This window comes from Lathyrus oleraceus, chromosome 7 (assembly GCF_024323335.1).
Source record: "Lathyrus oleraceus cultivar Zhongwan6 chromosome 7, CAAS_Psat_ZW6_1.0, whole genome shotgun sequence".
NCBI classification, from domain to species: Eukaryota; Viridiplantae; Streptophyta; class Magnoliopsida; order Fabales; family Fabaceae; genus Lathyrus; species Lathyrus oleraceus.
In genome coordinates, this window is record NC_066585.1 from 398,466,716 (window position 1) to 398,610,894 (window position 144,179).

Sequence of the window (144,179 nt, forward strand, 5' to 3'; positions counted from 1 at the left end):
CCAAAAGTACAAAATACAAGAGAAAAGTAGACTAATCATCCTAAGGATCCCTAATAACAACATCCGAATATCTAACTGTATGCGCGTACTTTCTTCGAATGCATCGAATATCGGACTCAAAAGAAGTCTTCATTTGAGCCTTCTCAAGGACAAGCTGATCAACAATCTTCTTCCAAGCGATGGAAGGTTAAGGCATACAAGAGGAAGATGGACCCTATGATTCTCTCTGTCTCTTTGTTACTCGATCTTCAAGAAGCTTAATAAGTGCATCTTTGTCCTTAGACTCGAGCTGCAACTCCTCATGCTTTCGCCTCAAAGCATGGAAATGCTCTTCCCATATATCCTTCTCTTGCTTCATCTTGGTGAGCGCGTATTCCAACTCCTCTACATCTTAGTTAGGGAGAGTTAATGGCTCAAACACAACCATAGACATAGGTCTTTCACAAGCATAAGGCATCTTCAATTCCAAAGCTCTCTTCTTCACCCAAAGAGTGTAAGCTTCCAAAGCTACACAATTGCACGGACAAAGCTCGAATCTTCCTTTCCTATACACAATATGCCAAGCATGCACAATCTTCTGTTTCAAATGTTGGGGATATTTACCCTCTTAATAGAAAAGACCTTCTAACAAAGTGTTATTAGGTTTGTCTCTCAAGGGGAACCCAAGTTGATGACGAGCCAGAGCAAGGTTGTAGTTGATTCCTCTTTGTGTACCAATGAGAGGCACATTAGAGAATTCACCAAAATAATCAATAATCTCCAAACTTCTTAATGAAGGATCATACCAAACTATATCATCATTAGTGAGAGACATAAGTCTCTGAGACCACCGTAGACATTGTTTGTTCTCCACAAAAGCAGGTGTCTGAGGCAAGTGCGAAATAAACCACTTATACAGAAGAGGAACACAACAAATGATAGTTCCACCACCCTTAGAATTACTTATATGCAAAGAGAAGTACATATCACCCAACAGAGTAGGCACAGGATTCCCAATCAAGAAGATTCTAATGGCGTTAACATCAACAAAATCGTCAATGTTAGGGAACAAATCCAAACCATAGATGAGCAACACAAAGATAGCTTCAAAAGCATCCACACTACCAGCTTGAGAAAAGGCATTAGCTTCCTTGATGAGAAAATCAAAAGTCAACCCAAATAATCCTCCTTTCTTCATCCAATGAGCCTCTATCTCAGACTTCTTCAAGTGAAGAGCTTCAACTATAATATGAGATCTGGGAATCTCCTCCAATCCACTAAATGGCTCTTGGTTAGAAACAGGTATACCTAAGAGATATGCATACTCCTTTAACGTAGGCACAAGCTGATAATCAGGAAAAGTGAAGCAATGGTAGAGAGGATCATAAAACTGAACCAACACGCTCAAGATTCCTTCAACCACATCAGCAAATAAGATAGACAGAAGTTTCCCATGACGTTGCTTGAAGTCCAAGGGATCTAATACAAAGGATGCTAGCTTCCATAACTCTTTCAAGTCGGGACGTCTGAAACTGTACTTCTTAGTGTACCTTCATCCATAATGCATGGTCTGAAAATATTTGCAAATAAGACCTTAGTTCCTTGAATTTTTTGGCGTGATGAATTTTATGATGCGCATGAATGCATGAATGCAAAAATCACAAATAAGGGATCACAACAAGGCAAACAAACAAAGGTCAAGGGATGTATCAAGTCATTGTCAAGCTCAATCATCCATTTTGGTGGATTGTGGTTTACACCTTATCAACATGCAAGTTCCATTGATATTGATAAGACTTGATTGGATCAATCAAGAATCAAGGGTTTGTTGTGAGTCACGAGCATGGAGTCTGGGTAAGAACCATCCCAAAGGAGTGAACTAAGGAATAAAAGCTATAGATCATGTTCTAAAAAGTTCCCAGAGTCTTAATTTCATCTATCAGATATTACAGGTTAGGATGCCTGACTTATCAACCCATAATATTCTCAAGAGAAACTCGTCTGAGTGTAGTATCGTGTGACAACTGTTATCAAGTCTACTCTTGAACAGCCTCCGCACTACATCCTAAATATTCCAAAAGGTGTTAAATGTTCTACGGTCCTCAGCTTCTCAGACCCCAAATCAGAGGAAGTAATGCCTAACTACAAATAACTTGTGTGACATTCATAACACCAAAAGGGTCTCCACTGAGTAGACGGGTCTCAAGACAACTTGTTAAGGACTACTCCTCACAAGTCGAACATGATTATACCATCCTCCTATCTTAATTGCACTCACGTTAGGGTTAGAACTTATCTCACCACTCAGAGATCACCAAGCATAACAAGCAGATTATATCATATAAACAAATATACATACATCAAAATATACAATTATATACACACAAAAAAGTAGGCTAAACCCACTGGAGACTACTCCCCAGCAGAGACGCCGCTTAATTTCTATAGCGGTAAATTCATGACCATTAAGCTATGGATAAACTTAACGTCAACAAAACTAGAGTCGCCACCGCGCTTTTATTGTTTCCAAGGGAAAATGGAAAAGTACGAACAAAACCCAAAAATAAGAAGTTTTCAAATCAAAACATATAAAATTCTAGAGATTACAGGTAAGGGGGTTGGTTACACAGAGGGAAGGTGTTAGCACCCAAAGTGTCCTAGGTACTCCTAGGGAGCCCTTTTTTATGTGCATATGTATTTTTGTACAAAATGATGTTTGCAATAAATAGAGTGTGGGGATAGGAAAATAATTCATTAATTATATTTTTGTCTTTGACAAGCCCTTCGGACTTGTGTCTACGTACCAACATAAAATGAGGGATCAAAACCTCGTATTTCGTGGTATCAATTTCAAAGTGAATGAGTTGCTTTTAACAAAAATTTAAGTTTAACAAAGGCACAAAGGGCGTAAAAATGGTTTAGATGGGTGTTAGTTCTTTTTGGCTTTTGAAATTTTATTTCAAGTATAGTTAAGTTCATTTACAAATTTGATTATGAAAAGAGTTTAAAAATGCGATGGCATAAGGACAAAGTTTCTAATTTGCAATAAAGTCTAAGTTTAGAAAATACAAGCAAAGAGGTTTTTAAAAGGAGGGAGAGATTTGAAATTTAAAGAAATGGGAGAGAGATGAAGAGACTAATCCTAAGCACAAATTTAAAAGTTAAGAGTTGAAAAGATCTGAACAACGGGATGCAATCCAATAGACAAGAATGTCATATAGAAATCCAAATTTCCATTGGACTTTAGAATCAAGAAATATCAATACACGAATAGCAAGATGAAGAGTAAGGAATCAAATAAAGATAGCCACATCCAAGCTTAGAAACTCCACGATCTTCTTCAAAATTTTCCATGCATCAGATGACTTCAAAAGTAGGCATTAGACACAGGTTCAAAATAACAACTTCTATATGATCATGTTGCAGGTGAACTCAAATGGATTTTCAATATTCTATCAGATGAATGTTTTTCACAAGCACTTGGTTTCATGAAAGTTGGCATTGGCCAAGTCCTTTTGCATAGGGAGTGTTGCCTAATTCTAAGTCCATTGTCTCAAATTAAATCCAACTGTCCACACAAATGTCTTTTGGGGTTTTTGTTTTTATTATGTATATTAAGGTCAAAAGACCACACAAACAAACAAGTATATACAAACAAAATATATCACAAATTATGGCCGAAGTGGGCAAAGTCAAAATGGAATTAAAGTAAACAAATTGAATGGTATGAATAATGGCAAATGAATAAAGCTTGAAATTAAAGTACATAAAAGTAAATGGCTTAAAATTAAATGTTAGTTGTTAGTTGATTAGAAGTTAGTATTGCTTTTGCTTTGTATTATTTAAGTCATTCTTTGGAGAACACTCAACCCACTATTCACAAGCATGGATCCTTGAACCAAGACATCTTCCAAAGGAAGGAAAAAATGCCATGTTTCCACACAATACCATGAAAGAGGGGAGACTTACAATCTCACTTACTAGAATGCTATGTCTTTTGTGTCACAATTTCAGTGCAATGTTAAACAATCATAATTGGACTTATGTAGAAGTCATAACTATTTGAGGCCGGACAATAGAATTTTAATGTTAACGGATGTTAGAGAGATAGTATAATGGACTATGCTCATGAAACATACCACACACAAAAAGAATATGCAAAAGTGTGGTGGACCTAATCTCATCCATACTCAGGTTGATTTTGCAATCAACTAGCCTTGGGATATAGAGATATCATAGGTCCATCACATGAATGAATAAAGAAGGGGAATGAGATGAAGAGGGAGGGGGAATGGAATCAACACAAATTGGTCAAAGAAGGACTTTTACCAAATTAGGATCATTCGTTCATTTTGGGAGATGAAATGTACATTTCATCAATCCCCTAAATCCAATGATCTTAACTTAACAAAGTCAAATCAACCTTGACCAAGGCCTAACAACACAAGTCAACTCAACAAGTCAATAGTAGAAGCTCAACACAATTTATTTGGCATTTAATCAATTTAAATCAACTAAAATATGCATTAAATTAAATTATGGTTGGTCAATTTCCTAAAATCTCATCAAAACACCGAAGAAATAGCCATGGGATTTATCATAGGTCAAAGGACCTTGGAGAAATTTTTTCATAATTTTTAGAAACTTGAAACTATTTTTAAACAATTAAAAATATTCACAAAATCAATTAAATCATGAAAAATATTAATAATGATCCAAAAAATAATTTTAATTCAGAAAATGAAAGAGGAATTTATTTAAATTTTTTTGGTGAAACTCTCATATTTTTTGGATCAATATTAACATTAATATGAGTTAATGAAAATCACACAAATAAAATGAAAATCAAATAATCAAAAAAAACGTGGACCACTTGATCTCCCTCATTAATTGAGGTGACAAATCAAGTGTCCACAAGCGCGCAATTTATTGTGGACTCTAGTTAGCGCGCCAAAAACTTTGTAATGCAAACCAACACTCGTGATTAAAACAAATCAAACAGATCATGTGGCTCTGGACCTTGCCAACTCACCATCGGAGCAAATCTCCGGTCTCCTTCTTAGGCGAGCCTCGCCGGACTAGCCCAATCATAATCATCACTAAAATAAAATAAAAAGGATATGATTTTAAAGTAAAAATGGCACTGAGCACGAATATGGCCTCAAATTTATCCTAACTCCAAGTATATTGAGAGATACAAGGAGTTGAAATTTGAGGTGCATGAACTGAGTTGCTTTGATTTGACCTCAAAGAAACTCAATCTTGTTGCCTACATTGGTAGGACTTCAGACAACCAAGGATCCAAGACAATTATGGAGAATTGATTGAGAATCGAAGAGATGAAATTTTCTGAAAAATACCTTCAATGCAGGTCTGGATACACTTGTTCTTGCTTTGGCTCGTGCTTGATCTTGCTCAGGATGCTTGCAGAAGTAGATTAGAATGCACAAAAGGTCTTGGATCCCTAGAGTTTTAAATCTCAAAATAGTGAGATTCAAACTCAATTTTCAAAGGAAATTCTCAAGATTATCCTCTCAAATGGAAGGGTTTGGTGTTTGGGATCAAAGTTAGCGCGAAGGAGTCCTTAATTCTGAGCATATGGGCCTCTAGTTACATCATATATGAATAAGATGATGAAATTTTAAGTATCCCTTTAAACATTTGATCAAATGTTGAAAAATCTTGGTGAAGAAGTTACACAAGATACCTAGATGAACTAGGGTTTCCACTGCAAACCAATTTCAAACTCTTGATGAATTATTGATCAAAATAACATGTGAAGCTCATGGGGATCCATATATGATGACTAGAGACATAGTAAACCAATTATTGATTGAACTCCTTGCACTGAGGGTCTTAAACCCTAGGTGTGAGCTTGATAGATCAAAGGTGAGCACGTACCCTACCTACAAAAGAGTTATATTATGCAAAGACATATTTTTGGTATTTTGGTTAGTAAAAATGATAAAATACAAAGTATGATACAATCAAATAGTGCTTTGTGATCTCTCCCAGTACAAACCCAATGAATGAGGGGTAAGGAGGATGCCAAGATGTGATCCTAATGCCAATACATATGATGGTATAGAATAAGGGGTAAGAAAGAAGAAGTTCCTACAGTTGATCTGATTAATGCTATAATTTGTCAGTCTAGCGAGTCTAGCAGGTTAAAGATTAATGATGATGATGAGGTTCTGCGTTTAATAAAGAAGAGTGAGTTCAATGTTGTGGAGCAGCTGCTCCATATGCCATCAAAGATTTCCGTTATATCAGTACTAATGAATTCTGAGGCACATAGAGAGGCTTTACAGAAAGTATTGGAGCAAGCCTATGTGGAACACGATGTTACTGTGGATCAGTTTGACCATATTGTTAACCAGAGGAGGTTAGGAATCATAACTTGGCTCTCCATATTTCAATGAATTGTAAAGATAACAATATGTCCAATGTATTGGTTGATACTGGTTCATCATTTAATGTGTTGCCCAATGAGGTACATTGGTGTTGTGGTCAAAGCATTTGACGGTTCCCGAAAAAACTGTCATTAGAGAGTTGGACCTTCCAGTTAAGATAGGTCCGAGTGACTTTCAAATTACTATGCACCAGAATCTGAAATTTGTCAAGAACGATAAGCTTGTCGTTGTTGGTGTGGAGAAAGAGCTTCTAGTGATCCATTTGTCATCCTTCACCTATGTGGAAGCTGAGGAAAAGGTTGGAACATCGTTACAAGATTTCTCTATTGCTGATGAGTTGAAGAAGACTGAGGAATCCATGTCTTCTTTTAAGGATGCACAAGAGTTTATTCAGGCTGGCAGAACCGACAAGTGGGGTCGTGTTGCAGAAATTGTGGAAAACAAGAATAAAGCTAGGATGGGATTTCAGCAAGGGCCATTAAATGCTAACGTCAAGGCTATGCAACCGGTTTTTCATAGTGGATGGTCATAAGGATGATCAACACTCAGATGTCGTCATTGAAGACAGTGATGAAGACGAAGCTTGTGCCAATTTTGTGACACATGGACACACTTGCAAAAATTGGATTATTGTTGATGTACCTGTTGTTATGCATCGTTCAAAGTAATTTGATTTTATTATTTAAAGAAAACTACTTCTCTTATTTCTAAGGGAGAAGTGAAACATTGTTGGGGATTTTCATTATTATCATCAATGAATATACAATTTTATTCATCCACGTCTTTGATGTTTGTTTTTACCTTTTGCTTCTTTTTTTTCTTCTGAAAATGGTAATAAAAAAAACATAAATAAATAATAATCTTTCCATCTGCATAATATTTGTTTGCACTCCACTTCTCTAAAATCGAAATATCAAATCATCATGTCGGTTGGTTATCAAACCCATTGAACATAATGATCCTACCCCTTCTCCAAACTTTGATTTCCCTGTGTTTGAAGTCGAGGAAGAGAATGATGATGAAAAAGTGTCTGATGAGTTACCGCATTTGCTTGAGCACAAGGGAAATCCATTCAGTCATTTGAAGAGCAAATTAGTCAGCTTGGGTTTCGAGGATGATATGAAGGAAGTCAAGATTGGGTCTCAACTGTGTCCAGAGGTTAAGAAGGGGTTGGTTGATCTTCTACTTGAATATTCTGATGTGTTTGCTTTGTCCTATCAAGATATGCCTGGTTTGGATTCTGAGATTGTGGAGCATAGATTGCCTTTGAATCCAGAATGGCCGCCGGTCAAAAAGAAGTTGAGAAGAACTCATCCTAATATGGAAGTGAATATCAAGGAAGAAGTGCAGAAGCAGATTGATGTTGGTTTCCTTGTCACCTCCGAATATCCGCAATGGGTGGCCGACCAATATTGTGCCTGTTGCTAGGAAAGATGGAAAAGTCTATATGTGTGTTAATTATAGAGATTTGAATAAAGCTAGTCTGAAAGATGATTTTCCTCTGCCACACATTGATATGTTGGTAGACAATACACCTAAGTTCAAAGTATTCTTATTTATGGATGAATTATCCGATTATAATTAAATCAAGATGGCACCCGAAGATATAGAGAAGACCACATTCATTACACCTTAGGGAACATTCTGTTATCGAGTGATGCCTTTTGGTTTAAATAATGTTGGTGCAACGTACTAGAGAGCTATGAATACTCTTTTCCATGATATGATGCATAAAGAGATTACAGTCTATGTTGATGATATGATTGCTAAATTAAAGACTGGTGAAAAGCATGTTGAGCATTTGTTGAAGTTATTCCAGCGAATGAGGAAGTATAAACTCCGCTTGAATCCCAATAAGTGTACTTTTGGTGTTTGTTATGGTAAGTTGTTAGGCTTTATTGCCAGCGAGAAGGGTATTGAGGTTGATCATGCCAAGGTCAAAGCAATACAGGAGATTTCGGTGTGCAAAAGTGAGAAGCAAGTCATAGGTTTTCTCTGCTGCTTGAACTATATCTCATGAGTTATATCGCATTAGATTGCCACATGTGCGCCTATATTCAGGCTTCTTCATAAAGACCAGTCTTATGATTGGACCGAGGATTTCTAGAAAGCTTTTGACAGTATTAAAGAGTATCTGCTTGAGCCTCCGATTCTGTCTCTGCATGTTGAAGGTAGACCGTTGATCATGTATTTGACTGTGCTTGATGAGAGTATGGGTTGTGTTCTTGGTTAGTAAGATGAATCTGTGAAGAAAGAATATGCAATTTACTACCTCAGTAATAAGTTCACCAACTGTGAGACTCAGTATTCTACGCTTGAGAAGACATATTGCACATTGGCTTGGGATTCTCAGCGTCTGCGCCAATATATGTTGAATCATACTACTTTGTTGATATCCAAAATGGATCCAATCAAGTACATTTTTGAAAATCCTGCTTTAACTGGGAGTTTCACCCATTGGTAGATGTTGTTATTTGAATATGATATTGAATACCGATCTCAAAAAGCTATAAAGGTAGTGTCTTAGCTGACCATTTGGCTCACCAACCTATTGAAAATTATCAGTCAGTGCAATATGATTTTCCTAATGAAGAGATTTTGTACTTGAATATGAAAGATTATGATGAACCATTGCTTGAATAAGGGCCAAAACCTTGTTCCCGTATGGGTATGGTATTTGATGGAGCTGTTAATTCGTATGGTAATGGAATTGGGGCAGTGATTACTACTCCTCAAGGCACTCATTTTCCGTTTGCAGCTAGATTGAACTTCAAATGTACAAACAATATGGTTGAGTATGAAACTTGCATTATGGGGCTCGAAGAAGTCGTTGATCTCAGAATTAAACATCTTGATGTCTATGGAGATTCAGCTTTAGTTGTTAATCAGATCAAAGGTGAATGGGAGACGAATCAACCGGGTTTGATACCATATAGAGATTATGCAAGGAGGATATCAACTTTCTTTACAAAGGTTGAGTTTTATCATATTCCTCGGATGAAAACTGGATGACAGATGCTCTTGCAACGCTGGTTTCCATAATTGTTGTGAAATTTTGGAATGAAGTTCCCAATTTGACTGTGATGAGTTTTGATAGGCCAACTCATGTGTTTATTGTTGAAGAAGTCAAAGATGAAAAGCCATGTAATTATGATATTAAGTGTTTCCTCCAAAGTCATATTTACCAATCTGGGGCATCTTTGAAAGATAAGAAAACCTTGAGAATATTAGCTGGAAATTTTTTACGTGAATGGTGATGTGCTTTATAATAGAAATTTCGATATGGTTCTACTGAAATGTTTGGATATACACGAAGTAGACTTATTGATGACTGAAGTCCGTGAAGGTTCCTTTGGTACTCATTCCAATGGACATGCTATGGCGAAGAAAATGTTGAGATCAGGTTACTATTGGCTGACAATGGAATCAAACTGTTGCAAGTTTGTGAAGCAATGCCACAAGTGTCAAATTTATGCAGATAAGATTCATGTTCCTCCGAAATTGTTGACTGTCGTTTCCTCTACATGACCCTTCTCCATGTGTGGAATTGGTATGATTGGTATGATTGAGCCCAAAGCTTCGAATGAACATTGTTTCATTTTGGTAGCTATTGATTACTTGATAAAATGGAGTTAAGAGGCATCATATGCAAATGTGACCAAGCAAGTCATTCTAAGGTTTATCAAGAATCGTATTATATCCCGATATGGTGTGCCAAGTAAGATAATTATTGATAATGGATTAAACTTGAATAATAATATGGTGGAAGCTCTTTGCAAAGACTTCAAGATTGCGCATCATAATTCTTCTCCCTGTAGACCCAAGATGAATTGGGTTGTTGAGGTTGCGAACAACTTTCCAAACAAAAGAAAAATTCATATAAAATGATTACAAGAGAAAAGTTACTCTTTATGACATTCCAAAAAATTTTCATGTTATCAAGAGCTAAATTTGCTTGGAAAGTCATTTTTTTATGGTGAAATATTACAGGTCATTTTGTTTGTGCTCTAGTTAGGAGGTCAACTTCCAAGAACCATGACTTTCTCATTTTTTATGATATGAAGTCCATCCATGTTTCTTGATCAAATTCCAGATGTCTTCTCCAGCTTTTCTTTTTTGATAAAGGTTAAATTCAACTTTCAAGGGCATGTACTAAGAGAAAACATTATAGGTCACTTTGGGCCATCATCATTGAACAAACAATTTTCCTTAACTTCTAAAATCCATAAATCTCTCATTCAAGATTCAAATGGTGTCAAATATGTAACAAATTTCATAGGATTAAAAGAGCTACAACTTTGATTAAGGAACCATTTTCATTTGAAGCTTATAGCAAATGTTATTCAAGGTGAAAAAAGTGGTCATTTGACTTTTAACTTAGAAAAGTTTCAACTATGTTTGATTTCTCCAACTTCAACCTTAAAATTCATCATGATCCAAGCTCTAAATGGAAAAGGTTTCAACAACAAAGTTGTTCCCCTTTAAGTTACCTTTCCAAGCATTTTTTTAAGGACATGCACATGGGTGTAATGCATGGCTCCATTTGGTAAGTTCCGTGATCAATTTCCATTTCATTAACACATGACCTCATGCTATTGTTTTAGGTTGGTTTGCACATAAGTTTGGATATTTTAGCATCATTTGATGGGCCTATCACACGCCCATGCAAGCATGCACACCAAGTTTATATTTTTGACATTTTATGGAAAGGTGTGGAAAGCAACTTGGAATGTTATAAATACATGTCCCTTATGCTCATAAATGGGTCCTTCTTGCCCAAGCTTCGACCTACTTCTTCCCTAAACCCCATTGAAAGGATAATATTGAAGATTTATTTAGAAATCGAGTTTTAATTCCAGATTTCAATTCTCATTCTGTTTTGGAATTGAAACTCCAAGAATCCAAGCTTCTTAATCACTCATTTCACTTCCTGCAAGCTGGTAGAAGAAAGCCCAAGCAAATTAATATCAAGATCAAGCTCCCTCACTACAAATAGAAGGTGAATTTTGTGAAACTTTTCTTCTTTGATTCTCCCTTAGTTCTTCATCATTTCATTTGATTTTTGGTTGGATGAAGTCCTACCAATGTAGGCAACAAGATTGAGTTGCTTTGAGGTCAAATCGAAGCAACTCAGTTCATACTCCTCAATTTTCAATTCCATGTATCTTTCAATGTACTTGGAATTGGAGAATTTTGAGATCAGATTCAGATTCCTGGAAATTTTTCCTTCAAAATAGTATACTCATTTTTCATTTTGGCGCAAGTTGGTGGTGGACGAGTCCGGTGAGGTACACCAAAGAAGACGACCGGAGTCCTAGCTCTGGTGGTTTGGTGGCAAGGTCCTATCCATGAGATCATCTTCCCATGTTCTAATCTCATCCATTGGTTGTGATGACCATGTTTGCCACGCAGTTGACTTCAGCACATCGTGCACCTTCGCGCGTGGCCATCAGATCTGCCACCTCAATTAATGAGGGAGATCTGATGGCCCATGTTATATCCCATTTTATTTTTATTTTTGATTTTCTATGTAATCCATTTATTTTATTTTATTCATAGAAATTTCATTTTTAATCCAAAAAATATGGAACTATGACCAAAAATATTTTAATATTTTCCTCTTCCACATTTTGAATTAAAATCATTTTTTGGATTAATTTTGATATTTTTTGTGAATTAAATGATTTTTGACTTGTTTTTAAATATTTTAAAATACTTCTGACTTTCCAAAAATTCTAATTGTTTTTGTCTAAAGTCCTTTGACCTTGTTTGACCTAGGATAAATCCCTGTGCCATTTATTTGGTGATTTGAGGGGATTTGGGGTTTGTCCATTTAAAAATACATTTTAGTTCATTTTAAAATTGATTTTTATTTGTTTAATTGATTAAAAATATTGTTGACCAATTTTATTGACTTTGTGATATTTGACTTTCTGGTTGGCCTTGGTCATGGGTTGATTTGAACTTTTATTTTATCAATACTATAGGATTTAGGGGGTTGGTGAAATTTCCTCCCGTGATCAATTTGGGTTTCTATTTCCCCTTCCCTCTTTATCTCCATCCCTATTCTTCCCCAATCCATCATTGACCAATGAATTCTCTTCATGTCTAGTGCTAGTTAATTCATCAATGACCTTGTGTCAAATGAATCAACCTGACCCTGATTGAGATAGGTCATTCCCACTTTATTTTTGTGTGTGGAATGTTTTAGGAGATTGGTTCTTTTGTACCAAGTCTCTATCTTGCATTAACACGAATATCTTTATTCCCCAACCTCAGATAGTTCTGACTTCTACATTAGTCCAATTATGATTGCTTAAGATAAAGCTAAATTTATCTCGTAAGGAATAACATTCTAGTAAGTGAGATTGTGAGTCTCCCATTCTTCATGGTATTGTGTGAAGACTTGACCTTTTTTCCATTCATGAGAGCTAGTGGCATACTTGTTGATTTATCAAAGTTGGAACCCTTCTCATGGATGATCTCTTGGTTCATGTCTCCATACTTGTCAATGGATGGTTGAGTATTCTCCAAAGAATGACTTAAACAAATGCAACTCTTCACTAACATTTAACTTACCTTTTATTAACATTGCTTTACTTTCAAGTTATTTACCTAATGCAATTTAAATGTCAGTACCTTTATCATTCATTGCCCTTTACATTTTCACTTTGCTCACTTGAACCATATTTTGTGATTATACATATTATTTGCTTGTGATTTTTGTTCTGTTTATGGTCTTAGGACCTTAAAATACTTAATAACAACAAAAACTCTAAAAAATATGTTAGGGGACTGTTCGACTTGATCTGAACTCTTGGACTTAGAATTAGGCAACATTCCCTATGCTTTAAAGGATTTATCCAATGCCACTATTTGAGACTGAGTTATCCTTGACTATGCCTTTCATCTGATGCAAACCTTGAGTGTTCTTGGTTAATCTGTTACTTTGTCTCTGTGCTTAATTATTATGCTATTATTCTAATTGATGTCTGATGATTGTTTTTGTGAGTTTGCCAAGGAAATATTTCATCTGATACATTTGAAGACACTCAAGAATGCTTGCTATTGGAATGCTTGCTTGGATATTTTGGCCATCTTTATTTGATTCCGCTGATCTTCATATTGATTGCTTGGATATTGCTTATGCTTATTCTCTGCTCAAAAGTTCAAAGGAAATAGGTTTATATATGACATTCTTGTCTTATGGATTGCTTCCCATTTGTCAGATCTTTTCAACTCTTAACTTTTAATTTTTTGTCTAGGATAGTCTCTTCATCTCCTCCCACTTCTTTAATTTCAAATCTCTCCCTCTTTTCAAAACCTTCTTTGCTTGTGTTTTCAACTTAGACATGTTTTAATGATTAGAAACTTTGGCCTTATCCAATGAATTTTCAAACTCTTTCTTAATCAAATCTGTGAATGAACTTAACCATATTGACTTAAATTTCAAAAAGACAAAAATAAATAACCACCTCATTCAAGTCTTTGGCCTTTTTGTGCATTTTTATGTTAAAACTAATTCACCAACTTCTTTGAAATTTTTACCATGGACTACGGGGTATTGATCCCTCATTATTATGTTGTTACGTCGACATAAGACCGAAGGTCTTGTTAAACACAAAAATATAATTAATTAATTCTTTTCTCATCCCCTCACTCTATATTTTTTATCCAACATCATTTTGACCAAAACACTTGCACACAAAAAAATGGCTCTTTAGGAGTACCTAGGACACTTTGGGTGCTAATACCTTCCCTCTGTGTAACCAACCCCCTACTTGTAATCTATGTCCTTTTATTCGTTTTGATTTACAAAATTCTTATCTTCGGGTTTTGTTCATACTTTTTCTCTTTTCCTTTGGAAACAATAAAAGTGCGGTGGCGACTCTGGTTTTATTGACGTCGAGTTTATCCATAGCTCGATGTTCATGAACTTACCGCTACACTTGGTAGCCATAAACTATTTCACTAAATGGGTGGAAGCAATCTCATACGGAAATGTCACAAGAGAAGTGGTAGCTCGTTTCTTGAGGAAAGAAATCATTTGTCGTTATGGGGTCCCAAATAAGATCATTACTAATAATGGATCTAACCTGAATAAAAAGGTGATGAAAAAGCTATGTCAGAGCTTCAATATCGAACGTCATAACTCATCGCCATATCGACCAAAGATAAATGATGTTGTTGGGGAAGCCAACAAAAACATAAAGAAAATTGTGCAAAAGATGGTGGAAACCTAAAAGGATTGGCATGACATGCTCCCGTTTGCGTTGCATGGCTACCATACTTTCGTACATACCTCCACTAGGACAACCCCCTTCTCTCTCGTTTATGGCATGGATGAAGTTCTACCAGTTGAAGTAGAGATTCCCTCCTTGAGGATTTTGACTAACATCAAGCTCGACGAGCCGAGTGGGTATAAACCAGATTTGACCAACTGAACCTCATTGGTGAAAAGCACTTGTCAGCCATCTGTCATGGCGAGCTTTACCAAAAGCGTATCAAGAGGGCACATGGCAAGAAGGTCTTTCCTCGCAACCTCAAGGTTGAAGACCTCATGTTGAAGAAGATTCTACCGATTCACACTGACCCTAGGGGAAAATGAATGCCAAACTATGAAGGTCCATTCGTTGTAAGAAAGGTCTCCTCTAGAGAAGCCTTAATACTCACAACTATGGATGGTGAAGATCTTCCATCCCTTGTGAATGCGGATGCAGTCAAAAATACTACGCTTGAAAAAAAAGAACCCGATAAGTTGAAAACCTGAAAGGGTGGCTTATGCTAAAATTGGTATCCCGGTAGACTAAAAAACCCGAATGAGCGTTCTAGGCAAAAATTAGAGATTCATAAAAGCGAGAGGCTGCATTCGGCAAAGAATCCTTCAAACTCCCTAGTGAGTCAATCCAATAACTTCCTTCTAAAGCAAGATTTGAGGACCTTCGAGGACATAAGGATTATAGCAGAATCGAAACTTGGTAGAAATCCGAGTTATTTCCATTCCCATTATAGTTTTTCAATTTCTTTTTGCAATCACCCCTTTTAGGAATTGCTTCCTTGTACAAATTACCCATTTTTGGGGGTCATTTTTATCAATAAAATCAATTACATCATATGTGCTCAATACTTTTACTTTTCCTGCTTTGTTTGAGAAGTGTTTACTTTCCTTGATTAACATTGCATTTGAAATTTTTGGGTAAACAATTTTTACTAAAAAATAAACTTTCAAAAGGGAAACGCCGAAGCTACTTTTCTCTCAAAGTATCTAAGGGTAACCGTAGTACAATATGCTTGATATACCTAAACACCACAAAGCTACAAAGTCCCTTGGACTTGGCCCAATTAAGAAATCCCCTAACAGGATAATCACCAGCTAGCAGCCAATGCACCAAACGCAGCTTGGACACTAGAAGATCCATGTTCCGATGTCAAGAATTAAAAATAAAAGAAGTCAATTTTTCCAGAAAAAAGACAACTTTTTTCGAAAATAGAAAAAAAAAAGTCAATTTTTTCCTAAAATAAAAAAAGTCAATTTTTTTCGAAAAATTAAATCGATTTTTTTAAAATAAAAACCGTCATTTTATTTGAAACAAAATCATTTTTTTCCGAAAATAAAAAAGTCGAGTTTTTCGAAGAAAAAAAAATGAGTTTTTTGAAAATAAAAAAAAGTTAATTTTTTCTAAAACAAAAAAAAAATCAATTTTTAAATAAAAAATAGATTATTTTCTTTAAAAACTCAACTTTAACAAGTAATGGGGCCTTAACATCTTACCTGAATTTTTTGGCCTTTTAGTTTATGGGGCTCATTTATTTTTAAAATTCCGGGCCTCCTATATTTTTGAGGCCTTAAAAGGTAGGCCCCGACCTCCTAATCTGACAGCTCTACCTATTAGTCATAATATAAGGAACTTATATATTTAGGATTGTAAAAGGTCTTTTGTCGTAGTAAAAGTAAAGAGAATGGTCTCTGTAGAAAAGAAGAGTGTTTGTATTTCGTAAATGACAAAAAAGAGAAAAACAATACTCCGAGAAGCCATGGCCATGATGGACTATTTGATCCACTACATTGGGAAGTGTGAAACGCACCACCAACGATCAATATTTCATCGAAGATTGTCCAAAGTACTTGAGTACACTAGGATAGAGGAAGCATCATTACCGACTAACATAGGGGCACGCGTCAGAGACTCCTAACAAAATGTTACCTACTACAAGAAAGACATTTAATAAGTCTATTCCTAATGACTATGACATCCCATCAAGGTTGTTCCCCTACTTTTGCAAAGAAACCAAGCTAGGGGTGTACACGGCAAACCCTCGTTCTACAAAGTAGTGATAAAGGCTTTAGGAGAAACTATTTTGAGTCGCTCGCAAGGCATACAATGAAAGGCCAAAGAGCGTCATCAAGTTGTAAAGCGCGTGGAACAGGTGATCAGTTATTCGTCAAAGAGACACACAATTCGTCCCTCCAAACATGTCAATTATTATCTGATTATATGCAATGGCTACCCGCATAATACGTCTCACCTCATGCGGATGGTTTTAATCACTCACTATATAAAGAGGAAAATGCATCATTTCAAATATTCAAATTCATTCTCACTCTCTCACATTACTTCTCACTCTCTCAATTACTTAGGCATTGAAGTGTTAACTTTGCAGATTAATCTCCATCTTTGTCGTGATGGAAACTTGCTTCGTCGTACCAAGATCTTATTTCACTATTCATTAAACACTATGATTCCATGACGGAACACAACAAAAAATGGAAGCAACAAGTCGTTGCTAGGAATCTTCTCTGAAATATTTTTATTACCCACAAGTCAGATATTCCAACTGTTTCTAGGAATCGTCACCTTCAAGTATTCCCTTACTAGAGTCAAGTATTCCAGCCGTTGCTAGGAATCATTACTTAACTTTCAATCGTCCCTAACCAGAGTCAGGTATTCCAACCATTGTTAGGAATTGTCATTGAAATGTTTGCTTTCCCCCAACACGAGTCAGGTATTCCAGCCATTGCTAGGAATCGTAATTGAACTTCTTTTTTCTCTAGCCAACTCAGGTATTCCAGATGTTTCTAGGTATCTTCGTTGAACTTTTTTCCCCTCATAATCAGGTATTCCAGTCATTGCTAGGAATTTCTATCGAACCTCTTTTCTCTCCGGAAGAGTCAAATATTCCAACCATGACTAGGAATCATCACTGAATCTAGAGATTATCCCCACCGAGTCAGGTATTCTGGCCGTTGCTAGGAATCATCGTTGAACTTGAAGAAATCCCCAGTAGATGTTAGGTATTCCAGTCATTTCTAGGAATCGTCATTGAATTAAAATCTCTCCATCAGAGTCACGTATTCCATCCGTTGCTAGGAATCGTCATTGGATTTTTTCCTCCCTAGCCATTTCTAGGGGAAGTCACCACTTTCTACACAATTCTTATCTCCAACGGAGTTTATTACCTACCTTTCTTCTTGAAGTATTGTCATCAAACTTTCCTCTTTGAAGAGATACTTATGTTGCATAACATGCATCATATTGCATATCATACATAATTATCATAACCATATTCTCCCTAGTGAAGTCCCCAAATACCACATTCATTTTCCCAAGCATATGAACTCATAATAAGATCATTTGAAAACCCTTTAAACACTTTCCCGTATATAATCCCTGGTAAACCAACTCATATAACTTTCATCCCATGTAGGGAAAAATTATGATTACTCTATTTTTGTATTTAATCTTCTCCTACCATGAACACATTGGAAGTCGTTTCTATCCATACATTCATGTCGGAGAAGATCAAATAGAGGCAATTGTCATACCCTCAAATTTAACCTACCTCTGTATCACCCTCCATAACCCTAATTCATAAGCATACATCATTCATATGTCATCTCATATGCATCTACACCCACAATGATCCACAAACTCAAGGCATGGGGTTCATCTAAGGAGCATCAAGATCCTCTGATCATGTTGAGGTGTGTCTAGTCCACCTTAACCTTAAAATTCATCTTCAAGCATCCTTGAGCCTTGTAAGATCACTCAAGACATATCACTCACCTCTAAAAACCCTAATTGGATGGTGAGCCCTCATTTGAGACATGTGAAGATTCATCTGGTCACCCGAGGACCTATACCCTAGTTCTTGACCCTCAGTGGCTTGTACAAGTTCCCATTAACTTTTTGCCTTGTACATATGATTGAGGACCCCTAAATATCCAAAACAATTTCATGCCTAACCTCTTGAATCACCTCAACACACCTCTTGCACCCCAAAACCCTAATTTTTCTGGCTATGGCTCTTTATGAAACTTGTGGTTCATGAAACTTGTGATTCTACGCCTTTCTTCATTTGATTATCCTATCATTAAACACTTAATTCACCTTTAATTTAATCCATTTTAACCATAAATCATCAAGCAAACACCCATTTCATCCATGGTACAAGTCTTTGGTTTCACCTTGAACTTTAAACTTTCAATGCCTTGATTTCACCCAGAATCATCCCCCAAAGAACCAAGCCTCATTTTCCATCAAGATATGATCAATGAGCTTCAAACATCCATCATTGTTCCTTAAAAATCAAGAAATCTCAAAATGGCATTTCTAGGTCATGTTGGTTGGTCACATTTTGACATGTTTGGCCTACCATTTTCTCCAAACCCCATAGATTTTTCAAAATTTCAAGATTTTCAAGATCATCTTTGATCCATATTTCCTAATTTAATTCTTCTTTAACTTTATTTCAAGGTCCAAAAACTAATTCATTGAGCAAGGACCTCAACTTTTGGATTAGCCAAGCTGGTCAAGATGCCTAGCTAGACCTAAAATCATGCCCGTGACATCCTCTTTACCTCATTGCCATTTCCAAACCATAACTCCTTTTAACCTGGTTCTTTTCACAAATGATCAAGGACATGGCAAAGATAAATTGGCATAAGTTTCATGCAAAATGCACGAGCCAATTTCATTTGGCCCAAGTTCAAAGTTGGAGATTTGTCATGAAAAACACACCAGACCACATTTAGGCAATTTTTGCATTTTGATGCACCAAGTCACCAAGCTCATGAATTCTGGTCTCACTTGACCCCAAATACATTACATAACATTGTGTGACATGTTTGCAAGTAAAATTGGTTGGAAATGAATCACATGGAGGCAAACCCGAGCCAATGTGCAAAAGTCTGATTTTTCCCAAATGGAAAAAGCAAGAACCACAAACAACTCTGATCAAAGCATCCTTGTCCCTCCTTTTTGATACTAGAGTGTAAACAATCTAAGTGGAGGGAGGAACCAAGTCAGAAGCACAACAAGACTTCCTACACAAATCTCACTTTGTCATGTTTCGAGCCTCACCTCATTTCTAAGCAAACCTCCCTCTTTCTCTCACTAAACCTTTCCCTTACCTTCCGTATAAATAGGGTAAGTTATTCCATCAAAATACCAATCTTTTCAAGCCAAGAACACTCTGACTTGAAACAAAGTTTTCGCCCTTAAAACAGAGATTTAGTTTTAAAGTTCCAAGTCCATTTAACCTAAAATAACCACCCATAAAACCTTCCCTCAACATCACTTAAGCTTTCTGAAACACCAAAACACCTTACAACCACCTTCCTTGAGATATCCATAGTCATCAGAGTCACCATATGAGATTTATTCTGACCAGGTTGTTCCACTCATCTTTTTCACTCAAACAAGTTACCCTCTTGCTCGAAATTCCTCACTGATGCTTAACCCCATGGTCTAAACCTTGATTACTTCGTATCCACCATTTAGTTTTATTTTTAGGTCAAGTTTTTTTTTGTTCTTGAGAAATTATCCACACTCATAGCCAATCAATAGCTCATGGGTGTGGAGATGACGACGATGAAGTGTGGGAAGGTTGACTCCATGTTTGATTCCCTCCAAAAACACGAGTTTCAAAAATTGATTTTTAATGTTCTGAGGTTGAAGATGACCTCACATGTTCGTTACCTCACGCGCATTTCAATTTGAAAAAATACAGTGTCTGCTTCTGATTGGCTGTTTCGCGCGCGTGTTTCATTTAATGTTATGTTATGGGTGCGCTTGGGATCATGGGTTCAACCCCTAGCGCCCTCACTTTCTTTTTATTTATTTCTTTTATTTTTCCTTTTTCTCATTTTTAAACCATTTTCTTTCATTTTGATTTTATTTTTTTCATCATTTACTTTTATTCTGATCTAAAATATTTTATTTCATCTTTAGTTTATTTTATTTTGACTTATTTTGTTGACTTTTCATGTCTTGATTTATGATGGTTAATGAAATCTATTAGGTCATGACCTTGGATAATTAGGGTTGACAAAACCTTCAATGCTTCAAATCTATCAATGAATGATCAATGGATCATTCATGATACTTTGAGGCATTGATAAGCTGCCTCAATTTACCCATAATTGAGTCATTTGATGCATAGATGAAGCAATTTTTGTGTTCTAACTTGTGGATCCATTTGACTTGTTTTGCTTCTATTGATTACTAACTCTCTAACACCTACGTTTAACTTATACATAACTTAGTCATTAATCAACTACTAACTTGTAATCATTGAGTGATACAATCTTCCAATTGTAAAATCATTGATAGATGGACTTGGGGTTGTATAACTTTCATTGTTTTAAATCTATTGTAAGATGATCATGGATCATCTTCAATACTTTGCATCAATGATGAGTTATCCCTTGATGCGCCATATTTTGAGTCCTTTGACCTATGGATGGATAATCCTCAAATGTTTTTCTTGTACATTTAACTAACCATTAACTTTGATACTGCTAACCATTGTTATTGTCATCTTGTTATTATCTTGTGATTTACTTTATGTCAACTTTATTACCTTGTAATTTACATTCAAGTACTCATTGGCATCACCATTGTATATACTCCTCATGCATATTTACCATTGCCATTTCATTTATTGTCATCATACAATCAAAAACAACAAAAACATGATAAAATTATAAGACCAAAAAGATGCATTTCACTTGTAATCAACAATTATACTTAAAGAATTTCACTTAGGACCCTTTCTTGGAGAACTTGCCCTAATCTTTTGACACTTTATCTCAACTTTGCATTTCATCTCTAACTTACATTCCTGTTGTAAGAATGGCATCATGGCACTACCCTAGAAGACCATTATCCACTTGTTAGCTTAGGTCATTTTTTCACACACAAGGATTTCCCTTGGGCTACCTTACAATGAGACCCTTTACTTTCTTGCTTGGTTACTTTGTATATCCTTTGTATGTCACCAATTTCAAAATCAAAGCAATAAACTCTTGATCCAACATCATGTGGCATTTTTCATAATTAAATTCAAAATAAAATAAAAATATGATTAGTATTGTGCGCTACGAGACTTAAGTGGTGGGGAATGAGTATGGATGGAGCTCTCCTACCCTTACTCTGATTATTTTGGACACAAGACACTTGGCTTTTTTGTCTATAATATTCACCTCCGCCCATAGACTTTAGTGCAATCTAATCACAAACACTCTTTTCATAAACCCTTCTTAAAGGTAAAATCAACACAACCCATCAAACTTATTTTTGTGCCTTAGGGCATCACTCCGAAAACCCTTTTTTCAAAGGTAAAATCAACCACCCCAAAACATTTTCTACTCCGAACTACAGAGCTCTGATTCTTTATCACCCGATGAATGATAAATAAGCACAATGGCCCCAATCATTGGCGAGTACAATAATAAAAAAACCAAAAATATCATTCTTTCACACTTTTGTAAATAAATAATAAATACAAAAATATTCATAGATAAATACCCATGCACGCAGACAATCTAAATGTTTCCCATGGAGTGCCATGGATGTGAGGGGTGCTAATACCTTCCCCTCGTGTAACCGACTACCGATCCCAATCTTGGTTGCGAGACCAATCTGTATCCATATATATTGCACTTCCTGTGTGCACTTCTTTTTCTCAAGGGTTTTATCGACTATTTCCCCTTTCCTCTCCTTCTTTAAGAATAAACATAATTCGGTGGTGACTCTTCTGTTTCATTTTTTAAAATGGTCAGTCTCGGTTTCATTTCCAATTGTTATCAAAACCTCGAGCGCGATAATAGTCACCCTTCTGTAACATCGTTTTGATGCACGCCTACATCCTGACTTAAACACCACACTCAACACAATTCAAAACATTAATCGAGAGACCACCTATTACAATGAAAGATTAGTCAAGAGTAAATTACAAACAAATATAATAAAATATGATCTATTATCGCCACCTACAAAACACTTCTAAATTTGAGCTTTGACAACAACCTTAAGCTCCATAGACATAAACACCCATAACACACTGATGAAAACTCACAAAACTCGACAACACCGTAACTGAACACCTGCAATCAGAACTATACACACTGTTAGGAAGGGCCTAGGAGCTTAAACCATAGAATTCAATATGATCAATGATAATAGAGAGAAGAAAGGTTTGGAAATGTTGTTAGAAAACACCTTTATCACTAAAAGGAAAATTAATAAGGCATAGAAAATTTCCCAAGATCACTACACCACAACATATTAATGTATCCAATTAACCCAATGAATGGCAATAGTTGGTGAACAAAATACGTCCCCAAGCCAATCCGCAACATACCTGATATTAACTACATAAATTTGAAATAACTATAAGGATCTTTAGGAATAAAATATGACCATCTTCTTTGGGCCATTTGTCGATCCATAATAACTTCCCTTAAGGATTGTGGTGAAGTGTTAAGTGGGAAGCCTTTTAGAGTCTTTGATGGCATTACACTGATGGGTTTATTGTGGACGAGGATTGATGTGTCCAACCAATATGGAGTGAAAAAAAATCACATTAAATGTCTCTGTCATCATTGGAACGCTCTGCGTGAATTTTTAACATGTGTCATAGGCTAACGAGTTAGGGTGTGGCATCTCCCTTTAGGGTGCTCGAGTGTATTTAAGTGTTATGATATTTCTGAGACGTGATATGACTTTTGTCTTGCGTCTTCCTATTTCTTTTTCATCTGGGAAGTGGCATACCTGTATATTTTTATCCAAGTTGGAGCCCTTTTCATGATGATGCAAAGTTCTCATACTTGTAGGTGACTAGTTGAGTATTCTCCTTAAAATGAAAAAATGTATTTGTAGTGGTAAATTCATAACCATCAAGCTATGAATAAGCTTAACGTCAATAAAATCAGTGTCGCCACCGCGCTTTTATTGTTTCCAAAGGAAAAAGGAAAAGTAAGAACAAAACCCAAAGATAAGAAGTTTTCAAATCAAAACTAATAAAATGCCATAGATTATAGGTAAGGGGATTGGTTACACAGAGGGAAGGTGGTAGCACCCAAAGTGTCCTAGGTACTCCTAGGGAGCCCTCTTTTATGTGTGCATGTGTTTTTGGTATAAAAGAGGTTTGAGAAAAAATAGAGTGTGGGGAGTGAGAAAAGAATTCATTGATTATATTTTTGTGTTTGACAAGACCTTCGAACTTGTGCCTTTGTACCAAAATAAACATGAGGGATCAAAACCTCATAGTTCGTGGTAATGATTTCGAAGTTGGTGAATTGCTTTTATAAAAAATTTAGTTGAAAAGGCACGACGGGCCAAAAATTTGAATGAAGCTGTTAGTTCTTTTTGTTTTTTGAAATTTTAAGTCAATATGATTAAGTTTATTTACAAATTTGATTAAGAAAAGATTTCAAAATTCATTAGCATAAGGCCAAAGTTTCTAATCATTAAAATAAAGTCTAAGTTTAAAATCACAAGCAAAGAAAGTTTTTGAAAAGGGGGAGAGGCTTTGAAATTTAAGAAGTGGGAGGAGATGAAGAGGCTATCCTAAGCACAAATTAAAAGTTAAGAGTTGAAAATATCTGACTAATGGGATGCAATCCAACAAACACAAATTTCATATAGAAAACCCCACTTTCCTTTTGGACTTTGAATAAAAAAGAAATCAAGGAGCAATTAGCAATATCCATAAATTATAAAGATCAAAGCATCAAATAAAGATAGCCACACCCAAGCAAGCAATTCCCAAAGCTATCAGTCTTTTTGGTCTTCTTATGTATCAGATGAAACATTCCTTGATCCACTCAGAATAAAGCATCAGACACAAGATCAAAATAATAATTAGCACCAAAACAAAATAGCATATGAATTTAAACAAAGTCCAAGGCTTGCATCAGATGAAGGCTTAGTTCATAATAGCTTGGTCTCAAAATGTTGGCATTGGCCAAGTCCTTTTTTGCATAGGGAATGTTGCCTAATCCTAAGTCTAATAGTTCAACTCAAGATCAACAGTCCACCAAACATTTTGTAGGGTTTTTGTTGTTATTAAGTATTCTAAGGTACTAAGACCACAAGCAAAACCAAAATGCACAAACAAATATATACAATCACAAGATATGGCTCAAGTGAGCAAAGTCAAAATGACATAAACATAAACAAGCAAAATGGAATTTAAATGACAATGAATGATAAATAACTGAAATTTAAATTGCATAAAGTAAATGACTTGAAAGTGAAGCAATATTAACAAGAGAATTAGTCAAATGTTATTCAAAGGTTAGTAAAGGTTAGTGGTGTTTTTTAATTGATTAAGTCATTCTTTGGAAAATACTCAACCATTCTTTCGTAAGTATGAATTCTTAAACCAAGACATCTTCCATGAGAAGGACTCCAACTTGGATAATTCAACAAGTATGCCACTAGCTCTCATGAAAGGAAAAAAGGTCAAGTTTCCACACAATACCATGAATAATGGGAGACTTGCAATCTCATTTACTAGAATGTTATGCCATTAGGGTCAAATTTAGCTCTATCTTAAGCAATCATAATTAGACTTATGTAGAAGTCACAACTATCTGAGGCCAGGCAATACAAATTTAGGTGTTAATTCATGTTAGAGATTTGGTATGAAGAACCAAAATCCTAAATCATACCACACACTAAAAGAAAAGATCAAGAGGGATGGACCTATCTCAGTATACTTGTATTGGTTCATCTGACACAAGGTCATTGATGAACCGATTAGCCTTAAGACATTAGAGATTTCATTGGTTAAATGAAAGAATGGGAAGAATGGGAATAAATATGAAGAGGGAGGGGAAGATAGAAACACAAATTGACCAAGGGAGGCTTCATTTTGGGGGATGAAATGTACATTTCATCAATCCCCTAAATCCAATGTTTTTGATCCAACAAAAGTCAAATCAACCTTGACCAAGGCCCAACCAGAAATTCAAACATCACAAAACCATAAAAATGGCTCAACATAATTTTTACACATTTAATCAATTCAAAATCAAATTAAAAATGAATTAAAATTCAATTTTATTTGTCAAAACCTAAAATCTCTTTAAAACACCAAGTAAATGGCCAAGAGATTTATCCTAGGCCAAACAAAGTCAAAGGACCTTAGACAAAAAATTTCATGATTTTTAAAAAGTCAAAAGTATTTTTAAACAATTAAAAATATGCACAACAACATTTAATTCATGAAAAATATCAAAATTAATCTAAAAAAGTAATTCTTATTTAGAATATGAAAGAGAAAAAAAATTCAAGATTTTTGGTGAAAGTCCCATATTTTTTGGATTAAAAATGAAATTAATAATTAAACAAAATAAAAGGATTAAACATAAAATCAGAAATTAAAATTAAAATAGAAAAAACGAGGGCCATCAGATCTCTCTCATTAATTGGGGTGGCGGATCTAAGGGCCACACGCGCGTGTTCAATGGTGGACTCTAGTCAACTTGATGTACGCGTCGTAATCAAATGCAACGGTCCAAATTATAACATCCAATCATGATCAGATGGACAGGAGGTGTGCCAACACACCACCGAAGCTAGGGTTCCGGTCATCTTCTCCGGTGACCTCCACCGGACTGGTCCAACTTCATCTCAATGAAAAATGAAAAACAAGGACACTATTTCAAAGAGAAAATGCTCAGGATCACGAATTTGGCCTCAATTTTTTGAAATTCCAAGTATTTAAAAAGATACAGGGATTTGAATTTTGAGGATCATGAACTGAGTTGCTTCGATTTCACCTTAAAGCAACTCAATCTATTTGCCTACATTGGTAGGACTTTAGCTAACAAAAAATCACAAAGAATGGTGAAGAATTGAGAGAGAATCGAAGAGATGAAAATTCTGGAAAATCACCTTCGAGTGAGCTTCAAACTTGCTTGATCATGCTTCTAATTGGCCTTGGCTTGACTTCAGAAGCTTGTAGGAGTTGAATTGGATGAAGGAAAAGATTGTACTCTTAGAGTTTCAATCTCAAAACAGAAGGAGATTTGAAACTCGATTTTCAAATGAAAACCTTCAAGATTATCCTCTAATGATAAGGGTTTGGATTGTAGGTTCAAAGCAATGAGGGTTTTATTTATAGACAAGGCAATTGCTTTCTACACATTTCCAAAATTGACCAAAAATAGCAATTCACTTGCATGCTTGCATGGGCGTGTGATAGGCCCATCAAATGATGTTATTGGGTCCAAAATCCTTCATGTGCAATGCTGAAATCATGTCATGTGATCATGCAAATGAAATTGAAATGTGAATGTGAATTTCATCCAAATGAACCCTTGAAGATAAACCATGTGCAAGTCCTCCAATTCTTAGACAAATGAGATGATATTAGACTTTTTGAAAAGGTGAGATCAAGTGGAACAACGTTCATGTTGGACACTTTTCCATTTGAAGCTTGGATAATGATGAATTTTAAGGTGTAAGTTTGGAAAATCAAACATATTTGAAAATTATCTGAGTACCAAGTCAAATGTCCACTTCTTCCCCCTTGAATAAATTTTTCTATGGGCTTCAAATGGAAAAAGTTCTTTCATAAAAGTCGTAGATCTTTCAAACCTCTTAAATTGGATCACAATGTTGACCTCATTTGGGTTTGGCATAAAGGAGTTATGCATTTTTGAAGTTAAGGAAAATCACTTGTTAAATGGTAGTGGCCCAAAATGACCTATAATGTTTCCTCTTGGCACATGCATTTGCAAGTTGAATTTTAATTTCTCCCAAGAAAAAAGGTTGAATAGGACATAGTGAATTTGATGATGAAACTTGAATAGATTTCATCTCATAAAAATTGAGCAAGTTATGGTCCTTAGAAGTTGACCTCCTAACTAGGATTCAGACAAAATGACCTATAATCTTTAACCATAAAAATTGACTTTCCAAGCAAAACTAGATCTTGACTTAAACATGAAAGTTGTTTGTATATCATAAGGAGTAAAGTTTCTCTTGGAATCATTTTCATATGAAAAGAATTTTAGTAGATAGGGTCCAGGGAACCCCAATTTTGACTAGTTGACTTTCTCTAGTCAACCACCATGAACCAACTTGCAAACTTGAAGTTATCTTGATCTCTTGGACTCATGGAGGATCATATATGCATAAGATTATGTATAAATAAGTATCCCTTGAAATATTTAATCAAATGATGAAGAAACTTGTTGAGGAAGTCACATAAGATACCCAGATAAATTAGGGTTTTCAAGGAAAACAAGCTTCAAACTCTTGATGAATTCTTGATCAAAATGACATGTGAAGATCATGGGGATCCATATAAGATGTATAGAGTCAATGTGAACCATATCTTTATTAGTTTCCTTGCATTGAGGGTCTCAAACCCTATATATGAGCTTGATGGAGCATGGATGGACACACACACTACCTACAAAAGACATAAACTATACATAAACATATTTTTGGTATTTTTGCTTAGTAAATAATGAAAAACAATGTAGAATACAGTAAAATGTGCTTGGTGACCACTCCCGCTACAAAACCAATGAATGAGGAGTAAGGAGGATGCCAAGGTGTGATCCTAAAGCTAATGCATGTCATGAGATAGCATGAGGGATCTTGGGGTCAAAATTGGGGTCTTACAGTATTTTAATGAAAATAAATCAAAACAAGCATCTTTGATATTTTTACCATGAGCTACGAGATTTTGATCCTCCATTGCACTTTGTTGGTATGTAGGCATTGGACTTCAAAAGTCTTGGCAAACACAAATTAGGAAAAAAAATACTTCTTTTCCCATCAATCAAATATTTAGAAAACAACACCTTTTTCAAACTAAAATATACATATTTTTAAAGATGTTCCCATGGAGTACCATGGATGTTTAGGGTGCTAATACCTTCCCTTTGAATAATTAATCCCTGGGCTCACATCTCTTCTTATTAGTTTTGTTTTAAAACTTCTTTGGGTTTTGTTTGTACTTTTTCCCTTTTCCTTTGGAAATGATAAAAGTGCGGTGGCGACTCTTGCTTTATGAGTTAAGTTAATCAATAGCCTAATCTCAATTTTTTTACCGCTACATGACCTTAGAACCCTAACACATCTTGGCCTTTTAGGATGTAGTTTGGTGGCTATTAAGGTGTAGACTTAAATTAGTTGTTACGCGATACTACACTCGGACGAGTTCCTCTTGAGAATATTATTGGTTGGCGGGTAGTCGTTTAAGCCGGTAATATCCAAAAGATGGAATTATGACTCTGGGAACTCTTTAGAACCTTGTTCTATAGGTGATTATACCCTTAGTATATACATTGTGGGTTGGATATAACCCTTGGCTCCATGCTCGTGACTCCGTACCTTTGGAGCTTGTTTGTGTGCCTTGTGTGATCTTGTTTGTGGTTGTTGTATCATGCAGTCATTGCATTCATGAGCATTTTTTCGATTTTCAAGGAAATTAGAGACTCTCTTTGCAAACATCGCAAATATTGTTTCGTTTTTCTAGTCTTTGAGTCTTATTGTTAAGCTATCTTCGGATATGAACACTATTAAGAAAGTCAACTACCGATACAATATCATTTACAAGTTCCCAAGCCCAGTTCAGGATGATCTTCTCAAGCTATCTAAGAGGTCTCCCCCCGACAATCTTGATGTCTTCAGAAAGGATTATGGAAAGACTTTGGCTTACTTGGAAGCTTCTCTAAATAAATACTAGAGGGACGTCATTCATAGTTTGCTACTGTTTTATGATCGCACTTTGAGATGTTTCATGTTCCCGAGTTATCTGTTAGCGCCTACTTTGGAAGAGTACTCCAGTATCTTGGACATCCCTATCATGCACCAAGTTCCTTTTCATGCTTCCGTGGAGAAACCTTATGCTACTCAAGTTGCTTCTGCTCTTTATTTGAGCGAATCTGTTGTGAAGGCTAACTTTAAGAAGAATGGGAGTGTTTATGGTTATCATTTGAGTTTTCTATTGAAAGAAGCTGGTGGTATGGGTGACAGAAAAGATTGGAAGGCTTTCAATGCTTTTCTAGCTTGTTGTGTCTATGGGATTGTGTTATTTCCTAATGAAGTGAAGTTCGTTGATGAGAATGCTATTGTTATCTTCATTCAAAGGAATCTAGTGCCAACTCTCTAAGGAGATGTTTATCATTCCATACACTGTAGGAGTTTTAAATGGAAAGGTGTTGTCGTTCATTGTTGTGCGACACTTTTGTACCATTGGTTTAGAAGTCATCTCCCTTGCCAAGGTGGTTTTGTTGACACCCAAGACACCTTTAAGTGGTCCCAAAGGCTAATGGGACTCACCTCAAAGGAAATTGACTGGTACAAGCATAGTTTGAGAAGGCCGTAAAATAAAGAAGTGATCTTTTGGGGAGTTCCCCAATGTGCCTCTCATGGGGATGAGGGGTAGAATTAATTGCAACCTAACTCTTTCTCAAAGACAATTAGGGTTTTCTTTGAAAGATCCACCTGAGGACAGAGATATGCAAGAATCCTTGTTTTATGATGTGCCTGATAATACTGGATGGATGGAAAGAGCTGCCAAAGCATGGGGAAGTATTCATCTGAAAGGAGGGACATATTTTGGGAGGAGATATTCTGCAGTCTATTCACCTTATGTTAGGTGGATTGAGGATAGGAACAAAGATCATCACTGGCATTTCTCTCTGGAGGCTCCTTTGTATCCAAAAGAGCCTGATTAGTCAGATGTTGTGCCTAAGGGACTCTATAACCATATTCAAACTCAAAAACTCTGATTACTTGCAAAGAATGAAGAGTTAGCAGCTTCTTGTGGCCAGTCAAGGGAAACCTCAATTGTCTCACAAGCTTAAGAAAATTCAAAGAGAAATTAATGGGGTTGTTAAAGTTAAGAAGAGATCAATGTTTGAAGATGGTAGAGGTAGCAAATTTGTTTTTGTTGAAGTTCATAAGAAGTTGAAGAGAAGATCCAGTAAAAGTGTCGAGCTTATGAAGTTCTTAAAGCATCCAAAGCCAAGATGGAGAAAATATACAGAGCCAGGATTGAAGAGTTAGAGAAGTAACTCCGAGCTAAAGATGTCCAGTTTAATGAGGAAAACACTGAAAGGCTAGGGATGGAGACTCAACTCAAAGGAATCAAAATTTAGTTGGGAAAAGTTATAGAGGAGGTTGCAAGTCTCGAGGTTCAGTTGGAGGGAAAATATGATGATCATATTCCACTTCCAGAATGCAATGAGTGCAAGAAGTTGATTGAGCAGTGCCAGTACCTGGATTGTATGATTTTCTGAAAGGATCTGGTTATTCAAAGTCTTGTTCTAAGGTATGATCAAGAGGGAACAAGGAAGCTATTCAAGGGGTCCAAAAAGTGGAGTTTTAAGTATTTCAAGAATGGAGGGCCTCTGACCTATGTAGAGTGCGAATATTACATTTTTATCTTATATTTTTCATGTAGTGACCACCATCAGGGTTGTTGATGGGGTCTCTTTGATTTGTACTATTGCCTTTGTCTAGTTGTTTCTTTTGTGTGAACTGCTTGTATTACACTTCGTTTCGATTTAATGAGTATGGTGGTTAGTTTATCAGAGTTCATTGTTTATCTTTTTTTCTCTTACTTAAATAACTCGACTCAAAGTTCTAGATCCGTGGAAATATTTGAACATGTCATTGCATACATTGCATGCATTCACGCATTCATATACACCATGCATAAAAGATTTTCTGGCCGATCTTCTTATCTTGATTATGCTTTTCTTAGAAGAGATTGCAAATCCAACTTTCCACTAGTATCCCTCTCCCAATGCCGATGTGAACTTCCCTGATTTAAACATCAATGATCAACATGGTAATGGTTATCAGAATGTCATTCATAATCAAGGTATGCACGACAACCAAGGCCATTTTCCACCACCACCACCATATAATCATGGTCCACATCTCATTGCTGGAGAGATGATGGGGAGTCCAAATATGAGTGGGAATCCTCAGGTGCAAGAGTTGGAGATGGATCGTAATGAAGAGATGTACTCTATGCACAATAATGATTTGGGTTTTCCTGCTGAAGATAGAAAGTACCACATGCTGGAAGAGAGATTGAAAGCAGTAGAAGGCCTGTGAGTTTTGGGGATGGATGTTAATGACCTGGGGCTGGTACCAGGAGTAAGAGTTCCGCCAAAATTCAAAGTTCATGTTCTTGACATGTACACTGGAACAACTTGTCCTAAAACTCATGTGAAAGCTTACTACCACAAAATGTTTGTGTATTCGGAGGATGAAAGGTTGTTGATGCATTTCTTCCAGGACAACCTATATGGGGCATCACTGGAATGGTATATGCATTTGGAGAGAACCTATCTGGGTTTTTTGAGTTAGTAATGGCGGGGGGAAGAATTGAAGTTGGTCTTAAGATGGGCAAAATCCAGTCTTATAATGCTGGTAGTTCTATAGAAGGAAGTGGTAAGAAATTGTTCAGTGGATATCCCAAGAAGAAAGATGGTGAGTCTAATGTTGTGTACTCCCAGAGGGGTCGATGAAGAACTCAAAAGCAACAACAACAAGTGAATGCTATGACTATACCAGCCCCTACAGCTCCGCAACCACCACAACCCTAGTATTAACAGCAACAAAATGCTCCTCGCCGTAACTACAATCAGCGGAGACAACCCAGACCTGAGAAGGTGATTGATCTGATTCCTATGTATTAATCTCAAGTACTCCAACATCTACTTCAACTCAAGTATTCATATGTATTACAATCCTAACGCTCGAGGTGAATTCCATTCTGGTGGTATAGGTCATGATATGGAAAATTGTTTGGAGCTTAAATATGCAGTACATGATTTGTTGGATTCAAAGGCCATCCAGTTCACCCCTGATAATGGACCCAATGTTATCCAGAATCTGATGCCTGATCATACTGGGCTAGCTATCAATGCCATTGAAGATGATGAATGTTTGAATTTGATCATGGATGTGAATTTGGTGACTTTCTGTTTCCGTTTGTTAAAGAATATTTGATTAAGAATGATGTTTATCCTGGTTGTTTACCAGAGTGTTGTAAATGCAAGAATCAGCCGGAAGGTTGCGATGATTTAAAAACAGGAATTTAGGGTTTAATTACTGAAGGGTTTTTATAGTTTGACAGAATTGTGAAAGATAAGAAGATTGAGGAGACAATTGTTGTTGTGATCTCTATCATGTATACTCCGGTTAATATTCCAGCTCCGGCTAGACCAACTCCCTGGACTATTACTTTGCCTGGTCATATTCCATTACTCCAATGAAAAGGTTGTGCCATGGAATTATGGTTCAAATGTTTATTATCATGGGGTAAAGCAAGAGGATAAACCTTCTGAAGAGAATCCATGAGTGGATGACAGTTTGAATGTTGATAATCTTGCTGGTACAAGTAGAATTACAAGAAGCGGTAGGGTCTTACCTTCAAAGAATTCTCAAGATAGTGTCGATGCCTTGGAAAAAGCTAAAGTTAAGCAAGTGATGGCGGATAACTAAGAACCTATGCAGATTAATGTTCCTAAATAGAGGGCAGTTCCCGGTGCTTCTTACTCCAAGGGAAGTTGAAGATCTATTTAGGATAATCAGAAAGAGTGATCATAAAATGGTGGATCAGTTAAGTCATACACCGTCCAAGATTTCAATTTTGTATTTGTTGTTATGTTCCAAGACCCATAGAAATGATCTCGTGAAGTTGTTGAGTTCTTATTTTGTCCCTCAAGACATTATTGTTAATCAGTTAGAAGGAGTTATGGCTAGTATTTCAGCAGACAATGGTATGGGTTTCACAGATTCGATCTCCCGCCTGAAGGAAGAAACCATAATAAAGCTCTACACATTTCCATGGAATGTAAAGTTACTACTTTATCCCGTATGCTGGTGGACACGGGGTCATCTCTTAATGTGCTACCCAAGTCAGTTTTGATGAAGATAGATTATGCGGGTGTTGAATTACGCTCGAGTGACTATATAGTCAGGGCTTTTGGTGGATCCCGAAGAGCATTGTTTGGTGAGGTGGATTTACCTGTCAAGATTGGACCTCAGGTTTTCGGTACAATGTTCTTTGTCATGGATATACATCCGACTTATTGATGTTTTCTAGGACGACCCTAAATTCATGGGGCAGGGGCTGTAACGTCTTCTCTACATCAGAAGATGAAGTTCTCAGTAGGTGGTAAGGTGATTACTGTTGGCGGTGAAGAAGAGTACATGGTTAGTCATTTGGCCTATTTTCGTTATGTGGAGGTTTTGGGAGAGTTCCATGAAACTCCTTTCCATGCTTTCGAAGTTGTTCAAGTGATCAAGACTCCTCGTCTTGAGGAGAAGAAGCATGCAGTTCCCATGTTGTCTTTGAAGGATGCTAAAGCAGTTGTTGAAGCTGGTCATTCTGAAGGTTGGGGTCGTGTGTTGGATCTCCCTCCCAAGTTTGACAAATTTGGTCTTGGTTTCAGTCCCTCCAGACAAGGTTTAGCTCCCAGAGCTCCAAATGCTTCCACTCAAGTGTAGTTTTCAAGTGTTGGTTTTATCAAGGATGGTCAAGCCAATGTTGTCGATGATGATGTCAACAATGATTATGATATTGACAAATGGATTCGCTCAAGTGTTCCAGGGGAAGAGCTCAGCAATTGGACTTCTTAGGATATCATCCAAGTCATACTCAATTAGGAGTAAATTTTTGTTTTATTTTCTTTATCATGCAATAATTCCTACACTCTGCCCAAGGTGTAGTGAATCATGTAGGGCCACCATGTTTTTATTTGCAATCTTTATCATTAAAAAAAAATTGCATTCAAATATTTTTTTCTCTTTGTCTTTCTTTTTGTTTTGTTTTTCTTTTAAAATGGCAATGTTTTCTTCTCATCACCCACTTCCTAAAAAACATAAAAACATCATTAATGAAGATCCACATCCACCCTGGATTCTATTAATAACGATGCTTCTATCAATCATTATGACTTTGATAATCCGATCTACCAAGCCAAGAAGAATGTGAGGAAGATTGTGAACTCCATGAAAAGTTATCAAGGTTATTAAGGAAAGAAGAAAAGGTCATATGTCTGCATCAAGAGTCGATCGAGGTTGTGAATCTCAGAACTAAGAACGAAGTGAAAGAGCTCAGGATAAGGGCTGCTTTAGAGGAAAGTGTGAAGACAAGGTTGATAGAAATATTGTGAGAGTTTGTTGATATCTTTGCTTGGTCTTACCAAGACATGCCTGGGCTCGATACATATATTTTGGTGCATAGGCTACCTTTGAAAGAATAGTGTCCCCCTGTCAAGCAGAAACTTCGAAAGAAGCGCCCAGACATGTCCCAGAAGATCAAGTATGAGGTTCAAAAGCAGTTTGACGCATGTTTTCTGGTTGTTACTTCTTATCCTATATGGGTAGCTAATATCGTTCATGTGCCTAAGAAGGATGCCAAGGTAAGTATGTGTGTTGACTATCGGGATTTGAACAGAGCAAGCCCAAGGACGATTTCCGGCTTCCTCATATTAATGTACTGGTAGATGACACTGCTAATTTCTTGGTGTTTTCTTTCATGGATGGATTCTTCGGTTACAATCAAATCAAAATGGAACTAGAATATATGGAGAAGACAACATTTATCACGCCATAAGGGACCTTTTGTTACAAGGTAATGCATTTTGGTTTGAAGAATACAGGGGCAACCTACCAGCGCACTATGGTGACCCTCTTCCATGACATGATCCACAAAAAGATTGAGTGCTATGTGGATGATATGATTGCAAAGTCCCATACAGAGGAAAAACATCTAGTCAATTTTCATAAATTGTTTGAGAGATTGAGGAAATTCAGACTGAGGTTGAATCCCAACAAATGTACCTTCGGGGAAAGATCCGGTAAATTACTTGGCTTTCTGATAAGAGAAAGTGGAATTGAGGTTGATTATGCGAAAATAAAATCAATTCAAAAGATGCCTGAGCCAAAGACAGAAAAAGAAGTGTGTGGTTTCTTAGGAGGGTTGAACTACATTGCTAGATTCATCTCTAATCTAACAACGACTAGTGAACCAATGTTCAAGTTATTGAGAAAAGGCCAGGTCATCCGTTGGAACGAAAATTGTCAAGAAGCGTTTGAAAGAATAAAGGAATACTTGCATAAACCTCTAATTAATTTGCCTTAAGTAGAAGGAAGACCGTTGATCATGTACCTCACTGTCCTCGATGAGTCAATGGTGTGTGTATTAGGCCAACATGATGATTCTGGCTGAAAAAAGCATGAAATATACTACCTAAGCAAAAGGTTTACCAGCTGTGAAATTAAATATTCACTGCTCGAGAAAACTTGTTGCGCTCTGGCATGGGCTGCTCACCGGATGAGACAGTATATGTTGACTCACACTACCTTGCTGATATCAAAGATGGATCTGATTAAGTATATTTATGAAAATCCTGCTTTCACGGGAAAGGTTTCCCGTTGGCAAATGTTTTTAACAGAGTATGGTATTCATTATACGACTCAAAAAGCCAACAAAAGTAGTATAGTTGTTGATTACTTGGCTCATCAACCTATAGAGGATTATCAGTCAATGAAGTTTGAATTTCCTGACGAAGATGTGTTGTTTGCCAAAGATTATTACAATATACCAAACTCAGATAAATGCCAAGAACCAGGATCACGATGGACGCTCATGTTCGACGGTGCTTCGAATTCTTTGGGGAATGGTGTTGGAGTTGTCATTACTTCTGCAACAAGTTTTCATATTCCTATCACCACCATAATCTATTTTGATTGCACCAACAACATATCTTAATATGAAGCCTGCATCTACGGGATTGAAGCATCTATTGACTTAAGAATCAAATTTTATAAGGTATACGGGGACTCAACTCTGGTCATCATCCAAATTAAAGGAGAGTGGGAGAGAAGGCACCCAAATCTAATTATGTATTGGGAGCATTTATTGAAGTTGATTTCATATTTTGAGGAGATCATGTTTGAACATATCCCTAGGGAAGAGAACCACTTATTAGATGCACTGGTTACTCTAGCATCCATGTTTAAAGTTAAATGGGGGAATGAGGCCCCCTCCATCAGAATCATGAGGTTAGATGAGCCATCATTTTTATATGCTAATGATAAAGTGAAAGATGATAAACCTTGGTTTTATGATATCAAAAGAAACCTTGAGAAAGAAGAGTACCCGGAGGATGCATCTATAACAAATAAGAAAACAATGAGGAAGTTATCTGCTAGGTTTTTCTTGAATGGGGATGTGCTGTATAAGAGGAGTCATGATTCTGTTCTGCTCAAATGCGTGGATAGACACGGAGCGGAAAGAATTATCAAAGAGATTCATGAAGGTTCATTTGGAACCCATTCTAGTGGTCATACCATGGCTAAAAATATTCTAAGAGCAGACTATTATTGGATGACCATGGAAACTGTTTTCCATATTCATGCTATATCGTGTCACAAGTTCCAAATTTATGTTGATAAAGTGCATGTTACTCTCGTGCCTTTGAATTTTTTGACTTCTCCAGGGGCCTTTGCAATGTGGGGCATTGACATGATCGGACGCGTTGAGCCCAACACTTCGAATGGACATTGTTTCATCTTTTTGGCTATTGATTATTTCACCAAGTGTGTGGAAGTTGCTTCTTATACCAACGTAACTAAGCAGGTGGTTGCCTGCTTCATCGAGTAGAATATCATTTTTCGTTATGGGATCCCTGAGAAGATTATTACAGACAATGGGTCCAATCTCAATAACAAAATGATGATAGAGGTTTTCCAGAACTTCAAAATTCAGCATCATAATTCCTCCATGTATCGCCTGAAGATGAATGAAGCTATTGAGGCAGCCAATAAGAAGATCAAGAAGATTGTACAGAAGATGGTTGTAACCTACAAGGACTGTCACGAAATGTTACCCTTTACTTTGCATGGTTACCGTACTTTGGTGCGCACCTCGACCGGGGCAACCCCATTCTCATTAGTGAACGACATGAAAGTGATCTTTCCTGTTGAAGTTGAACTCCCTTCTTTAAGGTTGATGACAAATGTGAAACTCGACGAGGTTGAGTGGGTTCAGAACAAATTCGATCAGTTAAACCTCATCTAATAGAAGAGAATGATTACTATCTGTCACGGGCAGTTATATCAAAAGTGGATGAAGAAGACATTTGATCAGAAAGTCCGTCCTCAGAGTTATTAGCCTGGTGACCTTGTTTTGAAAAGGATTATTCTTCCTCAATATGCTCCCAGGGGCAAGTGGACCCTAAATTATGAAGGGTCATATGTTGTGAATAAAGTTTTCTCTGGCGAAGCCATGATGCTTGCAACTATGGATGTTAAAGAGTTTCCACTCCCTGTGAATATAGAAGTAGTCAAAAAATAATTTGCATAAAAAGACCCGCTAAGTCGACGACTTAGGCAAAAATGGGAATCCCGGCGAACCACACAAAAAAATGAATAAAAGGTTTGGGAAAAAATTAGGGGTAAAAAAATAAATAAGTACACCCGCTAAGTTGAAAACCCAAAAGGGCAGCAAATGCAAAAAAGGGTATCCCGGTGGATTGAAAATCCGAAAGGGAGATCCAGGAAAAAGTTAGGGATTGAAAGCAAAAGGCTACGTCGGGTGGAGGATCTTTGATCTCGTTATTACAGTTGGAAACCATGAAAGGTAGGAATCAGTCCAATTATCTTCTTTAGAAAGAAAATTGATAAATACGTTGAAGCCGTAAGAGTTAGAGTGGAATCGTAACCTTTTGGAAATCCGTGGTCACATTGCCATTCTTGTAATACTCTTTTGTTTTGTTTTTGCAATGACCTCTTTCTAAAAATTGATTCCCGATGTAAATGCCTATTTACAGGCCAACTTTCAATCAATAAAAAGTTATTTTTACTCGAAAGCTTGCTCTTTGTTTTTACTTTATTGTTTTGTTTGCAAATAACATAATTTTTTATAATTATTGCATCTGAAAATTTAAAGGCTTTACATAACATGATTAGAAACATTTGAATTTGCTTACGATTTTTGTGTGGTCTGGTTGGTAGACAAAGATCCATGCTATACCTGGGGAATTTTGGTGTGATTTGTTTTGCAGGAGCCATTATTGACTCGCAGATGTACGACATACCAGCATGAAAGTGAGTTTTTTATTCGGTAGGTGTAAGACCCAAATTTTGATCCTAAGATCCCTCATGCTATCTCATCATATGCATGGGCTTTGGGATCACACATTGACATCCTCCTTACCCCTTATTCATTGGGTTTACATTGGGAGAGATCACCAAACACATTTGATTATATCATACTTTTGTTTTTAGTCTACTAACCAAAATACCAAAAATATGTCTATGTATAGCTTTGTTTCTTTTGTAGGTAATGTGTGCATCCACCAATGCCTCATCAAGCTCACAACCAGGGTTTGATACCCTCAGTGCAAGGAGATCAATCAAGAGATGGTTCACAATGGTTCAAGACATCAAATATGGATCCCAATGTTCTTTATTTATCATTTGGATCGAGAAATCATCAAGGGTTTGGAGCTAGTTTGCCTTGGAAACCCTAATTCATCTGGGTATCTTGTGTGACTTCCTCAACATGTTTCTTCTACATTTGGTCCAATACATCAAGGGATCCTCCATGAGTCTCAAAGATCAAGATAACTTAAAGTTTGCAAGTTGGTTCAAAGAGGTTGACCAAAGAAACTCAACTCGTCAAAACTGGGTTTCCCTAGGCCCTATCTGCTACAAATTTTGTCATATGAAAATTCTTCCAAGATCAAAGTTACTCTTTATGACATTCCAAACAACTTTCATGTTGACATCAAGAGCTATGTTTGCTTGGAAAGTCATTTTATACGATGAAACATTATAGGTCATTTTGTTTGTGCCCTAGTTAGGAGGTCAACTTCCAAGGAACATAACTTGGTAAATTTTTATCACATAAAGGCCATCTAGTTTCCATTATCAATTTCAATATGTCCTCTCTAACTTTTATTCTTTGAGAAATTTCAAATTCAACTTGCAAGGACATGTGCCAGGAGGAAACATTATAGGTCATTTTGGGCTATTACCATGGAACTAGCAATTTTCCTCAACTTCTAAAATGCATAAATCCCTCATGACAAATCCAAATGAGGTCAAATTTGTGACAAAATTGAATTAGGATGAAATATCTACAACTTTTATGAAGGAACCATTTCCATTTGAAGCTCATAGCAAAGGTTATTCAAGGTGGAAGAAGTGGTGATTTGACTTGGTACTTAGATAATTTTCAATTATGTTTGATTTCTCAAACTTCCACCTCAAAATTCATCATGATCTAAGCTTCAATGGAAAAGTGTTCAACATCAAAGTTGTTCCCCTTGATGTCTCATTTCCAAGATGTCCAAGATCACTTCATTTGGACAAGATTTTAAGGACTTGTGCATGAGTTCTTTACAAGTGTTCATTTAGTAAGATCTATGTTCAAAATTCAGTTCCAGAATGCATGACATTGTGATATCATTTCAGGTTGATTAGCACGAAATGTTGGATCATTTGGCATCATGATTTTGGCCTTGTACACACCCATGCATCCATGCAAGCAAACTCGCTAATTTTAGCAAAAAAATTAAATGGTGTAGAAAGCATTTCCCTTGCCTATTTAAACAATTTTATTGCATCAAAACTTCACTCACACCTTGCCCAAGCTTTTCCATGTGATCCCAGAACCTCACACCATAGATTTCCTTGAAGGTTTCTTTGAAATCGAGTTTGAATTTTTCCATCTGTTTTGAGATTTAAAGTTTTTCATCTCAATTGGTCACTGAAAGCAAGAGGAGGAAGAACCAAGCAAATTCAGATCAAGATCAAGCCAGATTCAAGCTACCCAAAGGTGATTTTTCAGGAACTTCGAGCATTCGATTCTCTCTCATTTCTTCACCATTCTCTCTGATTTTTGTTTGGCTGAAGTCCTACCAATGTAGGCAATAAGATTGAGTTGCTTTGAGGTCAAAATAAAAGCAACTCAGATCATGAACCTTAATTATTAAATCCATGTATCTTTCAATATACTTGGAATTGGATAAAATGGAGTTCAGATTCGAGCTCCTGAGTATTTTTTATTTAAAACCATGTCCTTACTTTTCATTTTTGTGGTGGTTTGTGGTGGACCAGTCCGGTGAGGTCCACCGGAGAAGATGGTTGGAGTTAGGGCTCCAGTGGTGTCCTGGCATTACCCAGACCATCTGATCATGTATCCATGTTCTAATCCTGGCCCTTGCTTTTGAATACCACGTGTGTGAGCAGTTGGCTGAGGTGTTGGATGGAAGCGCATGCTTGGCCATCAGATCTTCCACCTCAATTAATGAGGGAGATCTGATGGCCCTTGACTTTTCATATTTTCATATTTTTCATTTAATTACATTATTTTGTTTAATTCATAATAAATCCATTTTTAATCCAAAAAATATGGGACTTTCACCAAAAATCTTTAAATATTTTACTCTTCCATATTCTGAATCGAAATTATTTTTTGGATTGATTTTTCTGTTTTTCATGAATTAAATGTTTTTATGAATATTTTTAATTATTTAAACATACTTCTGACTTTTTTAAAATCATGAATTTTTTTGTCTAAGGTCCTTTGACCTTGTTTGACCTAGGATAAATCCCTTGGCCATTTATTTGGTGTTTTGAAGGGATTTAAGGTTTTGTCCAAATTAAAATGCATTTAAATTCATTTTTAAATTGATTTTTAATTAATTAAATGTTTAAAAATTATGTTGAGCCATTTTTATGGTCTTGTGATGTTTGACTTTCTGTTTAGGCCTTGGTCATGGTTGATTTGACTTTGGTTGGATCAAAACCATTGGATTTAAGGGATTGATGAAATGTACATTTCATCTCCCAAAATGAATGGATGGTTTTGATCAGATGAAATTCATCTTATGATCAATTTGTGTTTCTATTTCCCCTACCTCTTCATCTTCATCCCTATTCTTCCCCATTTCCCTCATTTGACCAATGAAATCTCTAATGTCAAAATGCCAATTGATTCATCAATGACCTTGTGTCAGATGAATCAATACAAGTATGACTGAGATAGGTCCCTCCCATTTTCTTATAGTGTGTGGTATGTTTTAGGAGTTTGATTCTTTGTACCAAATCTCTAACATGCATTAACACCTATATTTTGTTGCCCAACCTCATATAGTTGTGACTTCTACGTAAGTCCAATTACGATTGTTTAACATAGAGCTAAATTTGATCCTCAAGGCATAACATTCTAGTAAGTGAGATTTTAAGTCTCCCATTCTTCATGGAATTATATGGAGACTTGACCTTTTTTCCTTTCATGGGGGCTAGTGGCATACTTGTTGAACTATCCAAGTTAGAGCCCTTCTTATGGAAGATGTCTTGGTTTAAGGATTCATACTTGTGAATGAATGGTTGAGTGTTCTCCAAAGTATTACTTAATCAATTCAAACTCAACACTAGCCTTTGACTAACCATTGACTAAATCTTATTCATTAAATTTTTACTTTCAAGTTATTTACTTTATGCAATTTAAATTTCAGTCATTTATCATCCATTTCCATTTATATTTCATATAACTTGTTTATGTTTAAGTCCTTTTTCACTTTGCTCATTTGAGCCATATCTTGTAATTGTATATATTGTTTGTGTATTTTGATTTTGTTTGTGGTCTTAGGACCATAAAACACCTAATAACAACAAAAACCCTAAAAAAACATCTGGTGGACTATTGAAATTTGATCTGAGCTTTGGACTTAGAATTAGGCAACATTCCAGGTGCTAAAGGACTTGGCCAATGCAAGATTTTGAGACTGGGTTATCTTTGATAGTGACTTTCATCTAATACAAGACTTGAGTATTTCTTTGATTCATCTGCTACTTTGTCTATGTGCTTAATTTTTATTTTGTTTTGGTCTACGTCTGATGCTTTGTTTTGAGTTGATCAAGGAATATTTCATCTGATACGTTGGAAGATAATGAAAATTGTTAGATAATGGAATGCTTGCTTGGATGTGGCTATCTTTATTTGATGCCTTGATCTTTATGATGTCTGGATATTGCTTATTTTCTGTTGCTTATTGCTTTGTCAAAGTCCAAAGGAAAATGGGTTTCTATATGACATTCTTGTCAGTTGGATTGCATCCCATTGGTCAGATCTTTTCAACTCTTAAACTTTTAATTTTTGCTTAGGATATCCACTTCATCTCCTCCCACTTCTTAAATTTCAAAAATTCTCCCTCTTTTCAAAAATCTTCTTTGCTTGTTTTCTAACTTAGATATGTTTTAATGATTAGAAACTTTAGCCCTATGTCAATGAATTTTAAAACCTTTTCTTAATCAAACTTGTAAATAAACTTAACAATATTGACTTCGAATTTCAAAAAGATAAAAAAAAGAACTAACAACCCCATTCAAAAATTTGGCCTTTTGTGCCCTTTTACCTAAACATTTTGTTAAATTCAATTCATCAACTAATTTTAAATTTTTACCACAAACTACGAGGTTTTGATCCCTCATTTTATGTTGGTACGTAGGCACAAGACTGGAGGTCTTGTCAAACACAAAAATATAGTCAATGAATTATTTTCTCATCCCCACACTCTTTATTTTATCAAACATCATTTATACCTAAAAACATATGCACACAAAAAATGGCTCCCTAGGAGTACTTAGGATACTTTGGGTACTAACACCTTCCCTCTATGTAACCAACCCCCTTACCTATAATCTCTGGCATTTTATTAGTTTTGATTTGAAAACTTTTTATCTTTGGGTTTCGTTCGTACTTTTCCCTTTTCCTTTGGAATCAATAAAAGCGCGGTGGCGACTCTGGTTTTATTGACGTCAAGTTTATCCATAGCTTGATGGTCGTGAATTTACCGCTACAGAAATTAAGTCACGAATCTGCTGGGGAGTAGTCCTCAGTGGGTTTAGCCTACTTTTTTATGTGTATATATTTGTATATTCGATGTTTGTATATGTTCTTCGTGTCATATAATTTGTTTGTTGTGCTTGGTGATCTCTGAGTGGTGAGATAAGTTCTAACCCGAACTTGAGTGCAATTAAGATAGGAGGATGGTATAGTCATGTTCGACTTGTGTTGAGTAGTCCTTAACAAGTTGGCTTGTCACCCATCTACTCAGTGGAGACCCTTTTAGAGCTATTGATGTCACACAAGTTATTTGTGGTTAGGTATTACTTTCTCTGATTTGGGGTCCGAGAAGCTGAGGATCATAGAACATTTAACCCAACTTGGCCTATTTAGGACATAGTGCGGAGACTGTTCAGGTGTAGACTTGATAACAGTTGTTACACGATACTACACTCAAACGAGTTTCTCTTGAGAATATTATGGGTTGATGAGTCAGTCATCCTAACCTATAAAATATGATAGATGGGATTAAGACTCTGGGCACTTTTAGAACATGATCTGATGGTTTTTATCCTTAATACACTCCTTTGGGATGGTTATTAACCTGACTCCATGCTCGTGTTTCATAACAAACCCTTTGATTCTTGGTTGATTCGATCAAGTCTTGTCAATATCAATGGAACTTAGGTGTTGATAAGGTGAAAACCATAACCCACCAAAATGGATGATTGATCTTGATGATGACTTGATCCATCCCTTGACCTTTGTTTGTGTTTTCCTTATGTGTGATCCCTTGTGTGATGCGCATCATGACATTCATCACAGTGAATAAAATTTCAAGGAAACTATCTTATTTGCAAATATTTTCAGACCATGGATTATGGACGAAGGAACACTAATAAGTATAATTTCAGATGTCCTGATTTGAAAGAGCTAAAGAAGTTATCATTATTTGTATTAGATCCCTTGAACTTCAAGTAAAGTAATGGGAAGCTCTTATCTGTGTTATCTGCTGATGTGGTTGAAGGACTTCTTATCGGTGCTTCACTTTTTCCATATTATCAGCGTGTGCCCGCATTGGGAGAGTATGCCCATCTTCTGGGTATACCCGTATCTGACAAGGTACCTTTTAGTGGATTATAGGAGATCCCAAGATCTCATGTTATAGTTGAAGCTCTTCATTTGAAGAAATATGAGATTGATGCTCCTTTGGTGAAGAAATGAGGAATTCTTGGGTTGACTTCTGAGTTTCTCATTCGTAGAGCTATTGGTTTTGCTCAAGTTGGTAACATGGATTCTTTAAGGCTATCTTTGTTTTGTTCATCTATGGTCTGGCTTTGTTCCCTAACATTTACGGTTTTGTTGATGTTAACGCCATTAGAATTTTCTTGATTGGGAATCTTGTTCCGACTCTGTTGGGTGACATGTATTTCTCTTTGCATTTGAGGAATTCTAAAGGCGGTGGAACAATTTTATGTTGTGTTCCTCCTCTGTACAAGTGGTTTATTTCGCACTTGCCGCAGACGCCTACTTTCATGGAGAACCGACAATGTCTATGGTGGTCCCAGAGACTTATGTCTCTCACTAATGATGATATTATTTGGTATGATTATGCATTAGGTAGCTTGAATATTATTTATAGTTGTGGTGAGTTCTCTAACGTGCCTCTCATTGGTACACGAGTAGGAATCAACTACAACCCATCATTGACCCGTCGTCAACTTGGGTTCCCCTTAAGAGATAAGCCTAGTAATGTTCAATTAGAAGGTCTATTTTATCAAGAGGGTAAAGATCCCAAAATTTTGAATAGAAGGATGATACATGCTTGGCATAATGTGCATAGGAAAGGAAGATCTGAGCTTGGTCCATGCAACTGTGTAGCTTTGGAAGCTTACACTATTTGGGTGAAGAAGAGAGCTTTTGAGCTCAAGATGTCGTACGCTTGTGAAAGACCTAAGTTTATGGTTATGGCTGAGCCACCAACTCTCCCTAACCAAGATGTAGAGGAGTTGGAAGACGCACTTGCCAAGATGAAGCAAGAGAGAGAGATGTGGGAAGAGCGGTTCCATGCTTTGAGTTAAAAGCATGAAGAGTTGCAGCTTGAGCCTAAGGACAAGGATTCACTTATTTAGATTCTTGAAGACCGTGTAGTGAAGAGACAGAGAGAGCCAGAGGGTTTATTTTCCTCTAGCATGCCTCAACCTTCCGGTGCTTGGAAGAAGATTTTTGTTCAGCTAGTTCTTGAGAAAGATCAGATGAAGACATCCTTTGAGTCCGAGATTCGACGCATCCGAAGCAAGTATGCACCCATAGCCAGATCATCTGATGTAGTTTCTAGGGATCCTTAGGATGATAGTTTCCTTTTCTCTTGTATTTGTATTTTGGTTTCTGAAATTTTAGTTTCCTTAGGAGATTCTATGGTCAATCGAATTGTTATTATTAATTATTATTATTTGAAATATATATATATATATAGATATATATATATATATATATGCAAATGAGACTTCATATATTCCTTGAAATTAAAAACAATCAAAAAACTGCATTACATGCATCATTTGCATGACAGGTTTCTTCCGCCAGATGTCTTATTAGTTCTTCTTCTATGCATCAGCCAAGCTGACTCACTGCCATAACACTCGTGCTAATCAGCTGAAGAGAATGGAGAATCTAGAGCGAGAAAACGGAGAGCTGGAGGATGAGATCGCCAGATATATGGCGCTAATGGAATCCGTGATTGCTGCTCCGAATCAGCTGTCACCGTCTCTTACAATTCCTCCTCCTCAAAGGACCGTTGTTTATGACATTGTTTCATCAATTGTTCCTATTGCTGCTGCTAGCCAACCCATTCCTACTATGCCAGCTGGATTCCCTTGGGGAATGCCATAAAACTTTGTGCCAGAGGGGTATGCGCCCATATTTGTTTCTATGTCAGGATCTATCTCGGCCATGTCAGTGCCTCCTCCCATCATTCATACTCTGCCTCGTGTTGAGGAAACTATTTACCATTCTGAGCCTTCTGAAGGTCCAGATGTCTATGAGAATATGGATGAGATGAAGATCAATTCCTCGAGCTACGCAAAGAGTTGAAAACTCTGAGAGGTAAATATTTGTTTGGACAGAGTGTTGGTGAACTCTGTTTGGTTCCCAACGTTAAGATTCTGGTGAAATTCAAGGTCCCAGACTTTGAAAAGTACAAAGGGAATACTTGCCCGCTTAGCCATCTTGTTATGTATGTCAGGAAAATGCCTACTCACACTAATAATGATCAACTATTGATTCACTATTTCTAAGACAGTTTAACTGAAGTCGCCCTGAGATTGTATATGGGCCTGGACAGTGCAAGCGTTCGTACTTTCAATGACTTAGGAGAGGCCTTTGTGAAGCAGTTTAAGTACAACATTGATATGACGCCTGATAGAGACAAGTTGAGGTCTATGTAACAGAAGGATAAATATGCCCAGAGATGGAGAGAATTAGATGCTTAGATTAGTCCGCCTCTTGAAGAGAAGGAGATGACTAAGATTTTCCTGAAAACGCTAAGTTCGTTTTACTACGAACGTATGATTGCAAGTTCCCCCAATGATTTTACCAAAACGGTAAACATGAGGATGAGGATAGAAGAAGGAGTTCGTGAAGGACGCCTGTCTAAAGAAGAGACGTCAGCTAGCAAGAAGTATGGTGGAAGTTTCTCTAAGAGGAAGGAGGGAGAAACTAATTCAGTATCAGTGGCGAGGCAGAGGAGGCCTCATGTCAGGAAAGTTTCTCAACCCCGTCAACATCAACACCAAGTCTCTTCAGTAATTCCAATTTTTTCCAACAATCCCAACAATCAATCAGTTCCAGTTCAGCGACAACAACATCAACAACAACCGCAACAAAGAACCAACTACAACAACAACAATCATAACCAATAAAATTTTGAGAGGAAGAATGTCTCATTTAACCCAATTCCTATGACGTTTGCAGAGTTGTACCTGTCATTAGTACCCCGAAAATTCCTAAGCCACACCCATGGTGGTTCAAGCCTGATACTCGTTGTGATTTTCACCAGGGATCCCCTGGTCATGATATAGAGAACCGCTATCCATTGAAATAAGAAGTTCAAAATCTTATGAAAAGTGGTATGGTGTCCTTTGAAATATGAAGTTCAAAAGCTTGTGAAAGCCAATTTGTTGCCTGCTCATGGTAACACTTCTGTCAACATGGTGGGCGGATGTCTAGGGAATTTTAGAGTTTTTGATGTGAGGCGTATTCAGAGGTCTCTGGTGGAAATACATAGAACTCTGTGCTTAATCAGTGACTGTGAACATGGCCATGATGGTTGTGTCATTCGCAGTGTGAACCCTTATCGGTGTATGGTTGTCAAGAGGGATATCTAGAAGTTGATGGATGAGAATGTAATCCAGATCCAACAGTTGAGGGATATGGGAGATGATGTGAATGTCATTCTACCAGTGTTTAAAACCCCAGAGCGGGTAGTCATTCAGTTTGATAGCAGCAACAACAATAATGTCAGTAGATCACTATCGTCGTTGCTTATACGGCTAGCGGGCCCTATCCCTTATGCATCCGATAAAGCTGTATCATACCAGTACAATACCACTATGACAAAGAACGATCAAGAGTTTCCTCTACCAGTTGCATACTCAGTGGTAAATAATGCAGATATAGCAAAGGTGACCCACAATGGTCGTGTGTTTAGTCCAGTGTTTCCAAAAGTTATGGAAGATATGTCAGTAAGTAAGAAGGTAGAGATTCCTATAGTGAATCCAGTTAGTGCTCTAGTGTGTCAGTCTGGTGAGTCCAGTAAATTGAAGGCTAATGATGATGATGAGGTTTTAAGATTAATCAAAGGAAGTGAATTCAATATTATGGAGAAGCTGCTCCAAACACCGTCAAAAATCTATGTGCTATCATTGCTAAGGAATACTGAAGCACACAGAGAAGCATTGTAGAAAGTGTTGGAACAAGCGTATGTTGAACACGATGTTACTGTGGATCAGTTTGACCATATTTTTTCCAACATCACTTCTTGTAACTGTAGCAGTGTATTCGTCACCATCGGAAATATTAATTAGATCCGAGGTAAATCACACAAAGTCGAGTCGCCACCGCACTTCTATTTATCCAAAGAAATGGCTAGAAAGCGAACAAAAGCCTATAAAGTTTTACAAACAAATCTAGTAAAAGGGGGTCAGAGATCTGGGTAAGGGGGTTGGTTATGTCATGGGAAGGTGTTAGGCACCCACAACATCCTAGGTACTCCTAGGGAGCCCTTTTCACAACTTGTTGTAAAATATTATTTGTTTATGAAATTTTTATTGTGCAAACATGATTGAAGAGATGAAAAAAGAATGTACAAGTTATTTACATTTTGTGTTTGGATGGATGAAACCCATTGCCTACGTACCTTTCATGAAAGATAAGGATCAAAACGCCGTAGTTCGGCTAAAAGATTTCAAAAAGATGAGTGGATTGATTTTAAACAAAAGCCTTAAGGTCTTTCGTTATCAAAGGGAGAAAACTCAACCTAAACAACCACAAGGCCACCACGTGAGAACAGCTTCAACGTGCTAGTGAGGGGTTAACCCTATAATAAGCAGGGAAGTCTTACAATTCATTCACTAAGGACAAAGGTGAGTATTATATCTACCACAAAGCTAACTCAAACCTAATAGCAAATGCATATGAAAAAATTGATTAAGAAGTGATCATTGAAATCACAAAAGAAGCACATTTGAATGGGTTGAATTAACCAATTAGAAGTATTCACAAACATGTCAAAGTTAACTTAAAGTTCAATTCAAAATAAGTATTATGAAAAGAAAGTTTGAAAATCAAAGGCATAAGGCCTAGGTTTCTAGTTTTGAAAACAAGGCAAAATGTTTGCACAATAGTTTTCTGGTTTGGGTTAAGGATGAAAATATGGATCAAGGTTAAGCATGCAAAAGGTGAGGGTTAAGGGACAAAGCCACAAATAGGGATGCTTTCTCAAGATCATAGAAATGATCCAAGTAAGTTCCTTTTGAATAGTCAAGCTCAGGGCAAAAGCAAGATAAAGCATGTATCAGAGAAAACAAACAAGAGGAAGCAAGATGCCAATAGCTGGTCTTACACTCGACTCCAAGGAAATGGAATGCCAATCAATGGTCTTACATCCAACTCCTAACAACACAAAGGAAACAAATGCCAATAGTTGGACTTACAATTGACTCCTCAAAAGACAAGATAAATGTCACAAAGTATGAGCAATGATCATGGTAAATGATATACAAGTAATGCTCAAAAAGGAAAACAAATGCACAAAGGCACACATAAACATCAATGCACAGATGAACAAACAATCACAGACATTGCCTCTTAAGGAGGACTTCAGCCAAATGCCTGCCAAACATAGCAGGTCTTCCAGACTACATGGAGAAAAGAAATTACCTATGTGGTATGCCAATCACAAGCAAAGCAAAGCTCAAATAATGAGCTAAAACGGCTAAAGTACCTGTACAAAAGGCTAGTCAATTAGTAACCCAGACAGATAAACAGAAAACAGACAAAACCAATCAACAGTGTTACACCAAGCAAAGTACAAAGTGCAAGCAACTCAAATTGTTTCATCATTCAAATGACCTACAAAACAGCAAGGTTAGTTAATCAAGGTAACTTGCATCTCAAGTAATGAGATCACATCAATCATTAGAGCTAATTGCTTGAACCTGAAATGCATAGCTCAAAAAGTGAGTATAAACCACTACTCCAAAGACTAGGGTCAAAGGCAAAGCAAAAAGTCAAAACAGCAACCAATATTCAACATGAAGCTCATTTAATCAAGTAATAACATGTCCTAAAAAGGACCAAATCCAAAGCATCAAGCAAAGTTATCACATGAGCAAGATATGGCAAAGGCAATTTCAAAGCACACAACTGGTCATCAAGAATGAAAATTCTATATTAAAACAGAAATGACTCAAACAATCATGAAATTCTTTATGTGCATACAACATATCAAACACAATCATCAGGCCAAAAATTAGAATCAACAGAGCTCAATAGGCCTAGAAATGAAAATGCACAAGTATGACATCAAATTGTGTGACACATATTGTCACACCATACAATCATGTGTCTAAAATAGAGATGAAAAATGAGAAAAATACCAAACCAAGCCTCAAAAATCATGCAACATGTTGGGAATCATCACACCAAATTTCAAATCAATTGGCCAATGTATGAGCATTTCACAATATAATGAATGAAGCATGTCACATTTTGCATACATGTCCAAAGAATCAATCACATTTAAAATTTCAGAAGTGATAAAATCATGAAACCACAACCACAAAATAATAGACATCCATATGAACATGTAGCAAAAAAATTGGAAGTGATTTGGAATCATTTTCAATTTGATATGATTTTTGCAAGTTAAAGAAAATATTGAAATAAAATGAAGAACAAAATATGATAAATGGAGGGAAATGGAAAAATATGAATTAATTTGAAAAAAAGTGCATGCTGCAGGGATCGAACCATGTGTGAGTGAAAACGCGCTGGAAAAGAAATAAAAGTACAAAATGCTGGAGCGGATGATCGAAGGAGGTATGCGTCCAAAACGCCTCACTTCAATTAATGAGTTGGCGTGCCAACTCAGAGTCAAACGCCATGCGTGGAAAGTCAAACAAGCCGTATCCAATTATTTGCCCAACAGGCGCGTGCGTGGCAGCATGCGTGGACAAAAACCCTAGCCAACTCAGCAAATTGCAGACGGCGGCAGTGGTGGTTTCCACCGTCTTCCTCATGAAGACGGTGGCGCTACAGTACACGTGCATGAAATTGTTTCCAGAATCATGTAAAATTTATACCAAACGAAAGCTCATGATATGTACAACACGAATCCAGCATCAATTCATATTAATTCTTCATGATCAAAGCAAATCGAAGAGAAAACATTCATGTATTCAAAACTTCAATTCAAGATAACTCACTCAATAATCATCCATTTCAAAATCTAAAAGCATCAGCATAATCAGCATGAAAGGATCTACACTAACATGTGCATAAAATCAAGAATTAAGAGACTCGAATTTCACACCTCTTGAAGAGCAGAACGGTGAAAACGATGGATCCAAGGCCTAGCAATGTCCAGATCCAATCCTGAGATGATGACTTGAAGTTTGATGTATGAATTGAAGCTTGGAGATGCTTGGATCTAGCTCAAATCACATCTTCCATCTTCATGTTCTTGAGCTTGATGTGCTTGATTCTGGCTCTAATTCTTCAATCAAGAGCTTGATCTGCACTCAATGATGATCAGAGAACACGAATATCCAATAAAATCAAGGTGCTATGTGGAAGAAATTGAAGTTTCAATTGAGAGCAAAAATGGTGGGAAAGAAAAATTTGAGATCTAGAATGTTCAAAACTGTGAAATTCTGTTATGATTTGATTTATATATGGTCTCTTAATCACATCCAAATAAAAATTAGGCATGAATTAATTATGATTAGTGAAAATAAGGTGCATGACAAAAATTGGAAAATGTGAGGTGCATGGAGAATTTGAACGTGAACAGTACCATATGCATGTGGAATTTCACTTAAAATCATCTCATAAGCATAATGGCAATGGTATTTTGTTCATATGATGCACCAATTTTGAATTTCCAAATTTCCCTCCAAAATGTTCATGGATGAGAAAATGGTCATGTGATGAAATTTCATGCAATGCAATGATAGATTTGGAAATTATAGGTCATGAGAAGAAATGTGCAAAAAGAGGGACTCATTTTGGAGCTTTGGATCAAAAGTTATGGCTTGTTGAAGTTCCATGCACACTTGGCAATCATTTGATCATAACTCTTCAACCATTCATTAGATGCTCATGATCTTGGACTTTTTGGAAATGGGAGAGAAAGATTTTCAACCTTCATGTTGACCAAAAATTCATTTGAAGCTTCTTTGATGTTGGAAAGTTCAGTTGAAAGTGATCCAAAAACTTGCTATTTTTGGAAACTTGAAATTATAGGTCACTTTCAATTTTGGGAAACTTTTGACTTGACCTCGAAATCTTCAATATGAATGTTTGACATGATGAATAGGCCTTGTTTGAACATGAATGAGGATGTTAAGATCAATCCCCCAACCTCAAAGCCTTCAATTCATTGTATAGTTGATTGTATTGGGCCTCAGATGACCTGAGAATGTCTGATGAATTTGGGCCTTTGCCACTTGATGAATTTGCTCCAAAATGGAACCATAGCTCATATAAGCTCAATATAATGATCACATGACCTTCATCTCAAGAAAATACTATCAGCTCTTGTACAAGGGATGCTCATGAATGGCTTGACCTGTGCTTGCTTGATGCTACAAAACAAAATGTTAGATGACATATTTTTGGTGCTTTTGGTTAATGATTAAACAAGAAAAGAAAATGATATACAATGCAAGCAATGCCTGGTGATCAAAGAAACACTCACAAAATAGCCCACCCACAGGTAAAGGAGTACAAGATGCTTAAAGATCCTTGAGGCCATGCAATGCTATGATATGATGCCATGAGGGATCTTAGGGACAAAATTGGGGTCTTACAGATGCCCCTATTTAAGGGTATTCTAGTCGGAGAAGTGAAGGTTAAAATCTTCATCTCAACGCGGTAGAATGGGCTTAAATAATAACAAAGAAACAAATTTTGGTCCCTAAGAGACCTCATGATGCAAATGTATGAATGCAAAACAAACTATCTCTGTGGGGATATGGGTCCACAAAGAAGAAAAGAAAATCAGGAGAAATACAATCCATCGGAGTAATACACTCACTAGGAATACAGAGACTCAAACAGGGACTGAAATGGGGATGAGAAAGGAAAGGAATGGGTGAGCAGGACACGACTTGAAACTGGAGATTATACTGAGGAATAAAAGACTGACACTGGGGAAAGAGAGTTTCCAAAGTGAAAAAATTCATTGGAAAGACTCAAGCTGACTCAAAAATGCATGTATTGGGGAAAACGCCAATACAGCAAAACTATCCACAAAGGATACTTCGGATCAAAATCCGGACTCGGGCTGGGGAAAGATTCACACAGAACCTCCCTGCTGGGGAAAATTGCATATATTGGGGAAAACGCCAGTACAGCAAAAGGGTGAATCACAACAGAAACACTCCGATGGGGAAATCTAATAAAGACTCTCCAGGGGAAGCAAAAGGGGTGAGGTGTTACCGGTTACTGGGTAACAAGCTCAGGAAGAATGAATATCTAAGACCGGTATAAGGGTGAGACATATCAATCAACCAAAAACATTTGTGGAAGACCTGAAAAAGGTATATTTCAACTCAGGGAAATCTGACTCCACAAGGGACCAAGGTCATAATAGGGAGCAGAAAGGAAGGAACACTAGGGATACCGGTTACTGGGTATATAATAGGTGACCAAACAAAGGGTGAATTGGGGTTTACTTCCAAAACACTCATCATCCGAAAGGAGGGCTTGAAAAAGAAAATCGGATGGACATTCGACTCCGCAAGGGGAAAACGAATCTTACTCAAATGGGGAAGGACAGAAGGCTTCAACCAAAGAGTGCATGAGATATATTATCCATTATCGTCAGAACGTGGATAGTATACTCGCATGGAAGGAACACCAGGGATACCGGTTACTGGGTATATAATAGGTGACCGACCGAAAACGTGAATTGGTTTTTACTGCCAAAACACTCATCATCCTGGAAGAGAGCAAAACGCAAACTTGTTAAAGGATGGATATTCGATTCCACAAGGAACACGAATCTTACTCCGCTGGAGAAAAAAACAAAAGATTTTGACCAAGGAGTGCATGAGATATATTATCTATTACCGTCAGAACGTAGATAATATACTCGCATGGAAGGAACACCAGGGATACCGGTTACTGGGTATATAATAGGTGACCGCCCGAAAAGAGAAATAATCGTTACCAACAACAACAAGGCATACGAAAGATGTCTCGCTGGGGATAAATTGCAAGCATACGGCAATTATCCAGGAGACATATCACCGGTTACTGGGAGATACGCTCAAAAAGGGGTGGAAATGAATATTCGATTCCGCAAAGGGAACACGAATCTTACGCAACTGAGGAAACACAACAGGCTTCGACTGAAGAGTGCATGATATATATTATCTATTACCGTCAGAACGTAGATAATATACTCGCATGGAAGATTATCCACAACCGGTTACTGGGTTAAGAAAGGATAAATCATCCGAAAAGAAAGGCATCGAGATACCAAAACTAGGTATATAATGATGACCGATCAAAGGGAGCAACAATCATTACCCACAAACGGTAAATGAAAGATGACTCACTAGGGATGCATTGATAAAAAATCAATGATCCAGGGAACAAATCACTGGCAAACGGTGAAAGGACCCGCTGAGGATAAAATTGCTAGCATACGGCAATTATCCACAAGAAGGAGGGAATATCAACATCGAATATTGGATGAAGATAACCACAAAGAGGGGATTACATCTACCGAATACTGGGTAGAAAACCACGGGAGAATAACCGTCATCAGTTAGGATGAACAACAAGGTTAACTCTGCACAGGGGAGAAAAATAGGATTTACAACTACCGAATACTGGGTAGAAGACCAAAGACTTAGCTGAGGATAAGGCGAATGATTGCCGATTACTGAGCAATTATCCATCTATTCCACAGGGAAGCATAGACTCCGATTGGGAGACAAAAACAACAACATAGGATTTACAACTACCGAATACTGGGTAGAAAACCACAAAATCCGCCATCAACCAGGATGAACCACAAAGGTTACCTCTGTTAGGGGATGAAAGTAGGATTTATAACTACCGAATACTGGGTAGAAAACCACAAAGATAGGACTTACAACTACCGGTTACTAGGTAGAAGCCACAAAAATCTGTGTGGGGAGCGAAAGGATCACTACTCCGCACGGGGAAAAACAAATAGGATTTGTAACTACCGGTTACTGGGTAGAAAACCACCAACTCTGCTGGAGAGCAAGAAAAAAAATAGGATTTACAACTACCGAATACGGGGTAGAAAACCACAAAGATAGGACTTACAACTACCGGTTACTGGGTAGAAGCCCACAAATTCCGCTGAGGATAAAGTGAGTGATTGCCGGTTACTGAGCAAACATTCATTTATTCCACAGGGAAGCACAAGAGACAGTTGCAAAAAGGCCAATTCAGGATCAAACCAAAAAGGAAAACTGAATCAAGACTCGTCCTAATGAGGATATAAATTAATAGGGAAAATCCATCCCAATATATGTGTTGGGAGAAAACGGAAACAACCGTCGTCCACGAGGATGTATCTCAGTGGGGAAATGGCAGGAAAGGAATGACAAACACTTTCTGCTTAAGGGGCTGACTCTATATTGAGAGATTAGACACCCAACGTCTGCTTAGGGAGATCTACTGGGGAGATCTATATCACCACTTAGCAGGAGACAACAAACAAAAGATATATGGCAAAGAATGCAACATGAATATCTGAATGTTATGAGTATGCATGAATATGCGTGACTTATGTTTGATGAATGCTGATAAAACAGACATTACTAACACCAACAAGTCCAGGGATCAAACGCCTGGTACTACACCACAGGAGAGAAAGCCAGGATCACCGGAAAATAACCAATTCTGACGGGATCAAGAAACAGCAAGATCTCTGCAAGGGATGAATCATCAGTCTCAGCTGGGAAAGAGGAGTTCACTGCACAGGTGAAAACTGCCACGAAAGCAACTCCAAACAACTCTACTGGGGGAAACCCACCGCGGGAGAAAAGATCACACAAATAGATCCTGCCACACAAGCAACTCTACCGGGATCGGAGATATCAGGAAATCACCAAATCTCTGCAGGGGAGGAATCATCTCAGATACAATCCCACCATGCCACCAATCTACTGGGGATTTATCTGGGGATCAACCACCAAATACTGAACCTTCCACAGGGAACTACAACTGCTGAGGAGGAAAGAATCACTGCTCTGCTGAAGGGAGGGGAGGTGAAAACCTCAACAAACACTCTGATGGGGAGAGTCATAACAAAGGCTCTGCTCAACAAAATTTGTTCGGGAACAATCCCAACAAATACCCTGCTCGGGGGGAAAATCTCAACAGAAGCTCTGCTTGGGGAGCAACCCCAACAACAATCTGGAGAAAGAGGATACAGCCAAAGCCAGGAATATGAACAAATGTCTTACCCTGTGGAAATCATGCCACCCTTGGGAGAGCACTGAGAGTTTCTTAAGTATCCTTTCATCATTGTGAATGTTCACTTTGTTTAAAAACAATTTTTTTTGACAAATTTGTTTGTTTAAAACAATGACATTTTATCAATTAAAACATGCAAACCATTTGTTGAATTGGAACAAATAAGAGTGCAAATAATTGGATAAAAGCTCAAATTGATTTGATGGAACGGTAGTCTGCAAATGGCAAGACTCCATAGATCTGTACAAATTTGAAATCGGTGATATATATTAGAAGAGGGCTACATTGAACATAATGACCATTTCTCTACCAATTTGAATCCGATGTATTTGGAGCTTCAGTTGACGATGATTGAGCGAGAATCTCTGACGAAAAGACAGTTGTGAAACAGAAAGTCTTGTCAGGATGCAGTTACGTGCCAAATCCCTAATTTTTGCCTAGATTGCCCCAGGGTGAGGTACTCAATCTAGCGGGATGCAAATATTCATTTTTTTTTATGTCTCTAATTTTTGCCTAGATTTCCCCAGGGTGAGGTACTCAATCTAGCGAGACGCTCATTTTTGCCTAAGCCGCCCTTTCGGGTTTCGACTTAGCGAGCTATTCTTTTTTTTTATTCTAGGCGAAGTATTTCTTGACTGCATCTGAATTCACAGGACGAGTGAAACCCTCCCCATCCATAGTTGTAAGCATCAAAGCTCCGCCTGAAAAGGCTCTCTTGACAATATATGGACCTATATAGTTTGGAGTCCACTTGCCCCTGGAATCGGGCGCGAAAGACAAAACTTTCTTGAGCACGAGGTCACCTTCTCGGAACACGCGAGGCTTGACCTTCTTATCGAATGCTTTCTTCATACTCTGTTGATATAATTGACCATGACACATGGCAGTCAATCGCTTCTCTTCGATTAAATTCAGTTGGTCGTAACGACTCTAGATCCATTCAGCATCAGTCAACTTGGGGTTTGAGGGTATACTTTCCTTTTATTTTTTCTTTCTTTTTTATTTTGATTTTTTTATTTTTCACCCCCTCTTTTTTTTATTACATTTGTAATGCCCTAGCTTGACTGTTTTGCTGATTCTCAAGATGCAACTGAATGATCTTCTCTTCCTGCTCAAGGAGACGAGTGATCTCGTCAGGAATCCCCTTCAACATCATCTTCCTCTTCTTCGAATACAGGGAATTCACAATTGGGAGATGGCGTTGGATCATTATGTTCAATGGGTTTAGAAATCAACCTACATAATGATTTTGGATAATGAAAAGCTTTAGAATTTAAACAAGCAATCATTATGCAGATGAAAAGATTGCTTTTATTCCTTTTTTAGGGTCTTTTGTGATCACCAATTTCATGCAAAAAGCAAAAAGTGAAAACAATTGGAAAAACAAATGTTTAACATGCATTTATTGAATGAAAATATCATTGTATTAATGATGCCAACAATGTCATCACTCCTCCTTTTGGCATGGGAGAAGGGTTTTTAAACAAAGCAAACATATTACGCTGACTTATGAATGACCGTAGGAACATCCACAGCGACCCAATTTTGGCAGATCCCACCAGGGATGACAAAGTTGTCAGAGTCCTCTGCATCCTCTTCCAAGATAGCAGCAACTTCTTCGTTCTGACCGGCGTGGATGAAACCTTCACTCTTGAACAGCCCTTTGTAGTTGAAGACCCCAGAGGAATAGCCAATGCCAGCCCAGGACTTGTTGTCTTCAAGCTCGATCATTTTTCCTAAACCAGCAACCGCACCATATTCAATGGCCAGTTTCACATCTTTATAGGAAGCAAATGAAGGATTTCCCTTCTCAACAGGCTCAGCTATAGATAAAGCTTGGAAAGGCGTTCCAACTTTATCCTCAGCAGCTATGTATGAGAGGGAAGATAAGTGGCTAACCAGGAGTAATTCCATCAAAAGCACTTAGTCTGGCAATTTCCATCCTTGAGCTCACAGTTCTCTTGCTCAAGATGATCCAACAATCTGGGAGAGTTGGCTCTGGTGTAGTACCGATGAGTCAGCTTGTCTTCAAAATAAATGAAGAGCAACTGAGTCAGGTCACAGGACCAGAGGCTGAGAACAACACCTGCTTATGCAAATGATGCATGCAATGTTTGTGCATATGATTTGTTTTTATTTCAAAGGAACTCGAGGGTATTATTTGCAAATTTTGAAATATTAATCATTTTATCGCATATGGAAAATATCTCATCAAAAAATTCTTTGTCTTTCCATGTCTGAAAATTTTTGCAAAGAAACCCCTTAAGTTCCTTGAAAAAAAAATTCTCATTTTTTTGATGATATGGATGCAGATGAATGCATGAATGCAACAATCACACTCAAGGATCAAGCAAAGCACACCAGACAAAGGTCATGGGATAGTTCATATTATCCCTAATATCAATCATCCATTTTGGTGGATTATGGTTTACACCTTATCGACACCCAAGTTCCATTGATATTAACGATATACGAACGGTTCAACCATCCTTAATATCAATCATCCATTTTGGTGGATTATGGTTTTCACCTTATCGACACCCAATTTCCGTTGATATTAAGGATGTGTGAACGGATCAACCATGAATCACGGGTTTGTTGTGAGTCACGAGCATGGAGTCTCGGTTAAGAACCACCCAAAGGGAGTGTACTATGGTTTAAACCTGCCGAACATGTTCTACAAGAGGTTCCCATAGTCATCATCCCATCTTTCGAATATTATCGGAGGAACGAATACTCGTATTCCAAAAATATTCTCAAGAGAGACTCTTATGAGTGTAGTATCGCGTAACAACCGCATCAGATATAACATCTGAACGACATCCCCACTACGTCCTAAAATAGGCCAAGATGGGCTTGGTAAACTAAGGTCCATGGCTTCTACAACACACGTTGGAAGAATAATGCCTAACCACAAATGACTTGTGTGACATCATTAATCCAACATGACCTCCACCAAGTGATCGGACTCGCAAGTCAACTTGCTATAGAATAACTCCACACAAGTCGACGAGACTATGCCATTCTCCTATCATAAGGTGCACTCGAATTCGGGTATAGAACTCATCTCACAGAGATCACCAAGCAAGCAAGCAATTGATATATCAAGCAATTCAAGCATTACAATCAATACAGTAATCCCAAATTGCACCAAAAATATGTCATAAACAAGTATAACACAACAATTGTGAAAAGTAGGCAAACCCACCAAGGAAAAGATTTTTTCCCCAGCAGAGTCGCCACTTTTCTGTAGCGGTGTATTCGTCACCATCGGAAATATTAATTAGATCCGAGGTAAATCATACAAAGTCGAGTCGCCACCGCACTTCTATTTATCCAAAGGAATGGCTAGAAAGCGAACAAAAGCCTATAAAGTTTTACAAACAAAACTAGTAAAAGGGGGTCAGAGATCTGGGTAAGGGGGTTGGTTATGTCATGGGAAGGTGTTAGGCACCCACAACATCCTAGGTACTCCTAGGGAGCCCTTTTTACAACTTGTTGTAAAATATTATTTGTTTATGAAATTTTTATTGTGCAAACATGATTGAAGAGATGAGAAAAGAATGTACAAGTTATTTACATTTTGTGTTTGGATGGATGAAACCCATTGCCTACGTACCTTTCATGAAAGATAAGGATCATAACGCCGTAGTTCGGCTAAAAGATTTCAAAAAGATGAGTGGGTTGATTTTAAACAAAAGCCTTAAGGTCTTTCATTATCAAAAGGAGAAAACTCAACCTAAACAACCACAAGTCCACCATGTGAGAACAGCTTCAACGTGCTAGTGAGGGGTTAACCCTATAATAAGCAGCGAAGTCTTACAATTCAATCACTAAGGACAAAGGTGAGTATTATATCTACCACAAAGATAACTCAAACCTAATAGCAAATGCATATGAAAAAATTGATTAAGAAGTGATCATTAAAATCACAAAAGAAGCACATTTGAATGGGTTGAATTAACCAATTAGAAGTATTCACAAACATGTCAAAGTTAACTTAAAGTTCAATTCAAAATAAGTATTATGAAAAGAAAGTTTGAAAATCAAAGGCATAAGGCCTAGGTTTCTAGTTTTGAAAACAAGGCAAAATGTTTGCACAATAGTTTTCTGGTTTGGGTTAAGGATGAAAATATAGATCAAGGTTAAGCATGCAAAAGGTGAAGGTTAAGGGACAAAGCCACAAACAGAGATGCTTTCTCAAGATCATAGAAATGATCCAAGTAAGTTCCTTTGGAATAGTCAAGCTCAGGGCAAAAGCAAGATAAAGCATGTATCAGAGAAAACAAACAAGACGAAACAAGATGCCAATAGCTGGTCTTACACTCGACTCCAAGGAAATGGAATGCCAATCAATGGTCTTACATCCAACTCCTAACAACACAAAGGAAACAAATGCCAATAGCTGGACTTACAATTGACTCCTCAAAAGACAAGATAAATGTCACAAAGTATGAGCAATGATCATGGTAAATGATATACAAGTAATGCTTAAAAAGGAAAACAAATGCACAAAGGCACACACAAACATCAATGCATAGATGAACAAACAATCACAGACATTGCCTCTTAAGGAGGACTTCAGCCAAATGCCTGCCAAACATAGCAGGTCTTCCAGACTACATGGAGAAAAGAAATTACCTAAGTGGTATGCCAACCACAAGCAAAGCAAAGCTCAAATAATGAGCTAAAGCGGCTAAAGTACCTGTACAAAAGGCTAGTCAATTAGTAACCCAGACAGATAAACAGAAAACAGACAAAACCAATCAACAGTGTTACACCAAGCAAAGTACAAAGTGCAAGCAACTCAAATTGTTTCATCATTCAAATGACCTACAAAACAGCAAGGTTAGTTAATCAAGGTAACTTGCATCTCAAGTAATGAGATCACATCAATCATTAGAGCTAATTGCTTGAACCTGAAATGCAAAGCTCAAAAAGTGAGTATAAACCACTAGTCCAAAGACTAGGGTCAAAGGCAAAGCAAAAAGTCAAAACAGCAACAAATATTCAACATGAAGCTCATTTAATCAAGTAAGAACGTGTCCTAAAAAGGACCGAATCCAAAGCATCAAGCAAAGTCATCACATAAGCAAGATATGGCAAAGGCAATTTCAAAGCACACAATTGGTCATCAAGAATGAAAATTCTATCTTAAAATAGAAATGACTCAAACAATCATGAAAATGTATATGTGCATACAACATATCAAACACAATCATCATGCCAAAAATTAGAATCAACAGAGCTCAATTGGCCTAGAAATTAAAATGCACAAGTATGACATCAAATTGTGTGACACACATTGTCACACCATACATTCATGTGTCTAAAACAGATATGAAAAATGAGAAAAATACCAAACCAAGCCTCAAAAATCATGCAACATGTTGGGAATCATCACACCAAATTTCAAATCAATTTGCCAATGTATGAGCATTTCACAATAGAATGAATGAAGCATGTCACATTTTGCATACATGTCCAAAGAATCAATCACATTTAAAATTTCAGAAGCGATAAAATCATGAAACCACAACCACAAAATAATAGACATCCATATGAACATGTAGCAAAAAATTGGAAGTTATTTGGAATCATTTTCAATTTGATATGATTTTTGCAAGTTAAAGAAAATATTGAAATAAAATGAAGAACAAAATATGATAAATGGAGGGAAATGGAAAAATATGAATTAATTTGAAAAAAAGTGCATGCTGTAGGGATCGAACCATGTGTGAGTGAAAATGCGCTGGAAAAGAAATAAAAGTACAAAACGCTGGAGCGGAGGATCGAAGGAGGTATGCGTCCAAAACGCATCACTTCAATTAATGAGTTGGCGTGTCAACTTAGAGTCAAACGCCACGCATGGAAAGTCAAGCAAGCCGTATCCAATTATTTGACAAACAGGCGCGTGCGTGGCAGCATGTGTGGACAAAAACCCTAGCTAACTCAACAAATTGCAGACGGCGGCGGCAGTAGTGGTTTCCACCGTCTTCCTCATGAAGACGGTGGCGCTACAATACACGTGCATGAAATTGTTTCCAGAATCATGTAAAATTTATACCAAACGAAAGCTCATGATATGTACAACACGAATCCAACATCAATTCATATTAATTCTTCATGATCAAAGCAAATCGAAGAGAAAACATTCATGTAATCAAAACTTCAATTCCAGATAACTCACTCAATAATCATCCATTTCAAAATCTAAAAGCATCAGCATAATCAGCATGAAAGGATCTACACTAACATGTGCATAAAATCAAGAATTAAGAGACTCGAATTTCACACCTCTTGAAGAGCAGAACAGTGAAAACGATGGATCCAAGGCCTAGCAATGTCCAGATCCAATCCTGAGATGATGACTTGAAGTTTGATGTATGAATTGAAGCTTGGAGATGCTTGGATCTAGCTCAAATCACAACTTCCATCTTTATGTTCTTGAGCTTGATGTGCTTGATTCTGGATCGAATTCTTCAATCAAGAGCTTGATTTGCACTTAATGATGATCAGAGAACACGAATATCCAATAAAATCAAGGTGCTATGTGGAAGAAATTGAAGTTTCAATTGAGAGCAAAAATGGGGGGAAAGAAAAATTTGAGATCTAGAATGTTCAAAATTGTGAAATTCTGTTATGATTTGATTTATATATGGTCTCTTAATCACATCCAAATCAAAATTAGGCATGAGTTAATTATGATTAGTGAAAATAAGGTGCATGACAAAAATTGGAAAATGTGAGGTGCATGGAGAATTTGAACGTGAACAGTACCATATGCATGTGGAATTTCACTTAAAATCATCTCATAAGCATAACGGCAATGGTATTTTGTTCATATGATGCACCAATTTTGAATTTCCAAATTTCCCTCCAAAATGTTCATGGATGAGCAAATGGTCATGTGATGAAATTTCATGTAATGCAATGATAGATTTGGAAATTATAGGTCATGAGAAGAAATGTGCAAAAAGAGGGACTCATTTTGGAGCTTTGGATCAAAAGTTATGGCTTGTGGAAGTTCCATGCACACTTGGCAATCATTTGATCATAACTCTTCAACCATTCATCAAATGCTCATGATCTTGGACGTTTTGGAAATGGGAGAGAAAGATTTTCAACTTTCATGTTGACCAAAAATTCATTTGAAGCTTCTTTGATGTTGGAAAGTTCAGTTGAAAGTGATCCAAAAACTTGCTATTTTTGGAAACTTGAAATTATAGGTCACTTTCCATTTTGGGAAACTTTTGACTTGACCTCAAAATCTTCAATATGAATGTTTGACATGATGAATAGGCCTTGTTTGAACATGAATGAGGATGTTAAGATCAATCCCCCAACCTCAAAGCCTTCAATTGATTGTACAGTTGATTGTATTGGGCCTCAGATGACCTGAGAATGTCTGATGAATTTGGGCCTTTGCCACTTGATGAATTTGCTCCAAAATAGAACCATAGCTCATATAAGCTAAATATAATGATCACATGACCTTCATCTGAAGAAAATACTATCAGCTCTTGTACAAGGGATGCTCATGAATGGCTTGACCTGTGCTTGCTTGATGCTACAAAACAAAATGTTAGATGACATATTTTTGGTGCTTTTGGTTAATGATTAAACAAGAAAAGCAAATGATATACAATGCAAGCAATGCCTGGTGATCAAAGAAACACTCACAAAATATCCCACCCACAGGTAAAGGAGCACAAGATGCTTAAAGATCCTTGAGGCCATGCAATGCTATGATATGATGCCATGAGGGATCTTAGGGACAAAATTGCGGTCTTACAGATGCCCATATTTAAGGTCATTCTAGCCGAAGAAGTGAAGGTTAAAATCTTCATCTCGACGCGGTAGAATGGGCGTAAATAATAACAAAGAAACAAATTTTGGTCCCTAAGAGACCTCGTGATGCAAATGTATGAATGCAAAACAAACTATCTCTGTGGGGATATGGGTCCACAAAGAAGAATAGAAAATCAGAAGAAATACAATCCATCGGAGTAATACACTCACTAGGAATCAGAGACTCAAACAGGGACTCTCATGGGGATGAGAAAGGAAAGGAATGCGTGAGCAAGACACCACTTGAAACTGGAGATTATACTGGGGAATAAAAGACTGACATTGGGGAAGAGAGTTTCCAAAGGGAACAAATCCATTGGAAAGACTCAAGCTGACTCAAAAATGCATGTATTGGGGAAAACGCCAATACAGCAAAACTATCCACAAAGGATACTTCGGATCAAAATCCGGACTCGGGCTGGGAAAAGATTCACACAGAACCTATTTGCTGGGGAAAATTGCATATATTGGGGAAAACGCCAATACAGTAAAAGGGTGAATCACAACAGAAACACTCTGATGGGGAAATCTAACAAAGACTCTCCAGGGGAAGCAAAAGGGGTGAGGTGTTACCGGTTACTGGGTAACAAGCTCAGGAAGAATGAATATCTAAGACCGGTATAAGGGTGAGACATATCAATCAACCAAAAACATCTGAGGAAGACCTGAAAAAGGTATATTTCAACTCAGGGAAATCTGACTCCACAGGGGACCAAGGTCATAATAGGGAGCAGAAAGGAAGGAACACCAGGGATACCGGTTACTGGGTATATAATAGGTGACCAAACAAAGCGTGAATTGGGGTTTACTTCCAAAACACTCATCATCCGAAAGGAGGGCTTGAAAAAGCAAATCGACTTACAGGATGGACATTCGACTCCACAAAGGGAAAACGAATCTTACTCAAATGGGGAAGGACAGAAGGCTTCAACCAAAGAGTGCATGAGATATATTATCCATTACCGTCAGAACATGGATAGTATACTCGCATGGAAGGAACACCAGGGATGCCGGTTACTGGGTATATAATAGGTGACCGACCGAAAACGTGAATTGGTTTTTACTTCCAAAACACTCATCATCCTGGAAGAGAGCAAAACACAAACTTGTTAAAGGATGGATATTCGATTCCACAAGGAACACGAATCTTACTCCGCTGGAGAAAAAAACAAAAGATTTTGACCAAGGAGTGCATGAGATATATTATCTATTACCGTCAGAACGTAGATAATATACTCGCATGGAAGGAACACCAGGGATACCGGTTACTGGGTATATAATAGGTGACCGCCCGAAAAGAGAAATAATCGTTACCAACAACAACAGGGCATACGAAAGATGTCTCGCTGGGGATAAATTGCAAGCATACGACAATTATCTAGGAGACATATCACCGGTTACTGGGAGATACGCTCAAAAAGGGGTGGAAATGAATATTCGATTCCGCAAAGGGAACACGAATCTTACTCAACTGGGGAAACACAATAGGCTTCGACTGAAGAGTGCATGAGATATATTATCTATTACCGTAAGAACGTAGATAATATACTCGCATGGAAGATTATCCACAACCGGTTACTGGGTTAATAAAGGATAAATCATCCGAAAAGAAAGGCATCGGGATACCAAAACTAGGTATACAATGATGATCGATCAAAGGGAGCAACAATCATTACCCACAAACGGTAAATGAAAGATGACTCACTGGGGATGCATTGATAAAAAATCAATGATCCAGGGAACAAATCACTGGCAAACGGTGAAAGGACCCGCTGAGGATAAAATTGCTAGCATACGACAATTATCCACAAGAAGGAGGGAATATCAACATCGAATACTGGATGAAGATAACCATAGAGAGGGGATTACATCTACCGAATACTGGGTAGAAAACCACAGGAGAATAACCGTCATCGGTTAGGATGAAGAGCAAGGTTAACTCTGCACAGGGGGGAAAAATAGGATTTACAACTACCGAATACTGGGTAGAAGACGAAAGACTTAGCTGAGGATAAGGCGAATGATTGCCGGTTACTGAGCAATTATCCATCTATTCCACAGGGAAGCACAGACTCCGATTGGGAGAAAAAACAACAACATAGGATTTACAACTACCGAATACTGGGTAGAAAACCACAAAATCCTCCTTCAACCAGGATGAACCACAAAGGTTACCTCTGCTAGGGGATGAAAGTAGGATTTATAACTACCGAATACTGGGTAGAAAACCACAAAGATAGGACTTACAACTACCGGTTACTGGGTAGAAGCCACAAAAATCTGTGTGGGGAGCGAAAGGATCACTACTCCGCACGGGGAAAAACAAATAGGATTTATAACTACCGGTTACTGGGTAGAAAACCACAAACTCTGCTGGAGAGCAAGAAAAAAAATAGGATTTACAACTACCGAATACGGGGTAGAAAACCACAAAGATAGGACTTACAACTACCGGTTACTGGGTAGAAGCCCACAAATTCCGCTGAGGATAAAGTGAGTGATTGCCGGTTACTGAGCAAACATTCATTTATTCCACAGGGAAGCACAAGAGACAGTTGCAAAAAGGCCAATTCAGGATCAAACCAAAAAGGCAAATTGAACCAAGACTCGTCCTAATGAGGATATAACTCAATAGGGAAAATCCATCCCAATATATGTGTTGGGAGAAAACGGAAACAACCGTCGTCCACGAGGATGTATCTCAGTGGGGAAATGGCAGGAAATGAATGACAGACACTTTCTGCTTAAGGGGCTGACTCTATATTGAGAGATTAGACACCCAACGTCTTCTTAGGGAGATCTACTGGGGAGATCTATATCACCACTTAGCAGGAGACAAAAAACAAAAGATATATGGCAAAGAATGCAACATGAATATCTGGATGTTATGAGTATGCATGAATATGCGTGACTTATGTTTGATGAATGCTGATAAAACAGACATTACTAACACCAACAAGTCCATGGATCAAACGCCTGGTACTACACCACAGGAGAGAAAGCCAGGATCACCGGAGAATAACCAATTCTGACGGGATCAAGAAACAGCAATATCTCTACAAGGGATGAATCATCAGTCTCAGCTGGGAAAGAGGAGTTCACTGCACAGGTGAAAACTGCCACGAAAGCAACTCCAAACAACTCTATTGGGGGAAACCCACCACGGGAGAAAAGATCACACAAATAGATCCTGCCACACAAGCAACTCTACCGGGATCGGAGATATCGGAAAATCACCAAATCTCTGCAGGGGAGGAATCATCTCAGATACAATCCCACCATGCCACCAATCTACTGGGGATTTATCTGGGGATCAACCACCAAATACTGAACCTTCCACAGGGAACCACAACTGCTGAGGAGGAAAGAATCACTGCTCTGCTGAAGGGAGGGGAGGTGAAAACCTCAACAAACACTCTGATGGGGAGGGTCATAACAAAGGCTCTGCTCAACAAAATCTGTTCGGGAACAATCCCAACAAATACCCTGCTCGGGGGAAAAATCTTAACAGAAGCTCTGCTTGGGGAGCAACCCCAACAACAATCTGGAGAAAGAGGATACAGCCAAAGCCAGGAATATGAACAAATGTCTTACCCTGTTGGAAATCATGCCACCCTTGGGAGAGCACTAAGAGTTTCTTAAGTATCCTTTCATCATTGTGAATGTTCACTTTGTTTAAAAACAATTTGTTTTGAAAAATTTGTTTGTTTAAAACAATGACATTTTATCAATTAAAACATGCAAACCATTTGTTGAATTGGAATAAATAAGAGTGCAAATAATTGGATAAAAGCTCAAATTGATTTGATGGAATGGTAGTCTGCAAATGGCAAGACTCCATAGATCTATACAAATTTGAAATCGGTGATATATATTGGAAGAGGGCTACATTGAACATAATGACCATTTCTCTACCAATTTGAATCCGATGTATTTGGAGCTTCAGTTGACGCTGACTGAGCGAGAATCTCTGACGAAAAGACAGTTGTGAAATAGAAAGTCTTGTCAGGATGCAGTTACTTGCCAAATCCCTAATTTTTGCCTAGATTGCCCCAGGGTGAGGTACTCAATCTAGCGGGATGCAAATATTCATTTTTGTTTATGTCTCTAATTTTTTCCTAGATTGACCCAGGGTGAGGTACTCAATCTAGCGAGACGCTCATTTTTGCCTAAGCCGCCCTTTCGGGTTTCGACTTAGTGAGCTATTCTTTTTTTTATTCTAGGCGAAGTATTTCTTGACTGCATCTGAATTCACAGGACGAGTGAAACCCTCCCCATCCATATTTGTAAGCATCAAAGCTCCGCCTGAAAAGGCTCTCTTGATAACATATGGACCTTCATAGTTTGGAGTCCACTTGCACCTGGAATCGGGCGCGAAAGACAAAACTTTCTTGAGCACGAGGTCACCTTCTCGGAACACACGAGGCTTGACCTTCTTATCGAATGATATCTTCATTCTCTGCTGATATAACTGACCATGACACATGGCAGTCAATCGCTTCTCTTCGATTAAATTCAGTTGGTCGTAACGACTCTAGATCCATTCAGCATCAGTCAACTTGGGGTTTGAGGGTATACTTTTCTTTTATTTTTTCTTTCTTTTTGATTTTGATTTTGATTTTGATTCTTTTATTTTTCACCCCCTCTTTTTTTTTTATTACATTTGTAATGCCCCAGCTTGACTGTTTTGCTGATTCTCTAGATGCAGCTGAATGATCTTCTCTTCATGCTCAAGGAGACGAGTGATCTCGTCAGGAATCCCCTTCAACATCATCTTCCTCTGCTTCGAATACAGGGAATCCACAATTGGGAGATGGCGTTGGATCATTATGTTCAATGGGTTTAGAAATCAACCTACATAATGATTTTGGATAATGAAAAGCTTTAGAATTTAAACAAGCAATCATTATGCAGATGAAAAGATTGCTTTTATTCCTTTTTTAGGGTTTTTTGTGATCACCAATTTCATGCAAAAAGCAAAAAGTGAAAACAATTGGAAAAACAAATGTTTAACATGCATTTATTGAATGAAAATATCATTGTATTAATGATGCCAACAATGTCATCACTCCTCCTTTTGGCATGGGAGAAGGGTTTTTAAACAAAGCAAACATATTATGCTGACTTATGAATGACCGTAGGAACATCCACAGCGACCCAATTGTGGCAGATCCCACCAGGGATGACAAAGTTGTCAGAGTCCTCTGCATCCTCTTCCAAGATAGAAGCAACTTCTTCGTTCTGACCGGCGTGGATGAAACCTCAACTTTTGAACAGCCCTTTTTCGTTGAAGACCCCAGAGGAATAGCCAATGCCAGCCCGGGACTTGTTGTCTTCAAGCTCGATCATTTTTCCTAAACCAGCAACCGCACCACATTCAATGGCCAGTTTCGCATCTTTATAGGAAGCAAATGAAGGAGTTCCCTTCTCAACAGGCTCAGCTATAGATAAAGCTTGGAAAGGCGTTCCAACTTCATCCTCAGCAGCTATGTATGAGAGGGAAGATAAGTGGCTAACCAGGAGTAATTACATCAAAAGCACTTAGTCTGGCAATTTCCATCCTTGAGCTCACAGTTCTCTTGCTCAAGATGATCCAACAATTTGGGAGAGTTGGCTCTGGTGTAGTACCGATGAGTCAGCTTGTCTTCAAAATAAATGAAGAGCAACTGAGTCAGGTCACAGGACCAGAGGCTAAGAACAACACTTGCTTATGCAAATGATGCATGCAATATTTGTGCATATGATTTGTTTTTATTTCAAAGGAACTCGAGGGTTTTATTTGCAAAATTTGAAATATTAATCATTTTATCGCATATGGAAAATATCTCATCAAATAATTCTTTGTCTTTCCATGTCTGAAAATTTTTGCAAAGAAACCCCTTAAGTTCCTTGAAAAAAAATTCTCATTTTTTTGATGATATGGATGCAGATGAATGCATGAATGCAACAATCACACTCAAGGATCAAGCAAAGCACACCAGACAAAGGTCATGGGATAATTCATATTATCCCTAATATCAATCATCCATTTTGGTGGATTATGGTTTACACCTTATCGACACCCAAGTTCCATTGATATTAACGATATACGAACGGTTCAACCATCCTTAATATCAATCATCCATTTTGGTGGATTATGGTTTTCACCTTATCGACACCCAAGTTCCATTGATATTAAGGATGTGTGAACGGATCAACCATGAATCACGGGTTTGTTGTGAGTCACGAGCATGGAGTCTCGGTTAAGAACCATCCAAAAGGAGTGTACTATGGTTTAAACCTGCCGAACATGTTTTACAAGAGGTTCCCATAGTCATCATCCCATCTTTCGAATATTATCGGAGGAACGAATACTCGTTTTCCAAAAATATTCTCAAGAGAGACTCTTATGAGTGTAGTATCGCGTAACAATCGCATCAGATATAACATCTGAACGACCTCCGCACTACGTCCTAAAATAGGCCAAGATGGGCTTGGTAAACTAAGGTCCTTGGCTTCTACATCACACATTGGAAGAATAATGCCTAACCACAAATGACTTGTGTGACATCATTAATCCAACATGACCTCCACCAAGTGAATGGACTCGCAAGTCAACTTGCTAAGGAATAACTCCACACAAGTCGACGAGACTATGCCATTCTCCTATCATAAGGTGCACTCGAGTTCGGGTATAGAACTCATCTCACAGAGATCACCAAGCAAGCAAGCAATTGATATATCAAGCAATTCAAGCATTACAATCAATACAGTAATCCCAAATTGCACCAAAAATATGTCATAAACAAGTATAACACAACAATTGTGAAAAGTAGGCAAACCCACCAAGGAAAAGACTTTTTCCCCAACAGAGCCGCCACTTTTCTGTAGCGGTGTATTCGTCACCATAGGAAATATTAATTAGATCCGAGGTAAATCATACAAAGTCGAGTCGCCACCGCACTTCTATTTATCCAAAGGAATGGCTAGAAAGCGAACAAAAGCCTATAAAGTTTTACAAACAAAACTAGTAAAAGGGGGTCAGAGATTTGGGTAAGGGGGTTGGTTATGTCATGGGAAGGTGTTAGGCACCCACAACATCCTAGGTACTCCTAGGGAGCCCTTTTCACAACTTGTTGTAAAATATTATTTGTTTATGAAATTTTTATTGTGCAAACATGATTGAAGAGATGAGAAAAGAATGTACAAGTTATTTACATTTTTTGTTTGGATGGATGAAACCCATTGCCTACGTACCTTTCATGAAAGATAAGGATCAAAACGCCGTAGTTCGGCTAAAAGATTTCAAAAAGATGAGTGGATTGATTTTAAACAAAAGCCTTAATGTCTTTCGTTATCAAAGGGAGAAAACTCAACCTAAACAACCACAAGTCCACCACGTGAGAACAGCTTCAACGTGCTAGTGAGGGGTTAACCCTATAATAAGCAGGGAAGTCTTACAATTCAATCACTAAGAACAAAGGTGAGTATTATATCTACCACAAAGATAACTCAAACCTAATAGCAAATGCATATGAAAAAATTGATTAAGAAGTGATCATTGAAATCACAAAAGAAGCACATTTGAATGGGTTGAATTAACCAATTATAAGTATTCACAAACATGTCAAAGTTAACTTAAAGTTCAATTCAAAATAAGTATTATGAAAAGAAAGTTTGAAAATCAAAGGCATAAGGCCTAGGTTTCTAGTTTTGAAAACAAGGCAAAATGCTTGCACAATAGTTTTCTGGTTTGGGTTAAGGATGAAAATATGGATCAAGGTTAAGCATGCAAAAGGTGAGGGTTAAGGGACAAAGCCACAAACAGAGATGCTTTCTCAAGATCATAGAAATGATCCAAGTAAGTTCCTTTGGAATAGTCAAGCTCAGGGAAAAAGCAAGATAAAGCATGTATCAGAGAAAACAAACAAGAGGAAACAAGATGCCAATAGCTGGTCTTACACTCGACTCCAAGGAAATGGAATGCCAATCAATGGTCTTACATCCAACTCCTAACAACACAAAGGAAACAAATGCCAATAGCTGGACTTACAATTGACTCCTCAAAAGACAAGATAAATGTCACAAAGTATGAGCAATGATCATGGTAAATGATATACAAGTAATGCTCAAAAAGGAAAATAAATGCACAAACGCACACACAAACATCAATGCACATATGAACAAACAATCACAGACATTTCCTCTTAAGGAGGACTTCAGCCAAATGCCTGCCAAACATAGCAGGTCTTCCAGACTACATGGAGAAAAGAAATTACCTAAGTGGTATGCCAACCACAAGCAAAGCAAAGCTCAAATAATGAGCTAAAGCGGCTAAAGTACTTGTATAAAAGGCTAGTCAATTAGTAACCCAAACAGATAAACAGAAAACAGACAAAACCAATCAACAGTGTTACACCAAGTGAAGTACAAAGTGCAAGCAACTCAAATTGTTTCATCATTCAAATGACCTACAAAACAGCAAGGTTAGTTAATCAAGGTAACTTGCATCTCAAGTAATGAGATCACATCAATCATTAGAGCTAATTGCTTGAACCTGAAATGCAAAGCTCAAAAAGTGAGTATAAACCACTAGTCCAAAGACTAGGGTCAAAGGCAAAGCAAAAAGTCAAAACAGCGACCAATATTCAACATGAAGCTCATTTAATCAAGTAAGAACATGTCCTAAAAAGGACCAAATCCAAAGCATCAAGCAAAGTCATCACATGAGCAAGATATGGCAAAGGCAATTTCAAAGCACACAATTGGTCATCAAGAATGAAAATTCTATATTAAAACAGAAATGACTCAAACAATCATGAAATTCTTTATGTGCATACAACATATCAAACACAATCCTCATGCCAAAAATTAGAATCAACAGAGCTCAATTGGCCTAGAAATGAAAATGCACAAGTATGACATCAAATTGTGTGACACACATTGTCACACCATACATTCATGTGTCTAAAACAGAGATGAAAAATGAGAAAAATACCAAACCAAGCCTCAAAAATCATGCAACATGTTGGGAATCATCACACCAAATTTCAAATCAATTGGCCAATGTATGAGCATTTCACAATAGAATGAATGAAGCATGTCACATTTTGCATACATGTCCAAAGAATCAATCACATTTAAAATTTTAGAAGTGATAAAATCATGAAACCAAAACCACAAAATAATAGACATCCATATGAACATGTAGCAAAAAATCGGAAGTGATTTGGAATCATTTTCAATTTGATATGATTTTTGCAAGTTAAAGAAAATATTGAAATAAAATGAAGAACAAGATATGATAAATGGAGGGAAATGGAAAAATATGAATTAATTTGAAAAAAAGTGCATGCTGCAGGGATCGAACCATGTGTGAGTGAAAACGCGCTGGAAAAGAAATAAAAGTACAAAACGCTGGAGCGGAGGATCGAAGGAGGTATGCGTCCAAAACGCATCACTTCAATTAATGAGTTGGCGTGCCAACTCAGAGTCAAACGCCACGCGTGGAAAGTCAAGCAAGCCGTATCCAATTATTTGGCCAACAGGCGCGTGCGTGGCAGCATGTGTGGACAAAAACCCTAGCCAACTCAACAAATTGCAGACGGCGGCGACAGTGGTGGTTTCCACCGTCTTCCTCATGAAGATGGTGGCGCTACAGTACACGTGCATGAAATTGTTTCCAGAATCATGTAAAATTTATACCAAACGAAAGCTCATGATATGTACAATACGAATCCAGCATCAATTCATATTAATTCTTCATGATCAAAGCAAATCGAAGAGAAAACATTCATGTAATCAAAACTTCAATTCCAGATAACTCACTCAATAATCATCCATTTCAAAATCTAAAAGCATCAGCATAATCAGCATGAAAGGATCTACACTAACATGTGCATAAAATCAAGAATTAAGAGACTCGAATTTCACACCTCTTTAAGAGAAGAACAGTGAAAACGATGGATCCAAGGCCTAGCAATGTCCAGATCCAATCCTGAGATGATGACTTGAAGTTTGATGTATGAATTGAAGCTTGGAGATGCTTGGATCTAGCTCAAATCACAACTTCCATCTTTATGTTCTTGAGCTTGATGTGCTTGATTCTGGCTCGAATTCTTTAATCAAGAGCTTGATCTGCACTCAATGATGATCAGAGAACACGAATATCCAATAAAATCAAGGTGCTATGTGGAAGAAATTGAAGTTTCAATTGAGAGCAAAAATGGTGGGAAAGAAAAATTTGAGATCTAGAATGTTCAAAACTGTGAAATTCTGTTATGATTTGATTTATATATGGTCTCTTAATCACATCCAAATCAAAATTAGGCATGAGTTAATTATGATTAGTGAAAATAAGGTGCATGATAAAAATTGGAAAATGTGAGGTGCATGGAGAATTTGAACGTGAACAGTACCATATGCATGTGGAATTTCACTTAAAATCATCTCATAAGCATAAAGGGAATGGTATTTTGTTCATATGATGCACCAATTTTGAATTTCCAAATTTCTCTCCAAAATGTTCATGGATGAGAAAATGGTCATGTGATGAAATTTCATGTAATGCAATGATAGATTTGGAAATTATAGGTCATGAGAAGAAATGTGCAAAAAGAGGGACTCATTTTGGAGCTTTGGATCAAAAGTTATGGCTTGTTGAAGTTCCATGCACACTTGGCAATCATTTGATCATAACTCTTCAACCATTCATCAGATGCTCATGATCTTGGACTTTTTGGAAATGGGAGAGAAAGATTTTCAACTTTCATGTTGACCAAAAATTCATTTGAATCTTCTTTGATGTTGGAAAGTTCAGTTGAAAGTGATCCAAAAACTTGCTATTTTTGGAAACTTGAAATTATTGGTCACTTTCCATTTTGGGAAACTTTTGACTTGACCTCAAAATCTTCAATATGAATGTTTGACATGATGAATAGGCCTTGTTTGAACATGAATGAGGATGTTAAGATCAATCCCCCAACCTCAAAGCCTTCAATTGACTGTACAGTTGATTGTATTGGGCCTCAGATGACCTGAGAATGTCTGATGAATTTGGGCCTTTGGCACTTGATGAATTTAATCCAAAATGGAACCATAGCTCATATAAGCTCAATATAATGATCACATGACCTTCATCTCAAGAAAATACTATCAGCTCTTGTACAAGGGATGCTCATGAATGGCTTGACCTGTGCTTGCTTGATGCTACAAAACAAAATGTTAGATGACATATTTTTGGTGCTTTTGGGTAATGATTAAACAAGAAAAGAAAATGATATACAATGCAAGCAATGCCTGGTGATCAAAGAAACACTCACAAAATATCCCACCTACAGGTAAAGGAGCACAAGATGCTTAAAGATCCTTGAGGCTATGCAATGCTATGATATGATCCATGAGGGATCTTAGGGACAAAATTGGGGTCTTACAGTAACAATCTGAGTTTTTGTGATGAAAAGCTTCCTGAGGAAGGCAGGAATCATAATTTGGCATTACATATTTCAATGAATTACAAGGAGGACGCTTTGTCTAATGTGTTGGTTGACACAAGGTCATCATTGAACGTGTTGCCGAAGTCAACTTTGTCAAGACTCTCCTATCAAGGCGCCTCGATGAGGTACAACGACGTGGTTGTTAAAGCGTTTGATGGTTCTCATAAAACTGTCATTGGAGAAGTGAACCTTCTAGTAAAGATAGGTCTGAGTGATTTCCAAATTACTTTCCAAGTGATGGATATCCACTCGGCCTCTAGCTGCTTGTTAGGAAGGCCATGGATTCATGAAGCTGGAGCTGTGACGTCTACTTTACACCAAAAGTTGAAATTCGTGAAGAACGACAAGCTTGTCGTTGTTGGTGGAGAGAAGGCATTATTGGTGAGCCATTTGTCAGCTTTTACATATGTTGATGCTGAGGAGGAAGTTGGAACGCCGTTTCGAGCTTTGTCTGTTGCTGATGATTTGAAAAGGGTTGGGGCACCCATGTCTTCTTTAAAAGATGCAAAAAAGGCTATTTAGGCTGGCAATATTGATAAGTGGGGCCATGTTGTGGAGATCGCCGAGAACAAGAACAGGGAAGGGCTAGGATTTCAACCAAGGCCATTCAACACCAATGTCAAGGTTATGCAACCAGTATTCTGCAGTGGAGGGTTCATTCATGAGAATGATCAACACTCAACTGCCATTATTGAGGACAGTGGTGACAAAGACGGAGCTTGCGCCAACTTTGTGACGCATGGCCAGGGTTGTAACAATTGGGTTGTTGTTGATGTTCCTACTGTTATTCACCATTCTAAGTAATTTGTTTCCATATATTTTAAGAAAACCCTTCTCCTATGCCTAAGGGAGAAGTGAACATTGTCGGGCATTTTCTTATTATCATCAATAAAGTACAATTTTATTCATCCACATCTATGATGTTTTTATTTTTACTTTTGGTATTTCCGAAAATGGTAATCACAAAAAACATAAATAAATAATGAACTTTCCATTTGCATAATATTTGTTTAGACTCCACTCCTCTAAAATCAAAATATCAAATCATTATGCAGGTTGGTTCTCAAACCCATTGAATACAATGATCCTACTCCCTCTACAAACTTTGATTTCCGTGTGTTTGAAGCTGAGGATGAGATTGATGATGAAGAAGTATCTGATGAGTTATCCCGTTTACTTGAGTATGAGGAAAAAGCCATTTGGCAGTTTGAAGAGCAGATTGAATTAGTCAACTTGGGTTCCGAGGATGATGTGAAGGAAGTCAAGATTGGGTCTCAATTGTGTCCAAAAGCAAAGAAGGGGTTAATTGATCTTCTTCATGAATATTCAGATGTGTTTGCTTGGTCCTATCAAGACATGCCTGGGTTGGATTCTGAGATTGTGGAGCATAGATTATCGTTGAAGCCAGAATTCCCGTCAGTCAAGAAGAAGTTGAGAAGAACTCATCCTGATATGGCATTGAAAATCAAGGAGGAAGTGCAGAAGCAGATTGATGTTGGTTTTCTTGTTACCTCTGAGTATCCGCATTGGGTGGCAAATATTGTGCCTATTCCAGAGAAGATGGAAAAGTCCGCATGTGTGTTGATTACAGAGAATTGAATAAATCCAGTCTGAAAGATGACTTTCCTTTGCCACACATTGATATATCGGTAGACAATACAGCTAAATTCAAAGTCTTCTCGTTTATGGACGGATTTTCCGGTTACAATCAAATCAAGATGGAACCTGAAGATATGGAGAAGACCACATTCATTACACCCTGGGGAACATTCTGTTATAGAGTGATGCCTTTCGGTTTAAAGAATGCTGGTGCAACGTACTAGAGAGCTATGACCACTCTTTTTCATGATATGATGCATAAAGATATTGAAGTTTATGTTGATGATATGATTGCTAAGTCAAGTGATGAAGAAGAGCATGTTGAGAATTTGTTAAAGTTATTCCAGCGTTTGAGGAAATATAAACTCCACTTGAATCCCAAAAAGTGCACTTTTGGTGTTCCTTCTGGTAAGTTGTTGGGCTTTATTGTTAGAGAGAAAGGTATTAAAGTTGATCCTACCAAGGTCAAAGTAATACAAGAGATGCCTGCGCCTAAAACTGAGAAGCAAGTCAGAGGTTTTCTCGGCTGCTTGAACTATATATCAAGATTTTTATCGCATATGACTTCCACATGTACGCCTATTGTCGCATTACGCGAAAAACCGGCGGGGAAACAAGAACAACAGAGCCGCCACCGTGCGTTATTTATCCCAAAAGAGGGAAAGGAAACGCTCGAAGTAAACCTGGAAAAGACATGGTCTCGCGACCAAAGAGAATGGGATCGGGAGTCGGTTATGCGAAGGGAAGGTATTAGCACCCCTACGCATCCGTCGTACTCGACGGGATCCACGCACAATAGGAAGGAAAATGGTTGCTAAAACACTGCTCACACACACACACACACACTGGCTGAAAGAGACACAAGAAAACAGACTGGAACTGAAACTGACTCGGCAGGACATCGTATCCTGGGCCTACTTAGTCTATCAGGCATAGACATCAGAGTCGAAGTAGTTCGGACTGGGGAAACGACACATGCTCGCTAGGATATCGCATCCTATGCATACGTATCTCCTTTGGACGAAGGAGAATCAGAGCATTCGTAGCTCGGCTGACACGCACACAAACAAACACAGGCAAAGGCAAACGTGGAGCCTGAATGCCAATCACTGGACTTACATCAGCATCCGAACCAAAACGCACACAAGAAGGCAAACGTGGAGCCTGAATGCCAATCACTGGGCTTACATCAGCATCCGAACCAAAACGCACGCAAGGGTGGTTAAGGCACAAAGGGGTTAAAAAGAAAAAGGGCGAACAAACAAACTAAAAGGGAGACTAGAGCTCGAGCCTAATAGTTGCCAAACACACACAAAAAAAAGAAAAAAAAGGCGCCCGGAGAGATCAGCTCATCTCCTGCCTACGTACCTCATCTGGTATGAGGATCAGGGCGACGTAGTTCCCCTACGGAGGGAAAAAGGACTAGCCTAACCAGATAATAGAGGGAGACACAACACTAGGGAGACTACGACTCGAGCCTAGATGTTGTCATGCAAAGTCGTCCCTAAGTTAAGGTTTCTAGCTAACTTGCACAGGAAGCAAGCCTATCCTAAACATGACTTGCACAGGAAGCAAGCCACACCTAACCTAACTCGCACAGGAAGAAAAAGGGTCTCGATTGCAACTAGGGCAAGAGAAAGGGGAGGTTTCAATCGCAACGAGGGCGAGAGAAAAGAATTAGTGTTAGTTGTTAGTCAAACTCGACGAGACATCGCGTCTCGTGCCTACGTATCTCATCTGGACATGAGAATCAGAGTTGCCGTAGTTCGGCTAAACTATTCGAACAAAGGTCTCGATTGCAACTAGGGCAAGAGAAAGGGAAAGTCTCGATCGCAACGAGGGCGAGAGAAAGGATCGCAACGAGGGCGAAAACAAGCAAGGATTAGTTGTTAGTCAAACTCGACAAGACATCGCATCTCGTGCCTACGTATCTCATCTGGACATGAGAATCAGAGTTGCCGAGAGTTCGGCTACAAAGGGAAAAAGGACTAGCCTAACCAGATAACAGAGGGAGACACAACACTAGGGAGACTACGACTCGAGCCTAGATGTTGTCATGCAAAGTCGTCCCTAAGTTAAGGTTTCTAACTAACTTGCACAGGAAGAAGAAGGGTCTCGATTGCAACTAGGGCAAGAGAAGGGGGAGGTCTCAATCGCAACGAGGGCGAGAGAAAAGAATTAGTGTTAGTTGTTAGTCAAACTCGACAAGACATCGCATCTCGTGCCTACGTATCTCATCTGGACATGAGAATCAGAGTTGCCGTAGTTCGGCTAAACTATTCCCGTTGGTTTGTGTTTTTTAAGTGGACAACGTCACTGCGCAATCTACCTGATGCTCGACCTTTGGAGACTTACTCACCTGTAGTAGAAGGAGTGGACGTATCCTTTAGAGGGGATAATGTTTGTTTGTGTTTTAGGAAAGCTCAAGCAAGAAAGGAAGTCCTATACGAAGGAACCGTGCTACCTTAATTGACATGCAAACGAGACTACGCGGAGTCTAACAAACCTAGGGGATACAATCACACCACAAGCACATACAGCATGAAATAAACACACCAACAAGGGGCTCAAACATCAAGGCTAGGTTTTAGTCGAGGGGTCATATCAACCTCAACAAACAAACCACTGGAACTGGGTAGTGTTAGCTCTTAACCTTGCCATTGAGGGGCTAAGATGAAGCAGATGAAAGGTGAGTGAAGATAAGACTTCACAACTCTTATCCCTGGCCTGGGAGAGCTTAAGACAAGATAGTGTGGGTTCAGAAAGTGGGAACCCTTCTACACATTTGAACCTGACTCAACTGTACAGTTGTACAAGATCTTGGGTTTGTATCTGCAATGCATCAACACAGTGGTGTGAGCAAAGCAGATGACACACAGAATAGCAGGGGATAGATTGCATATCCCTTGGGTTCTGCCAATTGCCTCTTCACTTAGGAGGTCTTTGAATATGTACAGGGACAAATTGTAAACATACACAAACATTGCCTCTTAAGGAGGACTTCAGACAGTTGCCTGGCCAAGTAACAGGCCAGGTCTTCCAGACTACATGAAGATGAGAAATATACCTCAATGCAAATTGCTTATATAAGCAAAGCAAAGCAAAAGTTCACAAGGAACTGAGCAACTAAAAGCACCTGAAATAGTCAAGCAGATGTTAGTATGCAACTTCAAAACAAAGCAAAAGGAAACAGACATTAACAGTTAATCATAGGCAAATGGATGTGCAAGGCACAAGGCTCAAGGCATGTGAGCCAAGCAACCTACAAAACAAAACATGTTAGTCATGGTATTCAAGCAAGTTCAATCAAAAGGAATTGGTCTCATTGGTCATTTGTTGATCAACCTGAAAAAAATGAACTCAACTGTGAGTAATAGGACCACTAGGGCAAGCCTAGGGTCAAAAGGGAATGAAAAAGTTCAAACAGCAAGTGGCAAGTATCCAAAATCATGTTCAAACAATCAAGAAACAATACCAATTGGTTTCACATTCATATCAATCATCATCATCATTTCATGAACAAGTTAGGTCAAAGCATGGCATTTAGAAGCTCATAGAAGTCAACAGTAAGACTTGAATCAAAATCAATCTCAAACATTTCCAAAAATCACCAAATAAATCATGATCAATCACAACCCACAGCATGGCAAGCATGTCAAATTTCATCTCATTTGGACAAGAGGAAGGCAGTCAATGAAAATCAGAAAGTCAAAGAAAGTTTAAGCATGCTCAAAAAAGTCAGCCAAACATGTATCAACTTCAAAAAATCATAAGTCAGTGATAACATATAAGAAATGAACGGGATCAACACCATGACACAGCTTAGGATGTCTACTAATCACATGTAAAATTTCAAGTTCATCTAATAAAGTATGAGAATTTCACAAATGAAATGGCAACATGTATCACACAAGTCAACATTTTAGTCAAACAGGGGAGAAAATCTCAAACAATTAGGAAATGCCACAAATAATTCCAAGAAAATTCACATGTAGACTAGACATACAAGAGTAGGTTCATGCAAAAATTCACATTAATTGGAGGTCAAGAAGCATGGTATCAAAAATCATGAAGTTGCACATCATTGGTGTGACACAAATTGTCACACCCTAATTCAAAAATTCATAACTCAATGACCAGATAAGAAAATTTAACAAACTCTACACCAAAATCACCATGAATGTGTCTAGTTTGTGTACAAAAAAAATTCAGGTCCATTGGATAATGCATCATCATTTCACAAATGTTTTGGTAAAAGGTACAAAATATTGACACATGAACAAAACCCTAATACCATTTAAAATTAGACCATCCAAAAAATCAGGAAAAATCATGATAAAATACTAGAGATCAAGCAGGGCATAATGCAAAAATTTTCATGAAATTTGGAATTAAAATGGATGAGTTATGAATTTTACAAAATGATGTATCAAATGAAATAATAAAAAAAATAAAACAAACATGGATTAATGAGACTAAGGGCACGGCGGTGGCAGTTTAGTAATTATGTTGGGATTTAAGTGAAACGCTGCGTAGCAGCTGGGTGAGGTGGCAACTGGCGACAGGTCATGGTAATAAAACAGTAGCATGCAACAACAGCCAAAACACGATGCAGAAATAGAAAATCTGGGAACGGCTTAGGGTTTATGAAAGCTACAGTATTCATCATCTTGTTCATCATCATCGTGCAAGATTATTTTCCAGAAATGGCAAAACAACATATCAATGGATTCAGCAAGCATCATGCATCACAAATCCAACAATTATCAACATCAATTTGAACCAACAAAGAAGCATCAAACAAAAACATATTCACATGCCAGATTTCAATTCAACATAACTTTCAGCATACTTAACCATTTTTATGGATTCAAAGTTTAAAATGCTCATGGCAAGGAGACCTATCATAAGCATATCATGGTTTTGGAAAAGGTTGAAATCGAAAACTCACCTAATTTGCAGAACAGTTGTGATGTAATTGTTGTTTGGTTCCAAATGGCAAAAACAGTTGTTGCTTCAAGCTTCAAATGATAAATGGTGGAAGGATTTTGGCTCAAGCTTGCTCGATTCAGCTCCAACTCCAAACTGCCATGGAAGGAGGTTTAGTGAAACAGAGTTGTAATGGCTTTTCAGTTGGGTGTTGTTGCTTGCAAAGGCCTAGCAGAGGTTGGTGGATGATGGTAAAACCAACCACACTCGAATTCTTGGAGATTTCTTAGCAGAAAGTTCAAAGGAAGAAAAATGAGAATTTTTGAGAGAGTGAGAACTTTTCCCGTTTTCTGTGTGGCTGCTAGCTCTAGGGTTTCCAAATGGCAGAAAAAATGATATATATTGTCTGTTTAAGGTTGCTTTAGTGTATGCTAATCATAATTAGTTCAAATGAATCCAATTGCTAAATGACCAATTTTGTCCATATGGTGAGGTGTGATGGTAGGAGCACGAAAATGGGCCTTCCACAAGTCACAAATATCATTTCAAGTCATTCCCAATTGGCCATTCTGATTAAAAATGCCTAATTCACAATTCCACTTTTGCACCACACTTTGAAATTAAAACATGATAGTGAAAAAATGCCATTTTGATCCATAGGGTTTTGGTACATGAAAGTTACATTTTGGAAAGAGGGGGTTAAATATGGCTTGTTGGAAAAAACCTCACCAAATTTGGCCAAATGGTTTGAGAGATATGGCCTTTTGAAGTTCAAGAAATTTTGAAAATGAATTGATCATATCTTGCCAACCATACATGGGAATTGAGAGTTATTGGACTTTTTGGAAATGGGAGAACAAGATCTTCAACTTTCATGTTGGGAAAAAATTCATTTGAAGCTTGTATCATGATGTAAGTTTAGGCTCAAGAAGTTTCCATTTTTGGCAGTTAAAATTACAGGTCCAGTTTCTATTTTTGGAAATTTCTGATTTGGCTTCAAATTCTTCAATGATGATGTTTGCCATGATATATGAGGCCTATTTGGACATGAATGAGCTCTCTCAAACCAAATCCATCCATCAAAACCATAAAATCAACCACAGTTGACCAAGTTTGACTTTTTAGGGTTTCTGACTGATTGTGCATGGACTGATGACCTCTGAGCATCCAATTCTTGACTTAAACACTTCAAATGGGTCCCCAAGTCATGTGAACATGTTGGACCAACCCTAGGGCCTTGGCTCCTTGGAAATTGTGCTTGCTTGCTTGATTGACTGATCTCCTGATCAGTTTGACCTAAATCTCTTAATTGGCTTGCACTTGAGGCAAATGGGACAATGCAATGCTATGCAGTGGACCATGTTATGCTATAACCTAATATGAGAATGTATGTACAATGATAGGTGCAAATTTGAGGTGCTACAGCTGCCCCTATTCAATCAGCTGGGAACCCGAACGGATGATAGCAATGGCTGTCAGACTTTCAGGGTAAACAGGGATTGAATACCAAAGAACCGTAGAATTTGCACAATACAGGGATCCAATAATGGAAACGTCCACTGGGATTTGATTTTTATTACTGGGTATATTTTTTGGTTTTTTGTTTTCAAAGGGTACGGCCACATCCCGACATCACAACGATGATGAATGGGAAAAGAAATCACAACTAGATGCCAACGGACAACTAGGAAAAACTCAATGTTTACCAAGACCAACGGAGAGGTAACCAGACATTAATGAATGACTGGAAGAGATACAACCATACGTCAACGGACGAAATGGGAAAAACTCAACGTTTTCCAAGACCAACGGAGAGGTAAATCCACGTGGGGGACAGGTACAACTAGACGTCATAGGACGAATAGGAAAAACTCGACGTTTATCGACACCAACGGAGAGGAGGACTACTGCTGGGGAGACAGAACACAACCAAATCATCAACGGATGATTGGGAAAAACTCGACGTTTATCGACACCAACGGAGAGGAGGATTAACTGGGGACGACCCTGCGGGGAAAGATATCAACTATACGCCAACGGACGCATAGGAAAAACTCGACGTTTATCGACACCAACGGAGAGGAGGATTAACTGGGGACGACCCTGCGGGGAAAGATATCAACTATACGCCAACGGACGCATAGGAAAAACTCGACGTTTATCGACACCAACGGAGAGGAGGAATACTTCACTAGGGAAGAAGGACACAACCAAATCATCAACGGATGACCGGGAAAAACTCGACGTTTATCGAAACCAACGGAGAGGAGGAATACTTCATTGATCTGAAAATCGGAAATTGGCCTGAACGCCACTTCGGTCTGAATACCGGAAAATTGGCCTGAATGCCATAAGTACATCGACCTGATCGTCGGAAACTTCTTCGGTCTGAATACCGGAAAAACATAAGTACATCGACCTGATCGTCGGAAACTTCTTCGGTCTGAATACCGGAAAAAACATAAGTACATCGACCTGATCGTCGGAAACTTCTTCGGTCTGAATACCGGAAAAAACATAAGTACATCGACCTGATCGTCGGAAACTTCTTTGGTCTGAATACCGGAAAAAACATAAGTACATCGACCTGATCGTCGGAAACTTCTTCGGTCTGAATACCGGAAAAAACATAAGTACATCGACCTGATCGTCGGAAACTTCTTCGGTCTGAATACCGGAAAAAACATGAGACATATTATCTATAGCCGTGAAAACGTAGATAATACACTCGCATGGAAGATTATCCATAACCGGGTTGTAGGTTGTTAGATGGATAAACGACCGAAAAGAAAGGCATCGAGGTACCAGGCTAGGTAGGCAAAAGATGACCAATCAAAAGAGGATAAAGTTGCTTACTGGGAGCAAGTATCCAAAAAGAAGGGGAAGACCCAATGGGGACAATACTACTTGATCAAGGCAAGTATCCAGAGGGGCAAAGAATATCAATACCGTCAACTGGGTACTGATAACCGCAAAGAGGGGATTACATCTACCGGTTAGTAGGTAGAAAACCACGGAAAAGTAACCAGTCATCGATAGGATGAGCACAAAGGGTTAACTCCAACAAGGGGATGAAAGTGGGATTTTACATCTACCAACTTGTAAGTAGAAAACCACAAAGATAGGACTTACAACTACCGGTTTGTAGGTAGAAGCCAACAAACAGAATGAACCACAAAGGTTACCTCTGCTAGGGGGTGAAAGTGGGATTTTACAACTACCATCTAGTAGGTAGAAAACCACGAAGATAGGACTTACAACTACCGGTTTGTAGGTAGAAGCCAACAAATTCCGCTGAGGATAAGATGAATGAGCGCCGATTAGTGAGCGACTATTCATTTATGCCCCAGGGAAGCACGGGAGACAGCCAACAGGAAGCCAATTTAGGATCGATCCAAAAAGGCAGACTGAAACAAGACTCATCCTAGTGAGGAAAGAACTCAATAGGGAAAACCCATCCCAATGTATGTTGGGAGGGAACGGAAACAACCGTCATCCACGAGGATGTATCTCAGTGGGGAAATGGCAGGAAAGGATAGACACATTCTGCTTAAGGGGTTGGCTCTACATGGAGAGATCAGACACACCCATATCTGCTAGGGGAAAATCTACTGGGGAGATTCTTATCACCAAACAGCAAGAGACAACAATCAACAGATACACGGCAACAGCTGCAACATGAGTATCCAAATGCTATGATTATGCATGTATGCATTCTACCTAAAATGTATGATGAATGCTGACAAACAGACATGCTCAATACACAGATCCGGGAATCAACCATCCGGCACCACTCTTCAGAGGGAAACCAAAGTCATCATCCTGCAGGGGAGGAAGAGCCACAAGAGGCTTCCGGAGGGATCGTCGATCACAACCGGAGAGTAGCGTTTAATACACAGGCGGACGTGCCAGAACAACTCGTGCTGAAAATCAGATATACCAGGAAGCAACTCGATCTCTGATGAGGATAGATAGGCATAGAGAAAGCTCATCATGCCAACAACTCCGCTCGGGGATCTACCTGAGGACATGATGGAGTGCTGGGTGTCAATCCACGAAATACCGAATCTTTGCAGAAAAGCACCCACGCCGGGGGGAAAGGAAGATTGCTCTGCTGGAGAGGCGAAAGTTGAAGTCTTCAGTAAACACTCTGCTAGGGGAACTGCTCCACAAAAGTATTTCAAAAGCAACCTTGCTGGGAATGCCCCACGGTAGGGCTCAAACAAACCTCTACTGGAGATGCCCCACAATAGGGCTAAGAGGGACTTGGAGGAAGAATGTTGTACTGCCGAGAACATGAAGATAAACAACTTCAACCAACACTGCACTGAGCAACCTTGCTGAGGAGAAACCAAAAGAGGTTTGACAGAAAAAAGATACAGTTATGCTCGAGATACGAACAAATGTCTTACCTGTTGGTAATCATACCACCCTCGGGAGAGCACTGCGGATCTCCTAAGTATCCTTCCATCATTGTGAACGTTCACTTTGCTTAAGAACAATTTTTTTTTGAAAATTTTTGTTTATTTTGAAAACAATGATACTTTATCAATTAAAAACATGCAAAACATTCGTTGAGTTGAAACAAATAAGAGTGCAAACAATTGGATAAAAGCTCAAATTGATGTAATGGAATGGTAGTCTGCAAAGGGCGAGACTCCATAGATCTGTACAAGTTTGAAATCGGTGATATATATTGGAGAGGGCTACATTGAACATAATGACCTTTCCTCTACCGTTCTGAATTTTCGATGTATTCGGAGCTTCAGTCGACGACGAATCGAGAATTCCTGACGGATGACAGATGTACAGCACAGTCTTGTCAAGATGCAGTTACTTGCCAAATCCCTAATTTTTGCCTAGATTGCCCCAGTGTGAGGTGCTCAATCTAGCGGGATGCGAATTCTCTTTTTTTTTTCAATGTCTCTAACTTTTGCCTGGATCGCCCTTTCGGGTTTTCAATCCACCGAGACGCTCCTTTTTGCCTAAGTCGCCCTTTGGGGTGTTCGACTTAGCGAGCTTTTACCTTTTTTTATTTATTTGTAGGCGAAGTATTTCTTGACTGCATCGGGATTCACAGGACGAGTGAACTTCTTCATCCATTATTGTAAGTGTCAGAACACTGCCTGAAAAGGCTCTCTTGAAAACATATGGACGTTCCTAGCTTGGAGTCCACTTGCCCCTGGAATCGGGCACGAAAGACAAGACTTTCTTGAGCACAGGGTCATTTTCTCGGAACACACGAGATTTGACCTTTTTGTCGAATGCTTTTTTCACTCTCTGCTGATGTAACTGACCATGACACATGGCAGTTGATCTCTTTCTTTCGATCGGATTCACTTGGTCGTAGTGACTCTGAATCCTTTCAGCATCAGTCAACTTGGGACTTTGAGGGTGCTATTTTTCTTTTGTTTCTTTCTTTCTTTTTCTTTCTTTTGATTTTGATTTTGATTTTTTTCTTATTTTGCACCCTCCTCTTTTTTGTTTGTTTTTTGATTGATTTTTTTTCTTTTTTTTTTCTTCTTTTTTTTATTAATGCCCCAGTTGGCTGTTCTGCTGATTCTCGAGATGCAGCTGAGTATGATCTTCTTTTCTTGCTCAAGAAGTCGGGAAATACCGTCAGGAATCCCCTCAAGCATCATCTTCTTCCGCTTCGAATACAGGGAATTCAAAATTGGGAGATGACGTCCGATCATTATGTTCAATGGGTTTAAGAAACAACCTGCATAAAGATTTTGATATGAAAAGCTCTTTGAAAATCAAACAAGACAATCGTTATGCAGATGAAAAGATTGCTTTTATTCTTGTTTTTTAGGGTTTTTTGTGATCACCAATTTCATGCAAAAAGCGAAAAGGGAAAACAAATGAAAAACAAATGTTTAACATGAATTTATTTGAATGAAAATATCATTGCACAAAATGTTGCCAACAATGTCATCACTTCTCCTTTTGGCATGGGAGAAGGGTTTTTAAACAAAGTGATTATTACTCTGACTTATGAACAACTATAGGAAAGCCCACAGTGACCCAATTGTGATAGATCCCACCGGGGATGACAACTGTCAGAATCTCTTGCATCAGTGTCATGAACCGGGCCATGTTCGCCCTCATCTCTGCGAGCTCTGCTTGTAGATTCTCCATTGCTCTTTACTGATTTTTGCGGGTACCGTACCGGTGAATTCCTGAATCGGCTATCCTGCCCCTTGATTCCAGTCTCACGAGAAAATCGAGCCATAGATAAACTTCGGAGATCAAGATGCAATAGAGAGAAGGTCTTCATACAGATAAATTCAAAGAGAATGGTCTTAGCCAATAGTACATCAAAAGAGGACCTCCATAACAAGCCTGTGGATCATCACTACACCACAGCAAAGCAATAAGTAAAAAAAGAGGAGCAATAATCAGGACTCAGCCTCCCGTGTACAAACCATGAGGACTGCTCCTCACTTCAGCCAACAATGCTATCGTGTCAGGATGATCTGGGAATTCTATCAAACGCCGGATAAGCAGATTCCTTTGGTGAATAACTCCATCCAACTTGTTGATGTGCTCTCTGTAGTAATTCCCATCATCCTCTCTGAATACCTCTACAAGTCTGGATTTCTTCAAACCTGCCAACACCTTAAGTTCTTCAATCTGTCCTCGAGCCTCATTGAGTTGATCGGTGATGTAACCATTGGTAGAACGGGCACACAGAAGCTCATGGTTCTTCTCTTTCAACAAAGTCTTCAATTTCTCCATCTGACCAGTCAGTTCGGTCACCATCTCCTCCTCCTTTGCCTTCCGAGAAGTTGAAAATGCATCCCATCGCTCTTGCCACCCAGCTAATTTACCATGAGCATCCATTAATTGTTGCTTGACTCGCCTCAACTCAGAACTGGATGATCCCAAGGCCTTGTCTGTCTTCCTAGAGAAGTCCACCTCCACAGCTAATTTTCCTTCTGCTTCCTCTTGCAATCTGACGGCTTCCCCCTTCTGATATTCTGCCTCATGGAATTGATGCATATAGTCTTGCAATTTCACACTTAACTCCGAGTTTTCAATTTGAAGCTCCTCCATGGCTTTCTTCAATTTGTCATACTCCTCTCGGCTCACTACTGTTGACTGCGCAGGAGTCGGTAGATACAAAGGTTCTTCTATAGGAAACGGCAGACCAAACTCTTCAACTCTTCCTTGAAGCCACTCTTCATACAGAGGATAAGTCCTACAATCTCCTTTTCCAAGCACAACTCCTCCTCTCTTGATCACCTTGAGCCAGGCCTCAGCTGCCTTACGGGATACAGTCAAATCAGGCGAAGAATGGAAAAACAGTGATTCTTCCACGTCCTTTTCCAAAGGCGGAGTTCTTAAAGCATATCCAAACTGTCTAACTGCTAGAGAAGGATTATAGTTGATTCCTCCTCTTCTTCCTACCAACGGTACATTTGGGAAATTCCCACAACTGTGAATAATGTCTGCCCGAAGCAAGCTCCGATCAGACCACCAAGAAATATCTTCAGCTCTCAACCCCATCAATCTCTTCGACCAACTCAACGAGTCCTCGACATCAACGAACGCTCCTGATTTGGGTAGGTGAGAACTGAACCACTTATAAAACAAAGGCGCACAACAATTCAACAATCCTCCTTTTCTATTCTCATTCCTGTGATGCACCGAATGAAAGAAATCTCCTAGCAAGGTCGGCACTGGATTTCCCAACACAAAAAGGCGTATTGCGTCCATGTCCACAAATTTGGCAACATTAGGGAATAGGACAATCCCATACACACAAAGAGCCAACACAGCATTGAAACCCCTCTGGTCACCATCTTCAAGTTTCTTCTTTGCCTCTCCCAGCAAGAAACTCAAATGAAAACCACTGACTCCTCCCTTCTGACATATATTAGCCTTCAAGACTGATTTCCCCAAATATGTGGCCGAAGCAACCATGCTGAGATCGGGTAGAAGCTCAGATCTGTAGAATAACAACTGTGACTTAATAGGAACTCTGAGAAAACTGGAAATCTCCTCCAAAGTAGGGACCAAAATATAATCCGGGAATGTGAAACACCTCAATGGAGGGTCATAGAACTGCAGCAGTGTAAAGAGAGCATCGTGTTGATCTTTGGAGAGAACTGTGACGAAGCTTAGAATCAAACCGTAATCCTTCCGGAATCCTTCTAGAGAATCGTGATCCATTGACTTCATCAGTTGTTGAATAGGCTCCAAACAGACCACTGGAAACTTGTAAGCGACGTGTCTCTTTCTGCCAATATCCATCTCAGGAGAACCAGAAAACCCCGACCGGAATCAAGAAGAAGATGTAAACCCCCTAGAAATGGATAAACATGTGTTAAATGATATAAATGCAAAATGATGTGATGCAAATGCATGAATGTAGGTTACTGTGCCACCAAGTCATCTGTAGACCCATTAAGTCTCTGAACCAGTCACAGTTATCTGAAGGACTAGGTCACCATAAATCCAACTTGGGGAAGTTCCGAAATAAACGGAACTGGAGATTACATCACTATCATCACATAAATATCCACTGAACGGATGACAGTCAGGTCCTCTGAACAAGTACTCTCAAATTCAACCCGGGGATCCGAAATAAACGAAACCCGCTGATAAACCACGGACAGAACTCCGGCGTCCCAGAAATAAATGTCCATAAATTCGGCTGAACCAAAGTCACCATCACAGCATCACTGGCAGAAACCGTATCTGTAGAGATCAAACCCTCCCCTCACTAGTAGGTTCTAAGAACAGAAGTTTGTCAGCTTCAGCCCTTCAGTCGAGAATAATACGTTTACCACTGAAGGTTTGGCATTATTACGGGATAAAAGACCTCTGCAGACTCCCCTCAACAGGATATCCTAAAGCAAGTTCCCAGTCTCGGGGTCCTCGGATTGAGCAGCGAGAATGCGCCCACCAGAGCTAACATAATCACGTCTCGGAGGAGAGGCCTCGACTGAGTTCTCGGGAAATGGTCACCAGAGTCGACGATTTCTAAAGGAATATCTGTCGTTATGGAACACCCATAGGACAAAATATATCCAACAGAAACCTCGTCTGGAATGTGGGTCTCATGAACGACTTATCATAGCAACATGCCATGCAAGCCTCATGACTATCCACTCTAACACCTATGTATACACTCAAGCCTGGGTAGTGGGCTTATTTCTCACAAAATATCCCATCCCAACAAACAGACAACCGGCAGATGAATATGAATGAATGCAAACATTAATGCAAACAATAAATGCAAACAGTAAATGCAAATATATACAAATGAATGCAATAAATAAAGCAGCATAAAGCAACCAAAGCCCTAACCTAGAGAGCGCTAGGAGAGACTCGCTAGTCATCTGATGATGTCTAGTTGTACCCCTCCCCAGCAGAGTCGCCAGCTGTCGCATTACGCGAAAAACCGGCGGGGAAACAAGAACAACAGAGCCGCCACCGTGCGTTATTTATCCCAAAAGAGGGAAAGGAAACGCTCGAAGTAAACCTGGAAAAGACATGGTATCGCGACCAAAGAGAATGGGATCGGGAGTCGGTTATGCGAAGGGAAGGTATTAGCACCCCTACGCATCCGTCGTACTCGACGGGATCCACGCACAATAGGAAGGAAAATGGTTGCTAAAACACTGCTCACACACACACACACACTGGCTGAAAGAGACACAAGAAAACAGACTGGAACTGAAACTGACTCGGCAGGACATCGTATCCTGGGCCTACTTAGTCTATCAGGCATAGACATCAGAGTCGAAGTAGTTCGGACTGGGGAAACGACACATGCTCGCTAGGATATCGCATCCTATGCATACGTATCTCCTTTGGACGAAGGAGAATCAGAGCATTCGTAGCTCGGCTGACACGCACACAAACAAACACAGGCAAAGGCAAACGTGGAGCCTGAATGCCAATCACTGGACTTACATCAGCATCCGAACCAAAACGCACACAAGAAGGCAAACGTGGAGCCTGAATGCCAATCACTGGGCTTACATCAGCATCCGAACCAAAACGCACGCAAGGGTGGTTAAGGCACAAAGGGGTTAAAAAGAAAAAGGGCGAACAAACAAACTAAAAGGGAGACTAGAGCTCGAGCCTAATAGTTGCCAAACACACACAAAAAAAAGAAAAAAAAGGCGCCCAGAGATATCAGCTCATCTCCTGCCTACGTACCTCATCTGGTATGAGGATCAGGGCGACGTAGTTCCCCTACGGAGGGAAAAAGGACTAGCCTAACCAGATAACAGAGGGAGACACAACACTAGGGAGACTACGACTCGAGCCTAGATGTTGTCATGCAAAGTCGTCCCTAAGTTAAGGTTTCTAGCTAACTTGCACAGGAAGCAAGCCAATCCTAAACATGACTTGCACAGGAAGCAAGCCACACCTAACCTAACTCGCACAGGAAGAAAAAGGGTCTCGATTGCAACTAGGGCAAGAGAAAGGGGAGGTCTCAATCGCAACGAGGGCGAGAGAAAAGAATTAGTGTTAGTTGTTAGTCAAACTCGACGAGACATCGCGTCTCGTGCCTACGTATCTCATCTGGACATGAGAATCAGAGTTGCCGTAGTTCGGCTAAACTATTCGAACAAAGGTCTCGATTGCAACTAGGGCAAGAGAAAGGGAAAGTCTCGATCGCAATGAAGGCGAGAGAAAGGATCGCAACGAGGGCGAAAACAAGCAAGGATTAGTTGTTAGTCAAACTCGACAAGACATCGCATCTCGTGCCTACGTATCTCATCTGGACATGAGAATCAGAGTTGCCGTAGTTCGGCTACAGAGGGAAAAAGGACTAGCCTAACCAGATAACAGAGGGAGACACAACACTAGGGAGACTACGACTCGAGCCTAGATGTTGTCATGCAAAGTCGTCCCTAAGTTAAGGTTTCTAACTAACTTGCACAGGAAGAAGAAGGGTCTCGATTGCAACTAGGGCAAGAGAAAGGGGAGGTCTCAATCACAACGAGGGCGAGAGAAAAGAATTAGTGTTAGTTGTTAGTCAAACTCGACAAGACATCGCATCTCGTGCCTACGTATCTCATCTGGACATGAGAATCAGAGTTGCCGTAGTTCGGCTAAACTATTCCCGTTGGTTTGTGTTTTTTAAGTGGACAACGTCACTGCGCAATCTACCTGATGCTCGACCTTTGGAGACTTACTCACCTGTAGTAGAAGGAGTGGACGTATCCTTTAGAGGGGATAATGTTTGTTTGTGTTTTAGGAAAGCTCAAGCAAGAAAGGAAGTCCTATACGAAGGAACCGTGCTACCTTAATTGACATGCAAACGAGACTACGCGGAGTCTAACAAACCTAGGGGATACAATCACACCACAAGCACATACAGCATGAAATAAACACACCAACAAGGGGCTCAAACATCAAGGCTAGGTTTTAGTCGAGGGGTCATATCAACCTCAACAAACAAACCACTGGAACTGGGTAGTGTTAGCTCTTAACCTTGCCATTGAGGGGCTAAGGTGAAGCAGATGAAAGGTGAGTGAAGATAAGACTTCACAACTCTTATCCCTGGCCTGGGAGAGCTTAAGACAAGAATGTGTGGGTTCAGAAAGTGGGAACCCTTCTACACATTTGAACCTGACTCAACTGTACAGTTGTACAAGATCTTGGGTTTGTATCTGCAATGCATCAACACAGTGGTGTGAGCAAAGCAGATGACACACAGAATAGCAGGGGATAGATTGCATATCCCTTGGGTTCTGCCAATTGCCTCTTCACTTAGGAGGTCTTTGAATATGTACAGGGACAAATTGTAAACATACACAAACATTGCCTCTTAAGGAGGACTTCAGACAGTTGCCTGGCCAAGTAACAGGCCAGGTCTTCCAGACTACATGAAGATGAGAAATATACCTCAATGCAAATTGCTTATATAAGCAAAGCAAAGCAAAAGTTCACAAGGAACTGAGCAACTAAAAGCACCTGAAATAGTCAAGCAGATGTTAGTATGCAACTTCAAAACAAAGCAAAAGGAAACAGACATTAACAGTTAATCATAGGCAAATGGATGTGCAAGGCACAAGGCTCAATGCATGTGAGCCAAGCAACCTACAAAACAAAACATGTTAGTCATGGTATTCAAGCAAGTTCAATCAAAAGGAATTGGTCTCATTGGTCATTTGTTGATCAACCTGAAAAAAATGAACTCAACTGTGAGTAATAGGACCACTAGGGCAAGCCTAGGGTCAAAAGGGAATGAAAAAGTTCAAACAGCAAGTGGCAAGTATCCAAAATCATGTTCAAACAATCAAGAAACAATACCAATTGGTTTCACATTCATATCAATCATCATCATCATTTCATGAACAAGTTAGGTCAAAGCATGGCATTTAGAAGCTCATAGAAGTCAACAGCAAGACTTGAATCAAAATCAATCTCAAACATTTCCAAAAATCACCAAATAAATCATGACCAATCACAACCCACAGCATGGCAAGCATGTCAAATTTCATCTCATTTGGACAAGAGGAAGGCAGTCAATGAAAATCAGAAAGTCAAAGCAAGTTTAAGCATGCTCAAAAAAGTCAGCCAAACATGTATCAACTTCAAAAACTCATAAGTCAGTGATAACATATAAGAAATGAACGGGATCAACACCATGACACAGCTTAGGATGTCTACTAATCACATGTAAAATTTCAAGTTCATCTAATAAAGTATGAGAATTTCACAAATGAAATGGCAACATGTATCACACAAGTCAACATTTTAGTCAAACAGGGGAGAAAATCTCAAACAATTAGGAAATGCCACAAATAATTCCAAGAAAATTCACATGTAGACTAGACATACAAGAGTAGGTTCATGAAAAAATTCACATTAATTGGAGGTCAAGAAGCATGGTATCAAAAATCATGAAGTTGCACATCATTGGTGTGACACAAATTGTCACACCCTAATTCAAAAATTCATAACTCAATGACCAGATAAGATAAATTAACAAACTCTACACCAAAATCACCATGAATGTGTCTAGTTTGTGTACAAAAAAAATTCAGGTCCATTGGATAATGCATCATCATTTCACAAATGTTTTGGTAAAAGGTACAAAATATTGACACATGAACAAAACCCTAATACCATTTAAAATTAGACCATCCAAAAAATCAGGAAAAATCATGATAAAATACTAGAGATCAAGCAGGGCATAATGCAAAAAATTTCATGAAATTTGGAATTAAAATGGATGAGTTATGAATTTTACAAAATGATGTATCAAATGAAATAATAAAAAAAATAAAACAAACATGGATTAATGAGACTAAGGGCACGGCGGTGGCAGTTTAGTAATTATGTTGGGATTTAAGTGAAACGCTGCGTAGCAGCTGGGTGAGGTGGCAACTGGCGACAGGTCATGGTAATAAAACAGTAGCATGCAACAACAGCCAAAACACGATGCAGAAATAGAAAATCTGGGAACGGCTTAGGGTTTATGAAAGCTACAGTATTCATCATCTTGTTCATCATCATCGTGCAAGATTATTTTCCAGAAATGGCAAAACAACATATCAATGGATTCAGCAAGCATCATGCATCACAAATCCAACAATTATCAACATCAATTTGAACCAACAAAGAAGCATCAAACAAAAACATATTCACATGCCAGATTTCAATTCAACATAACTTTCAGCATACTTAACCATTTTTATGGATTCAAAGTTCAAAATGCTCATGGCAAGGAGACCTATCATAAGCATATCATGGTTTTGGAAAAGGTTGAAATCGAAAACTCACCTAATTTGCAGAACAGTTGTGATGTAATTGTTGTTTGGTTCCAAATGGCAAAAACAGTTGTTGCTTCAAGCTTCAAATGATAAATGGTGGAAGGATTTTGGCTCAAGCTTGCTCGATTCAGCTCCAACTCCAAACTGCCATGGAAGGAGGTTTAGTGAAACAGAGTTGTAATGGCTTTTCAGTTGGGTGTTGTTGCTTGCAAAGGCCTAGCAGAGGTTGGTGGATGATGGTAAAACCAACCACACTCGAATTCTTGGAGATTTCTTAGCAGAAAGTTCAAAGGAAGAAAAATGAGAATTTTTGAGAGAGTGAGAACTTTTTCCATTTTCTGTGTGGCTGCTAGCTCTAGGGTTTCCAAATGGCAGAAAAAATGATATATATTGTCTGTTTAAGGTTGCTTTAGTGTATGCTAATCATAATTAGTTCAAATGAATCCAATTGCTAAATGACCAATTTTGTCCATATGGTGAGGTGTGATGGTAGGAGCACGAAAATGGGCCTTCCACAAGTCACAAATATCATTTCAAGTCATTCCCAATTGGCCATTCTGATTAAAAATGCCTAATTCACAATTCCACTTTTGCACCACACTTTGAAATTAAAACATGATAGTGAAAAAATGCCATTTTGATCCATAGGGTTTTGGTACATCAAAGTTACATTTTGGAAAGAGGGGGTTAAATATGGCTTGTTGGAAAAAACCTCACCAAATTTGGCCAAATGGTTTGAGAGATATGGCCTTTTGAAGTTCAAGAAATTTTGAAAATGAATTGATCATATCTTGCCAACCATACATGGGAATTGAGAGTTCTTGGACTTTTTGGAAATGGGAGAACAAGATCTTTCAACTTTCATGTTGGGCAAAAATTCATTTGAAGCTTGTATCATGATGTAAGTTTAGGCTCAAGAAGTTTCCATTTTTGGCAGTTAAAATTACAGGTCCAGTTTCTATTTTTGGAAATTTCTGATTTGGCTTCAAATTCTTCAATGATGATGTTTGCCATGATATATGAGGCCTATTTGGACATGAATGAGCTCTCTCAAACCAAATCCATCCATCAAAACCATAAAATCAACCACAGTTGACCAAGTTTGACTTTTTAGGGTTTCTGACTGATTGTGCATGGACTGATGACCTCTGAGCATCCAATTCTTGACTTAAACACTTCAAATGGGTCCCCAAGTCATGTGAACATGTTGGACCAACCCTAGGGCCTTGGCTCCTTGGAAATTGTGCTTGCTTGCTTGATTGACTGATCTCCTGATCAGTTTGACCTAAATCTCTTGATTGGCTTGCACTTGAGGCAAATGGGACAATGCAATGCTATGCAGTGGACCATGTTATGCTATAACCTAATATGAGAATGTATGTACAATGATAGGTGCAAATTTGAGGTGCTACACCTATATTCAAGCTTCTTCAGAAAGATCAGTCTTGTGATTGGACCGAAGATTGTCAAAAAGCTTTTGATAGTATCAAGGAGTATCTGCTTGAGCCTTCGATTCTGTCTCCGCCTGTTGAAGGAAGACATTTGATCATGTATTTGACTATGCTTGAAGAGAGTATGGGTTGTGTTCTTGGTCAGCAGGATGAATCTAGAAAGAGAGAATATGCAATTTACTACCTCAGTAAGAAGTTCACCGTCTGTGAGACTCGGTATCCTATGCTTGAAAAGACATGATGCACATTGGCTTAGGCTGCTAAGTGTATGCGCCAATATTTGTTAAATCATACTCCTTAGTTGATATCCTAAATGGATCCAATCAAGTACTTTTTTGAGAAGCCTGCTTTAATTGGGAGGATTGCCCGTTGGCAGATGATGTTATCTGAGTATGATATTGAATACTGATCTCAGAAAGCTATTAAAGGTAGTGTCTTGGCTGACCATTTGGCTCACCAACCAATCGAAGATTATCAGTCAATGCAATATGATTTTCCAGATAAAGAGATTTTGTACTTGAAGATGAAAGATTGTGATGAACCATTGCTTGAGGAAGGGCCAGAACCTGGTTCCCGCTGGGGTATGATATTTGATGGAGCTGTTAATTCATATGGTAATGGCATTGGGGCAGTGATTATTACTCCTCATGAAACTCATTTTCTATTTACAGCTAGGTTGACCTTCAAGTGTACGAACAATATCGCTGAGTATGAAGCTTGCATTATGGGGCTTGAAGAGGCCATTGATCTCAGAATCAAATATCTTAACGTCTATAGAGATTCATCTTTGATTGTGAATCAAATAAAAGGCGAGTGGGAGATGAATCAACCTGGTTTAATACTGTATAGAGACTATGCGAGCAGGATTTCAACTTTCTTTACAAAGGTTGAGTTTAAACATATCCCTCGAGATGAAAACCGGATGGCAGATGCTGTTGCAACATTGGCTTCTATGATTGTGGTGAATTTTTGGAATGAAGTTCCTAATTTAATTGTGATGTGTCTTGATAGGCCATCTCATGTATTTGTTGTTTAAGAAGTCAAAGATGAAAATTTGTGGTATTATGATATCAAATGTTTCCTCCAAAGTCATATTTACCTGTCTGGGGCATCTTTAAAAGATAAGAAGACTTTGAGAAGATTAGCTAACAACTTCTACATGAATGGTGATGTGCTTTACAAGAGAAATTTCGATATGGTTTTGCTCAAATGCGTGGATAGACACGAAGCAGAGCTATTGACGACTGAAGTCTATGAAGGTTCCTTTGGTACTCATTCCAATGGACATGCTATGGTAGAGAAGATGTTGAGAGAATGTTACTATTGGCTGACAATGGAATATGACTGTTGCAAGTTTGTGAAGAAGTGCCACAAGTGTCAAATTTATGCAGATAAGATTCATGTTCCTCCGACACTGCTGAACATCATTTCCTCTCCATGGCCCTTCACCATGTGGGGAATTGATATGATTGAGCCCAAAGCTTCGAATGAACATCGTTTCATTCTAGTGGCTATTGATTACTTCATAAAGTGGGTTGAAGCGGCATCGTATGCAAATGTGACCAAGCAGGTTGTGGTATGATTTATCAAGAATCAGATTATATGTCGTTATGGTGTGCTGAGCATGATCATTACTGATAATGGATCTAACTTGAACAATAACATGGTGGAAGCTCTTTGGAAAGACTTCAAGATTGAACATCATAATTCTTCTCCCTACAGACCTAAGATGAATGGGGTTGTTGAAGCTGCGAATAAGAACATTAAGAAGATCATTCAAAAGATGGTGGTGACGTATAAAGATTGGCATGAGATACTCTCATTTTCTTTGCATGAATACCGTACATCCATCCTTATGGCATGGAAGTTGTGCTCCCCATGGAGGTTGAGATCCCATCATTGCATGATTTGATAGAAGCCAAGTTGACAGAAGCTGAATGGTGTCAGACCAGATATGACCAGATAAATTTGATTGAAGAGAAGAGTTTGACTGTCATGTGTCATGGTCAGTTATATCAACAGAGAATGAAGAAAACTTTTGATAAGAGGTCAAACCTCTTGTGTTTAGAGAAGTTGACCTCGTGCTCAAGAAGATTATATCTTTCAAACCTGATACTAGGGGAAAATGGACTCCTAATTATGAAGGCCCATATGTTGTGAAGAGATCCTTTTCAGGCGGTGCTTTGATTCTTACAACTATGGATGGTAAAGAGTTCACGCATCCTATGAATTCCGATACTGTCATGAAATACTTCGCCTAAAAAGAAAAGAACATCTCACTAAGTTGAAAACCTGAAAGAGCGACTTAGGCAAAAATGAGCGCCTCGGTGGATTGAAAACCCAAAAGGGGGATCCAAGAAAACGTTAGAGACATAAAACAGAAATTTATCTCGGTAGATTGAGTACCCCATCTTGGGGAAATCTAGGCAAAAATTAGGGATTATGGCAAGTAACTGCGTTCGGTTGTTCTTAATCTTTGAAGCATTTTTCAGTAGTCATTTGGTTCTGATTCGTCATTCTCAACCAAAGACAAAAGCACAACGAATTTCAAAGTTGGTAGAGAGAGTAGTGATCATTGTATTTAATGTAGCCCTTTACCATGTAAAATACCATTCTCAAACTTTGCAAAGATCCATGGAGTCTCGCCATTCGCGAACTACCATTCTATTAAATAAAGTTGAGTTTTTCATCCAATTATTTCTATTCTTATTTACTTCTGCTAAATAAAATTGAATTTTTATGATGATAATTTTGAAATAAATTAATGAATAATTATTTTTCTTAAAATGATAAAAAGCATTCACTTTAAGAATAATCGATTTCAACAAGAAATGTCAACAACAATCTAAGGATAGGTAAGTCTTGAAGTGTGAAGCATTGTTGATCTTCACCAAGCAGTTGGTTTGGTAACTAGTTTCCTCCTCAACAATTCCTCATTTATCCCCAGCTTGGTCGATGAGTTTCACCCCGAGTGATTTCTCATCCCCAGTAGAGTTGGTGGGTTTCATCCTCGGTTGAGCTGATGATTGGTCCTCTTTCCAAATTCATTTTCCCCAGCTGAGGTGCTCATGTTTGGTATCCCCCAGTTTTTAATTTGAATGATTGGACCCTGGATATCTGGAACCTCTATTTGGTTTCCAGATCCTCATTTACATTTGTTTGTGTTGCATAATTGCAGCAGTTTCTCCCATGTGTGAGTCATATCCGGTTATCTTTCCCTTGGAATTGGTTTATTTCGTAATTTCCAAGAAGCATTTGATGATTATTGAGGAATTTGATGGTTTTTGGTTTGTTCTGACAAGTCACAACATCCTTAGCAATTTGCTTGATTCCTCATTCAGAGTTTTATCTCTTGTATTCCCCGGCGGAATTCATCTTCTAATAGAAGATCCCTCGTTCCGGGTGTTTGGTTTTGAGTAGTATTTAATTTTGTTCGCTGTAAGGTTGTCTCCCATTCGACATGGTGTTGGCTTAAAATTCCCTGCAGTATTGACAATCTGGATCCTCAGCAGATCCTTCTCTATCCTCGGCATGTTTGGTTGATCATCCTTCAGCAGTGCTCTCTCCCTACAGAGTTTGCCGCGATTGATTGGGAGCATGTTCTCCATGTCTTTCCCTAGCCATAGTTGATTTATTCAAAGCTAGATGATTTATTTTCATCCCTAGCCCTTTATCCAGATGGTGTTTCCATCTTGTTGAGATTAGCTGAGTGTTGTAGTGATGATTCAAATATTTTTTATCTGTATCCTTTGGGTTGTTTGTCAGCATAATCATAATCATATACATGCATATTCACGCATAAACACGACATCGTATATTTCATTGTGCATTTTATCGCATTGATATTTCTTCTTATCCTCTGCTTTAGTGATATATTCCCCATGCAGATTTGGTGTGTTTGTCCTCCTTCAACTGTAGAGTGTCAGCCCTTTAAGCAGAACAAGTTTATCCTTTCTCATTCCCCACTGAGTTATTTTCTCGAGGATGATTATTACTTCAGTTTCCTCTCCAGATTATTATCTGGATGGAACCATTCCCTTGAGTTATATCCTTATTGGGTTGAGTCTTTGATTGACCGTTTCTTTCTAGTTCTTACCTAGATAGATCTTCTGGTCTCTAAGAGTCTATTACCCAGTAACTGGTAATATTCTTCTTGATGTTGAGTACATTACTTTTGTCCAATAACTGGTAAAATGTAATCTACTTCCTTTGTGTTTCCCTAGTGGATTCGTTTTCACGTTTCCTCGGTAAGTTTATCCTAACTGGTGACAAATATTCTTCCTTTTTGGTTTTCTACCCAGTAAAAAGGCAGTTGTAATCCCTTCTTTTATTCCCCATAGAGTTAATCCTTGACATGTTCACTTTAACCGGTGACGGGTTTTCTCCTCTTTGCGGTCTTCTGCCCAGTAAACGGTAGATATAAATCCTATTTTTCCTCTCAGAGTTAATCCTTGATATGTTCACTTTAATCAGTGACGTATTTCCTCTATTTGTGGTCTTCTTCCCAGTAACCGATGTTTGTAAATACCATTTTCCTCTGTTGAGTTTATCCTTGATATGTTCATCCTAACCGCTGGTGGATATTCTCTATCTTTGGTCTTGTACTCAGTAACTGGTAGTTGTAATTCCTATTTCTCCTCGGCAGTTTGTCCTTGATATGTTTACCTTAATAGGTAACGAATATTCTTCTTCTTTCCCAGGTGGTTTATCCTTGATATGTTCATCCTAACCGATGACAAATATTCTTCCTTTGAGTCTATCCTTGATATGTTCATTCTAACCAGTGACGAATATTCTCCTTTTTGGTCTTCTATCCAGTAATCGGTAGTTGTAAATCGTATTTGATCTTTTCTCCCCATTAGGTTATTCTTACCCAGTAAACGGTAATGAATACACCTTTTTTTCCTCAGTGAGTCATCCTTGATATGTTTACCCTAACTGGTAACGGATGTCCCTCTGTCTGAGTGTATTATCTTCTTACCCAGTAACCGATAGTAGATAATGTATCTTTTTTACTCCTATGTTGAAGTTTGTTCTTCCCTAGTTGAGTTTGAGCGCGTATTTCCTCAACAAAGTCGCCATCCCCTGCAAATAACCGTTTCCCCAGGCCGGGTCCTTCCATTGATTTATTTTCATGGAAAATCCTTCGTGTCTCCAGCAGTTTTCAAGTCGTAGTTTGGCATATGCATAACTTTTTATCCCCTAGAGTCTTTGTCTCCCTAGTGAGTTTTACTTATGGAATGCATTGTGCTCCTTTGAACTTTCAGTATCTTCGGATTATTTCCTTTGTGGCAATATATTCCCCCCACAAAGATTATTTTTTAAATACATATCATATGCATCATGAGGTCTCTTAGGGACCGAAAATTGTTTCTTGATGTTGTTATTTAAGTCCATTATACTGAGTTGATACGAAGATTTTAACCTTCACATCCTCAGTTAGAACGTCCTTAAATAGGGGCAGCTGTAAGACCCCAATCTTGACCCTAAGATCTCTCATGCTATCTCATCATATGCATTGGCTTTGGGATCACACCTTGGCATTCTCCTTACCCCTCATTCATTGGGTTTACATTGGGAGATATCACCAAACACATTTGATTGTATCATAATTTTTTTTGTCTACTAACCAAAATACTAAAAATATGTCTATGTATAGCTTTGTTTCTTTTGTAGGTAGTGTGTGCATCCACCAATGCCTCATCAGGCTCACAACTAGGGTTTGAGACCCTCAGTGCAAGGAGATCAATTAAGATATGGTTCAAAATGGTTTTATACATCATATATGGATCCCCATGTTCTTCATGTATCATTTGGATCAAGAAATCATCAAGAGTTTGAAGCTTGTTTTCCTTGGAAACCCTAATTCATTTGGGTATCTTGGGTGACTTCCTCATCAAGTTTATTCACCATTTGGTCCAATACATAAAGGGATAATCCATTCACATCATCTTATGAATATATGATTCTCCATGAGTCCAAAAGATCAATATAACTTCATGTTTGTAAGTTGGTTCAAAGAGGTTGACCAGAGAAAATCAACTAGTCAAAATTGAGGTTCCCTAGGCCCTATCTCCTACAATGTTTGTCATATGAAAATGATTCCAAGAGAAACGTTACTAGTTATTACATTAAAAACAACTTTCATGTCGACATTAAGAGCTAGTTTTGCTTGGAAAGTCATTTTGTAGGGTGAAACACTATTGGTCATTTTGTTTGTTCCCTAGTTAGGAGGTCAACTTCCAAGGACCATAACTTGCTCAATTTTTATGAGATGAAGGCCATCCAAGTTCCATGATCATTTTAAATATTTCCTCTTAAACATTTATTCTTTGAGAAATGTAAAATTCAACTTGCAAGGACATGCGCCAAGAGGAAACATTATAGGTCATTTTGGGCCATTACCATTGAACAGGCAATTTTCCTCAACTTTTAAAACGCATAACTTCCTCATGCCAAATACAAATAAGGTCAAATTGGTTACCAAATTTAATAGGGATGAAAGAGCTCAACATTTATGAAGTAACCATTTCCATTTGAAGTCATAGCAAAAGTTATTCAAGGTGGAAGAAGTGGTCATTTGACTTAGTACTTAGAAAAATTTTCAATTATGTTTGATTTCTCAAACTTCCACCTCGAAAATCATCATGATCCAAGCTTCAAATGGAAAAGTGTTCAACATAAAAGTTGTTCCCCTTGCTGTATACTTTCCAAAAATTCCAAGACCACTTCATTTGGACAATACTTTAAGGACTTGTGCATGGGTTCTTTTCAAGGCTTCATTTGGTAATATCTATGTTCAAAATTCATTTCCATAATGCATGACGATGTGATATCATTTCAGGTTGATTAGAACATAATGTTGGATCATTTGGCATCATGAATTGGTCCTTTTACACGCCCGTGCATCCATGCAAGCAAACTTTCTAATTTTAGAAAAAAATTTCAAATGGTGTAGAAAGCATTTTCCTTGCCTATTTAAACAATTGCATTGCATCAGAACTTCACACGCACCTTGCCCAAGCTTTGCCAAGTGATCCCAGAACCTCACACCATAGAATTCCTTGAAGGTTTCTTTAAAATCGAGTTTGAACTTCGCCTTCTGTTTTGATATTCAAACTCCAAGGATTCATTGCCTTTTTCATCTCAATTGGTCACTGCAAGCAAGAGGAGGAAGAACCAAGCAAATTCAGATCAAGATCAAGCCAAATTCAAGCTACCCTAAGGTGATTTTTCAAGAACTTTGAGCTTTCGATTCTCTCTCATTTCTTCACCATTCTCTTTGATTTTTGGTTGGCTGAAGTCCTACCAATGTAGGCAACAAGATTGAGTTGCTTTGAGGTCAAATCGAAGCAACTCAGATCATGAACCTTAATTTTCAAATCCATGTATCTTGATACTTGGAATTGGATAAAATGGAGGTTAGATTCGAGCTCCTGGCTATTTTTTCTTTAAAACCATCTTCTTACTTTTCATTTTTGTGCTGCTTTATGGTGGACCAGATCGGTGAGGTCCACTGGATAAGATGACCGAAGCTAGGGCTCTGGTGGTGTGCTGGCATTGCCCAGACCATCTGATCATGTATCCATGTTCTAATCATGGCCCTTGCTTTTAAATACCACACGTGTGATGTAGTTGATTGAGGTGTTAGATGGAATCGCGTGCTTGGCCATCATATCCTCCACCTCAATTAATGAGGGAGATCTGAGGGCCCTTGATTTTTCATAATTTCTGATTTTTCATTTAATTACCTTATTTTGTTTAATTCATAATAAATCCATTTTTAATCCAAAAAATTCCTCCCTCTTCATGTTCATCCCTATTCTTCCCCATTTCTTTAATTTGACCAATGAAATATTTAATGTCTAAATGCTAATTGATTCATCCATGACCATGTGTCAGATGAATCAATATAAGTATGACTGAGATAGGTCCCTCACATTTTATTTAAGTGTGTGGTATGTTTTAGGAGTTTGCTTCTTTGTACCAAAGCTCTAACATGCATTAACACCTATATTTTATTACTTGGCCTCAGATAGTTGTGACTTCTACATAAGTCCAATTACAATTGCTTAACATAGAGCTGAAGTTGACCCTTAAGGCATATTATTCTAGTAAGTGAGATTGTAAGTCTCTCATTCTTCATGGCATTTTATGGAGACTTGACTTTTTTTCCTTTCATGGGAGCTAGGGGCATACTTGTTGAATTATCCAAGTTGGAGCCCTTCTCATGAAAGATGTCTTGGTTTAAGCATCCATACTTGTGGATGAATGGTTGAGTGTTCTCCAAAGAATGAATTAATCAATTAAAACTCAACAGTAACCTTTGACTAACATTTGGCTAACCATTGACTAACTCTTATTCATTATGTTTTTACTTTCAAGTCATTTACTTTATGAAATTTAAATTTCAGTCATTTATCATCCATTGCCATTTACATTTCATATAACTTGTTTATGTTTAAGTCCTTTTTCACTTTGCTCATTTGAGCCATATCTTGTAATTGTATATATTGTTTGTGTATTTTGATTTTGTTTGTGGTCTTAGGACCATAAAACACCTAATAAAAACAAAAACCCTAAAAAATATTTGGTGGACTATTGAAATTTGATCTGAGCTTTGGACTTAGAATTAGGCAACATTCCAGGTGCTAAAGGACTTGGCCAATGCCAACATTTTGAGACTGAGTTATCTTTGACAGTGACTTTCATCTAATATAAGACTTGAGTATTTCTTTGATTCATCTGCTACTTTGTCTCTGTGCTTAATTTTTATTTTGTTTTGGTCTATGTCTGATGCTTTGTTTTGAGTTGATCAAGGAATATTTCATCTGATACATTGGAAGACAACGAAGACTGCTAGCTATTGAAATTCTTGCTTGGATGTGGCTATCTTTATTTGATGTCTTGATCTTTATGATGTCTGGATATTGCTTATTGCCTATTGCTTATTTCTTGGTCAAAGTCCAAAGGAAAATGGGTTTCTATATGACATTCTTGTCAGTTGGATTGCATCCCATTGGTCAAATCTTTTCAACTCTTAAGCTTTTAATTTTTTCTTAGGATAGCCTCTTCTTCTCCTCCTACTTCTTAAATTTCAAAACTTCTCCCTCTTTTAAAAAAATCTTCTTTGCTTGTTTTCTAACTTAGACATGTTTTAATGAATAGAAACTTTATCCCTATGTCAATGAATTTAAAAACCTTTTCTTAATGAAAATTATAAATGAACTTAACAATATTGACTTTAAATTTCAAAAAGATAAAAAAAGAACCAGCAACCCCATTCAAAACTTTGCCCTTTTATTCCCTTTTACCTAAACTTTTTGTTAAAATCAATTCATCAACTCATTTGAAATTTTTACCACGAACTACGAGGTTTTGATCCCTCATTTTATGTTGGTACGTAGGCCCAAGATCGAAGGTCTTGTCGAACACAAAAATATAATCAATGAATTATTTTCTCATCCCCACACTCTTTATTTTAGCAAACATCATTTATACCTAAAAACATATGCACACAAAAAAGGGATCCCTAGGAGTACCTAGGACACTTTGGGTGCTAACACCTTCCCTCTGTGTAACCAACCCCCTTGCATGTAATATCTGGCATTTTATTAGTTTTGATTTGAAAACTTCTTAACTTTGGGTTTTGTTCGTACTTTTCCCTTTTCTTTTGGAAACAATAAAAGCGAGGTGGCGCCTCTGGTTTTATTGACGTCAAGTTTATCCATAGCTTGATGGTCATAAATTTATCGCTACAATAGGATACCAGTGTGGAATTTCGAGTGTTAGTTCTTTTTGTCTTTTGAAATTTTAAGTCAATATGGTTAAGTTCATTTACAAGTTTGATTTAAGAAAAGAGTTAAAAAAAAGGCAATGACATAAGGCCAAAGTTTCTAGTATGCACTAAAGTCTATGTTTTAAAGTCACAAGCAAAGAAAGTTTTTGAAAAGGGGGAGAGATTTTGAAATTTAAGAAGTGGGAGGAGATGAAGAGGTTAACCTAAGCGTAAAATTAAAAGTTAAGAGTTTAAAAGATCTGACCAATGGGATGCAATACAACAGACAAGAATGTCATATAGAAAACCCACTTTCCCTTTGGACTTTGAACCAAGTAACCAACAAGCAATTAGAAATATGAAGAGCAAGACATCAAATAAAGATGGCCACATCCAAGCAGACTAATCCATAGCTAACAGTCTTCTTTGTCTTCTCATGTATAAGATGAAATACTTCTTGATTTTCGCTCAGAATAAGGTGTAACATGAGTTAAAAATAACAGTTGCATTAAGACCATGTAGATGATGAACTCAAGTGGATCCCAATACTTGCATCAGATGAAAGCTCAAACAACAATAACTTGGTCTCAGAAATGTTGGCATTGGCCAAGTCCTTTTGCATATGGAATGTTGTCTAATTCTAAGTCCAAAAGTTCAGATCAAACCCAACAGTCTACACAAATAGTTTTTAGGGTTGTTGTTGTTATTAAGTATTTTAAGGTTCTAAGACCACAAACACAAGAAAAATACACAAACAAATATATACAACCACAATATATGGCTCAAATGAGCAAAGTGAAAATGGCATAAACATAAACAAGTCAAATGATATGTAAATGAAAAATGAATGATAAATGACTTGAAATTAGATTGCATAAAGTAAATGACTTGAAAGTAAAGCAAAGTTAATAATAGTTAGTGTTAGTCAAAGTTAATTAGATGTTAGTGGAGTTTTGCTTCTCAATTGATTATGTCATTCTTTGGAGAACACTCAACCTTCTATTCACAAGCATGGATCCTTGAACTAAGACATTTTCCAAAGGAAGGAAAAAATGTCAAGTTTCCATATAATACCATGAAAGATGGGAGACTTACAATCTCACTTACTGGAATACTATGCCTTTAGGGTCAAATTTAGCTCTATGTTAAGCAATCGTAATTGGACTTATGTAGAAGTATCAACTATCTAAGGTCGGGCAATAAAAATTTAGGTGCTAACGCATGTTAGGGATTTGGTAAGATGAACTAAACTCCTAAAACATACAACACACTAAAAGAAAAAGAACAAAAGGGATGGACCTATCTCATCCATACTTGTATTGGTTCATCTAACATAAGGTCATTGATGAACCAATTAGCCTTAGGATTTTGGGATTTCATTGGTCAATGAAAGGGATGAGATAGAATGGGATTGAAGATTAAAAGGGAGGGGAGATGAGAAAAACACAAATTGGTCATGGGAGGAATTTTATCAAATTAAAATCATTCATTCATTTTGGGAGATGAAATGTACATTTCATCAATCCCCTAAATCCAATGATTTTAACTTAACAAAAGTCAAATCAACCTTGACCAAGACCCAAACACATAGTCAAACATCACAAGTCAATAAAAATGGCTCAACATAATTTCTATACAATTAATCAATAAAAAATCAAATTAAAAATGCATTTAAATTAAATTTAGTTTGGTCAAAACCTAAAACCTCTTCAAAACACCAAATAAATGGCCAAGAGATTTATCCTAGGTCAAACAAGGTCAAAGGACCTTAGACAAAAAATTTCATGATTTTTTAAAAGTCATAAGTATTTTTAAACAATTTAAAATATGCACAAAAATAATTAATTCATGAAAAATATCAAAATTAATCCAAAAAATAATTTTAATTCAGAAAATGAAAGAGAAAAATATATAAATATTTTTGGGGAAAGTCCCATATTTTTTTGGATTAAAAATGAAATTAATATGAATTAATCAAAATAACACAATTAAATGAAAAATAAAAAAATATGGAAAATCAGGGGCCATCAGATCTCCCTCATTAACTGAGGTGGCCGATTTGATGAATTTTAATGTATTTTAAAATTGATTCTTAATTGATTAATTGTGTAAAAATTATGTTGAGCCATTTTTATGGTCTTGTGATGTTTGACTATTTGTTTGGGCCTTGGTCAAAGTTGATTTGACTTTTGTTGGATTAAAATCATTGGATTTAAGGGATTGATGAAATGTACATTTCATCTCCCAAAATGAATGAATGATTTTAATTTGATAAAATTCCTCCCATGACGAATTTGTGTTTCTATACCTCCCCTCCCTCTTCATCTTCATCCCTATTCTTACCCATTCCTTTCATTGACCAATGAAATCTCAAATATCTTAAGGCTAATTGGCTCATCAATGACCTTGTGCCAGATGAACCAATACAAGTATGAATGAGATAGGTTGATCCCTTTTGGTCTTTTCTTTTAGTGTGGGGTATATTTTAGGAGTTTGGTTCATCATACCAAATCGCTAACATGTATTACCACCTAAATTTCTATTGCCCGGTCTCAGATAGTTGTGACTTCTACATAAGTCCAATTACGATTGCTTAACATAGAGTTAAATTTGACCCAAAAGGCATAACATTCTAGTAAGTGAGATTGTAAGTCTCCCATCTTTCATAGTATTGTGAGCTAAATTTGGTTCAAGGATTCATGCTTGTCAATAGATGGTTGAGTGTTCTCTAAAGAATGACGTAATTAATTAAAAAGAAAAAACATCACCAACATCCAATTAACCTTGACTAACATTTGACTAACTCTTATTAATATTGCTTTACTTTCAAGTCGTTTACTTTATGCGATTTAATTTTTAGTCATTTATCATTCATTGCCATTTACATTTCATTTAACTTGTTTATGTTTATGCCATTTTCACTTTGCTCATTTGAGCCATATATTGTGATTGTATATATTTGTTTGTGCATTTTGATTTTTTTTTGTGGTATTAGGACCTTAAAACACTTAATAAACAACAAAAACCCTAAAAAAATGTTTGGTGGATTATTGATCTTGATCTGAACTTTTGGACTTTGAACTAGGCAACATTCCCTATGCAAAAAGGACTTGGCCAATGCCAACATTCTGATATCAAGTTATTGTGAATTGAGCCTTCATCTGATGGAAGTTTTGGGATTAATTTGAACTCATCTACCATATTATCTTGATGCAAATTGTTGTTTTGATTTGGTGTCTAAGGTTTTATTTTGAGTTGATCAAGGAGCATTTCATCTGATACATGAGAAGACAAAAAAGACTGCTAGCTATGGAGTTGTATGCTTGGATATGGCTATCTTTATTTGATGCCTTGATCTTCATGACGTTTGATGTTGCTAATTGCCTGATTGATTATTGCTTGATCCAAAGTCCAAACGGAAAGCGGGTTTTCTATATGACATTTTTGTCTGTTGGATTGCACCCCATTGGTCAGATCTTTTCAACTCTAAACTTTTAATTTTATTTTTAGGATTAGTCTCTTCATCTCCTCCCACTTCTTAAATTCCAAATCTCTCCCCCTTTTTAAAAACTTTCTTTGCTTGTAATTCCAAACTTAGACCTTATTGCAAAATAGAAACTTTGGCATTATGCCAATGATTTTTTAAACTCCTTTTTCTTAAATCAAACTTGTAAATAAATCTAATCATATTGACTAAATTTTCAAAAAGACAAAAAAAACTAATAACCTCATCCAAACTTTTGGGCCTTTTGTGCCTTTCTCATTAACCTTTTGTTAAAAGTAACTCACTCACTTTGAAATTGTTACCACGAACAACGAGGTTTTGATCCCTCATTTTTATGTTGGTATGTAGGCACAAGTCCGAAGGTCTTGTCAAACACAAAAATATAATCAATGAAATCTTTGCTCATCCCCACACTCTATTTTTCTCAAACATCATTTTATACCAAAAACACATACACACATAAAAAAGGGATCCCTAGGAGTTCCTAAGACACTTTGGGTGCTAACATCTTCCCTCTATGTAACCAACCCCCTTACCTGTAATCTCTAGCATTTTATTAGTTTTGATTTGAAAACTTCTTATCTTTGGGTTTTGTTCGTACTTTTCCCCTTTCCTTTGGAAACAATAAAAGCGCGGTGACGACTCTGGTTTTATTGACGTTAAGCTTATCCATAGTTTGATGGTCATCAATTTACCGCTACACACCTCTTACATCCATGGAACTCCATGGAAACCATTTTGATCGTTCTTGCTCGAATAGGTGTTATATCTAAAGATTACTCGTAAAAGAAAGAATGGAAAAGAAAAAGAAATAGATAAAGTGCTCGGCGAGGATTAGGTCACTCATGCCTACGTATCCTTATAGTGCAATAAGGAATTCAGAGCTTCGTACTTCATAGAACTAGTGGTGGGAGGTGGAAATAAGTTGTGATAACAAGTATGGTTTAAACCAAAGAATAATGTTTTTTGAACTCCAACAAGGGTGAAAATATGAATCCAAGAGTAAAACTGACGTTGACCAATATGTGGGTAGTCTAAACATTCGCCACTATATGGAGTAACTGAAAAGAAGAAGAATTAAGTGTTTGGGTATGAACCAAACAACTCTTGGTTCATAAGAAGATACAAGATGGAGCTCAAAGAGATAATGTATTTGGCTCAAAGAAAGAGTATCACCTGGAGTGAATGAAGTTAGGATATGAATGTATCATGGAGATGAATTGAGAAACGCCCTAAGGCAGGAGAAATAAATAAGTATGCTCGTGGAGGATTCGAACCCTCGTGCCTACGTATTCTCATCGTGCAATGAGAAAATCAGAGCAATCATAGTTCATCCCACTAAGGTTGAAATCAAAGAAAGATGTTTGATAGGATTGCATAGAGACAAAGCAAATTTCTTAACAAAGCAAGGACATGGCATTAACCAATGATGGTAATCAACCAAAAGGTATCAATGAAGGCATGGTCTGAACCAAAGATGCTACCAGAGTCTGAGACTCCCTAGGGTAGGAAAAGATATTGCCATGGTCTGTACCCCACAAGGTATAATGAGATATAGCAAAAGTCTGAACTCCACATGGCAATATAGGTGAATGCTACAGTCTGAACTAATACAAAGGCAAGGAACAGATTCCCAAAGTCTAAACTCAATAAGGGCAAAGGGAATATAATGCCAAAGTCTGAATTTCATAACAATGTCAAAGGTTGCTAGAGTCTGAACTCCATGGGCAAGATGTATAAGCATGTCATAGTCTGAACTATACAAGGCAAATGAACTGATCTGAATGCCAGAGTTTGAAATCCATAGAGGAAAAAGAGTATGATTCCAAAGTCTGAACTATAAGGCACTGAAAGAGGTAGCCAGAGTCTGAACTCAATGGGCTGGATGAGTGAATGCCAAAGTCTGAACTATAAGGCAAGATGCTAAGGTATGTACCTTATAGGAAAATAATAAAGCCAAAGTATGAACTCCAGGGGCTGAAGAAAGTTGCCAAGGTCTGCACCTTGTAGGCAAGCAACAAAGTATGCCATAGTCTAAATTGATAGGAAATGCATGAAGCAATTGATTAAGAAATGGGTATGTGACCCCAAGATAATGGTCCCAAAAAATGTATGAACATCAAGGAGGAGAGTCTGATACTGAATCCACAACGAGAGTAATGGTACTTCAATGTTGAAGGAGGATAGATATGTAATGATGTTTCACTATTGAAGGAGGATAAATGTGTAATGATGCTTCACTATTGAAGTATTGAATGAATGTTGCTTTCTTGAAGAAGAAGAAGACTTGTCAATTGTATGGTTAAAATTTCACTAAAGTCTATGAATAGAGGTGAATACGATGAGCATTTGGGTCAAGCGTCCCGTACCCAAAGATATTCAAAATGAGTTAATGAAATTCTCCAATCTCATTCATTCTCTATTTCTTAAGGCTCATGTCGTACAACTTAAGTTATGATTGATAACTTGTTGATGAAGTCTTCTATTTGTTGCACTGCTGCTTTGTGAAGGGGGAGACTTGACAATCATATGATTTGAATTGTGCTAAAGTCTATGAATAAAGGTGCCTACGATGAGAAATTGGGTCAAGCATCCCGTACCCAAAGATATTCAGAATGAGTTAATGGAATTCTCCACTCTCATTCATTCTCTATTTCTTAAGGCTCGTGCCACACACTCTGAATTGTGTTCGTCAAGTGTTGATACCTTTGCAGTGTTTGAGAAGTAATCCACTTTGCTAACTATGCTTGGTTGATGTTGACCTTGAAGTCTTGATCTTAAATTTGAACCTTGGGGTCTTGAGCTTCTGAGATTCAGCATATCACAATAGCTTGAGCACAATCAACTTGACATATCAAGTGTTCAAGGATCTTTTGATCACTTGAAATAGGTCTGGGGCTTACAACACAATTACAAAGGATTTGGTTGACCAAAATAACATTTTGTCAAACACTAATCCATGGGATTGAAATGAATAGTTGAACTATGTACAATAATAACCTATTGAATTAATCAACTAAAAATAGAATCAGACAAATATAATTAAGATCTTAAAATAAGGGAACATATATAAAAATCAAGACTCTAAGCCCTAAGGACAAAACGGTCAATATGTGTAAAAAGAATTAATTAGGAGAGTATTTATGATACTCGATTTTAATCAAAATTAATTAATCCTAATTATCTAATTATGAAAAATAACTAATGAATTTAATTATCTAATTATCCTAATCAAAATCTACACCAAACCTATCAAGTTTTTAGGGCTTAATTAAATTCCAAAAAATCTACCTAAATCCTAAATTGTTATCTATCCTAATTAAACTTTAATAATTTCTAAAAACTGATCCAAAGAAACTTATTAAATCTAATAAAAATATAATTAACCTAAATTAACCATGATTGTGATATTAATTAGTAATTGATTAATTTAGAATCAACAAAACACAAACAGCGTGGGCTTAGATATGATTCAACCCAAGAAAAGGAGCTTGAGTCAGCAAACAAACAAAAAAGAAGAAGAGTAGCTTGGGCCTGGGAATCTTGGCCCAATGCAACCCTAAAGTATTCATAGTGGGGTGCTTATTAGCCCGCGTGAGGTGTGGATCAGCCAAAAGCAAGGCTTGGGCTGAAGGCTTAAATAGTCAAGAGGGAAGAGAAAACTTAACTAACCTTCAAAGTCGTGATTTGCCTTAGTTATTTGCCTGGGAATCGAAAGCACAACAATCTCCGCGTGAGTACCGAAGTATTTGCTTCCTTTCCACTTTCTGTTATACTTCTTCTTACTTCTGAGTTTGTTAGGCATAATACGGCACTCTTAGGTTGAAGGAAGAAAATATCGAGTTGCCCTGTCGAAAACTCAAACTGCAGAATGGGAATCTCCGATTGTAGAATGGAAAACTCAGTTACGGAGAAAGAAACTCAGTTGCGGAATGAAGAATATTGGATGCAGGATGAAGAACTCAGTTGCAGGATGAAGAAAGCTAGATGCATAATGAAGAAGATTCGATGCAAAATGAAGAAGAGAAAATGCAGAAATGAAGAATCCCCCTCAAATCACAGTGCAGATGCGTTTAAATAAAACCAAAAGCTTGTTAGAAATTCCACTCAAATTCATAATGAAATTCATCTGAAATTCGAAATCGGTTGTGAATGGATAAGTTAGTTACAGTTGTTTAGTTAGTCAGTTAGAAATTAGATTGGTGAGATTCAAGACGAAATGAAATGCATTTAGCTTGAAGGTTTAATGTCCTTTGCATGTAAACTTACACTTGAATGGAAAAGTTGATTGTGTTGTGAATGAAGTTTTGTTTCAAATGGTGAACTTGTTGAATTTTTAAATTGAGTTGAATCATAAGTTGAAAACACGAATTGTTTGAATTGTTTGGAAGAGGCGATGAATTCTCCAATTTGGTCTTGTAAGATGACATGTAAACAGCTTCCTGATACAAATATTGCCTGAAATGCACAACTTTCTCTTCAAGCCTAACAATTTCCTCTTCCAAAACTGCCACTTCAGCCAGAAGTTCTAGTATATAGGGAGGTAGATAAGGAGGAAAACGGGGTAAAACTCCTAAAGGTCTATTGAAAGCTCTCTCCAATGCCATGTGAATGTTCTTCTTATGCTTAAGCTAATGCCATGTGAATGTTCTTCTTATGCTTAAGCTGCTTCTTCAAACTATCCACATCTTGTTGCAATGCCAACTTTCTTTGAATGGTTGAAGATTTTCCAGCATTACTAGAATTTCTCAAGCTTCCTTGCATCATCTATCTACCTTTTAATATATAGACATTAATTAAAAGAATGAAGTCATGATCCAAGCCAAGAAAGAGTGAAGTTGATAATAAATGAAGCAACAGGTTCATTAGAAAACTAGAATTAATCAAAGTGTATTGAATAATTGGTAGAAAAAGAAGACGAGTAAGAAAAGTAGAATAAATAAGAAAAATTATGGGTAGTGATGGAAGTGAGATACAGTTGTTGCCAGTTCCACCGCTGCAGAAATTAAAAAATATATATATATATATATATATATATTGAAATATAAAAATAGACGTAATGCTAGTTAAATGAGATTGATTGGGTGACCAAATTTCATCACCTTCCACTAAGTTTTCAAGCCAAATTTCAAGGTCCACAAATCCAAACTATATGGACAATGTCATACCCCAAAATTTACCCATCATTTTTTCTAAAAAAAAAAAAAAAAAAAAAAAAAAAAAAACGAAAAAAAAAAACGAAAAAAAAAAAAAAAAAAAATTTAATTAATTAATTAATTAAATAATTAAAATAAATAAATAAATAAAATATAACAAATTATTTTGGACTTGGGTCTCCCTCATTCCAAGCCCATTACCCACAAAATTAGTCTATAAATACTGAAGTTTCAGTAGAGGAAAAAAACGGGGAGTTAGACTTGGAGTTTACACTGGGAGATTCACTGGAGAAAGAAGGAAGAGAAGCAAAATACTCTGAGGTTTCCTTGGAACAAAACCTTGAGGAAAAAGAAAGAGAGAGAACAGAGAAGGACGGATAGAAACTTTGGCATAGGAACCCTGCCAACCCGGAGAATTCAGAGTAAAGAAATCCGGAAAGCAGCCCATCCGCACCGAAGCCACCGCCGCCCAATTCCCGCCGCCTAACTCATTCCGATACCACATATGATCAACCCCTTCAACCTTGAATTGGCAAACAGGTTTGCGTATCTCTATTGTTTATACTTTCAATTGGCCATATTTGCATATATAATGCATCATGATTAAATGTTGATATATAATTTGCTTTCGTATGTGAATTTAAATATGCCTGAATACCCTGAATGTTTGACCATGCTGTTCCTGTGATTAAATGCCATAAAAATTCAAGGTTCCTAACATGGGGCTGTTTTCAAATTCAAAATCCGTGGCCGCTCGCTAGCACATCGCTAGGCGAGCCTGGGGCGAATATTCGCCTGGCCTTCGCTAGGCGAAGCAGAGGCGAACGAGACAGTAGCTGACTTTTCTATTCTGTTTTTTTTTATGTTTTATCATAGCCATGCATTATTCATCCTATCCTATTTATTGTTGTGATATTTCTCCGGTGTAATCTTCGATTGCACCCTGATTTGGTGTTCTGACATGTCTCTTTTTTTGAGTTTCGTAAAGGTTCACATATCCCAGGAAAAGGTTATTGGCTAGGTATTCCACTTTATTTGTGGGATACCCTTGTGGAGTTTCACCCTAAATTAATTTTTAATGTATTAATTTCTAATGTATTAATTTTTAATATATTATTTTTAATAATTTTAATGTGGAGTTTCATCCTAATTATATAATTAATTGTAAAACTTTGCCTTTGAATAAGTGATCTTGGACCTCTCTTTGTTGCCTTACGATTACGATATTACGGTCATGTCCCGCGAATGTGGGGATACCCTTAGCAAAGACCCTTCGGTTAAATCATCATAAAATAAATTATAGTCCCTCGGATGTTGCCTTCGAATATACAACTTTGTCCCTCGATGACCCTCCGATGTTGCCTACGGTTAAATGATGATAGTCCCTTCGAATGCTAAGGTATCCTCATAACTGTTGCCTTCAATGACCAATCGATGACCATACGATGACCCTTTTACATCCAAAGGATAAAACTACTTATTTCTCAATAATAAGGACAGTTTTACCCTCATAAGGATAGGAAATGCCCGTAAAGACCTTGGGTCGGTATAACTCTTAATTGCTGGCTCACAACTTAAAACATTTTTTTTGCACCTCACACCTTTCAAAATGCCTTTAGAAAATCACCACTTGGTATACATTCATACTAGAATCATTACCGAGTTATATTTTTCTAAACAATTTTCAAAACTAAAACGGGATAACCACTTTGTATACATTCATACAAGAATCATTACAAAGTTAAATTCTCTTTTCAAAACAATTTTCCAAACAATTCACAAACACTTTTTTAGACAAAAATAATATAAGTGACATTGCATAACAGGTCCTTGAAAACATTTCATACATTGCATAGCATAACATGACATTGCATAACAGGTACTCTAAAAGGATCAGTATTCTCACGGTTTTCCTTCAAACAGAAAAATGGACCTCGAACAAACTGTCAAAGATCTCCAGGCTCAGAATGCTCAACTCCAGGAGATGATCTTGAACTTATCCAAGGGGCAGGAGGAACTGAAGACTCTCTTGCTCAAGAAGAAAAAGGACAAGAAATCTGTGAGGCACATTAACCCGGGAAGAAGGCAGTTTACGAAGATCAATATGACTTTAGCACAAGCACTGCAGGGTATGCTAAAAGTAAATTTAATTACCCTCAGAGATCCTCCTGCAAAACCCAACACTACTTCTCCTCATTATAATCCCAACGCCAGGTGTGCCTATCACTCCGATAGCCCCGGGCATGATACGAATGATTGCTGGTCGCTGAAGTACAGTCTAATGCACGACCAAGTTAGACCTTCATCTTCCCAGATGCTACCTTCGGACAGGTACATTTCTGGATGGTAGTCTAGTATACGGCTACTCCCTTTCCCAGATGCTACCTTCGGACAGGTACATTTCTGGATGGTAGTCCAGTATACGGCTACTCCCTTTCCCAGATGCTACCTTCGGACAGGTACATTTCTGGATGGTAGTCTAGTATACGGCTACTCCCTTTCCCAGATGCTACCTTCGGACAGGTACATTTCTGGATGGTAGTCCAGTATACGGCTACTCCCTTTCCCAGATGCTACCTTCGGACAGGTACATTTCTGGATGGTAGTCCAGTATACGGCTACTCCATTTCTCAGATGCTACCTTCGGACAGGTACATTTCTGGATGGTAGTCTAGTATACAGCTACTCCCTTTCTCAGATGCTACCTTCGGACAGGTACATTTCTGGATGGTAGTCCAGTATACGGCTACTCCCTTTCTCAGATGCTACCTTCGGACAGGTACATTTCTGAATGGTAGTCTAGTATACGGCTGCTCCCTTTCCCAGATGCTACCTTCGGACAGGTACTTTTCTGGATGGTAGTCCAGTATACGGCTCCTCCCTTTCCCAGATGCTACCTTCGGACAGGTACATTTCTGGATGGTAGTCTAGTATACGGCTACTCCCTTTCTCAGATGCTACCTTCGGACAGGTACATTTCTGGATGGTAGTCTAGTATACGGCTACTCCCTTTCTCAGATGCTACCTTCGGACAGGTACATTTCTGGATGGTAGTCCAGTATACGGCTACTCCCTTTCTCAGATGCTACCTTCGGACAGGTACATTTCTGAATGGTAGTCTAGTATACGGCTGCTCCCTTTCCCAGATGCTACCTTCGGACAGGTACATTTCTGGATGGTAGTCCAGTATACGGCTACTCCCTTTCCCAGATGCTACCTTCGGACAGGTACATTTCTGGATGGTAGTCTAGTATACGGCTACTCCCTTTCCCAGATGCTACCTTCGGACAGGTACATTTCTGGATGGTAGTCCAGTATATGGCTACTCCCTTTCCCAGATGCTACCTTCGGACAGGTACATTTCTGGATGGTAGTCCAGTATACGGCTACTCCCTTTCCCAGATGCTACCTTCGGACAAGTACATTTCTGGATGGTAGTCCAGTATACAGCTACTCCCTTACTCAGATGCTACCTTCGGACAGGTACATTTCTGAATGGTAGTCTAGTATACGGCTACTCCCTTACTCAGATGCTACCTAGTGCACGGTACATTTCTGAAGTGTAGTCTAGTGTACGACTACTCCCTTTTACCATCAGATTCAGCCTACTGGACGGCTCATTCTGCAACTCAGATTCGATTTAATGTACGATCCATTCTGAGCTCCAGCAACTCCAATACGGTCTAACGTACGACCCATTCGGATCCTCAACTACTCAGATGCTACCTAGTGTACGGTACATTTCTGAAGTGTAGTCTAGTGTACGACCACCCCTTTCATCATCAGATTCAGCCTGACGGACGGCTCTCTCTTCAACTCAGATACGATCTAGCGTATGGTTCATTCTGATCCTTTATCCCCAACAACATATGACACACTCCGACTCCCCAGCGAAGTCGGCAGCCTAATGGATGACTCATTATTCGGTCTAATGTACGACCCAGTGTGGCACCCATGTCTTCAAATTGGCCTAATGTACGGCTCGATCTGAAGCTTTCGTCATCAAACCTCCCGGATGGCATCTTTAAGCCCATCTCCATCAAGACCAACTGTCGATTCTCAAGTGCAAATTTTTGGGGCATTCTAGTGTTCAATAATCTTCCACCTCCAGACCACGAATGGCATACACGCCATCCTAACTCTCTCGGTTCAAGAATATTGAACAGGGGCAGCTGTCATACCCCAAAATTTACCCATCATTTTTCTTAAAAAAAAAAAAAAAAAAAAAAAAAAAAAACGAAAAAAAAATAAATAAAAAATTTAATTAATTAATTAATTAATTAATTAATTAATTAAATAATTAAAATAAATAAATAAATAAAATATAACAAATTATTTTGGACTTGGGTCTCCCTCATTCCAAGCCCATTACCCACAAAATTAGTCTATAAATACTGAAGTTTCAGTAGAGGAAAAAAACGGGGAGTTAGACTTGGAGTTTACACTGGGAGATTCACTGGAGAAAGAAGGAAGAGAAGCAAAATACTCTGAGGTTTCCTTGGAACAAAACCTTGAGGAAAAAGAAAGAGAGAGAACAGAGAAGGACGGATAGAAACTTTGGCATAGGAACCCTGCCAACCCGGAGAATTCAGAGTAAAGAAATCCGGAAAGCAGCCCATCCGCACCGAAGCCACCGCCGCCCAATTCCCGCCGCCTAACTCATTCCGATACCACAAGTGATCAACCCCTTCAACCTTGAATTGGCAAACAGGTTTGCGTATCTCTATTGTTTATACTTTCAATTGGCCATATTTGCATATATAATGCATCATGATTAAATGTTGATATATAATTTGCTTTCGTATGTGAATTTAAATATGCCTGAATACCCTGAATGTTTGACCATGGTGTTCCTGTGATTAAATGCCATAAAAATTCAAGGTTCCTAACATGGGGCTGTTTTCAAATTCAAAATCCGTGGCCGCTCGCTAGCACATCGCTAGGCGAGCCTGGGGCGAATATTCGCCTGGCCTTCGCTAGGCGAAGCAGAGGCGAACGAGACAGTAGCTGACTTTTCTATTCTGTTTTTTTTTATGTTTTATCATAGCCATGCATTATTCATCCTATCCTATTTATTGTTGTGATATTTCTCCGGTGTAATCTTCGATTGCACCCTGATTTGGTGTTCTGACATGTCTCTTTTTTTGAGTTTCGTAAAGGTTCACATATCCCAGGAAAAGGTTATTGGCTAGGTATTCCACTTTATTTGTGGGATACCCTTGTGGAGTTTCACCCTAAATTAATTTTTAATGTATTAATTTCTAATGTATTAATTTTTAATATATTATTTTTAATAATTTTAATGTGGAGTTTCATCCTAATTATATAATTAATTGTAAAACTTTGCCTTTGAATAAGTGATCTTGGACCTCTCTTTGTTGCCTTACGATTACGATATTACGGTCATGTCCCGCGAATGTGGGGATACCCTTAGCAAAGACCCTTCGGTTAAATCATCATAAAATAAATTATAGTCCCTCGGATGTTGCCTTCGAATATACAACTTTGTCCCTCGATGACCCTCCGATGTTGCCTACGGTTAAATGATGATAGTCCCTTCGAATGCTAAGGTATCCTCATAACTGTTGCCTTCAATGACCAATCGATGACCATACGATGACCCTTTTACATCCAAAGGATAAAACTACTTATTTCTCAATAATAAGGACAGTTTTACCCTCATAAGGATAGGAAATGCCCGTAAAGACCTTGGGTCGGTATAACTCTTAATTGCTGGCTCACAACTTAAAACATTTTTTTTGCACCTCACACCTTTCAAAATGCCTTTAGAAAATCACCACTTGGTATACATTCATACTAGAATCATTACCGAGTTATATTTTTCTAAACAATTTTCAAAACTAAAACGGGATAACCACTTTGTATACATTCATACAAGAATCATTACAAAGTTAAATTCTCTTTTCAAAACAATTTTCCAAACAATTCACAAACACTTTTTTAGACAAAAATAATATAAGTGATCGAGCAATTAAGAGCCCATGGATAACCATGGATACAAAGGGTGCTAACACCTTCCCTTTGTATAATGTACCTCCCGAACCCAAAATCTAAATTAAGGTCTTTCCTGTTCTTTTCCACCTTTCCTTATTGGATAAAAGAAAAGTCGGTGGCGACTCTTGCTAACCGCGACATTGCGATTAAAACCACAAAAGGTCCAGTTCACCGTATGACAGACAAGAAAGCTAGGGTTACAAGCCACATGCTTTAAGTAATAATGCTTTTGAAATAAATCACCAAATGGCTTAGGAAATTAGGGTTTCATACTTTGGTTCAGATGAATGCAACACCATCCCCTCTAGGGCTTGATCCTAAAACAAAACCCTAGCTTTTGTTAGGTATAAATACCATAAGACTTTGAAGCTATGATGAATGATACATATGAATGAAGATGAATGTGTACAGATGAATCTTCATTCATAGGTTAGATGAAAAGTAAAAAGGGGAGAGTAAATTTTGGGGTACGACAATATCCTTTTTCCTTCGTCACGGAGTCATGGTTTCGGATCAACAAAGAAAATATGTACACAAGTTAGTAATAAAAAGCAATATATACAAATAAAAAATAAATAAATGGATAAGCCCCCACAAACGTATAAAACAAAAACAACTCAAACTAGGCTAGGCCTGCTTAGGGAAACTTGGTTCCCCAGCAAAGTCGCCAGTTGTCGCCACCGGGGTTTCTGGAGCGAGGAATCAGACGGACTTGAACTAAAGAAATGCCTCCTCAAAGAGAATGAAAAGGAAAAATCAGAAGATTCGCCACCAAATTGTATTTGGTTTACCTCTATCGGAGAGGAGAGGGGAAATAGTCGATAAAACCCTCGAAGAGAAAATGATGCACACGGGTAGTGCAAAGGGATAAAGGATCAGTCTCGCAACCGAGGCTTGGGTTCGGAAGTCGGTTACGCAAGGGGAAGGTATTACCATCCCTCACGTCCATGGTACTCCATGGGAACCATTTGGGTTGTTTATGTATGTGGGTATTTATCTCATTTATTGTTTTTATTTTCAAAAGTGTGTTAAAAAAGAGTGATGGGACTCTGGATTTTTTGTTATTGTGCTCGCCAAGAATTGTGGCCCTTGTGCCCATGTATCAGTCATCGAGGATAAGGAATCAGAGCTCCATAGTTCGGATTCAAAAAATGTTTTTGTGTTGGTTGATTTTACCTTTGAGAAAAGGATTTTCGGAGTAGTGCCCTAAGGCACAAAAAAAAGGTTTGATGGGTTATGTTGATTTTACTTGAATAAGGGTTTATGAAAAGAATGTTTGTGATTAGATTGCACTAAAGTCTATGGGCGGAGGTGAAAATTCTAGACAACAAGTCAAATGTCTTGCGTCCAAAATAATCATAGTAACGATATGAACGCTTCATTCTTACTCATTCTCTACCACTTAAGACTCGTGGCACACAATACTAATTATAGTTTTATTGTGTTTTGAATTTGATTATGAAAATGTCGCTTGACGTTGAATCAAAGGTTTGTTTATTTGATTATGAAATTGGGTAATGCAATGCAACAGGCATGCAAAGTAACCAACAAGAAAGTAAAGGGTTTCATTGTAAGGTATCCCAAGAGAAAGCATTGTGTGTGCAAAAGGTGACCTCAGCTAAACAAAGGATAATGGTCTTACAAACATGTCCCCCTAGGGTGGTGCCATTATGCCATCCTTAGAACCGGTATGCAAGTTACAAATGAAATCCAAAGTTAACAGAGTATCACAAATATAAGTAAAAGGCCTCTAAGCAAAGGTCCTAGGAGGAGATCCTCTAAGTCCAAGTTGATTAAGTGGAATGAAATGTTTTTTGTCTTATCATTTTAACATGTTTTTGTTGTTTTTAATGTATGATAACAATAAAGATAAATGACAATAATAAACATGCATGATGAGTTTATACAATGAATATGATGATGATGAGTACTTGAATATAAATTACAAAGTAACAACATAAATGTAAATAACAAAATAACAATGATAATAACAATAACAATGGTTAGTGGTAATCAAAGTTAGTAAAGTTAAGTTAAGTTGGTATTATGAGCAAGACCAAGACTTAAGGACTATTTATCCTTAGGTAAATATATTCAAAATATGGCGTATCAGGGGATAACTTACCACTGATGCAAAGTATTGAAGATGATCAAATGATCAACTTACAATATGTTTGTAACAATGAAATTTATGCAACCCTAAGTCCATCTATCAATAGATTGACAAAAGGTCGACTATACAAACTCAAGGTTGAAAGTTAATGTTTGATTAAGTGATTAGGTTAAGCAAGTTATAAGATCAAGGTATACTATGAACAAAGTAGTAAGGGTTAATGTATAATATGGACAAGTATATATAAATTTGAATGGGTTAGTGTAAACCAAAAGAAATGACATGTATAAGATGAAATCAACAAGTTAGCATATGTATAAGCAAGGCTTCATCTACATGTCAAATGACCCAAGTTGATTGATGTAGGGGCAACATATTCATGCTTCAAAGTACCATGGATGAACACTTGATCGTACATTAGTAGGTTTGACACAAGAAAGGTTCAAGTAACCCTAAACAATCCCACATCATGACAAGTGTAGGCTTCATTAGTCCTAAGCTTCAAGACCTCATAAGTCCATGAAAAATTATTCAAATGACTTCAAACAAAGCCCCAATAAATACTAGAGACAAAAATAATAGGGTTCTATGTTGAAAATATTTTCAAAATAAATAAAATAATTGGATTAAAAAATTAAATGAAGTTGGAAATAAAAACTTAAAAATAAATAAAACACAAGTGAAATAAAAATAAGACAAATGCACACGCTGGGGGTTGGACCTCTGACCTTGGGGTCATGGGGGATCAAACCCATATCCCATTGGGCCAAGCGCTTGCATGTGTCAAACAAACACACTAGAAGTAATAAATAATAAAACAAAAGTTTAAAATGGAAACGCGCGAGAATCAGCCAATCAGGACATGACACGAAATTCTTTTGAATTCAAAATTGTGCACGAGGCAACGAATCATAGTCGTATTCAACTTCCAAACTTCAAAAATACAAACTTCTAAAAATGCGTTTTAACCAGATTTTAGCATGGACATATCTTTCACGCACTTATTCGAATCAACTTCCACACTCATGAGCCATTGATTGGCTCTGAGTGTGGAGTATTTTGCCACGAACCAAAAGAAGAACTTTGACCTAATTTAAAAATTAAATGGTGGATACTGATTAATCAAAGCTCAAAGTCTGGGGTTAATGCTCAGTAATGAATTTCGAGTTGAATTGTAACTCGTTTGAGGGATAGGGGTGAGTGGAACTACCTAATCGGAATCGATCTTAGAGGGGTGTTCCGATGACTTAGCTCAGCATGAGGCTTAGGGAAGGTGAGTTAGGACTTGGGAAAGTTTGAGTGAAGTTCAGAGATGGATTCTGGATATTTGGGATTGAAATGCTTTGTAATTTAAAAAATGAAACTCTGTTTTTGGAGGTTTAACTCGAGTATGCAGCAGGGTTTCTATGGATTTTCAAGCTTGGAAAAAGAAGGGGAAAGCTTCCCCTGTTTATAGGGAAGGTGTTGGAATGGATTTAAGGGAAGAATGTGAAGGTTTGCTCAGAAAAGGGAAGTGGCTCGAAGCATGCTCAAGGTTGGACTTGGGGAGACATGTGCGGCTGCATTCTGACCTTGCTTGCACTCCAGGTTAATTAGTTTTGGTCCTTAGAGTTGATTAGGAATAGACAAAGGGCTTAAATCAGAGTTGTGTTGGTTTTTCTTTTTTCCATTTTGGGAAAAAATCCACTTTTCACATGGGATCGAATTTTCTAATTTGTGCGTTGTTGGTATCCTATAGCGGTAAACTCATGACCACTGAGTTATTGGTTAACTCAACGTCAATAAAACCAGAGTCATCGCCGCGCTTTTATTATTTCTAAAGGAAACGGGAGAAAGTACGAACAAAATCCAAAGATAATAAAATGTCAGAGATTATAGGTAAGGGAGTTGGTTACACAGAGGGAAGGTATTAGCACCCAAAGTGTCCTAGGTACTCTTAGGGAACCTTTTTTTGTGCGCACATGTTTTGGTTGAAAAAGATGTTTGTTTAAAATAGAATAAGGGGATGAGAAATGAATTCATTATTTAAATTTTTGTGTTTGATAATACTTTTGGTCTTATGCCTACGTACCAACATAAACGAGGGATCAAAACCTCGTAGTTCATGGTAAAAATTTCAAAGATGGGGTGGATTGATTTTAACAAAATCTTAAATATATTTTGTTAATGGGGGAATACTCAACCAAACATCCACCGATAATAAAAGCTTTACAATATTTAAGAGGGAGGGCTCCAACTCGGATTAAATCAACAAGTATGCCTCTAACCCCTAGTAAATGGAAACTCTTACACTCAACATATCATGGAATGGGAGAATTACATCTCAACTAAGAATAACTCAAATCAAAATGCTTTCTTTGTGAAAAAGTTTAAAAGGAAAAAGGCAACAAGTGACCAAAATGATTAAATGAGGTTATTAATTCTTTTTGGTCTTTTTTAAAATTAAGTCAATATGATAAAGTCTTTTTTCAAGTTTGATTAAGAAAATAGTTTGAAAATCAATGGCGTAAGGCCAAGGTTTCTACTAATTAAAACAAGCCTAAGTTGAAAAACAACTAGCAAATAAGTTTTGAAAATGAGAAGGAGATTTTGAAATTAAAGAAGAAGTTGGTGGAGATGAAGAGGTAATCCTAGATAAGATTAAGAGTTTTTAGTTGAAAAGATCTAACCCATGGGAAGCATCTACAAGACAATAATGTCATATAGAAACCCATTTCCTTTGGATTGTCAACCAAACAAAAAAGCCATAATCATCCAAGCAATTAATAAGAAGTCCAATGGTATCAAATAAAGATAACCAAACATCCAAGCTAGCACTTTCAAATCAAGCAATCTTCAATGTCCTTTATGTGTATCAGATGAAAAAAATCCCTTGAAACATACTAAAAGAGAAAATATCAAATAATAACAATAAGATCAAAATAATAATTCAGACAAAGAGAAAGAGTTTATCAGATAAACCCAATGGAGTCTCTCAAGCTTGTATCATATGAATGGAATTGGCCATGTCTTGGTCTCAAAATAATGGCATTGGCCATGTTTTTCTTCCATAGCTCAGGAGTGTTGCATACTCTAAGTCCATAGGTCCAAATCAAGTCACAGACAAAGATCCAATAGTTCACCAATATGTTTTTTAGTGTGTTTTTTTATTAAGTGTTTTGTTTTTATTAAGTGTTTTAAGGTCCTAACACCACAAACAAAATAAGATCACAAGCACAAAATACAATGGCTCAAGTGAGCAAAATGAAAATAACTGAAGCATAAACATAGGCTCAAGTGGGTAAAGAGCAAATGACTGAAACATAAACAATTTGCATGAATGTAAATGACAAGGTATGATAAAGTGCAAGAATTTAAATTGCATTAAAGTAAATGACAAGAAAATTAAATGTTAGTTGTCAAGTTAGTATGTTAATTGGTGCCTTGAGGTAAATTTAGCGCTATGTTACACAATCGTAATTAGACTTATGTAGAAGTCACAACTATCTAAGGTCGGTCAATAATAATGTTGGTGTTAATGCATGCTAGAGACAAGGTATCCAAGACCAAGATCCTAAAGCATACCACAGAAAAAAGGGATATGCATATCTCAATCAAACTCATTCTGATTCATCTGACACAAGGTCATTGACGAATCAACTAGCTATTGATCCATGAGAAGTCATTGGCCAAGAAATTATTGGGAAAGAAATAAGATGAAGATGGAGAGATGAGATGAAGAGGATCCCAAATTGGTCAAGGGATGAGTATCACTTGATCAATACCATTCATTCATCTTGAGGGATGAAGTTTTAAACTTCATCAACCTCCTAAATCCAATGGTACTTACCAAGTCAAGGTCGAATTCAACCAAGATCAATGCCAAACAGAAGTAAGGTCAACACAAAGTCAATAAAAAAGCTCATCAAAGCATTAAATCAATTAAACAATTTTTAAAAATGAAGAAAATAATTTTTCAAAGATAAAAAACCTAAAACCCCTTCAAAACACCAAAGAAATGACCAAGGGATTTATCTTAGGTCAAGCAAGATCAAAGGACCATTGACTAATTTTTTTGGCATTTTTCAAAAGTCAGAAGTAATTAAAAATTTATTAAAACAAGTTAAAAATCACAAAGCTCACCAAAAATATCAAACTTAATCCAAAAATCAATTCTAAATCATAAATGGGATGAAAAAAATATTTCTAAATTTTTGGCGTTGGTCCCATAATTTTTGGATCAAAAATGAATTCATAATGAATTTTGGAAGAAAAAGCTATTTAAAAATCATTTTAGAAAAATAAAATAAAAAGAAAAAACGAGAGCGATCAGATTTTCCTTATTAATTAAGGTGGCAAATCTGATGCTCAGAAACGCGCGCTCCACCATGTACCATAGTCAATGCACTCACACGCGTGGTAATCAAAACGAAAGTCCAAGATTAAAACGTGGAATGAACATCCAAGGGTGAGGGACAAGCCACAACACCACCGGAGCCCTAGCTTTGGTCATCTTCTCTGGTGAGGGCCACCATACTGGCAGGATCAAACATCTTCAAAAATTCATGGACCATACATCATTTTAAAGAGAAAATTGCAAGGATCACGAATATCACATTCATTTGTTCCATCTCTCACTCTATAGTTAGAAAAGTGGAGATGAAAATCGAGGTGTTCAACCTGAGTTGCTTCGAATCAAGTCCAAAACAACTCAGTCACATTGCCTATATTGGTAGGACTTCATCCATCACAAAATTGAGTTCAGATCTAGAGTATTGAGGGAGAATTGAAGAGGTGAAGTTTGATGAAATTCACCTTGTGTTAAGCAGTTTTTGAGCCTTGATCTTGATGCAATTCTTAGTGATTTCTCTTCCTCTTGCTTGCAGAAGTTCAATGGAAAGGAAAAAGGAATTGAATCCTTAGAGTTTTTGTTCACAATCTTGAGTTGAACAAAAACTCGATTTCAAGAGGATTTTTCAAGGAATTCTCTATTTTGAGGTTATGGAATTGGCTAGCAATTGATGTTTACACCCTTTCCAAATTTGGATGAAAATTGAGTAATCTTGGTGCATGGGTTGATGGGTGCATGTTAAGGCCCAATTCATTATTGAAATACACTCTAATTCGTGCCAAATGGTTGCTGAAGTCATCATATAATGCCATGCAAAGTTGTACAATGTTTGAAGTTGAAAACTTGCTAAAATAAGCCATGGAAATAACTCATGTGCAAGTCTCTAATTTCTCATCCAAATTGTGTGATCTGGATTATTTGGAAAACTATCATCATAAGGAACAACTTTGATGTTGTGACTTTTTGAATTTAAAGCATGAAAAATGGAGAATTCTGGCCTTGAAGATGGAGGTATCAAACATACTTTTGAATATGAGCTTCAAATTAGTTTGGTTCCTTCTACAAAGTTTTAGATCTTTCAATTCTCTTAAATTTGATCACAAATTTGGCACCATTTGGACTTTAGATGATAGAGTTATGGATTTTAGAAGTTGAGGAAATTTGCTTGTTCAATGATGAGGACCAAAATGGACCTATAATGTTTACTCATGGTACATGACCTTTCAAGTAGAGTTTGATCTTTCTCAAAGAAGAAAATTTGAATAACAAATGAGAAAGTTACGGTTCTTGGAAGTTGACCTTCTATCCAGGGCACCGACAAAATGACCTATAATCTTCACCATAAAAAATGACTTTCCATGCATAATTAGATCTTGAGGTAAACATGAAAGATGTGTGGAATTTCATAAAGAGTAACATTGCTCTTGTAATCATTTTCATATGACAAACATTGTAGCCGATAGGGTTTAGGAAACCCTAGATTTGATTAGTTGACTTTTTTTAGTCAACTTCCTTGAATCAACTTGCATACTTGATGTGCCTTTGCTCTTAGGGGATCATGGAGGATCATATATGCTTATGATGATGTAAAATTAAGTATCCCTTTATGTCTTTGACCAAATGTTGAAGAAACTTGTTGAGGAGGGCACACAAGATAACCAGATGAATTAGGGCTTCCTTGACAAACAAGCTTCAAACTCTTAATGAACTCTTGATCAAAATGTCAAATAAAGAACATGTGGATCCATATATGATGCTTAGAACCAATGTGGACCTTTTCTTGCTTGATCTATTGCATTGAGGGTCTCAAACCCTAATTGTGGGCTTGGTGAGGCACAAATGGACACACACACTACCTACAAAAGAAACAAAGCTATACTAGACATATTTTTGTATTTTGGTTAGTAAACAAAGAAAATAAAGTATGATACAATCACATATGCTTGGTGAACTCTCCCAATGCAAACCCAATGAATGATAGGTGAGGATAATACCAAGGTATGATCCCAATGCCAATGCAAAGCTATGAGATGGCATGAGGGATCTTAGGGGTCAAAATTGGGGTCTTACAGGTGCCCTTATTTAAGGTTATTCTATCTAAAGATGTAAAGTTTAAAATCTTCGTATCAAAGCGGTAAAATGGAATTAAATAAAAATAACAAGAAACAAATTTTGGTCCCTAAAAGACCTCATGATGCATATGATATGAATGCAAAATATAATCTTCGTAGGGGATAATGCCACAACAGAAAAGAATTCAGAAGAAACTGAAAGTCCCCAGGAGCACAATGCATTCTATTATGAAAAATCACTGAGGGGACAAAGACTCTAGGGATAATAAGTTATGCGTAGGCCAGGCTACTACTTAAAATTGCTGGAGACACATGGGGATTTCCATGAAAATAAATCAATGGAAAGACTCGGACTGGAGAAAAATCTGCATGTATCGGGATACAACCAGCAGGAAACTATCCACTAGGGAAAGGAAATTCGATCTCACAAGGAGATACGAATCCGGACTCAACTGGGGAAGTCAAACTTCAACATAGGAGTAAAAGAGATATATTATCTACTACCTGGTACTGGGTAGCTTAAAACGGAGGATAATATACTCGGGCAGAGGAACATCTGTTACCGGTTACTGGGCAACATATCAAGGATGATTTGCTGAGGAAAAGGAGGAAGAATCACCAACTACCAGTTACTAGGCAGCTTAACAAAGGTAATCAACCACAGGAAAAAGTTATATCACCAGTTACTGAGCAATATACTCAAAAGGGAGGAATATCCATTACCGATTATTGGGTAAGGATATTCTATTGATGAAATGAAAAAGTCGGATTTACATCTACCAGTTACTGGGTAGAAGACCAAAAGTAAGGATTTACAACTACCAGTTACTGGGTAGAAGACCAAAAGAATAGGCTTTACAACTAGCATTTACTGGGTAGAAGACCAAAAGAATAGAATTTACAACTACCAGTTACTAGGTAGAAGACCAAAAGGAGAATATGCATTATCGGTTACTGGGTAACATATCAAGGATAAGTTGTCGGGGGGGAAATTCAAAGAGAATCTTTGTTAACTACCAGTTATTAAATAAATAACAGAAAAATGACCAGCTGGGAAAGAGGATAAACAATTACCAGTTATTGGGTAATTGAGCAATGATAATCTGCTGGCGAAAAGAAAAGATAACCCATTGGGGAAACGAAAGTAAATTTGCTGGCGAAATCAAAGAAGTAAATTACCTTTTACCGATTACTGGGTAAATTAACACAGGTAAAGTACTTAACATCAAGAAGGATATTACCAGTTACTGGGTAATAAACTCTCGGATGACCAAAAGATCTATTTGGGTAAGAACCAAAAAGAAACGGTCAAACAAGACTCAACCCAATGAGGATATAACTCAAGGGGAGTGGTTTCATCCAGATGATGAACTATGGAGGAAACAAAAATAATAATCATCCACGAGGAAATAACTCAGTGGGGAAGAAGAAAGGATAAACTCTTTCTGCTTAAGGGGATGACACTCTACATTGGAGGAGGACATACACACCAAATCTGCATGGGGAAATGATATCACCAAAGTAGGGGATCATAAAAAATCAGGTCAATGCGTAAAAATGCACAATGAAATATATGATGCTATGCTTATATATGTATATGCATGAGTATGTATATGATTATGCTGCCAAACGAGCACAAAGGATGCAAACATGAAGATCCAATCATCATAACTGCATACTCGACTAATCTCAATAAGATGGGAACACCAACTAGAGAACCTGCTAGTGATGAAAATAAATTCTTGAGGATATATATCCTATCTTCAAATATTCAATTCCCTGGGGATAGTACACAACAATGTACTCAAGGAAGGCTAGGGATATCACAATCCAAATTCAATGCTCAACTCTGGTTGGGGAAAGACATGGAGAACATGTATCCGACCAAAAACTGCTGAAGCCTCAATGCTCAGAGGAAATGAAGAATATATATATATATATATATATATATATATATATATATATATATATATATATATATATATATATATATATATATATATATATATATATATATATATATATATATATATATATATATATATAGCAGTCATGGGGATTAAAACAAATTCAACCTCAATACTCGACTCTGAGGAGAGGAGGAATAACTGCTAGGGGATAAGCAATGATTGACAAAGATCTTGCTTAAAGCTCAAACTCTTTAGGAGAGGAGAAAATACAGCTTGGGAATCTGCATGGGACGAAAGCACTACTCAGGATATCAACCAACATGCTAAAGATAAGAGAGATCTGTTGAGGATCCATATCTCAAGCCGAGGGATATATATATATATATATATATATATATATATATACTTCATAGCAACAAGTCAACGCTGCGGGGAATTTTAGGTCAATACCATATTAAATGGGAGACAACCCTACATGGGACGACTACATCAATACTACTCAGAATCAAATATTTTATGAATGGGGAGATCTTTCATCAAAAGAGGAAACTCAGCAGGGAATCCACGTAACAACAAGAAGCAAAACTCCGAGTGGGGAACCGGTGAGAAGATAAACTCTAACTGGATATTTCGTCAATCAAGAGCAGCTCTGTGGGGATTTCACTAGGGATTAAAATCCATCAGGACAAATTATGCGCCTCACGAGGATGCAAACAGATTCCTCAAAAGGAAAATAATCAGTCATAAGACTTTTCTTGGGGATTGAGAAATAAACCAATTTCAAAGTACCAAAAATCAACCAGACTTGCAGGAACTCACTAAGGGAGAAACAATTCCATGGCTATGCAACAACCAAATAAAGGTGTTGGGGTCTGAAAACCAAATAAAGGTTTTACTGGAGATCCAGGGTTCAATCACAAAATATGCAAAAAGAGGATGAAAATCCACAAAGACTCTCAGCTGGAGAAAGATGATGAACTACAAGGAGAACAACACATCATCTCTACCGGGGATAAACAACAAACTGTTTGGGGAGAAAACACCTCCAAACACTACTTGGGGAATAGCAACGAATTGGATAAAAATTATTAAACAGAAACGCCTCCAAACACTGCTAGGGGAACACTATTTATTTCAAAAATTATCATCATAAAAATGCAAATTTATTAAACAGAAAAAAATAAGAATAGCAACGAATTGGATAAAGGCTCAACTTTATTTAATAGAATGGTAGTCCGCAAAGGGCAGGACTCCATGGATATTTACAAAGTTTGAAAATGGTAATATACATGGAAAAAGGCTACATTGAACACAATGACCACTACTCTCTCTACCAACTTTGAAATCCAATTGTGCTTTGTCCTTGGTTGAGAATGATGAATCAGAACCAAATGACCGATGATGTTGCTTCAAGGATCTGGTCTAGCCGGATGCAGTTACTTCCCATAATCCCTAATTTTCTCCTACATTTCTCCAAGGTGGGGTACTCAATCTTCCGAGATGATTTTTCTGTTTTATGTCTCTAATTTTTGCCTGGACCGCCCTTTCGGGTTTTCAATCCACCGAGGTGCTCATTTTTCCCTAAGTCGCCCTTTCGATTTTTCAACTTAGCGAGATATTCTTTTTTTAGGCGAAGTATTTCTTGACTACACCGACATTCACAGGAGGAGTGAACTCTTCACCATCCATAGTTGTAAGAATCAATGCACCACCTGAGAAGGCTCTCTTGACAATATATGGGCCTTCATAATTAGGAGTCCACTTTCCCCTAGAATCAGGTTTGAAAGATAAGATATTCTTGAGCACAAGGCCACCTTCTCGGAACACACCAGGTTTGACCTTCTTATCAAAAGCTTTCTTCATTCTATGTTGATATAACTGACCATGACACATGGAAGTCAATCTCTTTTCTTCAATTAAATTGAGTTGATCAAACCTGGTCTGACACCATTCAACTTCGGTCAACTTGGCTTTCATCAACACGCACATTGATGGGATCTCAACCTCTACGAGGTGCAGAGCTTCCATGCCATAAACAAGAGAGAAAAGGGTTTCCCCTGTCGAAGTGTGGGCGAATGTACGGTACCCATGCAAAGAAAGTGGGAGCATATCATGTCAATCTTTGTATGTCACAACCATCTTTTGGATAATCTTCTTAATATTCTTATTTGCAGCTTCAACAGCCCCATTCATCTTGGGTCTGCAGGGAGAAGAATTATGATGTGATATTTTGAAGTCTTTGCAGAGCTTTATCACCATATTATTATTCAAGTTCGATCCATTATCAGTAATGATCTTACTTGGTACACCGTATTGATATATGATCTGATTCTTGATAAACCTCACAATGACTTGCTTGGTTACATTAGCATATGATGTCGCTTCAACCCACTCCGTGAAGTAGTCAATAGCCACTAAAATGAACTGATGTCCATTTGATTCCTTGGGCTCTATCATGCCAATCATAAAAGTTCCCCACATGGAGAAGGTCCAAGGAGAGGAAATGACATTCAAAAGTGTCGGAGGAACATGAATCTTATCCGCGTAGATTTGACACTTGTGGCTTTTCTTCACATATTTATAGTAATCAGATTCTATTGTCAGCCAATAGTAACCTGCTCTCAATATCTTCTTTGCCATAGCATGTCTATTGGAATGAGTACCAAAGGAACCTTCATGGACTTCAATCATCAATAAGTCTGCTTCGTGTCTATCCACACATCTGAGCAAAACCATATCGAAATTTCTCTTGTAAAGCACATCCCCATTCAGGTAGAAGTTGTCAGCCAATCTTCTCAAAGTCTTCTTGTCTTTCAAAGATGCCTCGGGCGGGTAAATATGACTTTGGAGGAAACACTTAATATCATGGTACCATGGCTTATCATCTTTGATTTCTTCAATAGAAAATACATGAGCTGACCTATCAAGGTGCATTACAGTCAGCTTACGAACTTCATTCCAAAAATTCATAACAATCATGAAAGCTAATGTTACAAGAGCATCTGCCATCCGGTTTTCATCTCGAGGGATATGATGAAACTCAACCTTTGTAAAGAAAGTTGATATCCTCCTTGCATAATCTCTATATGGTTCAAACCGGGTTGATTCGTCTCCCATTCACCTTTAACTTGGTTAACAACCAAAGATGAATCTCCATAGACGTCAAGATACTTGATTCTAAGATCAATGGCTTCTCCGAGCCCCACAATGCCGGCTTCATACTCATCCATATTGTTCGTACATTTGAAGGTTAATCTAACTGTAAATGGAAAAGGAGTGCCTTGAGGATTAATAACCATGCCCCAATGCCATTACTATATGAACTAACAGCTCCATTAAATACCATGCCCCAACGGGAACCAGGTTTTGGCCCTTCTTCAAGAAATGGTTCATCACAGTCTTTCATCTTCAAATACAATATATCTTCACCAGGGAAATCAAATTGTGCTGACTGATAATCATCAATAGGTTGGTGAGCCAAATGGTCAGCTAAGACACTGCCTTTAATCTCTTTCTGAACTTGGTATTCAATATCATACTCAGATAACAACATCTGTGAATGGGAAATCCTCCCAGTTAAAGCAGGCTTTTTAAGTATCTACTTGATTAGATCCATCTTAGACATCAACCAAGTAGTATGATTCAACATATACTGGCGCAAACACTTAGCAGCCCAAGCCAAAGCACTTAATGTCTTCTTAAGCATAGAATATCGAGACTCACAATCGGTGAACTTCTTACTGAGGTGGTAAATAGCATATTATTTCTTACCAAATTCATCTTGCTGACCAAGAACACAGCCCGTACTCTCTTCAAGCACAGTCAAATACATGATCAAAGGTCTTCCTTCAATAGGCGGAGACAGAATCAGAGGCTCAAGCAGATATTCTTTAATACTTTCAAAAGCTTTCTGGCAATCCTCGGTCCAATTACGAGACTGATTTTTCTGAAGGATCTTGAATATAGGCGCACATGTGGCAGTCATATGCATATAAATCTTGAAATATAGTTCAAACGGCCGAGATAACCTCTGACTTGCTTCTCAGTTTTAGGCGCAGGCATGTCTTGTATTGCTTTGACCTTGGTAGGATCAACTTTAATACCGTTCTCACTGACAATAAAGGCCAACAACTTACCAGAGCGAACACCAAATGTACATTTATTGGGATTCAAGCGGAGTTTGTACTTCCTCAAATGCTGGAATAACTTCAATAAGTGCTCAACATTCTCATCTTCAGACTTTGATTTGGCAATCATAATATCAACATATACCTCAATCTCTTTATGCATCATATCATGGAAAAGAGTGGTCATGGCTCTTTGGCATGTTGCACCAGCATTCTTCAAACCAAAAGGCATCACTTGGTAGCAGAATGTTCCCCAAAGTGTAATGAATGTGGTTTTCTCCATATCTTCGGGTGCCATTTTTATCTTATCATAACTGAAAAATCCATCCAAAAAAGAGAAGACATTGAACTTGATGTATTATCTACCAACATATCAATGTGTGGCAGAGAAAATCATCTTGAGGATTAGCTTTGTTCAAGTCTTTATAGTCGACGCACATACGAACTTTTCCATCTTTCTTTAGAACAAGCACAATATTGGCCACCCACTGAGGATATTTGGAGGTAACAAGGAAACCGACATCAATCTGCTTTCTGACTTCTTCCTTGATCTTCACTGCCATGTCAGGATGGGTTCTTTTTAACTTTTGCTTGACTGGCAGATATTCTAGCTTCAACGATAATCTATGCTCCACAATATCGACATCAAGACCTGACATGGCTTTATAAGACCAAGCAAACACATCAGAGTACTCTCAGAGAATCTCAACCAACCCATTCTTAACCTCTAGATGAAGCCGTGACCCAATCTTGACCTCTTTGATATCATCTTCAGAATCCAAGTTGACCAACTCAATTTGTTCTTCAAATGGTTGAATGGTTCTTTCCTTGTGCTCAAGCAAACGAGATAACTCATGAGAAACGTCTTCATCGTCATTCTCTTCCTCAACTTTGAACACAGGGAAATCAAAGTTCGGAGAGGGAGTAGGGTCATTATTTTCAATGGGTTTGAGAAGCAACCTGCATAATGATTTGATATTTTGATTTTAGAAATATGAAGTGCAAACAAACATTATGTACATATGGAAAAATTATTATCTATTTATGTTTTTTTTGTGATTACCATTTTCAGAAAAAAGTAAAAAGTAAAAATAACATAAATGTGGATGAAAAAATTGCATTTTATTGATGATAATTGAAAATGCCTGACAATGTTTTCACTTCTCCCTTAGGCATATTTGAGAATTATTTTTATTTAAACAATAACATATATTACTTTGAACGGTGAATTATAACAGGAACATCAACAACAACCCAATTATTGCAAATATGTCCATGCATTACAAAGTTGGCACCATCTTCTTCTTCATCTTCATCTTTATGAAGGATCACAACTGAGTGTTGTTCTTCCTTGTGGATGAACCCTCCACTATATGATATTTGTTGCATAGACTTGACTTCATTCTTGAATGGCCCTTGCTCGAATCCCAAACCGGCTCGATTCTTGTTCTCAACCACTTCCACGACACGACCCCAATTGTTTGTGTCACCAGCCTGAATAATCTCTTGTGCATCTTTCAAAGAAGACATGGATGTCCCAGTATTCTGGATCACATTATTCACAGAAAAAGCTTGGAATGGAGTTCCAACAGCTTCCTCGGTTTCAACATACGTGAAATATGATAAGTGGCTCACCAACAGTGCCCTCTCACCTCCAATAATAACAAGCTTCCCATTCTTGACAAATTTGAGCTTCTGATGTAACATTGACGTGATAACACCCACTTCATGAATCCATAGCCTACCTAATAAGAAGCTATTGTCCTGGTGAATATTCATTACCTAAAACTTAATTGGGAGGTCAACTTCTTAATTGGGAGGTCAACTTCGCCAATGGCGGTTTTGCGAGAACCATCAAACGCCTTCACAATCACACCACTATATCTCATGGGTGCTCCTTGATAAGATAGCCTAGCCAAGGTAGACTTGGGTAGAACGTTCAAAGATGAACCAATGTCTACCAAAACCTTAGACAATGCATCCTCCTTACAATTCATAGATATGTGGAGAGCCAAATTATGATTCCTACCTTCTTTTGGAAGCTCCTCATCATAAAAATTCAACATTATCAGACGAAGTACTTCATCATTATCATTTTATTCTTCAAACCACTGGACTCACCAGACTGACAGATTGAAGTGTTAATAGGATCTATCAAAGGAACAACCACCTCAGCCTTCTTTCCAACTACGACATTCTCAACAGCCTTTGGGAATACCGGACTGAACACTCGACCGCTTTAGGTCACCTTGACAACATCAGTAATGCTTACTACTGAAGTAGCTACGGGAAGAGGAACCTATTTCCTATCTTGGATCATAGAAGCATCATACTTGTAAGGGACAACTTTATTAGATGTGTATGGGACTGGGCCCTCCAACCATATCACTAACAGCGATAGCGATCTACTTCTTCTCTTACTGCTATCATACTGAATCACCACTCATTCAGGGGTTTTGGAAACTAGAACAATCATATTCACATCATCATCTGGGTTTCTAGCTTGGCGAATGTGAATCATACCTTTATCCACTAACCTTTGCACACACCTCTTCACAATCACCCACCCACGTGGATTGACACTGCAAATGATACAACTGTCATAATCATGCTCAAATTCACTAATCTGAAACAAAGTCTTGTGAAAATCTACCAAGGATCTTCGCATATATCGGACATCATAAACTTTGTACTCACCGGGACTGTAGCGGGGTATTCGTTACCATTAGAGATATTGACTAAATCCAAGGTAAATCATACAAGTCGAGTCGCCACCACACTTATATTTATCCAAAGGAATGGTTAGAAAGCGAACAAAAGCCTAAAAGTTTTATCGAATCAAAAACTAGTAAAAATGTCAGAGATCTGGGTAAGGGGGTTGGTTATGCAATGGGAAGGTATTAGGCACCCAAAGCATCCTAGGTACTCCTAGGAAGCCCTTTACACATTTGTTGCAAAGGTTGTTGTTTTTTTTTTTGAAAATTTATTTGTACAAACATGATTGAAGGGATGAGAAAATCGTGTATGTTTATCTAATGTACTACTTACTAAAAGAAGGGTCAAAAGAAAATGACTCGCACGGACGTCGCATCCACTGCATACGTATCTCATCTGAATCTGAGAATCAGAGTCTTCGTAGCTCGGCTACCTATGGGTTAAAGAGGAGTGTGCTCGCTAAGACATCGCGTCTTATGCCTACGTATCTCATCTGGGATGAAAATCAGAGCAAAACGTAGTTCGACCACCTATGGGGTAAGGGTTGTGTTTTGGGGTGAACGACGTTACTACGCAATCTACCGGATGCTCGACCTTTGGAAACTTACTCGCCTATAGCAGAAGGAGATAACGTGTTCTTAGGAGAAGAAAAATCAATGAGTTTGGGGTGTTTAGGGATGCTCATGCAAAAAGGCAGTCCTAGATGAAAGAACCGCGCTACCTTAAATGACATGCCACGAGAGGCTATACGAAACCTAAGAAATCGGTAACATGCGGGAAAAGTAAAGGGATCGAGAGATCTACCGTACGGATAAAGATCTGAAGTAACAACAATTAGATAAATAAGAAACCCAAAGACTCTTCCAAGCTAAACACCATCAAAGAAAGCGAGTCAGTACTGGTAATCGGAATAGACCTCCAGGTGGTACCCCACAAATAAAGTGGAACACCAGGCAAGCCATCTCTGCAAGAGTCATATGAGCCCTCACAAAACAAAACTCAACAAACAGGTTAGAGAAACAAGATAGGGTAATCAAGAGTTGCCCCCAAATCAAAATGTAACCACATGAATCATGCCATTAAAATTCACAAAAAGCTCACAAAAAGCAACCAAGGGTAGGAGGCCTAAACCTCTTGTCAAACACATGAATCAAAAGGGTCTCAAATTCACCCATAATACCTCATACATTCAGAGCATTCAAATTAAAAGCATAAAGTAATGGGAATAAGGCAAACCTGACTGGAGAGATCGAATGAAATTAAATTTCCCGGTTGGGTTTGCAAAGCAATCTGAGGATTTATATGAGATGGAATTGGTTCTTTGCAGATGAGTTTCCTTCAGTCTCTGGAGGTTGCTCTGAACTCTGTTAGCTTTTCTCTCACTATCTTTTTCCCTGCTAGGGTAATAGGAATAGAATTGCCTTTTTTTTTACTGAAACTCTGAATTTATAACCTGATTTTTGTGGACCTGTGGGCTCAAATGAGAGAGGCCCAAGTCCAAAAAATTTCTGTTATATTTTATTTATTTATTTTTGTTTTTCGTTTTTGTTTTCTCATTTTTTTTAAACACGTGGGCTTCGCCTAACGAGCATGACAGTTCAAGAAATTCCTCTGAGCAAAGGTGATTCTGGTGGCTTTTCTTGGGACTCGCTAAGCGACCCATTCTACTCGCCTAGCGAGCATGACAACTCATGAACAAACTTTTGCTCCTTCAAGATTAACGTTTTGACTAACGAATAGACCCTATTTGAACCTGTTGGAAGTATCTCAAGCCATTCCCTTGTGTTGACTGATCATCTAAATAGAACCCACGAAGTGTCTTGGATGATACTCAAGCTTCAAACAAAAGATGTTAGTGACACATTTTTGTGCTTTTGGTTAGTAAACAAAAGTAAGAGAAACAATGATGTATAATTCAAGCATGCTTGATGATCTCAAACCAATCACAAGGAGTCCCATCCAAAGGCAAAGGGAACCAAGATGCTAAAGATCCTTGAGGCAATGCAAATGCAATGTTATGATGCCATGAGGGATCTTAGGGTCAAAATTGGGGTCTTACAGGGACAACCGTCCACCATATTTACAGAGGAATTACCTTGAGCGGGTAATGAATTGGCTTTAACATTCGGCGCACGATCCTCAAAGGACATCATCCCACTTCTCACCAATCGTTGAACCTCGTATTTCAACAAATAACAATTCTCAATATCATGGCCTGGTGCCCCTTGATGATAAGCACAACGTTGATCAGGCTTATGCCACCACGACAGAGGTTCAGGCATATGCGGAGGACTTTTTGGCGGAAACATACTCTTGACAATAAGAGACAAATATAGTTCAGCATAAGATATCGAAATAGGGTCAAACATGACTTTCTTCCTCTCATAGTCATTGTGTTGATTATTGTTGTGATGATTGTTGTTATGAGTACATTGTTGTTGTTGTTGTTGAGGTTAAACTGTTGTTGATTGAACGACATAATTATTGGCAAACACTGGAATAACAGAAGACACTTGATGACGTTGTTGATGAGATCTGGAACTCTTCTTCACATAAGGCTTCCTTCGCCTCTCCAGAGTTATTGAATTACTTTCTCCATCCTTATTTTTCGATAAACCACCTTCATACTTCTTACCAGTTGACGCTTCTTCTCTAGACAATCTGCCCTCACGGACACCTTCCTCTAGACGCATCCCCATGTTCACCATCTCGGTGAAATAATTAGGAGCGTTAGAAATCATATGCTCATAGTAAAATAAACTCAAAGTCTTGAGTAAGATCTTTGTCATTTCTTTTTCTTCCAATGGAGGATTGATATGAGCGGCTAGCTCTCTCCATCTTTGTGCATATTCTTTAAATGTCTCTTTGTCTCTTTAAGACATAGACCGAAGTTGGTCACGATCAAGCGCCATATCCATATTGTAAATATACTGCTTGACAAAGGCCTTGCCTAAGTCATTGAAAGTACGAATACTATCACTGTCTAGACCCATGTACCCAAAGGGAAGGAGCCAAGATGCTTATGATCCCTGAGGCAATGCAAATGCAATGTTATGATGCCATGAGGGATCTTAGGGTCAAAATTGGGGTCTTATAGATGCCCCTATTTAAGGTCATTCTAGCCGGAGAAGTGAAGGTTAAAATCTTCGTCTTGACGGGGTAGAATGGGCTTAAATAATAACAAAGAGACGAATTTTGGTCCCTAAGAGACCTCATGATGCAAATGTAGGTATGAAAAATGGTAGCACTCTGTGGAGATATGTGTCCACAAAAGCAAAGAAATCAGAAGCCACTGATAATCCATATGAGCAATTCACTCCATGGGACCAAGACCCTGGGGACTCTCCTGGGGATAAAAAAGGGATAAAAATGCGCGAGCAGGTCACGACTCAATGGGAACAGAATTCCAAAGGGAAAAGATCCAATGGAAAGACTCGAGCTGACTCGAAGATGCATGTATTGGGGAATATGCCAATACAGCAAAAAACTATCCACATCGGATACTTCGGATAAAATCCGGATGAAAACGATCCACTAAGGGACTTCGTTGGGGATGTCCACAAGGACACTCCTGGGGAAGCAGCGGGACGAGGTATTACCGGTTACTGGGTAATAAGCTCAAGGAGACATGTGATCTGAACGCCAGGTATGAGGGTGAGAGATACAACATGCTCAGGAAGAGATGAATATCCAAGACCGGTATAAGGGTGAGAGATATCAAAACTTCAAAACGTCTGAGGAAAACCTAAAAGGTATACTTCAACTCAGGGATTCTGACTCCATAGGGGACAAAAAGTCATAATAGGGAGCAGAGAGGAAGGAACACCAGGGATACCGGTTACTGGGCATATAATAGGTGACCAACCAAGGCGTGAATTAGGGAATATTCCCAAAACACTCATCATCCAAAAGAGGGCTAAAAGCAAACTCGATTACAGGATGGATATTCGACTCCACAAAGGGGATACAAATCTTACTCAACGGGGGAAGAACAAAAGGCTTCAGACCCGAGAGTGCATGAGATATACTATCTATTACCGTCAGAACATAGATAATATACTCGCATGGACGATTATCCACAATCGGTTACTGGGTTAATAAAGGATAAATCGACAGAAAAGAAAAGGCATCGGGATACCGAATCTAGGTATATAATGATGACCAATTCAGGGGAGAAACAATCGTTACCAACAACAACAAGGTAGACGAGAGATGATCCACTGGGGATAAATTGCGTAATCAGAGCAATTATCCAAGCAGATGAGGGGATATCATCACCGAATATTGGATGAAGATAACTGTGACCAATTAAAGATGAGCAAAAATAGTTACTCTGTAAAAAGGGAAGAAATAGGGTTTACAACTACCGGTATGAGGGTAGAGAAACACAGACTCCGCCGAGGATAATAATTACTAATTATTGAGCAATTATTCATTTACCACGGGGAAACAGGAAAAGAGTCTCAAGAGACCGATCTAGGATCAAACTAGATAGGCACACCAAATCAAGACTTGTCCCGGTGAGGATATAACTCAATGGGGAAAACCATCCCAATATATGTGTCGGGGAGGAACAAAAACAATCGACATCCACGAGGATATAACCCGGTGGGGAATATGGAAGAAAGG

The 144,179-nt window shown here is 37.8% G+C and overlaps 1 protein-coding gene across 1 annotated transcript; it reads left to right on the plus strand.

Moving 5' to 3' along the window:
* The first annotated feature begins 34,974 nt into the window (after nt 1–34,974).
* LOC127104013 (uncharacterized) lies at nt 34,975–36,443 on the plus strand. The gene is made up of 2 exons (XM_051041236.1): nt 34,975–35,091; nt 36,051–36,443. The coding sequence occupies exons 1-2, from the start codon at nt 34,975–34,977 to the stop codon at nt 36,441–36,443; spliced, it is 510 nt and encodes a 169-aa protein (XP_050897193.1).
* The last annotated feature ends 107,736 nt before the right edge of the window (nt 36,444–144,179 follow it).

Bases quoted from the DNA above. Each gene is read 5' to 3' on its own strand.
- LOC127104013 (XM_051041236.1), top strand. From the start codon at position 34,975: ATGTCCCAGAAGATCAAGTATGAGGTTCAAAAGCAGTTTGACGCATGT. The intron at 35,092-36,050 runs GTAAGTATGTGT...CTGATATCAAAG, and splicing joins TGCCTAAGAAGGATGCCAAG to ATGGATCTGATTAAGTATAT.